The sequence below is a fragment of the Pteropus medius genome, unplaced genomic scaffold (assembly GCF_902729225.1).
Source record: "Pteropus medius unplaced genomic scaffold, Ma_sr-lr_union100, whole genome shotgun sequence".
NCBI lineage: Eukaryota > Metazoa > Chordata > Mammalia > Chiroptera > Pteropodidae > Pteropus > Pteropus medius.
In genome coordinates this window covers 9,352,351-9,483,484 of record NW_024342467.1, presented here as the reverse complement: position 1 = coordinate 9,483,484, position 131,134 = coordinate 9,352,351, and the positions used below count along the sequence as shown (strand labels likewise).

Here is a 131,134-nt window from a genome sequence, read left to right as displayed (position 1 = left end):
AAAATGAAAAGCAGGAAGAGCAAGTGAGCCAGCGTTATAAGTTTACCTCTTTTGGCCTGGGGGAAACAACCCAGGATGGGTTTCTGGGGACCGGAACAGGATTTTCAAAGCTCTCTCTAGGTTGCAGGGGAAGCGCTCTTAAAAACGCACTCCAATGGTTTTTCCCTGGCTTCTCCGTAAAGGAAACTTCCTTCCTCCCTAATCTGGACTTTTGCTTGCTTGTTTCGAAATGCCTGGGGCCTTGTGCGCACGAGAGTGTTGTTTTAGGTGAGAATATTTGTCAAACTCTTCTTTAGCATGGCGCTTTGCTCCCGAATCAGACGCCGGCAGCCAAACTTGTCCCCTCCCGTAGAGTAGGAAGCAGCCGGGCGCCGGGGCTGTTGGGGGAGCCAGGTGAGTTGGTGGCGGCGCGCCGCAACGAGAGATGGGGTGCAGTGGGGCGTTTTGGAGGCTACCGGAGAACTGATGCAGATTTCTTTCCTCCCTCCCCCACCGGCCCTTTGCCCACCTCCCCTCCCCCACCCCTTCTCCTCTCCCCCTTCTCGCAGGAAGAACCGAGGTTGGGATCGACTCCTCTGGCCATGCTTGCTGCTACCTGTAATAAGATCGGCAGCCCCAGCCCGTCTCCCTCCTCTCTCTCCGACAGCTCATCTTCCTTCGGCAAAGGCTTCCACCCCTGGAAACGTTCATCGTCCTCCTCCTCCGGCAGCTGCAATGTAGTGGGTTCCAGTCTCTCAAGCTTCGGCGTGTCGGGGGCCTCCAGGAACGGCGGCTCGTCTTCGGCGGCGGCGGCGGCGGCGGCAGCGGCGGCGGCGGCGGCGGCCCTGGTGTCCGACTCGTTCAGCTGCGGCGGCTCGCCGGGCTCCAGCGCCTTCTCCCTAACCTCCAGTAGCGCCGCCGCGGCTGCCGCGGCCGCCGCGGCCGCCGCCTCCAGCTCGCCCTTCGCAAACGACTACTCGGTGTTCCAGGCCCCTGGCGTCTCGGGGGCCAGCGGCGGCGGGGGCGGCGGCGGCGGCGGCGGCTCCTCGGCGCACTCACAGGACGGCTCCCACCAGCCCGTGTTCATCTCCAAGGTGCACACCTCAGTGGACGGGCTGCAGGGCATCTACCCGCGCGTGGGCATGGCGCACCCGTACGAGTCGTGGTTCAAGCCTTCGCACCCGGGCCTGGGCGCCGCCAGCGACGTGGGCTCGGCCGGCGCCTCCAGCTGGTGGGATGTGGGCGCGGGCTGGATCGACGTGCAGAACCCGAATGGCGCAGCGGCGCTGCCAGGCTCGCTGCACCCGGCCGCCGGGGGGCTCCAAACCTCGCTGCATTCACCGCTCGGAGGCTACAACTCGGATTACTCAGGCCTGAGCCACTCAGCCTTCAGCAGCGGCGCCTCCTCTCACCTGCTCAGCCCCGCCGGGCAGCACCTCATGGACGGCTTCAAGCCGGTGCTGCCCGGCTCCTACCCGGACTCGGCCCCGTCGCCGCTGGCCGGCGCCGGGGGCTCCATGTTGAGCGCTGGCCCGTCCGCGCCGCTGGGGGGCTCCCCGCGCTCCTCGGCGCGCCGCTACTCGGGCCGCGCCACCTGCGACTGCCCCAACTGCCAGGAGGCGGAGCGGCTGGGCCCGGCCGGGGCGAGCCTCCGGCGCAAGGCCTGCACAGCTGTCACATCCCGGGCTGCGGCAAGGTGTACGGCAAGACGTCGCACCTCAAGGCGCACCTGCGCTGGCACACGGGCGAACGGCCCTTCGTGTGCAACTGGCTCTTCTGCGGCAAGCGCTTCACGCGCTCCGACGAGCTGCAGCGGCACCTGCGGACCCACACCGGCGAGAAGCGCTTCGCCTGTCCGGTCTGCAACAAGCGCTTCATGCGCAGCGACCACCTCAGCAAGCACGTGAAGACGCACAGTGGCGGCGGCGGCGGCGGCTCGGCGGGCTCGGGCAGCGGCGGCAAGAAGGGCAGCGACACCGACAGCGAGCACAGCGCCGCGGGCAGCCCGCCCTGCCACTCCCCGGAGCTGCTGCAGCCCCCTGAGCCCGGGCACCGCAACGGCCTGGAGTGACGCGCACTCCTGTGCCCCTCTCCCCGGCCCCTTCCCACCCCGTTCCGCTTGGGCCCTGGCTGTCCGGCTTCAGCTCCAGCCTCTCTCCACTGCACCCTGCTCGCCCTGTCTCTGTCCCTCTCTTCTAACTCCCTCTGTGACTTAGCTTTGTAAAGGAGATATGGACATGTAAGTAACACGCATTGCGGTCCTGGGTCCTGGCTTTCCCTGTACGCCCCGTAACAGTGTCGGAGCCCCGAAAAGCCCGAACCGAGCCTCCCCGGGCCTTTAATTCTCGTCCTCCCTCCTCCCTTCTAGGGTGTGACGGGCCTATCTCTTAGGGGGAGGCGGCCGCCCTGAGGTAGGGCTGGACGAATCCAGTGCCTGGGAGACCCGGAGCTTCCGCCCGGGCGGGAGCAACTCGGCTGAGCAAGGTTGAGCAGCGCGGTGGGGAGGCGAGGCAGGAGGCCCGTGCGGGGCAGCCCTGCCGGGCAGCCACCAGCTTGGTTCCAGAACAGCAGTCTTGGCCGTTTGGGCTTTGGAGAATCCTGCCGGGATGCTGCCCACCCTGCACCAAGCCGTCCGAGCTTTGTGGGGATGCCCATCTGGCCGCACCGAGATGCGGAGTTTGCAGAGTTTAGCTCTCCCAGCGTCAGCTCTGCCTCTTTTTCTTTGTTCCCTGAGGTGGAACCGATGAAAGTTTCAGCTAAGGGCAGGCTTGGCGAATCGCTGCAGCAGCCTTCTTTCATCTTTATAACATTTTTTTTTTTTTAAACTAAAATCCTAAAGAAAAAAGTCATCCTTCCACTTGATTTCCCATCTATATAGTTTTCCCTCTAGCAGTGAGCAAGTCTTTCTCTCCAAACTGTGCTAATATTGATCCCAAAGTTATTTTGATCTCATTAACTTAACTTATGGGATGGGGGTGGGGGTGAGGGTAGGTGTCTTTCTTATGCAAAAATACCCCTTTCCGGTGAGACCAGATTCACTATCTCCTTGTTTGTCCTTTTCTACCTCGTTTTTTCACACACTCCGCTTAATCTCCCAATTTTTTTTTCTTTCGCTAGTCCAAACATCAATTTGTATAGTAGTACCCTTCTGTAAATTCTTCTAATTCATCGAAGATTCATTCTTAGGGTTAAACTTTTTTTGGTGTCATTTAAACTTATAAACAAGTGAAGAAGCTATCGTTTGTTTTAGACGAGGCTGTAATTTAAATGCCAAAAGAGGGAAAATAGGGGAAAAAAAACCTTTGTAAAATATATCTGAACCTAATGGTTTGTACCACTGGAGAATCGTTCTAGATTAGTTACCAATTAACTATAACTCCACCAGTGTATGGGTGCGAGGTGCAGTTGTCCAGGAGACGATTTTGTATAGTATTTTTCTTGTACATTACTTCCAGTAAATATTTGAAAATATATTGAAGTAAACTTGATTTTTTTTTTGTTACAAGAAAATATTAAGAGTTATTGTTGCAGTTCTGATGAGCTGCAGGTTTTTTGAACTCACTTCTGGAGGTGCAGAGCCACAAACGCACTTTCGGGGCCTAGTTTTGCTCGAATATGAATTTAGATAGGTATCAAACTGTAAGACAATATTTGATAAATGTGAGATGACATTTAATTTAATGGAGCATGTACTTATTTGCATTTGCTGGCAGTTCAGGCATAGTTAAAGTGAGAGTTCTCCTATATTTCATAACTGGGTCTGCCAAAACCCATGTATTAAATAAATTGTCCAAGTGAAACTCAACTAACTTTGGCCTTTGTGTATTTCCTGAAGGTAATATTGTTAACTGTTAATAAACACTCCTGACACTACATTTAAATGTTTGCAGATTCTGCAAACTAATTGCTCATTGTAATGTTGAAATAATTTGGATATTTCACATTGAAATGAAAAGCCTTTCTCTGGAACATTTTAGACTTGCATTTTAAATGCATGAAATGTAATTGATTTATTTGTAATATTTTAAATGGTATTAATAAACTCAGATAAAAGATTAGGCCAGTTAATTTGTATCTTTTTTCCTTTTTAAACTATGGACATTTACATTTTATCTTCAGTTAAATGTCTAATTTAACAAAATATAACCTTGTTTTGTGGTAATATTTAAATAATTGCCTTTAAGATATTACTTAAATGGAATGATCTATTTGGCGAAACTGTGTTTTCTCTATTTACCAGGATAAAGATTATAGTGTCTAAGAAATGTAATTAATTATTTACCAGTAGATTTAGCTCAAAGCATCCGGATTTACTGACCTCTTGAAATTTGTACTAAGTCATCAGACAAATCAAAGAAATCCTGTTCTGCTTCCTTCTCGCTCTCCAGAAGGAGTCAGGTTGTTGGGCATTGATTGCTGTTGGTATTTAAAAGGACAGGCCTTACACTGTAGGATCAATACATCTAAAATAAAAACATGCGTTTGAGGATAACTTTTGTTGTTAGGGGGTGGAAGAGGTCAAGCCAACAAAAGCTTGTTTTTGGCATTCCATGTCTTAGCTAAAGATTATGTAGAGGTAAATATCAGTAGATTCCTGTTGAAATGAGTTATCTGTTCTTTTAAAGTCTCTAAACAGCCACCAAAGAAAAGGAAGGTTAAACCTTAATCTATTTACTAGGCTATTGTTCATAGGTGTCAATGATGCCAATAAAAAAATATTGTCTTGTTATGTCTAAGTGCATTTAAGCAATGGGTGTTCCTTGAGCCATACTTTGAAACATAAAATACTTTAAATGTTGATTGCTGTTATATCAAACTATTTCACTATTAGATTATTATTATTACTTTGAATCAAATTGAATAAAAAGTTAGTGTGTTCAGATTCTTATAAGTTTAGCTTCTTTCTTTCCGTTTGCATTCTCTCCACCCCAAGTTCAGTCTTGGTGTACATTTTAAACTGAAAAATTTCCATCGAAGTGTATATGAAGCCATTATTATCCATAGAAACAAGTGAAAATATAGTGTGCTATAAATATTGTAAATTCAGAAGAAAAACCAATTAGAGATAAGATATTTTAGAATAATGCAGTTTTTGCCTAAGCAGCAGACTGCCTTAATTCTGTTGTCTATGCAGATATTTGAGACTTCCAGTCCCTGTGGTTTTAGGGAAGCAAGTTAGCTCTGATCGTTTGGTATACAGCTCTAAATAATGGTTTTAAAAAGTAAAATAGTCTTTTTCTGTCACTTTCTTCCTAGGAATAACATGCAGAACACAGTTTAAGTGTTGTTTCTTTTTTATTGAAAGTTGCAGTACGGAGGAGGAAACGGTTATGAAGGAGTTAAATGTAGTAGCAGGTAAGGAGAGCTGCTTGGTATATTTATCATATCAGTTGCATTACATACAGAATCACATTTGATTTAAGAGGGTAGATGATGACAAGGAGAGAGATCGTCTAGAAGATTTCTTTGGGGTGGTTGAAGGGGGACAGATTTTTCTGTAGTACAGATTGTAAACTTTCACTTTCTTCCTTCAGCTCCTCCCTCTTCTAGCTTTGGTGCATTTTGTTTTGATGGTTATTGAGCAGTATTTCTAGATTCGTGTCCTGCAGTATGGGCAGGGTTTCCTTTCGGGGACAAACATCCTCTTCAGAGGACAGAGGATGAAGTGCAAAATTGTGATTTCTCCCTGCTTTGTCTGGGTTAAAGCACCTCTTAACAGAACCTAGAGGCTCACTCAAATGAAGTCAAAGGCTGGATTTCACTTTGAACCAAGGAACAAGCTTCCAGTCTTGCAGATCAAGGTAGAATTAAACTAGCTGTTGACCCAGAGGTCAGGCTAGCATATATCAGTCCATCCTCCAGAGACTGGAATAGGGCTGCGGCTCAATCCAGTCTTTCTGTTGACCTGCCTCATCTCTTTCCCAAACTTGAGGATTTCTTCCCTATCCTGCTTTCTCCTTTTCTGGCTCAACTTCTCTCTTTTTTGGTTGATCTTTTTTGCCTAGGGACTTATGTTACTGTGGTTTGTTGAGATTGGACCATCGACTAAAATATTTAATGCTAGAAACTTAATTTAAGCAAATGTTATGAGTTACTCCTCTCTATCAACTGATCTTGGAAAAAGTTCCTGGTTGAGTTTGGCTTCCACTCTCTTCTTACCCCAATCTTGATATGACTTCTGAACTGGGCTTCCCTTGGGGGAAAGAATGCTGAAATTAAAAAATTAAAGACGAACAGGTGATGAGACTAGACTCTCGATTGAGCAGGTCAATAATTCTGCCATCAACATTTTCATCTCCCCTCAGATCTTTTGGTTAGATTATTGAATGAAATGTTACAGCAGGTCCATGGAGGAATTTCTTTAAAATAAATATTTTATTGTAGAGGATTAGCTAAAAGGTCAGATGATTTTTTTAGGCTGGTAAATTAAAGCAAGAACTTTAGAGAGGAAAAAAAATTGTATAAATTTGATTATTCTCTGGTTGCCTAAAATGGTAAAGATAAATAATGAAAGTTCAATTTTTCATACAAATAGCCTCAAAGGGGGATTGATTTGATGCAAGCATTTTGAATAAATTGTGGGTTTTTTTTTTCTGCTGACTTTTTGCTTTTCCTGCCCAAATAGGCATTATTATTTCTCCCTACACCTCTAAGAAAACTTCAGGTATGATCAAGTCCGTTTCTTTTTAAAAAATATGGTTTCTACAAGTTGTTTTTTTTTCTTCCTTTAAAAGTAGCCCAAATGGATTAATTCTACCACTGCATTTAAGGAAAATCGTGTTAATCAAAAGGAACGAAGTGTAGACTAATGCTGTTCTCATTTTTAAGGACTGTCATTCTGAGTGGCATCTTTTGAAGACTTTGCTCGATACACAATTGTTGCTGTTGTTTAAAAAATAAGATTCAGAATTTGCTTGCACCCTATTTATTCCTTGCTTCCGGATTAAAGGAAAGCCGGCAATTCTTTGCCATTCTGGGCTCCAGTCGCCGCGGTTTAAGGGGATGCGCGTCAGTGGGCATCTCTTTAGGTTCGTTGCACTCCCTGTGCGCACAAGTGTTAATTTACTATAGTGAAGGGGGGAGGATCTATTTTCTTTGGTCCCTGGGCGCGTGTTTAATTTAATTTAATTTTCTGCGAAGTCTCCTGGCGGTGAGGAAACAGTCTTCTACATTTTGCTGTGGTTCCTAACGACAGTCGGGCTCCAAGAGCTCTAGGGACAGCGGAGAGCTTGAGATGACTAAAAAACCAGGACTTAAAGCGCCCGCTGGAAGCTGCTGCTTTTTCACTGTTGTTCGAATGTCATTCTTACAAGTCCTTCCACTGTGGCTTTTAAGTCCAATCCCCAACTTTGCTTCTGAGGCAAGCACTTCTTTCTGTGCGGGAGGGAACGGTGGAGGCTCCCTCTGCTTCTCTTGCAGGGCTCTTAGCTGAAGTCTGGGCTGCTCCAAGTTTCCCTCATTCTCTTTTTCAGTGAAGTCAGGGGTAGATTTTGAGCATGGGAGAATTTCCCAGCCTTTCGAAAAACTGCCTCTTCTTTTCTCGTCCTGCTCCTCGACGTGCTGGCTGCTCTGAGAAAGACCCCCGAGCCCCCCCAGGAAGGGCTCCGAGCAGGCGAGCCGCACCATCTACCCTGGGGTTGCAGTGAAGGGTGGGACGGCGTTCTGGGATCTACCTTCGAGCCTTGGCCCCCAACCATTGTCCCCCTAGTGCTGCAGGCGTGAGCAGCCCACGCACACAAAGGCGCCCCGGCTGCCTCCGCGGACAGCGAGCGCCACCCTGTGCCCTGTGTCCGCTCTGCAGCGCGCCCCGCGCGGGCGACACCGGCCTCACCAGGCCTGTGCATCCGGGAGCCTCTGGCCGGGGGCGAGCCCACAGTGAGAATCGCAGCAGTGAGCCTCCTGTGCGCACCTCCTGGCTTTCAAGGGATGCTCCGGCAGGACGGGCGTGGGGATTCCCGTCCCTTCCCCAAACCTCAGCATCCTCCCCCTGCCCTTGTCCATCCGAGCGCCTGGACCTCGGGTCTTCTGTCCCACCTTTTGCCGGGGTGGCACGTCCCTTGCTGCATCTGGCAGCGGCGTGGATGGGCTAAGGTCGTTTTTCCCGAACTTGTTTGGGTTTCTTTCTTGGCCTTGGCAGTGACTGCATGTGCTCCTTCACCTCCTGTGCTCTTTCTGGGCTAAACTGCTGTGTTCACTTTCACCCACCTCCCTTCCCACGAGGCGTTTGACGACGTGCAGCGTCCTCCATTGGTGAAAAGTTTTTATTCTCGTCTTTTTATTATGGGTTTGCCAGACTCTAAAGAACTTGCTCATCTTTCCCCACGTTTTTATATTAATAAAGGCAAAATTAAGTCCAATTGGCTGTGAAAACTCTTTGCCTTTGTAATTTTGGGAATCTAAGAACGGTTTAGCCACCTCAGTGACTTCCTAGGGGAGCATTTATAGGTAGATAGAGAGATATAGCTATATGATCGCTGTACCTGTTGAATAGAACTCAGTTTTACCGCATTGTACCTAAACCCCGACTACCTCTCTTGGGCTCTCTTCCTCTCTCCCCTTGCCTCTCGGCCCTTCGGGAAGCTGGATGTATGGGATCGCTAGCAACATTCTCCATGCCTTGTATTTTGGTGACCTGTGGAGAGAGGTGAGGATGGATCGGCCCCGTCTGAAAAGAACGCCACACTCTCTTTAAAGGTCTTGGAAAATCCACCGGCTCCCAGGGAGGAAGGTGAGAAGGAGTGGCTCCTGGTAAACCTCTCCTCTCCCGCCCCCCGACAGTTAGACGCCTTTAGGACTTAGGCTGTGGTCTTAGAAGCTTTATAACATAGATTTGGATCCATGGTTCCACTCTGTACTCTCGAGGTATGTCAAGGATTAAACTTGGCACTTATTGATGGCTGTGCATGCACTATCTGTGTTTAAGGCACCCTCTGATGAGGCTGCACATAAACATCTTCCTCAACACACGTCCGAGGAGTTCTCAGAGCTGCACACCTGCGCGGGGCATGGCTCCAACCATGGGGGTTTTGGGGCTAAATCCATGAGCTCCGCTGACCTGAATCCCAGTAGCGGGGAAGGCAGAGGGATGGCCTATCTGGTCTGCAGTGAAAGCCCGGCAGTCGCCCACAGAAGCACTCTGGCCGCCAGGAGCTCCAGGATATACTTGACACGTCCAGCTCCGGAGCCGTCACCACCCTCCTCCCTCAAACCAGCCAGTGACTCGAGCCCTGCCCCCACCCCTCTCTCCGGGGTCCGGAAGGCCGGAAAGCACTGGAATGCCGCGTTCTCTCACCCTATTGTGCCTAGGTGTTGCAAACCACTGGAGGACAGAGTTTCACGCTTTGATCTCATGTCTCGGTCATTCTTTAGCACAGAGGGGTGAGTTTAAATTAAATTTCTTTCTCTGCTGATAAGTTCTAATAGGCCTCAGAAAGTGAATAATTATGCAGGAACATTTCATGGGTTGTTGGAGTGGGAATTCCCACTGCGCTGTCACCAGGAACAATTTCGCCGGTTGCTCAACGCTAAATACAGCTTCGCAAGAAAGCTACAAGTGCCTTTCAAATCTCAGTACAGATGAGCTAGTCTCCCCGCTCTCACCTTTCTGATCCCTTAAAAGCAGTTTGTCGTCACTTTTTTCATTTAAGTTTTATTTGTGGTTTAAAAATACTTTAAAAATCTACTGAAGGATCTTGTTTGAGGGTAAAAAATATTTGCTTTGATGATTAAATATGCAATCCTATCAGGACAAAAGTACACACTGATGAAAGCCGGGCCGCATTTTCCTGGAAAAAAGCTGATGAGCCACGTGGGGTTTGCATTCTAATACCTGGACTCAGTCTTGCCACCTCTCTTTACTTATTTTAGTGTAGTGCTTTTTTTTTTTTTTTTTTTTTTGCTTGATTTCTGAGTAAAGGTCAAGACCTGGAGCTGCAGCACAGTGTTTGAACCTACCTGGTTTGCAGTAGAGGACTTTTGGGGGAAGGGATAGGTGGGGGTAGGGGGGACATGGTTAAAGGAAAAATCCATTTGCTGCTTCATTCAAAATAGTCATCTATTAGAAAAATATGGACTTAAGTCTCTAAGATTTTGATTTATAATCCATCCTCCCAAGATAGATAAGAAACAGCATTAACAGTTTGAATATTTAAATGGATCATGACATTTTGAAACTCAAAAGGAAATCAGACTCTTTACCTAAATCAAAGAAATCTAAATTTGTAATTTAAAAGCACAATGGAACTCTTTATTGTTTTGTTGTTTAATGAAAACCCTTTATACTCCATTTACATCAGTGTTTCACTGCATAGCATTTTCCTTGTTTACTTTTCTTCTCTTTAACTTTCTTCCATTAAATAAATTGAGCTCTCACAAGCTTTAAGATTTCTAAATCAACACATAGAAACTGGAGCCTGCTTATCAAGTTTTCACTCCTCTCTTGGCAACTAATTTGAAAGGGCCCAAACAATGAGTTGATTTACAACATTATGCTCATTTCACTCTATACTCTAAGGGAATGTTGGAAAAAACCTCACTAATTCACCCAGGGTTATCTTTGTCTTTGAGGGAACCAATCCTTCCAGCTTTAAGTTTTTTAGCCACTCCATTTTAAGCACGGGAATAGAAGAAAGTAGATTCCCCACCACCCCTCAAGAGCTCAGGTGATTGTCTAGTTCGACTGAAAATAAAGGATTTGTGCTGCCCAATTTTGCACCCAATTTAATGTCCCTAATTATGCAGGTACCTTATCATCAGGTTTCCCATCATTTCAGAAAGTTTTGTGCTCATTCTTCTACACTGATTAATGCTTCATTTCTCTTTTATATACTTGTCCTTTATTTTGGCCTTCTTTCTTTTCTTTCTTTCTTTTTGCATAAGCAGTTTCTTTCTCCTTTCAATTTAATAAACAATGGCCTTTGTAAGGAAGGGGGAACTTAGTAGCAGGTGGGGATGCATTTATAAGATATTTACATTGATTTGGTGATGTTTTACAAATATTAAGTTATATATATTCTTTAACAGAATTTGTAGAGATATATGAATTATCTAAAGGAAAATAATCATTTTTTAAATAATACTAAATTATATTTCTCTCAAAGCTTTAAAAAAATAATGTTCTTGTAGATGACAAGTCAGTAGCCTTTGTACTATGAAGCAAATTAAGTTTTGCTCTTTCTCCTAATAAATAACTATTTGGCTTAAAACTGTAGTAGTTAAGTTTTAGTAAGGTACACATATAATTTATTTCTTATGCCCTCAATAGTGATATATTTTAGTTTATTATCACAATTGAATATTGTAATAGTAATTAATAGAGCACAATAAAACAACCTTGTAAATATTTTGGCAAAAGAATATTATATATTCTTCAGTTGCATATACTTTGTAGAAAGTATATGATATAATTAATTTAGTATACGGTATAATAATTAAATGGGAACATATTTTGCTTAGCCATGTGTTCACTTGGAAGTTTTAATATGTATACCCAGGAAAATCAGAATCAGTGACGTGTTCCATTCTTAAAAATTTCACCTGTTGTTTCATAGAGAAAATTTTTGTTTCAAAGGAAGGGTCTAATAGTAATTTCTTTTATAGAGAAATGGTATTTATGTCTGTGAGCTGGTTTTGGAACTACTCTTATTATTTTATACTCTAAAAGCAGTAGTATGGTTTTTTTAACTTAATTTTTTAAAGTAAACTTTCATTTTGGAATAATTTTAGATTTATAGAAAAGTTGTAAAAATAGTGCAGTGAGTTCCAGTAGTTTTTCCTATTGTTAACATCTTACATTACAATGGTATATTTATCAAACATAAGAAATCAATATTGGTATATAATTTTTTATAATAAAGAATTAAAGGCAACAAATGTTGCATTGCACATCAGTCAGTGGTAGACCGTAGCTTAGCAAAATGTTGATGTTTTTTTCATCAGCTTCTTATGGTCATCTTCCCTATGCAGAGACTATGTACTAATTTAGTAAGTTATGTAGAAAGCTATTCCTCAGGGATATATCTTTAAAATATAATTTCTTAGAATAAAAGTTTTTATTTCTTTCATAATCAAAATCTAATAAAATACATCTAATTTGGTTTTCATTTTTATTTCATGTATGGAAGCATCAGATTAAATTTTGAATGGTTGATGGTTTTACCGCAAATTATCAAAAATGTATTCATAACAATATTCTATTTGTAGCCTAGGCCTGTTTTTTATTGTACAATTTAAAATGACTTATTTACTCATTATTATTGTCCTTTATGTAGTAATTATAAAATACAAATACTGCAATAATTCTACTTATTTCCTTCATATTTTGCAAGTTAAGTTTTAGGGTCATTTTTGCTAAAAAGCTGAGTTTGTCAGTATAGAAAGTTCTAAATCTAACAGTTGTCCCTCCCACCTTTTTGTTTAAAGCACAGATAAATGTATGTCCTACTCCATGGAGCAACACGTTTGCATGAGTTTTTATCTTAAGTGAGATTATAAGGAGTTTCATTAAAAAATGAAAGTATTCTTTATTTAGAATATATTTTCACTTTACCTAAGGGTTGCTATATAAAATACAGGCTACACAGTTAAACTTGAATATTAGATAAATCACAAATTATTTTTAGTATAAGTATACCCCATGCAATATTTGGGACATACTTATACTAAACATGACTTGTTGTATTTTTAAATTCAAATTTAACCGGATGTCCTGATTTCTTCTTCTTCTTCTTTTTTTTTTTTTTAAGAAATAAAATACATGGATCTAACAGGACAAAGCTTAAAAAAAAAGGTAATATAAAAACAAAATAACTTCTGCCTATTCATTAAAATGCCAGGGGTAGCATTCTAGACTATTTTAAAAGGGAAATGCAGGACATAGTGAAGTTAGGATTTACTTGTTATCTGCAGGATGGAAATGTAAAGTTGATTTTCCCATTACTCGTTTGTGCTTTTTATTTTTCAGCTCGTTTGGCTTCATTCTTGGGCTATCCTTACACATTTAGAATATACTAGTACTACCCTGCCAAAATAAGAAACTACATTTATTTAGCTTTCAAGAAAGTGATATTGTGCCGATGTTTGCTGGTCACTTCTTTCTAATATTAGGAGGTATTAAAAAAAAACCCCTCATTTCTATTAATTAGATCCATGCAGTTGAGACCCTCTCTATGCTGAAGGTTTGCTCTTGCCAGTTCTATTCTCCAAGTACTTTACACCTACCTTCTGGTTTAATTGCTCTTAAACTGCAGAAATGTGGACTTCTATATTTCTAGAAGTCATGTGTAAGTTGTAGCAGCAGTGCTGCAAATGAAATTCAAACAGGCTAATTTATTCCGTAAATTATGAGTAAATGATCTGAAGTTAAAGTACTCTTTCCCGTGAGAGTTTGTTATTCCTCTGTGGAAGGACTGCTACAGGAAATAGAGGCAACAGCCATTCATTTATTCATAACATTTTCTCAAAAAGCAATTCCTTATTTTAATGTAGTGGTTTTCTTCCTTGTGGTTCTTTTGTTATTAATTTAATTTTTCTAGCAATTTTCTACTTCTTGATAATTATTACTTGTGATTATCCTCAGAAATAATGATTAAAGTCTTGTGTATCTTATACACAAGACAGGCTAATAAGGGAGGGAGGTAATGAACCTGGCATCTAAGGTTTATCCATCTTGCCTTCTTCAGACAGCTCAAAGAGTAAATAAAAACAATATTAACAGGCTATGTATGCCAATCAGATAAATCATAAAGAATAATACAGGCAGGCTTATATACATAGACAGGGAATTTATCAAAGACCTAGGCTTAAAAGATAGCCACATCTTAGATTCTGCTTTCACCAGGCAATACAGCTTACTGTGAGGGTACAGAATAAAGTGGTAAGTGAGAAGTTTAGGAAAACTAATTTTGGAGGCTGGCTTGATGGTAGCACTACCTGGAAAATTAAACTGTGAACAGGTTCCTACAAACTGCTGTACTTTTTCTTCACTTTGTTTTATAAAACCAATTAGATATTCATTTAGATTAATAAGTACTTTAAAAATATATAATTACCTCTGTGAATTCTAAGGGAGACATTCACATACAAGTACAAATATGTCAATTTTATTATATATTTGTCAATTATCATATTAACTCCATCCTAATCTGAGGACTTTCCTCATTTCTAAATTTCATTTTTTGGTGACAGTTAGATGCTCACTGAAGATATTCTAGGAAGTACAAGAAATTATGAAGAAACAGAAAAATTATTTTAACCCTACTTCTGAGATACAGTTGTGTTTTTACTCATAATCTTTTTTCTATGTGATTAGAGTGTAACCCTTTTTTCACCATTAATATTAAAATAAATTTCCCTTTTAAAAATGCTCTGCAAAAATAATTTTAAATGTTTATAAAATATGTATGGTCTGGATACAGCAAATGTTTACTTACTTCTTTAATACTGGGGATTTCGTTGTTTCCAAATGATTAATCATCCTTATGCATAACTTTTTGTTCTAATTTCTGATTATTTCCTTAGGATACTAGAAGAGGAAGGAATTCTTGAGGGATAAGAACATTTTAGAGCCTCCAGACAGAGATTACCAGATTACTGTCCTGGAAGTATATAGCAGTTTATATTCCAGCAAACAGCAGTTAGGAGAGCCAGCCTTATATGGACTGAATTCTTCATCTTTTTTATTTAATAAGGAAGAAATGAATGTCATTATTGCTTTAAGCTGCAAATTTTAGATTGCTAAACATTTTCCCCATATGTTTATATTTGCCATTTTCATTTCCTCTTTTGTGAATTGTCCTTCCATAGTTATGCCCTTTTCTGAATGACGTCACACTTGATTGCAAAATGAGGCAAATGATATGGGCCAATGAAGAACATTCTGGGGAAAGAGCACTGGCTCTAGAAGCAGAAACTCCCTTCATGCCTTTGCACCCACCATACAGTTCCCTAAAGTGGGACCCACAAATTGGTTCCTTTTATTAGTAGTAGATTTTACAGTAAGTGGGAAGAATGGAACCTTACTTGTGCTAACATTTTACAAAAGAATTTTGGGAAAACAACCAGTTGTGTTTCCCAATTAAGGTTGGACATTATTTTGCACTGTCACATGGTACTATAGATTCAAATCAATGAGTCTACAGGATACCCCACAATGATATTTTTATAGATTTCTTTATTAACTGAATTAGGCAGATACTTTGGCCCCTGGCTGCACAAAACCACAGAATTGACCTATACAGAGTTCATTCATTCATGGCCACCATAGATAATAATTCTGATTTGGATCAGCTGTTATAACTGGACAAAAAGATCTATTTAAAAATTTTGATATTTTATGACCCATTAGAGAATAGTGCCCAAGAGTAAAGTCAGCTCTACTGAGTCAATAATTCTAAGTTTTTTAAGTTTCTTAAATAATTGCATGTAATTTAAAGACTTACTCTTTAGCGAGCTTGAAATTTTGTAATACCTAGGTGACGTTCATTAGCACTTGAAGGAAATACTTAAATACAACCACTAAAAAGCAGTTAAAACTTTTGAGTTGTTGGAAGGAGGGAAAGGAAGAAAATGGTGAATAGATTGGATATAGATATGATGCTTATAGTAGAGATAACAGCTTATAGTGATATTTTAAATGATATATTTGCTTTTGTTCAAACATTTTAAAATCAAGTAAGTACTGAATGCCTACTTTGTGTTCATACTTTGGGTTAAAAATAAGCCTTGAGCATGATCATGAATCACAGCCATAATTTGAGAACTTATAATTGTAGAAGTTAAGTATTTCTGGCATTCCTTTTTTAAGGAAAAAATTATTTTTTGGAAAAAAATAAAAATCACTCCATCATCCTGCCCTTATGACTCTAAAATTAACTATTTAAAAATTTAACAATATGTAGGCATTATACTATTATAATTTTGCAATGCTCAAAGTGTGTTAAAATAACTTAAACCTTGGTCTGTGAGTGTATATGTATTTAGCAGAAATTAAGCCCAATCTATTTTTATCTAAAATTGTTTCAAGGGGATAGAGGTTAATTTAGTTTGTCCTCTAAATAGTTACTTGATTATTAAGAAAATCTAAATATTCTATTGTGTATAAAAAATGAAGAGAACTCACTGATAGCAGTAGTTAACAGCTCTTTCTTTCTTCTTTTAATCATATACAGAAAATTCTAAACACACTAAAACTGAAAAGAGACCAAAAAAACAAAAAACAAAACAAAGGAAGCAAAAACCATGGAGACAAGAGCCTATGCCTTTTTAAAACTATACTGAGACAGAGAAAATAAGTTAACACTTATTGGACTTCATTAATTGATATATCCATGCTCAGGTTTATAATTTTCATTCATGAATTCTACACAAAGTGACTTGTTTTAGAGACAGATTTTTTATTTTGTCTAGAGCAATGCTTCTCAACCTTTTTTGTTGTCCTCGTTGTTAACAGGTCTCTTTGAGACTCCGATGCAGGCTATGGATCTCATCTTAAAAATATATTCATATCAATCAACACCTCTCTGATACCTATAAATGGACCCTAGATTTAGAGCGAGAGGTCCGCTGAGTCCTTACTTTGTATATTCTAATAAAATGTTACACATTTTAGAAGAATTTTACTTGAGTAAATCAAAGAAAGTGTCTTGAATCTTCAGCTCTATAATCTACCTTGATAAAAATTAACATGGAGATAGAAGGGTTAACTGTTGTCTGACAGACTGTGGCATTTCTGTGAAGATTCCAATTCTTATTAAAGGAGTAACTCGAACTATATAAGAGAAAAATATGTCCCTCACATTTCAGAAGTGTGTGATCAAAATTTTGTGATGTTTGTACTTTTGTTGCTTTTTCTGTAGATTCTGGGTTTGTGATATAATTTATTTGTGGTCACTCCAAATGTTTTAATTTTGTCTAGGTTAATGTCATAGGCCTTCTGCAAATAAGAAAATATATAGAATTTTATAGTCCATAACCAAACGCCCCAATTTTAAAACAATTTCATTACCTTCAGGCAGTGTTTATTTTACCATATTTGGAAAGTCATCTGTCTGAACAGAAGCTGAAGAGTTAAGAAAACTGGAACCACTTTTGATGACTCCACCTTGGTTAACACTTTACCCAGTGCAAATGTTATTGCTTTTTTTTTAAATTACATTTGTAAATCTGTGTTTTTGCATGATACAGCTATTAAGATTTTTTTTTTTTTATCTGAACCAGGGAGAGGAATGATGCACCAGCAAGTGGGTTGCAAATGGAACAAAAGAGTTATGATAAACACCCTGAAAATAAAGATAGCAGGGATGATTCAACAGTGAGAGACAAACTATGTAGATACCAGGGTCTAATCTTCCCTTACACTGTGAGTGTGTGTGTGTGTGAAGGTGAGGAAGATGAAGAGTTGTGGAGAAAATGTGCTATTGCCAGAACAGCTGTATTTCTCACCCTTCCAAGTTTGAATTGGGTTTTGTACAAGATTTTTTTTTCAGAATGTGGGTGGACAGAAAAAATCCAGCTTCACACCACGATGTTAACCAAAGAGAAAATATATACCTTTGTATTTCTACAGCGTAATAAGGAGGAGTCCAACAGCAAGCTGTTTTCCAAGTGAGCAACTCAAAAGTATCGTACCATTTCTGATTCCATCTTGAAGGGATAATGGGTCAGCTGAGTGTGGGCTGTGGAATCAGATTTTCTGGCTGAATCCTCATTCTATCACTTCCTTGGTGTTTGACCTTGGGAAAATTCCTTAATTCTTCGGAGCCTCAGTTTCCCCATTTTGTAAAAAGAAGAAATAGTAGAATGTGTCCTATTGTTAAGTTAATGTCTATAAGGCTCAATCACAGTGCCTTAGAGATGAGTGCTCAATATGATTTTTAGTAGTTCTAGCTTATTTTATATTACCAATCTTATTGCTACTACTAATGCCAGGAACATTCTATTTTATGATGAAAGGCGTTTACTTTCTCTTTGTCACTTTGGAGGTTTTCTCCATTCTCCATTTTTGGGAGCTCTGTTGGCCTTGCTCGAATTTTTAATGACTTCCTCTTGCTCCTACTTTCCTTTGGTGTCCTTTACATACCATCCTGTGAGAGCCAGGCCTTTCCTTTTCCACTAATATGTCACTCATTAACCCCGTTCTCAGGGGACTTAGCTCTATGAATTGGGGACTAAAGGAATTTATGAAACTAATGTAGGTTAAGCTGTAATTTTACCTGAACTGGGGCCATGTGACTAGGAATTTAAACTTAAAATTCGTATCTTTTTTTAAAAAAGTTTTCTGAGGATTTGACTGTGGAATATTTTTTCCTTCCAGTACTAAGCTGATTGCTAGTGTATTCCATTCTTTATTGTTTGAGTATTTACAAATACTGTTTTCTTCTTTCTTTAGTCCCTACTCCCACCCTGCCTTGTCCAGAATATTTTGGTAATTTAACAATTTCAACCCTTTTTCTAGAATTTCTTCTTGATTTTCAATTGGGCAGAAAATTTTTAGACATTTATTATATTGCTGTGATTTAATAAAGTTGGTGATCAAACGAAGTACTTCTATTCTATAGTAAATGTTACTTGGCTTATAAAGAATAGCTTTTCATCATTTACATCTACAAAAACACAGATCAGTTTACTAGACCATTCTTCCTCTTAGTCTAATAGTGTAGCAATAGTGCATTCACTTATAGCTTTTCACACCTAATCGTCTAACTTTTGCTATTTTGAAATCTCAATAAACTAACATCTTCTTTAAACAGATCTTCAAGCAGTTTAAAAAGAAAAGCATTTTAGTAGGATTAAACTAAACCTTAATAATTAAGTATAAATCATTAAGACAACATGCCCAACAAATTTGATATCATTGGTGATGCTTTTCAGCATATTTCCATAGATATTATAATCACAGATACTATGCTTTTGTCTAAGAAGTGTGCCTCATTAAAAAATTTTTAGCTTGGAATTCGTATATTTCTGCAATATGGCCAATGTAAAAAATATTCAAATCCACAACAATTATACAGGAAAATAAACACTAAAAGAAAAACAGATCTCATATCTTGGATTGAATTGAATCTTGTTCCAGTGGTGTGGCTGTAGAGAGTATTTGTAGGGTGTGGCTGGTTAATTTTATTAGACTGTGTAATTGCTGCCAAAGTTTGGTTTTATCCTCACGTTGACCTGATGTACCCCTGTGAGCAATGACTGTGCTCTCAATTCAGCCAGCCATCTTCCTGAATAAACTGTGGACAGAAGTCCTTGATGCTTTTGTGGTTGAGATTGTAGGCTCTGAAGTTAGACAGGGGTATGAATCCCAGAGTTCAAGCCTTCACAAGTCACTTAATTTTCTTAAGCTTCAAATTTTCTTCTTTTTAAAGAGATAATATTAATAGTACATACCATTATAGAGTTGATGTGAGGACTAAAGAATAATGCACATAAAGTGTTTATCCCAGGCCTGTGTGAAAATTTTCACAAAAAATGTTAGCTCTCATTAGAAGCAGTAGTTTAAAATGGTTTTAGGAAAATTCAAAAGTGTATTGGGTCAGAAGTGTATGAAACTCTATATTTACTCTTATATTAAGGAGGCCCTTTTTACTTCTTCACACATAAAGTTATTTAGTGGAAAGAGAATAAAACTTTAAGAAAGTAAAACAGGTTAAACTTCTACTTAATAAATCTAGTGTCAGGATAAAAGGAAATAGCAGCAATAGCAGCATCCAATTGCAAAAGTGGAGAAAGACAATCACATACCAAGTTCTGGCCTAGCAATGAGGATAGGTAGCATGTTACAGTGGAAAAAAGTACAGGGCTTGGAGGCAAAAAATGTTGTTTTTGTCTTCCCATCAACATGTAATGATGATGTTGAACTGGATGTTTTCAAGGTTTTCTTTGAGCTTTTATTCAATGCAAATCTGTGAAAAACTGTCTTGTCTTCTCCATGGAATAAGAGTTTGCAGTAGGCTGGGTAGTGGCCAGAGAGAGATGGAGATGTGATGGAAAGTAGCAGAGATCAGAGGGATACAGGTCAAGGAACAACGGCAGCTTCTAAAAGCTGGGAAAGAACAAGGAAGAGATTTCTTCCCAGAGCCCACAGAGACTTATTTTAGACTTTTGGCCTCCAGAACTGTAAGGTAATGAATTTGTGTTGTTTCAGTCCATTAAGTCTGTGTTAATTTGTTAAAGCAGCAATAGAAAAGTAATACATGCTTTATCAGTGTGGTTTTGCTTAACAGAGGAAAGTTATGTTACTTGAGGTACTATGCAGAGATGTTTGGTGATTCAGACATTTAAAAAAAAAATTACGGCTTTCAAATGAACCTTTAAACTTCTGGTGATTATTGCTAATGGTAGGGAAATAAAGGCTTGAAAGCTATTGTGTCTCTCAATCCCTCTATCCTCATTCTTCTACTTCAATATTTCCCAGTTTCCTCCCTCGACTTGTTCTTATGAGTGAACTTTGCAATCATTCTATGTTTCCACTTCACAAACCCACTTGGAGGGAGAGCTCAAACTAAAACAATGAATACACAGGTCAATACTAACAGAAAATATTTTCATACAACAGGTCATATGCAAAGCACCTATGCACCCTTCTGCATACTATGATATAATAGGTCATATTCACAGCATTCGATGTATACTATGAAAGTGACACACTGAGTAGGCTAAAAGCCAGGTTATTAGCTATGACCTAAGTTGACTTAACATGAAAACATACCACAGCTTGTTTTAAGGGGTGGTAATATATAAAGTTAGTTGGCTGGGTTAGTTATAAAACCGGTGCAACATTGTGGTTTGTTTTCTTTTCACTAACATCTGTGCCAACCTTATCCTTGCTAAATTAAATCTATTCTACTGGTCCCCTCATTGGTGTTTCAATTATTTTAAGACTCACTGAACAGCCCTCCCAACTAGGAAGGAAGAATATTGCAAAGGATAAGATGTGGCGATGGCGGAGGGCTACTCTAACATGCTAACATTTAGAGGATGACACTGATAGATCCTGACCTCTCTGGTCGGCTGTTTTCCTTGTATTTAGGACTTTCTAGGCCAGGTATTTACAAGTCTCCTCACTCCCACTGTTTTTTTTTTTTTTTTTTTTAAACTAGTGCTTCATTATTATCTCTTGTCACTACTGTGTATCCAAACCCAAAGGTAAAAGAGAAGCAGAGGGCAAGAATACTTGGACAAGTTTGAACTGAGGTCAGTCTGGATAAGTATTAGGCTATGAATCATGACTGGCAGAAATCAGTGTTTTTCTGAGACCAGGAAGTAGTCAAGACTAGGGAATGTGTCATAATATAGATTAAAGTCCTGTGGGAAATTAGGCAATGTATGCTCAAGTACCAAATTATTTCAAAATTAAATAACACCAACTTGAACTAAGATAAAACTAAAATTAATTAAATTAAAATTAAGTTAATTAACATTAAAGTTGCCATGTGAATGGAAAGAAAAAGCTTTTATGGACTTCAGCTAGACTAAAATAGAAGTATACCATCCAATGAGTCAACAATGACTGATCATACTCATGACAAGGTGATGGTAATACAGGAATTCCTGCTTTCCGACATTTTGTATTATGCCATTTTGCTTTTAGGGAAGACCTACATTAGCACCTGTTTTCGCTGACCAAAAGAATCCAAAGAGGATTTTTGATTCTATAAAAAAAAAATGTTTCAAGTGAAAATAACGTTCAGCATTTGTTTTGCAGCGAGGGATTAGAGAGGCAGCGTGCACCCTGAGCAGCGACAGTGGCCCTGCCACACTCCTTCTCTGGGACTACGTCTCAGCATCTCAGCATCAAGGCTTTGAACTGTGTCTGTGAGCATCTGTGGTCCATCTAGATTTATGTTGTGCATCTGTTAGCAAGATGTTTCCTAAGATATTAGAAAAGCCCAAGAGAACTTGTAAGGTTGTTATGCTTAGGGTAAAACTGAGTGCAATTAAGCATATTTGGTAAGATTTGGTAGGTTATTTTGGTAGGTTATTTTGGGTCTGGGAATGATCAAAAATTTTCCATCTAAATTAATGGTAATTGCTTTTTTGCTTTATGCCACTTTGGCTTACAAAAGTTTTCATAAAAACATTCTACTTTCAGATAGTAGGGAATACCTGCATGTGATTATCCAAGCAAAAACAATTTGCAGCTCATCAGGTCATTTTTTTCAGCAAATGTGTATGTCTCATTTTATCAATAATACACACCTGCTATGATAGTTGTACTCTTGAATCGAATCTCCTACTGTTTATTGAATATCTACTATATCCAAAGTACTTTAAGAAGACAACATATCTTAAATTGACGGACTTGGTGCCCTGAATAATCCGCCCTTCAAAGTTTAAGTAAATACCAAGTTGTGAGCTATAAACCTAAATGTATTTTTATTTAATAATTAATTTATAAGAGTTTTACTGAGTGGTTTAAAATTTAAAACCTAGATTAAAATTTGCTATAGTACCTTTTTCTTTCCTTTTTTTTAAGGCAAAAAAATCTCAATTCCTATTTAACTTCTTTTTGTTATAGAATACCCTGCTTTGAAAAAAAGATAGGGATTAAAAAGTCATAAAATTGATAAGGTGTGTATAAATGATTGTTCATTTTGAAAAAATTATTACAAGTTTTCTTCAAACGCTGAGTTCATCAAAGTAAGTAATTCCATAGCTGATCAGAATAACTTTAGGGACAAGGTACTTTGATTCCATTACAACCAGTGTTTTAATTATAATATATTTAAAACTATTTTAAGAACAGTACAACCATTTAAACTTTTAAATTGTGGCAATCCCTAGAAAGCAGCTGGCCTCTACTTATGTTCTGCCTTCATCAGCTGATAACCCCACAGATCCTTGAAAACTGTTTGGGACCCCAGTGCTTAGAATATTTGCTTATTCCAGTGAACGCGGCCACTTTAAGAAAATGCTGCCTGTGGAGCATTCTTTAAAATCTTTTGAAATATAATGCTAATAAAATTAGCTAGGGCTATTAATTAGGAAGGAGAGTGTTTTGCTGACATCTGTAGGTGTGACCACTGGATTGCCGTTGATAGGTTCAAGGGGAAGATGGGTACTGCAGGCATTTGCTAATTTAGGAGGGATTACAGAAATGGAGGCTGAGGTTCTCCTGCTCTGAGGCTTTAAACGCATCCATCTCACACTGCTCTTTTCCTTCTGCCCACCTACTATGGGAAGAGAAATCACCAAGAGTTCCATATCCATGCACAGCAAAGTGGCCACTAAGGTTTCAGTGCTAATGCTTCTAAATAATACATCTGGTTCTCAAACTGCCAATCCTAATTTGTTTTGCATTTTTTAAAAAAGAGAGGGCATAATACACAGTGGTTTTAATTTTTTTCACAAGATTTTAGATTACTGGCAGAGCATAGTTTAGAGGCTGGCTGTAAATGTCACTGTAAATGAAAGAAAATACAATTAAGAATAGAAATAAAATCACCAGATGAAATTGTATATTTAGATAAATGGAAAGCATAACTCGGTTTACTAATATTGTTATTTACACAGAACTTTTAAATCATACATATATTATATAAAATAAGGTACATATAAAATTTAAACAAATTACTTGATTGAATAATAATAAAGGCATTTCTGATTTTTCACCCATAACAAAAGAGCTCTTATTTTAGGTAAATAAATGTTCGTACATTGGTAGGACTGTGATTTATCCCGCGAAACCCAAAGCTCAGAATAATGGAATTTTCAGGAAAGAGCATGTGAGAAATTTCATTTACTGGTAAAGTGGAAGATAACTACCTAATTTGTCAAAAATTTTGCATTGTAATCCTATCTCCCTAACAAAAGGACATAATATAATTTTGGGAAACAGTGTATGTCCATTGAGAGAGAAACTGAGAAAGATATTATGAGAGAAATTCCTGAGGCCTGGAGCAAAGGACTAGCTCAAAGGACTCTAATATGTGCTACAAAATGCTGGAAGTTCCAAATTAAAATCTCTCTTCCTGTAAGGCCCAACTACATCTTACTTTCTCTTTGCTAAAATCTTTCAACTTAGTTAACTAACTTTTCCCTCTGGGAACATATTTCCAATTTTACAGCACAAGTTGATGGGGAAATAGATTCATTTTGCAGAAAATTGCTTTACAAGCAAATGTGCTAGAATATTTTTATAAAGTAAGGAATAGATGCATTTTCTCACGAGTTCTAGAAAACTTCTGTTTTCTTTTAAAAATCTGAAGGGAACGTGGTGTGTAAACAGAACATGTCTGTACTTGAATAGCATGAGCCTAGATATCGATCATGCAATAAAAGAGAACAAAGCATGCCAAATAATTACTAAGTACTCTTTCCTTGCATTACACAGAGATCAAAATGTGTGCTAACAGCATCACTGCACTGACTGTGCATTTACTAATTTAAAATATACGTTTCGATTTCTCAGGAGCTCTTGATGAGTTCCCCATTCCTTTATTTTTCCATTGTGCAGAACCACTATCAAATCTGCATTCTGTATAGTGGAGAGTCTGTGAGCAACCACTAGGCACGTCCTCCCCTTTCTGGCCGTATTAAGGGCATGCTGAACCACCTGGAAGAGAGAAGGACCTGTGATCATTAGCTCAGGTTAGATGACTGAAACGGCATCTCAGCTACAGTGACGTTAAACATATGTATAGAAGAAACGAGAGCGCAGGGTGAAAACCGATATTTGCTGAGTATATAAAATGTTCCAGTAATGGATATCTCATTTAAATCTTTGCAATAACCCCCAAAAGTTGGGTTATTTTCATTTTTCTAATGAGTAAACTGAGATTTGAAAAGTCTAGGTCATTTGACGAAGGTCATACCGCTACAGACTGACGAACCCAGGATTACAGCCCAGATGTCTGAATCCCCCCCCCAAAATTTTTTTCTTTCATAATATACTTTTTTCTTAGAAATTGAAAATGATAATCATCTAAAACAGCAATCAAGTGAGAGTTAACCACATGAACTCTTATGTCAGACACCAGCTATTAGAATTCAGGGAAGTTGCTTAAGTTTTCTAAGCCTTAGTATGCTAATCTATAAAATGAGCATAATAAAATAACCTAATTCATCAAGTTGTTGTGAGGACTGAGATAACAGCATATAATAAACGCTTGATAAATATTAATAATTATCATTTATTTAACCAATGTTGATTTAACAAATAAGTGCCTACTAGGGGTAAAAAACTACTAGGGGACAAGGATCTAGCAAAGTTAAAACATCTGAAGGAGTTTGCAGTGTAGGTCTGTTGTCACAAGTGTGTTTGCTTCTTTGTTTCCCTCTGAAATTAAGGTAACAGTCTGTAGAAAGTGGAGTAACTAGCAGGCTCTGACACTGCAGTGCAGACCACTCTGTTACACATGTACATTGCCTTATTAATTTGTTTGGCATCACTGGAATAATAATAAAATAGGAAAGTTATTTTTCTCAGGCTTTTTCCTTAAGTGGAGAAACTTTTCAGGTATTGGGCCTTTTTTTGATAATGAGACAAATTCAAGAGAAAAAACCTTCTAGAACATGAGATGCCCTGTGTCCCAACTCTCTCCCACCTCCCTACTAGCCTCTACCCTTTGTTAAAAGCCAAAACCTTAATTACAACTGGTGACTTGAGGACTACAATTCTCCCCAGATCTTTCTTTCTCTAAACTGACCTTTATTTCTTCCATGGTGCTCCACTCTCATATTTCAAATTATATTCTGAGATAAAAGAAGAAGATATTACCTTTTCGCTCTCATTATCAAGAGCTGAAGTGGCCTCATCCAGCAATAAAATTTTTGGTTTTCGGAGAAGAGCCCTTGCAATAGCTAGTCTTTGTTTTTGGCCGCCAGAAAGCTGTGTTCCTTTCAGTCCAACTTGTGTGTTGTATTTCTATTACAGGAACATGCAATTAAGAAAGCAAGGCTTGGTTATTTAAATTAGCATGGCAACTGTGGGCGAGAACCATCTAAATATTTCAAATTTTGCTACTCCGGAAAATTTGTGTCCCAACAAATGCCGAAATCTATTCTTGTGCTTTGTTGAAATAAATGCTAAACCAGCAGTAAACACTAACATCTCATTTACATATCTAATCTGATCACACACACAGACCTTTGCCATTTTGCTCCTACAAAGGAATTGTTTGAATTAAAGCATAAGAAAAAAATTATTGGTAAAAAAAAAAAAAAAGTTCCAAGTAAACACAAATCTTTTTCCATTAAATTACATTATCTTCCATTTTCAGGTCAAAATGATTTAAAATATCTAAACATTGGGTTCCTTCACTCTAGCTCTTGCTAAATCTCTACGAGCACATCTCTCCAGATGCCAGGTTGCTGTTCTCAGTGGTGCAAATGTCTTCCTGGCAATAAGTTAGGCTGGCATCCTGAGATAGTCTGTTCAGCTTTTCAGGCAATAAGAGTGACATTTAGTACTTCACAATGTTCCCACAGCTCTCCTACTTACTAACCACTCCTTCTCCAGTTTCTCCCTCCACAGAAGGATAAAGGAAATGTCTCATATCCTGTAGCCTTCGCAGTCCGCTACATCACAATTAGTCATTTCAGTTAGTGCAAAGAGGCTTCTGCTTTCTTTCTAGATTGTCCCATTGATTCTGCTTCCCTCCAAAGTTTCACACTGCTTTTGAGTCGCCCTTGCCAGTTGTCTAACAAATACATGCCATTGGTACCCAGACAAGAATGTGTGGATGGATCAGTTCCACTGGAAAGCAAGTCCAAGTGTACAGCCTTCTAAAGGTGGATCTTGTAGAAGATGCAGCATGTGACTATATGCTGTTCATTTGTCTTAGTACCCTAGAGAAGACTGAATGAATTGCCTTTTCCTCCATATCCGACTGCCTTCAGGAGGAGCCATTTAGGCAGAGTATTGAGAGAGCTTGTGACATACCCTTATGACAAATGTGTCTACTTCATTGAAAGTTCATTTTTCAATTTAAAATGCACAGTTGCTTGCTTTGTATAAAACAGTGGGTATCTGAATAATTACTAAAGCCCAGTAAAAGTGTCTTTTCTAAAGTGAATGCTCTAAAAAGAAAACAGACTTCAGTTATCTCCTCTGTGACTACTGGGAGGCTGGGCCCCTTCCTCCTAAAATGCATTTTATTAAATTTAGAATCACAGGGTAGGATAAGCAGATAAAACTATGTCATTCATTTCCACATACTGCAAAGTTCCCATCAAAATGAGAGAATCCAATCTTAAACTAAAAACAGAGAGGACTGGGTAGGTATGATAATGGGCTACTTGTAGCTCTTTCTCAGTCTAGCTTAAATTGTACGTGGATTCTTCTATGTAGCTGAAGAAAATACAGTACTAGCTTATAAATCACTTTGCATTTCTCGGCCGCCTCTGGATTACAGGAATGTAAGTCTCAAGAATGAATTAGATGAAAATCAAATTCAGATGTTTTTGCCTCATTAAGCAGAATAGATTATAAATGTGGGTATATACATTGTCTCAATAGCAATTTAAAAACATTTTCAGATACTTTAACTGAAGGTTGTTCTTTTTTAATGAATTTCCTGTTTAAACTGAAAATTTAGGGTAACGCAAATCAAAACCACAATGAGATACCACCTCACCTATAAGAATGGCTATTATCAACAAGACAAATAATAAATGTTGGAGAGGTTGTGGAGACAAAAGGAACCCTCCTATACTGCTGGTGGAAAAGTAAATTGGTATAGCCACTATGGAAAACAGTATGGAGGTTCCTCAAAAAATTAAGAATAGAATTACTATATGACCTAGCAATCCCTTTTTTGAGTATCTAATCCCCAAATTTGAAAACATTTATTCGTAAAGATATATGCACCCCAAAGTTCATTGCAGCATTATTCACAGTGGCCAAGACGTGGAAATAACTAATGTGTCCTTCGACAGATGACTGGCTAAAGAAGATGTAGTGCATATATACAATAGAATATTACTCAGCCATAAGGGATAAAATACTGCCATTTGCGACAACGTGGATGGATCTTGAGATAATCATGCTAAGTAAAATGGGTAAGGCAGAAAAAGTTGAGAACCATGTGATTTCACTTATATGTGGGATAGAAAACTGAAAGCGACACACAAAAAAGACAGAGACTCAATGGACATGGACAACAGTTTAGTGGTTATCAGAGGGAAGGCGGGATAGATAAAGGTAAAAAGGGTCAAATATATAATGATGGAAGGAGATTTGATTTTGGGTGGTAAATGCACAATGCAATATACAGATGAAATGTTATGGAATTGTACAGTTGAAAGCTATATAATTTTATTAACCCATGTTACCCCAATAAATTTAATTAAAAATACATAAATAAACTGAAAATCTAAATCAATTTTCTGCAAACAGTGGGATGGTAAGTATGCTGAAATCACCTGTTTTATGAGCCTCTCAAGGGGCATGGCTTCTCGATATGAACCTGGGCCAAAAAGCCAATTGGGTCCTGGAGGGAACATCAGAAAGAGTCTAACTAAACCAACTGCATTCTGGAAAATCCCATGGGCCCTGGGGAGGAGTTGCAGGATGGTTCCAGTGGTTGAAGTTCTATTTGAGAAACCATGATGTGGCTTGTCTGAGAGCTGCCACTGTGTGATATTATGGAGACTAGGTAACATCTACATCTGGTCTGTTTCTCAGAGGAGCCTCAAGACCCAGATGGTGTTGCTTCAACTCCTCTCTCATATCCCAGGCCGATATTTCCAAACGCCTGCAGATCATCTCTATGACATATACCACAGATGTATTACCTAGCACACTCCAAATTGACTCCTTGCTATTCACTCTCCTGGTTTGAATTGCCAGACAGGTCCACAATCTCTTATTTGAAACCCTCAGGGCTATATCTGTTTAAGAATTTCTTTCTTTTCTTTCTTTCTTTTTTTTTACTTTATAAGAAAATATACTGTAATTTGTATGTGCTATATATTACATATATTTAACATATGATGTATATATATTATTTAAAACCCCCAGAAGGGACTGGGGAAGCAATTGGTAATCAAATACATGAATATCTGTGCAGAAATATTTGATTATTCATTCCAAATAGGGTTAATAAAGACTGCATTTAGCCTCACAGTATTTTGGCCACCAAACAAATTTGCACCAAACATACAAAATTTGTGTGTGTGTGAGAGAGGAGGGCATGGAGTTTGACACCTTTTGGAGATTGGAATGGGGGCTGCATGCCTCTGAGCTGGCCCTGTAGCAGGTAAGTCTGAGCACACAGCCCTTTCAGAGCTTTCTCACAGCTAGCTACAATCTTATGGGTCTCCAGACATGAGTCATGGGTCCAGACATAAACCCATGAGGTACAATCTTATGGGTCTCCAGACATGGTGGTTTTCAAAGTTAGCTTTATTTTGGGGGGCTCATCTCTCAGGTGCAGGTACGAAAAGTTGAGGTGCCTGATGTGGAGTTTGAACCTTTACTCCTTGAAGAGAAGCTCTGGGTTTTGAATTTCCTCCAGGTTGTGAGTCACTGCACTGGGGGTAGGGTTTAGGTAAGACTGTGTCCCACCCTCTCCTATCCACTGTGATGTGGTTTTCTTCTCATTTGCCCAACGTGTAAGTCATCCAGCTTTAGGTTTGTTAAAGAGGAAATTGTTCCATATGTAGCTGTAGACTCAATGTGTCCATGGGAGGAGGTGAATTCAGGATCTTCCTACTCACCATCTTGAACTGGAAGCTATTCTTTCTTTCAGGAAATAACGTCATCTTGGTTCTCAAAGTTTATTGTAAAAAATTAGCACACTAAATCTCTGCAGTATGTAGTTTGGGGTAAATTTAAGAAATAGTACAATCAAAAGAATGAAAGACAAACAATTTAAGAATAAAAGAAAAATGATACAAATAGAAAGTGGATGGCATTTTACCATACATAAAGAAAAAACTATCAGAGTTATGTGGATAATAATCTGACCATGAATTAACAATGCAGTCAGTTCTTTGGTTAAAAAAGAGAATCACCACTGAAAGACACTCACAGGGTCACAATATTTATAAAAAATGTTAATCTTTCTATTATAGTTACTACTGCAGAACCTTCAAGAGTAAGGAAAATTGTATTAATGGTCTGTTTCTAATTATAGGCACCATTTAGGCACCATCTGAGGGAAGGTACAGTAGTATAAAAGAGAGTGTGCTAACCATTATCCTTTCCCCAGAGAACAGGGCACTAGATTTGTTGTTCGATGTAACAGTTATTAAACTTTGGTATTTCTTTTTAAAGTGAGCTAAAAATTATAAAAATTTGTTTTTCATTAAAAGTAGGTATTTATACTTTTATTTTATTTGTGTGTGTAGGTTAAACCTTCAGAAATTACAAACACTTTAAATTACAATTACCCACTCCTGTGTGCTACTTCTGGATTTGTATCAATGCCTGCTATACTAAATTCTTCTCTATGGCTAGCCAAGATGTTTACGTTTTCTGAGATTTTGTGTCAGCTGTCACAGCCAATACAGAGAGGTGACAGAAATGGCAGGCAAAGACCTAACAGTCTAGTGGGGCGAGGAGACGTTAAACAGGTCAATAAGCACTCAGAGTAATTTTAGACTGTGATAAGCACCCTGACGGCTATGTGATAGGTGGTAGGAGTGGTGGGGACTCTTTTAAATAGGTGGCCAGAAAAGCCTCTGCAAAGGTGACGTTTGAAAGACCTTGGAAGTTCTGCAAAGAGCCAGAAGAAAGGACGGCCCCGCTGAAGAAACATTAAGTGTTAATGTCCTGAGGTGGGGAAGAACTTGGCATGCTCATGAGAAAGACAAGCGGCCAGCATGGCGGCAGCAGAGTAAGCACAAGGTGAAAAAGATGTGGATAGACAAGCAGGGCCAGATCGCAGAAGGCCTTGCCAGCCCCCTGCACTTTATTCTAAGTGCAATGGGATGCCATTAGGAAGTTTTTAGCCAGGAAGGATATGTTTTAAATTATGTTTTTAAAGAATTCCTCTAGTTGCTGTGAGGAAAAAGAATTATAAAGGGGCAAGACTAGAAGCACGAAGACAGATCGAGAGGCTACTGGAGTGGTCCAGAGGAGGATGATGGTGGTGTAGACAGGAATAGAGTGTAAATGGGTAGAAGGTGAAGAATCAAAATATGAAAATTAATTCAGTTTATATTAATATAGTTTGGTTTTGGAAAAAATGGTCACACAAAAATCTCAAACTTTGCTTTTTACATCTGACTATACATTACGTGCTGGCAATAAATAAATTGTATAATCCAAGGAGCACGAAAAACAAACACTTAGGCCCAGTAAACTACTTAGGCTTACTTGGCAGCTTTGTAGTTCAAGATTTCAGATATTTTCTTACCTCAGGGAGACTCTCAATAAAAGAATGGATATTTGCTGCATTTGCTACTTCTTTTATCTCATCTAAGAGCACAACACGGCTGTTATCACCATAGGCGATGTTCTCAGCAATGCTACAGTTGAAGAGCACAGGCTCTTGAGAAACGATTGCTATTTGGGAACGGAGCCATTGTACGTTCAATTCCTTTACATCCACACCATCAAATAGCTGCCAAAAGCAGAATGGAGAATGGTATGTGAAGATCACTGTTTCAAGTTACAGTTCACGGTACTCAAACATATACAAATCATAACGAGAAGGTTAGGCATTCGAGCTATTTAGTAGTATAATGTTACCTAAGAAAGGCTCATAAATCATATGTTGTATAGAAGTGGATGGCATGTAACTGACAAAAATGCCAACTCTTAAACTTACCTGATGTTTCTAAGAATGGCCATATACTCTAGAGACCTGCCTGGCGTTTGGAGTAAAGCCTGCTACTCTGTACTGAAGTTAGATGGAAAATGACCAGCCTCTACTGTAGCAGGACCCCACTTTATTACAGCCCAGAAAGAGGGTAGGTATAGACTGATATAGTAGTCTACACGCAGAAATATGCCATTTTGCACAAAGCCATATTTATTTACATGGACATAAAGCAACATTAAACCTACTACATGAGGGGGGTCTTTAGGCACCATAGAAATAGTGGCAAACAAGACAACATTCATGGAGAGAGGCAGGCAACACACATGCTAACAAAGAACTCAATAAACTCAGATAAAGAAAGTGTCATGAAGACAGGATAATGGGGTAGAGAGTGACTGAGGATGTGAGGATGAAGGAAGGGGGTGGGTGGAAACATTATTTCTAGAGAGTTAAGTAAAAAGCCCTACCTAAGGAAGTAGTATTTAGATTGCGATATAGATGATGAGAAGGAGCCACCAAAGAAGTTAGAGTGAGAACATTCCAACCAGGGCAACAGCGAGAACAAAGGCCTAAAAGGGTGTTTAAAGAACATAAAGAAGCCAGTGAGACTGACGCAGTGCACAGTCATGAGGGGGTGGTGCCGGGAGAGGAGTCTGGAGAGAGAGGTGGTGCCAGATCATGAAGGACCCTGACTAATGGTATAAACTATGGTTTATTCTAACTGCCGTAAGAAGCCACTGGAGGGTTTAAAAAAGGGGGTGTCATATGCTATGTGCTAACAGATGAGTGTTACCTAATGTTGGCACTCATTGTTGATTCTGTTATTTGTAACAAGGAAGCCAGCCATTTTGGACCCTTCCGTTTTGCGAATAGTCACTGCAAATCTGTGATGGAGAAAAGACTGTAAATTACAGGAAAAGAAGGACTAATATGACAGCCTTTGACTTTCAGAGGCTTATAGTTTTCTTCGGGGGCGGGGAGGAAGAGGCGGAACAGGAAGTTGTATTTGCGTATGTGGGTGATGTGGTGGTGGCTAGGGTAACTGACAACCTGAATATAAGGTAGAGTAAGAAAAGTACCAGGTGAGAAAAACAGTCCTTGGAGTTCAAAGGAGGAAGAGGTTGCATTTTTTGGAGATCAGAATGCAGGACTTAATAGAGCTGATTCAGGTAAGTCCTAATCATGCATAAGGTTTTGAGAACTGGGGAGGGGGAGGTGAAGATGGCCAGTGGGAACAGCAGAAAGCCTGAACCGGGGAGGCAGAGGAAGCTATCTCTGTCTTCAACAGAACAGAATAAAGAAAGAGCCTGGATGTGGCCTATATTTTAAAAGAATTCCATGGCTTTTAAGATCAAAATTTCTACTGCCATATGGTTGAAGAATCTTTGGGTCTTTGTATTTAGCCTCCATTATTTCCTTTTATTTTATTTTATACTTTATTTTTTAATTAATTATTTTTTTATTATGGTGACATTAACAAAATCCAAGTTTCACGTGTACAAATTCAACAGTAAGTCATATATATTATACTGTGTGCCTGTATATTATTTCTGTTATTAGTTTGTTTGTCCTCTTAGTTAAGGTACAATTTTTTTCTTTCTCTCTCTTTTTTTTTTTTTTCCCTTTTAACTACTGTACTGTTTGCCCCACCCAAACCGGTAAGGATACTTAAGCCCAAGAGAATGTTTAAGAATAGCACCACTAACCCCCAGATAAGTTGCATTTAAATTCGGTCTTACTACTTGTCCTTTCATGGGGTCATAAAATCTCTGTAGAAGTTGGACAGAAGTGCTTTTCCCACAGCCGCTGCTCCCAACAAATGCTACTGTCTTCCCTTTCTCAATACTCAGGGATAAGCCACGAAGGATGAGAACATCTGGGCGACATGGATAGAAGAAAGACACTTCTCGAAACTCTATATTCCCTTCACACGTGTCCTGTGAAAGAAAGTTGGCAGCGTTTAGAAGGATTGTAACACATTATAGAACATTGGCTGAGCACTTAACTGAAAATTGTGTACAACCATTTTAATTTTAAACACCGTATTCCTGTCTTAGAGCTGCTGACTGCACATAGGTTTCTGTCTCTTTTGTTTAGGTTTTTATATCTGTACTTTTTGCTGTCTTCACTACTGGACTTCACAAAGTTGTTTAAAAACACTGGTTTCCTTCAGCTTCGCTGCTCAGACACAGTCCAATCTTCAGATTAGCTGTTTGACAAGCTGCTTTAAATAAAAATATCTTTTTAAAAAATTTAGTTTGTGCTTTACAGACTTTTATTGCTTAATTCAGAATAGCTAGTGTCCTTAATAAACTGTATGTATGTTATTTTTATAAGTTGGACCATGTTTTACAGTTTTATAGTCTTTATAAGAAGCATTTCTAAAGTCTATGCCATGTATATAGTTCTGTGAAGACATTTATCAATGAGACACTCGATCCCTGTATTGTAATGTTTACAAAGAAATAAGAGTGGTATTATTATTATACATCTAAATCCTAGGAATAAAAAAAAGTTTCCTAATCTTTTTACTTTCCAAAAGACAAGTATGAAATCTTATTTTGACTATAATGTATCTCTGAACATTCTATTTTGAGAATTTTCAGATTTTTTAATTACTGTCACTAACAACCAGCATTCCTTTTAATAATTAGGTAGCTCTAGTGATAATGTACTATTTTAAGCTGTCATAGATAGTTAAAATTCTTGAGGAAAATAATTTTAAATGAAAAATTTCTTTTAAGTATATACCTAATAGCTATTCTTAATTTTAAATTTAAAATATCTAGAAGTCTTAAAATTGAATATATTTTTAATGTATAAGACTACTATAGAGAGGCTTGTTTTGAAATTATACAGTATCCCTATTGTTTAACAGTCTTTTAGAGTTCGTGGCTAAATATGTGCATGCATATGTGTGTATTTGTGTGTAAATTTAATAAATATAGTTCTCGCTTTTTCTCTTCTGTTTGCAGATATATTTCCCATGAAAAATGGTGTCTGAAGCTACAGGGCATTATTTACTTTGTATATATTATCACAGAAACAAACAAATAAACCTTAATGCACATCTTCATCCAAAACTAAAACGTTCGCTGTCTAAATAAAATTAAATATGTAAATCCTTTGTTCAAGAATATTCTCATGGCACTAGGCAAATAAACTAGAAGTATATATTGTTTAATATAACATATGTGTATTTTAGTGGTAGAGGTGAAATTTAATTCAGATAAGACCCCCTTTCTCCCTTAGTAGCCATTACAATTATTTTATACAAGCTTTTAATTCCTTATAGCACTTTTTTTTTTGCAAAGTTATCAAATAATGCCTTCCTTTAAGTCTCTAGAGAGCATGCATATGGACAATTAGCAATAAGTAGATATTTAAAAATATAGTTGTGCTTACTGGTTTTTTCCCTTCTTTACTACAGCTATCTATAGTTGGTTTCTTTTCCAACAAAGCAAACAGATGTGCAGCCCCAGATTTGGCTCTTGAATATTCAGGTGCCAAAGCAAGTGTTTCTCCAATGGCCATAGCTCCATATGCAATTGCAGTAAAAACTCTATCAAAAGATGAAACATTTACATCTTAGTTAGGCCCATTTCAAACATCGGAGCTTTAAAAGAAGAAAAAAAAAAGGCAGGCACAGAAATATTATCTTTTGATCTAGAAGACACCGTTAATACTGAAGGCCCAACAATGATATCTCTTTTGAAATTTTCTACCACACAGTGATTATCTCTTGCTCTGTACACCAAAATAACCTTTGAAGCTTGGGTAATCTTTAAAATTTCTTCCCCAATTAAAGACACAGATCAAAGCCCCTAACTAGTGAACATAAAACTTCTTAGCCACCTTAATATAAGGCTAAGTTGCTTGGAGATTTGAGAAATAATTCAATTGACAATAGGAAGAATGAGTCTCCAGTGGTGAGATCTGAATTTATACAGTAGATATGAATTTTTTTTCATATACTGTAATACAGTTGGGACAGATAATTGATGCCAGATGATTGGTTATCTTATTGAAGTGCAACATGATTTAAAGAGAGCAAAGCATGGAGACTATACTTTACTAATGTCCTCAAAATAAAATCTGACTAAAATACACCTTAGCAAGACTGGAAGAAGAACTTTGATCTTTTAGATTTGCTATAGATTACACTCTCAGTTTCAAACCATGTTAATTATTAAATGGTATGTATGCAAATGATATTTGGAAGCATACAGAATATTCACAGGAATGTGGCATATCACATGGCCATGTTTACATATTATTCTTGTTTTCTTTTTCACTTTAGACATGAAAACATCTTACTAAATGAAAAATAATGCATCTCAGCAGAGCTAAAGGTATAATTCAGCTAAGACTGGACAAGTTTCACTGGCAATATTTAAACATTAGTCAGCAAAAGGATTGTCTGCTCTGCTGGATCACAGCAAGGTAAACATGTGGGCCCCTTATGAATGTCTCCGGGGATGGTAGCTACCAAGGGGTGAATGATGTTGCAATGTCTTCAGTGACCCAGACCTCAGATCCCGAATCTTGTCTTTACAAAGATCAAACACAGTATAAAATATAAAAACAACTGGTTTCCCGGGATGCTGGATGCTAAAATTTTTGTAGCCACTAGTTCTGTGATGTCAAAGCATTTTTAGTAGTAAGATTTACAGAAATGGTTTAAGGCTCAAAATGCCATTCAAAATACTTACTTAATACATAGCTACAAATATCAGAAGTGATTATTGAGTTTAGGTAACACATCAAAGGGGTTTTTTTAATTTTTTTTAAATGTAAGAAAAAAATCGAACTGAATTAGACTTAAGCCTCAGTCTAATCCAAGAGTCAGCAAGTGAGGTGATGGGAAGAGCTGGATTGTAAGTTGGGGGACCTGGATTCTAGTCCTACACAGACAGAGACTTTTCAGAACAATTGAGAAAATACTTCCGTCCTCGAATTTGAGATGAGCCAAAACATCGACCTGTCCTAAAATTTGCACCATTAAAAGTCGATTAAGCATTACGCATAAATTAGCCGAGGATGCTATCTTTGTTAGGTTGCTCTTAAAATGGAAATTTACCGAGCAAGGGAGAAGGGCCTTCCATTTAGAACTTGCGTGTTTTTGAGAGGTACATGACCCAATGGATGCACAGTAGAGCAAGAAGAAAAGTTTCAACAGAGGAGGGAGAGTACCAGTTAAAAGCCCCAGTGCTGTCTTTACTGCGTATGTGTTAAGGGAATGATAGGTGGGAGGGGGTTGACGTTGATGAGGATTATATTGAGGAACCAAACTTTGTGATGATGGGACTATCTGGAGATTGAGCCAGGGACATTAATTTCCTTTATATTTTTTCCCCCAGGTGGCTTCTGTATAAAGATTGGCCAAGGCTAGTCTGCTCGTTGGCTACACAATCTGTTCTAACGGTCTGGCTTAATTAGCTAGAATGAACTTCACTGTAATTCACTGCCACTCAAAAAGCATTTATTGCACAACAACAAGTGCTGTAGCTCCATGATAGAGTTACGCCAGATCCTTCAAATCTGGTCCAGACTCCTGAAGGCATTTGAACTGAACTTCCTATGCCATTGTTTGTCTTGGGAATTTCACCTATTTGGGATATACAAAAGGAATGATTTACTATAATGACAAATGTTTTAAAGTCACAAATAACACATTTGTTTAAGTATTAATCTATAATAATTGTTTATATACCCCCTTCATGCCTATAAATAAGATTACAAGTAACATTCCACAGTTCAGAAATGATTTTCGTATTGCACAACTCTCGAAGCATAAGTATGTAAAATAGGAATTAAAAAAACCTAAAATTTAACTTCTATAACCTTTGTAAGCTTAAATTGTGCATGGGAGAAGAACTCTTATCTATACTTTATCCTTTTTTGGATTTATACTACTATGCTGAATTTATAGCAAAAATCTTTGCGTTGATGGGCTGAGGGAGGAGAATATTGAGTAGGAACAGGTCTGGGAAGGATTTGCAGATGCTAGGCCTCTTCTCTAGTTTTAGGGCTTTTCCATAGGTTCATGGGGCCATTGTCACTGCATCTTCACTATACTGATGCTTTCAATCACATCCCAGCAATGGGGGAATCCCTTTGCTTATCATTGCTGCTGAAATAAAATTGGGATTTTTAAAAAGATCCTTTCGCTAGGAACAACACAAAAAAGATCCTACCAGATTAAGATAGTGGTAGAGGTCTACTTTGCTTCTTTCTGTCCCTTATTATTTCAAGCTATCAACCGACTATCAATATTCATTGAAAACCTGCCTATATTGCTATTTGACCAGTAATCACACTGAACATTCAAAGTCTTATACAAGTTCCATCAAGAACTACGCTTGGATTTTGGAGGACTAAGCTGCCTGACATGAGCTGCCTGACTCTGCCGCTCAGATGATTTTCAAAGCTGTGACTTTTGTTATCATTGTACCGAAGGCTGTCATGCCTTGATGCTTTCGTAGCCATGTCATCTACTTAGCTTCCTGCTAATATGTGTAGCAAAGGAGGAAGAAACAGAGAAAAAGAAGAAAGTTCTGAAGTCAGGGTGTGGAGAGTTACAGAAACCTCTGCTGGTCACTAATGGTTTCTGGACTATACTGCAGAAGACAAGTCAGCTAGAAACTAACCTAAAGTTATTAAAAATCAGACAGGAGAAAATTATTCTGTATTTCTCAAAGTCTGCACTTTTATAGTGAAGTGAATCAAAAGTGTTGCCAGGGCTAACAGAGGCAGAGGGGGAGAGTTTTACTATACGTATATGTATGAGAACCCAAACAAAAGATTTTCTAAATCATTCCCTGAAAGGCAGCAGAGTGAAATGTTATTATCACCTTTTATAAAAAGCTCATTTTAGAGACACTTCTACAATAATAGAGATGGATGGAGACAGCTTTTACCGTAAGCGTATGTTGCTTTCTTTTTTTTAGAGGAAAAAGCTAAGGCTGATAGTAGCTATGCTGATAAACTAATATTATGAGCACATCAAGGGATTCTACTGTTAAAAAACTCCCTTTGTGCATATTATTATTATTATTATTATTATTATTATTATTATTGAGACATTGGTTAACAAAACCCAGTAAGTTTCAGGGGTACAATTCAACAGTAAGGCATATTTATATTGCATTGTAGTTAGGTTTCTTTCTGTCACCACATCTTTGACCCCTTTTATCCATCTACCTTCCCCCTTTCTCCCCATCCTCTGGTAACCACTAGTCTATTGTTCATGTCTGTGAGTCTCTGTTTGCATCTCCCTTTCTAAAGCACTGTCATTTCTGAAAGAGAGACTGTTTACCCATCCCTATAGCTATAAATCATGAAAATACATCACATTTGACAAGGTGAATAAGACAGCTTTATTTTTAACAATAAACTAAAATATGTATTCCTAATTTTTATGTAATTCTAGGAGGTTTCTGGTAGTGGCCAAAAGAAAACCCTAAGGTTTTAGGCAACTATGGAGAGCAGCCTGGGATCTAGTTCCTGTGCTCATATTTCTTAAAGAGTGATCCTTAGATCCTGTGCCTCAGAATAATCTGGGATGTTTGGTAAAATGTAGATTCCTGGTCCTATACCGTATGTATAAATCTGCAAATTAAATTTGTGGAGTAAGCTCTGGGTATTTGCATTTTTAAATAGCTCCTTGTCTTGTGAGTTAGGAAACCATTGATTTAGAGAATGACACAAAGTTCTTTTTACCTAAGGAGGATTTTAGTGTGTGTGTGGGGGGGGTTTCTTTGTAAACCTCTTCCATTCAGTCAGTTGATTAGATAGAAAGCTGTTTGTCACCCTAGATTCTGGAAGGCACAGAGTCTTCTAAGAAAGGTATAATTTAGTATGTCTAAAGGGACACTTGTGACATATTCATGGTAGTTGGGGGCCACCCTGGGTCTCTAAGAAGACTTTGGTGTTGAAGACAAATCTCATCTATTCGCATTTCGCATGCCCTGTACCCATACTTCCCAGAGACTCTCTCCTTAGTCCATACTATAAAAGTATGAGTATCCTTACTTTGTCTGTAGTCTGGTTGAATAAAACTCAAATAAAAAGTGATACCAGTAGCTCTAGCTCAGATAGCTCCCTGTTTCTTACTTCCTTCAGGGCACTGAGAAACACCAATGTGATACTCTTCATTAATCATTGCTTTTATGTTAATATCCTACATATGTTCTGACAGCTAAAATGCTATGTCTTCAGAAATGACCTTTTTAAATGAGTTAATGAAAAGAAATTTAGGAAGTATGGTAGGCCAGTTGGAGAAGGAATTTTTGTGTCAGAGCCTTTTGATTCTCTTATACTTTAGGGTCATAAAATAACATTAAGCAAATTGTTCCATTTATGTTAAGAATCAGCACAGCTCTGGATATTCAAATGTTTCAAAAACTAAGCAAGACTTTTTAAAAATAATAATTTTATAGAAAGATTCTATGAAAGTTTGTCTTGGCAGAATTAATAATAATAGTAATTATAATGACAATACTAATGTCTACTAAGCAAAGCTTCTGACAAACTGAATCATGAACTTGAAGCTGTGCTCTGCCACTTGCTGATTAAGTGACTTTGGGCCAGTTAAGTAACTTCTTTGAGTCCTAATTTTTCCCATCTGTAAAAGAGGAATCATAACATTTCACAGGGTAGGTGAGAGGATTAATCAGATAGTGCATGACAAATCCTTAATACCGAGTAAGGACTTGATCAAGATTTGCTGTTATAGTGACTATCATGTGAAACAGAATGGTTGGCAGTCTTAAAAGGCCTTTTCAAGAAACATCCTGCCTGGTATCACTTGAAGACATGATAGTAATCAGCATGATTTTGAGATTGTATCATTCTTTAACTAAGAAAATTGTTTGCTTAGTTTTAACCTAAACAAATCTCAATATGTAGAAGTAGACTCCCAATTGTAAGCATCCTATTTTTATATTAAATGGTTGTCTTTGATTTAGACCCAGTCCTTCTCCTAAAGCACCTGATGTCAGATGTGTGGATATAGAAGGGAAGAAAAATAGAATTTGTGAAAAACTGGACTAATGTGGAGAAACTGACTCTGGAAGCACATTTCTAAGAATGACTGGATTGCCTAATTATGCAGTCCAAATTTCTTCCTTTATTTTTGATTGATTGATTCAATGGATGTTTATCATGTGCCTACTACATTCCCAGCTTTTGTTTTTGACTCTAGAGAAATATTAGTAACCAAAACAGGTTAAGCTCCACCCTCCCTGAGCTTACAGTCTGTGTACCCAATAAATACAGAAACAAAAAGATAATTTAATATAGTGATAAGTACTCTACACAAAATAAAATATGGTAATAGAGTAGAAATGATGAGAAAGGGCAAGGGGACTACTTTGGCCATAGCAAAAGTCCCTCTGATGAATGGACTTAGGAGCAGAGGACTGGATGGTGAAAAAGAGGCAGCTTGGCAGAGTTGGGGAATGATTATACCAGGCAGACGGAAGAGCAAGTGCAAAGACATTGAGAGGGAGTTCCAGGGAGGGCAGGGGCCCAAAATTCATAACTATTCATAAGAATTCCAAAATAGAAGCTCTAAAATATGCTTTGGGAACAGGCAGCCTCATTGGGATGCCATGATCAACTCCAAATATGACTTTTCTGAAAGGAAACACTAATTTTATATGTTTCTTTTGGAATATTTGCTTAGCAAAGAACTCAATCTCACTGATTTACAGTCACACTTGATAAAGCCATCTTCACCTTGGGGGTTCCAGGAAGCCTCACAACTTCCAAAAGGAATGGATGACAGGAAAGTATATTTTACCCTTATATTCCCACATTCTAATAAACTGAAACAGGGAGCAATTCACTTAGGAGATTAACTCAGAGTATCAGTATTATATTAGTATCAGTATTTTACCAGCTAGACTATACTTACAGATATTTAATAACAAATAAAAATTTAAAAAAATTCCCAGTATGCCTTTCCTACGGATATGATTTAAATGATAAAGTCTATAAACTAGTCATCTTTCTGGTTAACTTAATTACCTGACCCATTTACAAGATTTATGTATTTGTACAACTTACATGAACATGCCCTCTGGGGTCATTCGTCCAGCTTGAATTAAATAGACTCCAAATCGAAACCCCACTGCATAGGCAAAATATACAAAGGCATGGCTGAATGCATAACAGCTTCCAATGATCTGTGCTTTCTTCAAGGTTTTTCTAAAATGTACAAAATTTACTAAATAATGTAGCATGAGGAATAGCAAGAACATTTTAATAAATGTAGAATAATGATTATAGAAGACTAGACATGTTATTTAGGGGATATACATTTTTTAAAAAATTAAAGAGAAAGTGATTTATTTAACTACTGAGAATTATTAGAGAGAAAATAGAAAATATAATTATTTTCTCTATAGCTATACATTCTATGGTTGAGTGTAACAAAATTATCTCTATGTACTTTCAAATGAATGGACAAGGTCTGTAAAAAGACAACTAATAAAAGAGATAAAGAGACTTGCTTTAGAAGTATTTAGAAATATTTTCTAACCTAAAGTTGCACTAAGAGAATAAATAGTGGAAATTAAATGTCAGTATCAACCACAAGCATGAGTGTAAAAGAGCACAATGCTATCTCTCTGATAAAGTAATACAAAGAGTACCCTTAAGTAAATGTGATAAGGAGGGCTAGTTTAAAATTAAAAGATATGATCACATTTATTGTGTATATATTTGTTTTAAAATGTGAACTGTTTTAGAGATTCAATATAAAAGGCCTAGCAATCTTACTGTCTTTCTTAAATGTTATTTCCTCAGTATTGTTTCAGGAAAATAAAAAAATGAGCACACTAAGTAATTTTACACAGCAATGTGGGATGACCTAAACATATATTCTTGATTCCTCTTCTAGTCTTCTCTTGGTGAAGTCATATGAGAAACTGTGATATACCATTATTAGGAAAGATTCCAGAGCAAATAAATTGGCAGGGAAACCACGGAATCATCCAGGAGTACTGCCTTTACAGAAACAAGGGATAGTTAATGGCGTCAGTATGAATCCACAATCACCTGTGCTGAGCCTGAAGCGTCTCCTCATACTTTTGCTCAAAAGTTTTTTCTCTTGTTAATGACACTATAGTACGTATGTTCTCCACAGCTTCAGTTGCTATCTTATAAAATTGGACAATAAAATACAGAAATAAAATTAGTATTGGTTAAACTTCTTTTGGTCGTGAATTTCAGTCATTTACACAGGGGACATATTGAGTACATCAAATCAGTTACTTTTCTCAACGAGTTTTCTTAACTTCCATTTTTCTTTCCCAAATATAAGATTGGAAAATAACACTGCAGCATAATAGGGGCTCAAAAAAAATTTCTTTGAAATTTTTAGAAAAGATTTAGTCCACTGACTTAAATATAGCACCCTTCAACTCTTCACTGATTTTCATGTAAACTGATTCCATAGGCAGAGAAATCAAACATTAGTGAGCATCATGTACATATGTAATTATGCAAAGAAACAGTCTTATGAATAACGAGATAATTCAAGAAGGCAGCAGAGAAAATCAAATAAATAATAATTTTATTCTAGCACAGAAATGCAAATAGCAACCAAAAATCTCAGGGACATTGCAGTAAAGTAACATAGGGTATGAATATACAATTCTGGATAAGCTATAGCTGTTTCTCATTTTGATGTCTGTGATCTTAAAAATATATTTAATTCAAATATAATTAATGCTTCTCCATATTTATATAGTTTTTAAAAAAGGAGTAATCACATGGGATTCAAAATGGAGGAGACTTTTGGCCTAGAATGACTTGTTGCACATGGGAACACATGTCAACTTGAAAGAGAAACTTCCGGCTCTCATATTCTGTTTCCAGAATGGCAGAGTGGATTATAGGACAGAGGAAGACCCAAGTGGACACCAAGTGTTATTTGAAGGAGAACTTGGGTTACAGGAGAGAACTAGATTTCTAGACTGCAGTCAGAACACCTGGATTCTGTTCTCAATTTTGATGTTGAATAGTTCTAAATTCTCATTAATTTCAAAATGAACTTAAAGAACTATCAATTTGTAACATTCTATATTATGCAAAGAAAATAGATAAGAATGTTAAAACCTTGAGAAGAAAAAGAAATAAACATAAAAAGTCTGTAATCATTTTTCACAATGGAGAAAAGACTATCAATACAGAACCTTAGAAAATAGTCTTTTAAAAAATATGGGCATTTTAAGTGTGAAAAATAAACATCTGATGATATGCCAGAATTTACACATGCAACCAAGGAAGGATCAATATGTTTTATTGGTCCATATTCTAAGTTTTGGTGTTTGGTAAATTGACTGATTTAAAGCTACTGGAAAATGACACAGATTGCCTGTTTGATTGGAGTTACTGATTGTAGAATCTGAGGTTACTCTAATAATACAAAAAGGAAAAATCTAAGGGCACTATACAGCTAAAGCTCATGACATAAAAATTAAGATGGGTAAAATAATTATTTAAGGCCCCATTAATTTAGAAGTTGTGATAATTTGCACACAGGAAGGGCTAAACAACTTTCACTAACTCTGAAGCAAATATATGCTAAGTTTAGTCTGTACCTCCTGAGCAGATGACCCAAGGATCCTTATCTAGTGTAAGAAAGGTGGAAAGGTCCAAGGGTCATGCAAACCAGATTTCAATGAGTCATGTGCTTGACATCCCTCTTAATGAATAGTCATGCTATTTATAATGTGTCAACTGTAATGCAGTTACTGTGATAAGGACCATAAGTGATATTAAACCATTTTCATATTCAGAGGATGTTTGCCAGTATAATAAAGATCTTTGAAACTATATTGTGAGAAGAGCTTAAAGACCTGGGATGAATGGCCAAGAGAAGACTAGGTGTTTACATGATGCAGCCTCCTAAAGGCTGTCATGAGAAACAGACTTTGGATCTTTACACCAAGATAAAAGCCAAGAAGAGGAGAAGGCTATGGCAACTACAACAACAACAACAAAAAGAAAGAAAGAAAGAAAGAGAGAGAGAGAGAAACAAACAAACAAACAAACAAACAAACAAACAAACTGTAGGGAACCTGAGAAAGCAATGCGCTGCCTGCCGTTGGAGGTAAAGGGTGGGTAGAAGATAGATGAACACTTGAGAGGTTGACAGGGATGTTGTACAAGAGATTCCTACTTTGGGTGAGTGAATGAATCAAATGACATCTCTTTCAATTCTTAGATGTTATGATACTACGATATAAATGTTTCCATAAACCTTCAATACAATGATTATTTTTATAAGAATGAATGATCCTAGAAGCTTAAATATGTCAAAGCATTTTCCAAGTAATTAAATAAATTGTTCATTTTGATCAGTATAAAAATAGTTCTTTTCTCTAAAACCATGTTTTAGGCACTATCGATTTAAAAAAAGTATATTCCTTTTTATTCAGTAACTATTATATTTTCTCTTTATTTTGAAAAATAAAATACCCAGAATTGTCCAAGAATTTTTTTTTTTTTTTTTAAGGCAAGGCAACCCTTGGTTGACCTCACAGATTGCAAGGAACTTGTCAGCTTAAAATCCCTTATTTTTTACTTTTTACATCTACAGTACCCGTTCTTCCTAGGTGGTCTCCCATCCAAGTACTAACCAGACCCGACCCTGTTAAGCTTCTGAGATCAGATGAGATCGGGCTTTTTCAGGGTGGCATGGCCGTAGACTAAGAAAATTATTCGACAATCAGAAAATGGGGAAATATGATGTTAGCAAATTCCCCCATGATGTGGTAACAGTAATAATGGCTGACACTGAGTGGTTAGTGCCTTCCAGATACTATTCTAAATGTTTTGTATGCAACAATGCTAAGAGTTTTGTGTAATACAAAAATCTATAAGTGGATTATTATTCCCACTTTACAGAGGAAGAAACCGAAGCCCAGAAATGACATAACTTGCTCATATCACACTTTTGTTAGTGATAGAATCTGAATTCTAGTTCAGCCAGTTTGACTCCAGAACCTTAAATCATGCACGCTATTGCTATAACAACTCTACACCTCATCCTAAATGGTCTGTATGCATTTCAATATATATATACCACTTATAGATTCCTAAGAAAAATAGTTAACATATTGTAAAGATGGGCGCTCTGATTGTTTTCCCTTAGAATGTGATTATGATAATAGTTTTTATTTTACCTTTCCAGCATGCTTAAGTTCTTGCTTATCCTTGTTGGCAAATCCAGTCATTGATGCTGTTTCAATCATTCCTGTCAGAGCAAGTACTGGTGCAATACTCAGAATTAAGAGTGTCATCTCCCATCCATAGATGAAGGAAATGATAACTGACAGTCCCATGTTAGTTACATTTTGTGTTAAGACACCAAGCCTTGAACCTGTTGCCTATAATCAGACATATTTTGGAAAAAAAAGTCAATTAATTTAAAATTTACATGAATTGTTATTATAGTTCTTTGCAAAACAAGGTAGGCTTTTTCAGGATTCATACTTAGATTTTAACCTTCCATTTATACTTAGAGATTAAATAATACCTATATTTTAAAAATGTCCTGTACTAAGGAGTCATTGTACTCTACCTTATGTCTGATATTGTTGTCCTTTGACATGTCCCTATCATCTCTGAATATGTCATTACTTTTGATGCAAACATATTTTCCAGGCCTACCCCTGAAATCTGTCATGTCTCTAAGAAGTCTTGGTTCCTTTCAGTGGAGAATGTTATTTAGAAGTCATATGGTGCTAGCTGTGTTCATCACTAGTAGAGTGTCAGTGGAAAGAATGGGGTGGGAGGGAGAGAGAAAAGAAGAGAGGGAGAGAAGCAATGCATGCACACATTGAATTCTATATTTATTTATCTATTTATATTTCTTGAAATGCATGAGTTCACACCAATACCTTCAATTCCAATCCAACACCACAAGTTTATTTCCACCTTCTTCTCCTCCAATATTTGTTGTCCCCTCTTCAACAGTAAGAAACCTGGCTCTCATTTTCTTTAATAGATTTATGTGATCGATCTCTCTGTATATAACCAATCTACTATCATGGCCTCTGCCTCTCCTCTGCATGGATACCACCCTCACTCTGCTCTAGCTTGGTTTTTCCACACCAGGCTGCTGCCACACATGGATATCCACCCACCAACTATGGGCTCCAAAACCCAGACCTGCCTCTTCTCCTTACACTGATAGAAGGCCAGCACTCTTGGCCACTGTGCCATAGTAGAGCTGAATTGAATGATTGAGGATGTTCATTAAAGTGTATATTTTGCATATGATATCTTACATTTCCTTTTCTGTACTTTATAACTTGTTTTTACTAAGCAAAAGTCTAAAGAAACAATATCAAGATAGAAAAGGAGCTGGAAACATCATGACATAATATAACAAGAAATTCGAAAAAAATTTAAATAAGTAGAAATATCTTTATGACTGTTTTACAAGAACTACATGTCTTATGAGTCAACTTTCAGTGGGACATGTGATAAGTAATAAACAAAACAGTAAATTCCTTTAGTGGTGGGATGAAAAAAATGAGACTCCTATTTACCTAGAAACATAGCTATAATGAACCAAGATAGCAATTCACATTTTAAAACATGCATTTTGTTCTGATCATGAAAACGTGACCATTGGAAAAGGTTTATGTAATGCTAAAATTTACATCCTTCCAGACATAGAAACATAAATTCCAGTTAGGATTATTGTGTTTGTAGCTTTCTATCCTGCTGTTATACTACAAACTTTCTCCTGGACTACTAAATAGTCTTCAGAAATATTTAGATTGCTTCCTATTTTTCTCCCTTAGGAATATAAGGACGATGCTACTCTCTCCCTTAGGAGTATAAGGACGATGAAGGGCTACTGAGAGAGAAAGTGACAGTGACCCTCACCTCCCCCTGGTATGGGCCGTGAACAGCAAAAACTTGCCAAATTTTTGACGAGACCGTCTTGTTTTTGAGTGTTTTGTTTGAGACATGAGAATTTTCTACAAAGTGACTTGCACTTGTGTATTCTTGCTCACTCAACAAGCTTGGGTTATCCACTCGTGTACTAATCTGCTCTTGAAAATAAGGTTATATTACTTTCTATATGGTATTTTAGTTGAAGTTACCAGAAACTTATTGAAACATTCAGTCAATGCAGCCAAGAACAGGCCACAAACCCTGCCTTTTGGTGGTGGTAGTAGGGTAAGAAAATCTAAATATATTTTTCCTGTTGCAGGAAGAAGTAACACAAAATAATAGATACTTGGCCTTGAAAAACACGAGAACTAAAGGAAAAGGGGAAAAGATCTTAAAGACCTGGAGGAATAGTGTACTTCTGAAAGGAATTTAGGGCTAGAATAAATTTAATGAAACTTCCTTAGATTCTTTAGCAACATGCACAAAGATAGTTTTTTTTTTCCTTGGAAATTAAGAGCAGAAAATCATGATTAAATAATTCTTTAGATAATTATTTATGTCCAAGGCACAATGCTAAATGTGGGGAATATACTTTTTATAAGAAAATTACAGCATACAAGGAGGAATGGCTGACATAAGAAAATAAATGGAAGAAAACTCAGTATGCAATTATAGAAACAAAATTCTACATGGTAGGATATTTGCTTCTGGCTAACATGGAATAATGGAATGGATTTATCCTCTCATCTAAAACAAAAAACAAACAAAAAACAGAAAAAAACACACAAACCAATGGTTTTAAGCTACTGAACCTAAGGCAACCAAGGGCAGAGATGGGAAGCAAACAAGGTGAGCCCTATGAAAGAGCTCCTTGAAAGAACATTCAAGCTGCAGAGTAGGAAAGGTGAACTGGGAACAAGCCCAACAGAAGCCCTAAGTTGCCTAGACAAAGCTGAGATCCAGAGATTCCATGGAAGCCAGAATTTGCAACACAGAATGCCAGAGAAAGGTACACAGAAAGACAAATTTGAATATCTACAGAGCATCCTTCTTCAGTATTCAGCTGAGCAATGCATGTGTGATGGCTAGGAATAGTGCCTGGTCACACCAGCCAAACTGGAAGACCTCACGATTCACAGAGCATTGGGGAGAGTATATATAAGGGTCTTATTTCAGTAGTAGGCTCCAGTCCTGCCTAATAAACCTTAAAATTGATCTCTAAAAGGATCAAACTGTTCCTAGGAGACTTGACTACATTCCAGAATAAAACAAGACTTACAGAAATACAAAAATATCCAGTACTCAAAAATGTTAAATTCATAATGTGTGACATCCAGTCAAAAATTACCAGGTATGCAAAAAAGCAGCAAAATAAGACCCATTATGAACATAAAAATCGACCAATTGAAACTGACCCAGAACTGACACAAATATCAGACTTAGCAGACAATGACATTAAACATTATTATCATTACATAACATATATTTAAAAAGTTAAGAGATATTGAAGATATCAAAAGGTCTATTTCAAATTCTACAAATTCTGCAAATAAAATTTCAGTGTCTAAGAATAAAGTTTTATTGGAACATAGTCATGCCCTTTTGTTTACCTATTGTCTGTGGCTGTCTTAGCGCTATAAAGATGGAGTTGAGTAGTGGCTAGAGAAACCTTATGTGCCATTCTTCTCATTTTGTACTGCTGCTCAGGGTGCTACAAATCTGATGCAATTATAATTTCACAGCATGTTGAGTGCTACATGTATTGCTATACTGACATTTTATCCTAATTTAAAAATTACCATTGCATATTCAACATCTAAAAACAAGAAAGGAAGAGAAAAGAGGACTCTGAATATCCTGCTTTTAAGGCACGGAGCATTGTGGATTACTTTGTGTTCTAATTAGATGCCACAGTGTTGTGTTTATTATGCCATGACACTATGTAGTATGAAAAATATACAAAATATGTCAACATTACAAGACTAAGCAAGCACTCACTCATCACATCATTCTTAATTCACATAAAAGGAACATAGAGAAAAATTAGAAAATTTAAAATAAAATATATCATCTTAGCAGAATTTCTTCATAAAACTAAACAGTGAAAATGAGGCTGAAATTAAAGTAAGTTTCTGAGTGGCTCATTTATAAGCTAAGCAAAGAAAGTCATTTATTGATAGTGAATTAATTAAATCATATTTGATTGCAGCAGTGGAAGAAATGTATTCAGAGAGCAGGAACATATATGAGACGATTAGCTTTTTGCTGAGAATAGTTGCTCAAAAAGTTGAGAATCTGGATAGCAATATAAATAGTCAATTAAAAATTAAGGTAGATTATTTTGATTAGTTTTCCCTGGCTCTTGATGGGTTGACATATGTGTCTGATACTGCTCAATTATTGGGTTTTCGAGGAGTCAATGGTGAGTTTGAAGTGACTATAAAATTAGCTGCTATGAATAGTCTACATGGAACAATTACAAGTAAAATATTTTCAAAGAAGTTGAGAAAAAAACGAAGTCAGTACAACCTGAAGTGAAATCTGCTAAGATACATTACAACTGATATTGCGGTGAAAATATTTATAGAGCAAAAAAAAAAAAAAAAAAAAAAAAAAGGCTTAGTTGGACAAATTTACAGTTTGTGAAAATTTAAAATGTTTAAAGACTATGGTTATTCATTGTAGTATTTCATTAGCAAGTATTTTGTGGAAAATAATTGAACTTATCACACCTTAGAGCAGTATGGTGAATAGTGAAGATCACTTGCTCTTATAGACTAAATTTTTATTTTTTTCAAAAGAGCTGTATCTTGATTTCCTTACCACACATTGGTTTGAGGGGTTAGCAGTGGTAAAGTTTCACTGCAATATTTTGGACTTGTAGTAGAGACTGAAATATTTCTTTATAAGAAGAACCACCTTTAACCTCTACGGCTTTAGATATTAGCTTTTGCTATAGACTTGATAATGTCTCTAAATGAATTAAACCTGAAATTGTAAGGCAAAACAGCAGTTATATGCCAAAGTTGTACTATGGTAAAGTCATTTTGATGACAACTAATATCATTTGAATCACAAGTAATATCAAGCTGTTTTTATAAACATCCCATGTCAGAAAGTTAAATCAAGAAATGAACTCACCGTTGCTCAATAATGATATTGTAGTTCTACTTAATCAATTCACTGGGATTTCGTAATTACTAAATGCAATTTTTATGATTTCTTGGGACAAAAAATTATAGTTCTGATGAGAAGAATTCTTAGAACTAACATTGTGTCTGTCAGTGGTACATCAAGTGTACACTGTGGCATCAGTAACATACTTTCTTGTGGACAAAAATGAGGTAAGATTTTTGGTTGATGAAAAGAGGTTCCAAAAAATATACAGAAATAATATCTTGCAATTTTGTGAAATCTGGTCTCCCAAAGAATCTAAAATGGCTTTATACCTTTAATAAAACTACATATTATACAGAAAATAGTCTATTGACAGATATACTGGCAATAAGCCATTACCGTGGGCTGAATAAATACCAGTAAAATTGGTTGTATTCAATCATCTATTCCAGGAATCATGTTATCTTATGACTTTGCTTCACTAACATGTTTTCCTTATGATTCTCAAAGTATCACACTTCTAAAGATGTCCAGGAGCTATATTTTTGGTCATCAGTAAACATTTCAAAATAATATTTGTTATTAAGGAGCTATTTTATCAACATTCACTCTAACACCTTTGATAAAATAAAATGTAACTGAAATTACATGATGAAGAAACTGAGATGAAATATTTCTTACTTAAGTTGATATGATAGGAAATATGACCCTGAATTATTATTTCCTGATTCATCTCTAGTGTAGAGTGCTTTTGTGAGAAAAGAAACAGTGGACAAATAAGACTGGTAAATAATTCTTCTTTCATTAGAAAGAGTATCCATTCAAGTTAGATATGATTCTATCTTTACATGGTAAAATAAGCGTTTATGTGAATTATATGCTAGTAGATTCAGTCTCACCCTTGAAATCCTTCTTCGGTTTTGCTTCTTAAATTCAGCAACTTTAAAATTTGCCATCAGTTTTCCAATCATTTTTCTTTTAGCTACGACTTCTCATGAAGTGAAAATAATCTGACCTGCCCAGAAGTTATTATGAGACCAACATTTACTCACTAGTTATACAATAGAGTTTCAAGTGATCAAATTGTATTAGTCAGATGCTTGAAATGAATCTGGCTCACAAATATTCTTACTAATTTCTCTTCATGAGAGACAACACGATTTACTAGAAACAACTAATGAATCTAAGGAGAGTAATGGCAGTCTTTCAGTCCTAATTTGTTTTTTAAAGTAAATATTTGCTAATAGAGAAGATGGCTCATATATAAAATATAGCTGTTAGTATGAATGCCTATTACACTGAATTCTTAAAAGATCTCAATGATAGGTAGTAAGAGAAGAACATTCACATAGCAAAGAAGAAAACAGCAAATTTTGTAGAATGGGGATTAAAATGGAATTATAGGGATTGATATTTCTGTTTAAAGTAGTGAACCCTGGAATTCTTAAATGCAGATGCTGTCATTCACATAATTCTATTGTGCCATGGAAGATTAGTGCTATGCTTCTTACTTGATTATTAAGTGAATTTCTATCATTTTTTTTCCACTTACGCCAGTAAAATTGAGTTCCTGAGCCCTATTTTAAAATTTAAATACTATCTAATGAAATTTAGAAACTTGACTTCAAAATTATCAAAAAGAGGTTCAGGAAGAGATAAAGATAATGCCCCCTTTCCTCTTGTGCTCTTTCTACATCATAAAATTAGTTTTCCAAACCAAGATGGATGTATGTGAATATTCACAACTGTAACCAACTTGCTCTACTTTCTGGTGTTATAAATCTATCTTTGGATGTATATATTGAACAAAGAAGTGTTGTAAAAGTTGCAAAAATGAAAATAGTGTCTATGACTTGTGGAAATAGCCTCCAAAAGAAAATGCAATTTCGAAGGTCTATTTTCATTGATAATTTGTTGCTCTGATAGCAGTGCTGTAATCGATATTTCAATCTTTCTAAATAGAAAAAAATCACTTTTAAGATTTTTCTGTCATTCAGAGGAGCATCATTGACTTTCATTTTCTCCCACATGCATAAGGAAAAAGTTATGTCTATAACTCTCCTAGAGTTCTTATTTTAACAAAGAGATTGAAAGTATATCACACTTCAGTGTGAAACCTTGTTTTGTACTCATTTTTTCATAGTTGAAATCTCACTTGTGATATAAAGGCTTATTTTATTAAAATAATTGGAAGGAAATTAATAAATTTTATCTCTTCCATCCTACCCTACTCCCCATACTTATTTAAGAATCATTTTGACATACATTATGCTGGTCGTTGCATCATCAATTTTGAATATGGTGCATAAACATTTCATTTACACATAATGTATACAGTCATGATTACACATATTTCTTTAACTTGATCTGCACAACAATCAGCACAGAATCATTTCCAGATGTATCCATGAATCTAACTTGTTAGACAATGTAGTAGATAAGATCCTTTTTTCTAGGGGAATAATAAACTAAACTTCTTTCTTTTATATCAAACTTCTAAATTGTATGAATATGTTCTCATTTTGTTACTTTTTCTTGTCTATTTAATTCTGAGCTTTTTTTCTCTAATTCTTGGTATCTTCTTTAGTCCACTGGTTATCCTATTACATGTACTAAATCTTCTTTCTTTTTATTTAAAATATCCAGCCCGAAAGGCTTCCTTGCATCTTTCATTGAGACCTCCCTGTTAGCTCTGGGGTTTACCTGTTCTCATTAATGATATGAGTCATCTCAGTGTAGCTCACATATATGCACAGACACTTGTGTGTATGTGCATGCATGCGTTTCACATACATATACCATTTTAAAGAAAAGCAATATACATACTCCTTGAATTTGTGCTATATCTATGGCCAATATTGTTGTCAAGGCTCCTGTGCTGTTTTCCTTATCATCAAACCAGGAAATATCCTAGAGGAAAAAGAGAATTAACATAAGGTTATCAAAGAGTTCTCTGATTTGCAACTTTGCTGTTGTATAAGTCAGAAGGCATTTATCTGTCTCCTCACTCACAGGTACTTAATTCTTATAAATACTATGGATCAAATGACTTTTGTTTCTTACTTCACTAAGATCTATACATAGATATAAACTGAAGAATTTAAGCCCAACAGCTGGACTCATTATCATGCTACAATATTGTATAATAGTCAATGTTAAGAATGGTCATTTTGAAACGCCAAATAATTTGCAATTTTATTCCACAAGTACTTTGTGGAGAGCAGACCCTATTTAAACAAATGAGGCAATGAACAACACAATTTAGAAATATCTCCAAACCTTTCTATATAAACTGATTAATGATAAAAAGCCTATCTCCTCCTCTTTAGGACCCTCATAGGCAAGATTCTACCTGCCACTTCATATAACCCCTAGATTTTATAAGCACTGGCCATTGTGAGAAGCTAAGGAGGCAGAAATGCTGCTATAAAACCCCTGCAACAAAGAAGCATGCAATCTGAGGAAGGAGAAAGGTCAAAAATACAAGCAATAAAAAACATAATGTTATAACCAATTTCATTTTCAACAGCAAATAGAGACAGCACTGCTTAGTACTTCTCAATCCAAGGAATTCTGATTTCCTTTTATTAGCTATTGAATGTTTCCTCCCACTCACTCAAACCACTTATATCTCTAGATGGAGACTGTCTCTGAAAAATCAATTATTTTTAGTGAGTGGAATAACTGTGGGCTTACTACAACCCAGCCAAGGGCCCTGATGCCCAGGTTACACATTTCTGCTAACTAAGGAAACAAAAGCATAACATAGAGGGCCGTGCATTTATCATGAAATCATGTTAGAAGAAAGCTCTTATAGAGGAATATGGCAGGAGCCAGAGTATGTATAACCCTGGCATGACAGCACTATTCTGTAAGTCCTTGGATTGGGAAGGTGTCCTAAAGAGTCTAGGGTTCTAGATACCCAAAGGGCATCCTATAGAGATCATAATCTGCCCTATATCGTCACTTTGAAAACACAAGTCATGATCTGCACTATATCGTCACTTTGAAAACAAAAGTCAAGAGCTTAACATATCGTGAACTCACATCAGCAACAATAATACCATAGTACTCTTGAACTGGAAGACATTACTTATTTTTGATTGTATATTAAAAAAATTTATACTATACATTTTCTAATTACTTTTGTATTTCAACATGACATGAAATGCACAAGCATTTTTAGATAAATATAATGTTATAATGTAGAAAGACATGGTAAAAATGATTATAAGTAAGGCTATCAGGTTTTCATTACTAGTCAATCTATTTTTTTCCTGCCAATAATTCTACTAGAAAGAACAATATCATGATAAGTACTTGGTATGAACTTCTTCATTTAATCATCACAACTACTCTGTGAAGTAGATACTATGATTATCCATATTTTGTAAAAGAGATTAAATAACTTGCCCAAGACCACACAGCTGGCAAGTGCTGAGGCCAGGATTTAAACCTGGAAACGAGATGCCAGAGTTTTTAATCAAATATTCTGTTCTGCCTCCCATCTAATAGAAGCATTATATTTGAGTTTCACTACCTATTTCTCTTACCTCAGTACTTGTTACCTCCAATCTTTTTGGAAGTAGCCTTCTGAGATCCCTGATAACTATTAATGCTATTATCTTATGATTTAAAGTGCCCTCCACAGAAGCCCTAGCCAATCTAATTTAGAGAGTAATGGTCAAAAGTAAACTTCGAATCTGTTCAAAAACCTAATAGATCTACAGGTCACTATTTATCATTAAGAAATATAAATTTAGCTTTGAAACAATGAATAATGAATTATTTACAACCACTAAAGTCAGCAATAATTAGAACATTCTTTTCAGCTGGAAGGATCTCAAGTAATCAAATCAAATATAGATTTTATACTGACAAAAAGACCACACCTGATTCCATAAATACCTCTACCTCAAATGAAGCTTCAAAATGGTTATAAAAAGCACAGCAAGTCTCAGCATGCTTTCTAAGCCTTAAAAAGTCTTATCTCAGGACAAAAACCAGTTAATAAGAGTTAGACAAAACTGAATATTAGGAGCTTCCCTTACTACAGATAAAACTGAAATTGGGGAGATATTTACAAAGAAAAGATCAAATATACTATTCTTTTCTTTTCCTCTAATTAAAAAAAATAAACAAAATTAAGAAGCAAAAAGAATGCTGAAGGATGAAGAGGGAAAACAAATGATACGCTGAAGGGGCTAAGTTAAATTTATGGGGGAATTTAATAACATCTGCTGAATAGCATAGAGTTTCTTTCTGTCTTTGTACGTGCATGTTTTTTGAAGGACCAGAGTTTACGGTTTACAGATTGGTGCAATCTTATGGGCATAAGCTACTTTATCCAAAAATGTTACTGTCCTGGTGTTCACCTGGCTAATGCTAGGCAGAGGATTAACGTTCAGCATTAACAATCAGGATACTGGATTAATAATATCCACTGGTTAAACTGGCTCACAGCCTTGAGACTCTTCCACCAAAAACATGCTGTGAACTTCTAGAGAAGAATTTCTAAGTAATGTTTGGAAAAATTAAAATGTACACTCCTTTGTTTAAAACATTCAGACATTCAAGAAACATTTCCAGAAATTCCCAGAAATTAAAAATAAATTTCCTTGAACAAGGAAAAACATAAATTGTAAAAACAAAACAAACAAAAATTGTCAACAAGTGTGAAATATAGTAGTAGTTAATCAAAATCCCATCTTATTTTATGAAAGATTTGAGGTGAAGACAAAAAGTGTTCATAAAAAAATAAAAAACTAAAGTACCAAGTTTAGCATGAGTGAGATGTGTAGGCATTAAATTGTTTTGTGATCCCTCAAGTAGATTTTTGTTTTTTTGGATTAAAGACTGTCTCCAGTTGTTTCTGACTGGACCTTTTTGAGCAGAGGGTGTCAGGCACAAACTGCTTCAGAGCATCAAGTTGCTATGGGAAATCTCCCACTTGCTTTGCTGCATTTTGTATAATGTAGCTCCCTGTGAGCATGAAGGCCAAGGAGTTCTGTTATATAGCAGTCCTCTACTATCTATGGCAGAACACTACTGCTAAAAGTCACAAGATGCAAAAACTGGTTTTGACGACTCAGCCAGAGTGATAGTAACTCTATTTCTGAAAAGAAATGACCCTAGCAGGAAGCTATTTGTTCCTGCACAGTGAACTCTGTTGAAAGAAAGTGTGGCGAAGAGCACCAAATGATTACTGGCTTTCAGGGTAACCCAATACTCCTCAGCCTCCTGAAAGAATTTTGGAGGTGCCAAACTGAGACATTCCTGCCATTTGCCCCCAAGACTCACTTCTCAAGATTACTACTTGATCCACCTAGTTTTAGTTATTTCACAGGTGTGATTGATCATCTGTGTGTAGCAGGCTAACCTGCCAACTAGATTGATGTTATCTGAATTCAGGACTTTTCCAATGAGGAAAGAGAGATTGGCTGCTTTAAGAAGTATGAAGTGAAAAAAACTTAAGCTGTGCACATATAGATGAGAACAAGAGAACCTAACTCCTTTTAAAATGTGTTCTCCATGATATTGTAGCTCTTAATCCTTCTTTTCAGTTTTAATTTGATCTTCCATTCTGATTCTGGAACTCCACATTATACATTAAAATAAAGATTTGTCAAGAAAAATGCAAGGAACAAGGAGTAGACTCTAAATCTTGTTTTCTATAAGTTGTATTTCCAAACATAACAACTTGGACTTGTTTCTATTAGAAAAATATACTATAAGAATTCTGACATCAGATGCTGCTTGGGACACAAAAAGCATGCTTTTAAATGACTGAAGGAAAGATTATGTCAAGAAATTGACTTGAAAAACTCAAAGCTAGAATATTTAAAAGCACATTGTAAATAAGAAAAAAATCAACTAAACACTGACCTGATATAACATAGCTTTAAATGCCAAGTGTCTTAATCTCATGGTTAAAATTTCCCCTGCTTTGCCGTAAAATAATCCCTGGAAAACAAAGAGAAAATCTACATTTATTCTTGACTCTCTTTTTTATTTCTTTGTAACACTTAGTTACTATATTTACTTATTTAATATTTCATTTAGTTATTATTTTTAACTCAAATAGAGAGGATGACATAAAAAGTAATCATTTAATTCATTGAAAGCTTACCTGAATGAAATAACTGACAAAGCAAATAACACCCAAAATGACAAATATCATGGAATAAATTTCTGCATCATGCTTTAATGTGGTTTTATCATCATTTTCAAACATCTGAAAAGAAATAGAATTTTTTATCAGGTGACTGGAGAAAAATATAAAAGAGAAAAAACTAAAATGCCTATTAATTGGGATTTTTAAAATGAATTTCAACATAAAAATAAGATTATATATACATTTCTGGGAGAAAGTACACCATTGTTCTACCCTCTACATTCATTAAATATGATAAAAACGTAATTTGCTTTAATTTTCTCAATTAAGCTATGAAAATATGAGATCAGACAAATGAGTCCTCTGTTATTATTTTCACAATATATTTTCAAAGAAACCATCAGCTTGAATTATTATTTTGAATAACTTTTAATAACTCACATTTCTTAGTATTCCTCTATTTAGAGCACTACCTGCAATATGAGACCTTTATACATGTCCCTAGAAATTGTTCCTAAAGTTACTAATTATACATGTATTGGCATCTATGTTGACAAAACATAGTTGTGCAAATCTGAGAGACTGAAAATTTAATATGGCTCTAGTAAAATCCTTGGATCCATCAGCTTTCCTAGGTCCCTCGGCACAATCCCAAACTCTTGTTATTTCCTTTCCCTGATCTGACTGGTAATAAAAAATGGCCATTGTTCAGACTAGTTGAAAGAAAAGCAGCGGCATTTGTCTGTTTTATTGCTTCAGTGCTTTGGAATGCTGATACAGCACTGGAGTCAAAATTAGAAAACAAAGCAATTTCTTTACTGATTGCCTAGTCAACAAGGCCCAGCCAAACACTTCACAATAGAGGCCGGCTTATTCCCTGAGAACATCAGTTAATCGTTCCATCATGGATCTCACAGTGAATAAAGGTGACCCACCACAAATCTCAATTTTTCCCTTGCTGGATCAGAGTACAACAGGTCTGTTTTCTCAGACTACACTTTGTCTAAAATTGTTAAAAATATTAGCAAATTAGTTTTACTTACAGTTATGATTTTTGCAAAGATGATGGAAAATATTGGATGAATAGTTCCATTTAAAACAGAAGCCAATGTCCCCAGAACCACAAAAGGCCATTCTGACTTGTTTAATTTAAAAAATTTTAACAGAGAAACTTCAGGAAGACTTGTCTATAAATAAAATACCTTGGTTAAAACCCCAGTTTAAGAGCATAATGGAACTTAGAGAAGTTAGCCATCTTAAACAGATCTATAATGTAAAATAACAAATATAATAGGTGGGAGACTAGAAAGTAGAAAGATTTCACTGCTCACATTACTGATGATGACCTTAAAACATACAAGAATCTTACTAAAAGTGACTATTTATGCAACTTATCATTTTGGGATTTCACTCAGTTGCTATCATTGAAAATACAAATCAACCTACATGTTCTAATAGCTAAGACTCACAGAAGAAATGACAGGCATGTTTTTCTTTACTCCTATTAAACTGGATGGAGTATCATACTCTATGATAGGACAAAATTTAAGTGGGAACTAAACAGAGACAGAAAGTAAAAGTTTTACTAGCATTTTAAATGTGAAATTTTTCTAGTTTCATGACTTATTAACAGAAACATTTTTCTAATACCTTGGTTAAAAGCTTGTTTTGGGGTTCCCATTTACAAGTGAATTGCCGAAATATCTGAGCATTTTACTTACACTTGCCAAGCTTCACTTTCCTCATCCTTCCGAGGGTGATGATATCATTTCCTATCTTATAGGACTGTTCTTAGAATTAAGCTTCACTTAGTATTTGCAAACAATAAGTACCCAATAAGTGATAGCTATTGCTGATGTTATATTACAGAGAAGAGATTATGTTACACAAAATCCCAGGTTTTATACAGAGAAAGCACAATGCAAGTAGCTGTTTAGTATCTGCCAGCCCTTCAATGGAATGCATGTAGGGTAATATGGGAGATAAACTTTAAAAATCTTGTGAATAGCTTTGTGGTGAGTAATTAGTTTGAATAGGGAAGTAGACAGCAAACTACTAGGCATTTCATATGTTAAAACTTCCTCATGGTATTCACTTTTGAAATAATGACATTTACGAACCTAATAAGCAGAGAATTCTTCAGGAAAGAGAATAAAATAGTTTATAATTCTTGCTTTAATCTTAGTATGGCAATATAATGTAAACTCTATTGCTTGAACAATAGAACTTTTCAAATTCTAAAGCCTTTAAAGTCTATTTTCAGGATGGTTAAATCACCATTATATTGAGTTACTTAATAATCTGACTATCTATTATCTTTTCTTCTGAAGTTTTCTGAAGATTATTGTCATAAAGAGCTTCACTTTTCAGCTAGTTGACTGTCCAAAAGAACATGGGCCTCTGTTACAGCCAGGTCACTGACGCATGCCCCTCCTACACACAGCGTTATTTACTTGGGCAAAGAGTACCTGTTCTCATGCTTGCTTTCTCACTCCTACCCCCAGGCTTTCCTCAAGTCCAGATCACCTGGCTTCAACCTTCCTTACAACTCATATCCCTTAGTACTACTCTCTTCAACCTCCACTTTTACAAGCTCAAGTCTCATTTCCGTATCCCCATTTATCCTCCCTTCTCTTAACATGTCCAGCACCTGTTTTGGGCCTCAACCTATATTCCGAACATTTTCCTCAGCACTCTCTCTGGTTGTGCCCTGGAATTAGAGGACTAGATCCTGTATGTGCTGGTGTTTATCTGTGTCCAGGCAGTGTTGTGGATTTGGGTCTTTATATGACCCAAATTGATCTTGAGCATCACTGGTGGTATCTGAACCACACTTCCTGAGCTACTGTTTTTACCCATCGTCTGCCTCATAGGGAAGAACATTCTCATGAGATTTCTTGCTCCAACAATGACAGCTGACATAAATACAGTTTTATTTGAGGAGCTCTTTCTTATAGTGTCACAGCAATGCTAGGGTGAAGTTTGGGAAAGACTTGTTTTGTAAATTTAGTGCTATAGTAACATTTTATTATAAATAAATTCTAAATATTATAAGGATTAAATCAGAATTCATTGGAGAACATATGGGTAAAACTCATTGATAGTTGAACCATTACCTCTTTATTTTGAATAGATTCCTCAGAGTTGTCAATAAAGTCTGACTTGATGCTATTCATGGAGCACAAAGGAACTGAGCTGATATTTTTTTCAGTAGAATATGCCATTGATTCCATCTGTTCATCAGTTTTTTTAATATCCTTAAATGAAGAATATACATGTTACCATTAGGTTAATGCCTTAAAAATTCAAAGGAACTTTATTAAACATCCCCCTAAAACTGTACTGTTTCTATTATTGAAAGTGGTATATTTTTATGCAGTTCTTGCCGAAGTTTTCAGGTTTCACAGAGAGCTAGTAAGTCCAACTTATACTGAAATTAGTGAGTATCAGTAACTTAGTGTGCCTTCTTTCTAAAGATCTGTATAATTAACAGGAGAAGACAATGCCTTAACCTACTAGTAGGGACAGATCTTAGTAAGAGGAGCTTTGTGAGGGAGATGATACAAAGATTCTCTTTCTGACACCTTCCTGGCTTTATTTTAAATTTTTTATTTTTTACTTATAAATTTATAACAAGCAACTAGGCACTTAAATGTGAGCCTGGTCCTGGGCCTGAAGGAGTCTCAGAAGACAATAATACTTTCCAGCCTGTTGCTGCTGCCCATTCCAAACGGATCACAAACCAAAATTGGTGAGGCCAGCTCATAAACAACAAGAAATCGTACGATAGAATGAATTTCTAAACCAGATTGCTTTAAGTCTTATTTTTGTTTTTCTTGCTATTCAGAGAAATGAGATCAGTTTTAGTAAAATTAAGGAGTTATACATTCTCTGCTCACCTGAGTGGTATGGGTAAATTTGTGACTTCCCCATGAAGTGATGGGAGGAAGGGGACAAGACAGAGATGAGGAGCCCAGTTAGGATGACTGTGGCCCAGACCAGGGTGGGGAGTGGAGATAAAAGAACATAGGTAGATTTAGGTACAAAGGAGAATATGCACATGAAAGGCTTCCCAGGGACACTGATTCTTTGACAAGCTTAACAACTGTTAATCAGTCATTTCAAAGTACAATGAACTTTAACCGGTCCTATACTATCCTAATGTCTGTAACCAGACATTCCTTTACGCTATCACTTTTCTTTTTTCTTATAAATTTCTTTCTACCAAGAAAGAAATCTTTTATTTGGCTTTTTTTTTTTTTTCAGGAGCTATTTATTTACTTTGTGTTAAGTTTAAAATAAAATTTTGACCTCTTCTCACAATAAATTATTCTAAGAAGTTACTTTAACAGGAAAAGACAATTCCTTTTCCTGAGAAGGCTGCTAAACAAAATAAAAAAAGTTTTGGTATATGTATATCTCTGCCTGTTTTTATTTCATTTTCATATGGAAACCCACTAAAGAAGTATGTCTGTAAATAATCATGTATGTTCAAGACAAATAATTATAGCATTAATATCCACAGTTTTAACTTTCTTGAAAAGTTTGATTAGATAATGTTAATATTAATAGTAATAACATTTATTATGCCAATAATAATTCAAAGCACTTTACACGAATGAACTAATTTAATACTAACAGTAATTCATGAATAGGTTACTATTATTTTCCCCATTAGAAAGAGATTAGAAAACTGAGGCATAGACAATTTACATAACTTGTCCAAAGTCCTAAAACTATTAAGTGGCAGAGTCAGATTTCAACTTTCAGGGTCTCCAGAGCTCATAATCTTAATCATTTTGCAATTCTACTTCTCAGGATTGATTCTCATAGCAACTAACTTTATAATACTTATGGTTATCATGAATTCTCATAAATTAATTCATTTAGACACCATAGGCAATAGTGGCGAATAAGTACATTTAGGGTTTCAGAAATGAGTCATTGTTTATGTAGATATCATATAAATAATGTTTATTGTTCAGTACTTAGATTATAGTTGTTCATTGAGTATTAATATTAAAAATGGTATTGCTACATCAGAATAAACATTATTTTAGGTAATAAAAGAATTGGTATTTTAAATTTTTATACATTTATATCACAAACATTCCATTTTCATTTTCTTTACATTTTGAAACTCTTTAACCTATGACTTAATAATGAGTTTTGGTTTAGTTATACTAAAAAATAAAGATGTTACTTCAAAGAAAGATCTTAGTGTAGTAGTTTTTAAGAAAAAATAAGCTAAATTTGACCAGTTATTTCTTTTTATTGTTATACTTATTAGTTTGAAAATACTGAATTAACAACTTCATAAATTATTAAGTCTACTGTGGAATGAAAATCATGCAAATTCAACTGGCAAATAACACTTAACTTTTATTTTTTGAAGGAAAATATGGCCTACTATGAACTAAAATTGAAATCAGGCAGTTTTTAAATCAATATAGGATTAAATTTTCAAACTTTTCTTTTCCTGTCATTGCTTTATATTATGTCTTTAAAAATGCTTATGTTAGCATTGTGGGGAAAGCTAGGGTTTTAAATGTGAAGTTTTAAGTTTAATGAAGAGATGGAGGCTAATAACTTTCTAAATTTCCTAACTCGTGAAATAATATTGACATCAAAAATATAATAAAAAATCTGAAGAAGTAAAATAAACCAAAAAGTGTTGAGATTAGTTGTCAACAGAAGACCGGTTAGAAAGAAAGTTGCCTTCTAGGTCAAGAGAAGCCTTGGCCAGAATGAAGAAGTTAGCTAGAGCCCAGTCCCTATCATTTATATTATGAAAAAACAATGTGAGACCCAGTAGGGCAGATCACCTGGTATATAGAAATGTGGATCCTAAAAAACAAGAATTTGCCAGTAAGTTTCCATTATTATCATGCCTCCTCTTGACTGCCCACATGGTCCACCTGTGAGGATGTGGTATGTAAATGGAATGGGTTTATTTGTGTATCCCTTTATTCAGCATACAATTATTGAGTGCCCACTGTGTCCAGGCACTGTGTTAGGTGCTTCTTACACAGTAAGTTTCAACTAGCTTCTGCCTAGCTTCTAAGAACTTCCACCGTATGACCTTCATTAACCAATTCTTTTCCATCATTCTCCAATACTCATCTTTTCTCGTGGAAGCCTGTCTCGTTTAAATTTAGTTGCAAATCAAGTTCCTTCTTTCTTACCTCTCTGTTGCTGTTCCACCTACTTAGACTTCTCCTCCTTTTCCACTTTCGAACTGCTGGTCTTCAAGGCCTCTTCATGCAACCTTCCATGAGCAATCTAGTTTCCCCTCTCCCCATCCATCTTGCTTATTTCTTCAACTTGTAACATCTGTATGCATAATTCTGCATTTTGCCTTTGAAGTCTTTAGGTAGGGATTATGTGTTATATTCGTGTTTTAACAACAACGACAAAAATCACAATATATAGAATCAGATTGTTTTGAATCTGCCACATACAAGCTTTGCAGCCTGTTTGTAGGGTGATTGGCAAATATAAGTGCTATGTACCCATTAGTTCTTAAAACTTTCATCAAATTATTTAGCACAGTGCTGAGGAATATTAGATACACTGAATTTCTTCACTGAGGAACTACAAATAAACCTTGGTTGCTTTGTGAAACCTAACATTATAATTTAGGACTTCTGTTTTCTAGTGTGGTATAATCTCTGATGAGTTAAAAATAAACCCTGCTAACATAATGGTATGTCATGAAAACATTACCTGTGACATTGCAAGTGAATAATATAGACCTTGTTTTGCCATTAGTTCAGCATGTGTTCCTTTTTCCACCACCACCCCATCTTTTATGGTCACAATCAGATCTGCACTTCGAATAGTGGAAAGTCGGTGTGCTACTACAATTGTAGTCCGACCTTTGCTTGCCTAAGGAAATAAGCATAAAAAATAAGTATAAAATTAGTAGAAATAAGAAATTCTCCAATATTCCAGAAGATTACTTGTCATCTTTTAAATATCAAAGAATCTTATCTTTCATATAGAAATTTGGAAACATTAACAGGTTAGAAAGGCCAAAAGAAATTAAAGTAAAAAGAAAGTCAGAAAGTTAATAAGATTCCAAATTGGTAGATTTACAAAATGGTAGTATCTTAGAACTAGGAAGGAAACTAAAAACCATTTAATCTGAGCCACCTCAAAACTGTCTGGCTATTAATAATTAAAAATAACTAAGTAACGTAAATTCACTATTTCTCATTTTCTTCATATTTACAATGGGGATGTTACTTAACTAGTTGGGTACAGATATGTTTTTAACTTTTTTACAAGTATCATATATATATGGAAAAGTACACATCAGTGTACAGACCATTGCACTTTTACAAACTGAATACATTCAGATACACAGTACTCAGATTAAGAAACAGATCATTACTAGCACCCTGAAACCCTCTCAGGCTCTCTTCCAATCACTTTACTGCTCACCCACACCAATGGTAACCACTATCCTGACTTCTAACAACACATTCTTTTTTTTTTTTTGGTATTTTATGTAAATGGAATCATGTACTATATACCCTTCTATGTCTGGGCATTTTTGTTTAACATTATGTTTTTGAGATTCATCTATTTTATTGTATATAATTGTTGATCATTCATTCTTATTAGTGAATAATATTCTATTGTGTGAATATACCACAATTTATTTATGCATTCTGCTCTTTTTTGCCAAACAGATTTTTAAAGTGGTTGTCCTGATTTATAAACCTCCAAAAGTGCAGGAGAATTTTGGTTACTCTATATCCTCAATGACACTTGATCTTGGTACTTTGTTTGTTTGGTAGGTAAGTACTATCATATTGTGCCTTTTACTTGCATTTACCTAAAGACTGATAACACTGAACAACTTTTCATATTGTTAGTGACAATCTGGATTTTCTCTCTAGGGAACTATAGGTTTTCACTCATTTTTCTATTGGAACTGTCTTTTTCTTACCAACTTTCAGGAGTTGTTTATACATTCTATATATGAGGGCTTTGTTATATACTATATTTTACAATTATTTTTTTCCTTCTAACCAGTGTCTTTTGATAAACATAATTTAAAAATTTTAATGGAGTCCAACTAATCAACTTTTCTCTTACAATTTGTGGTTTTTGTGTCCTGTTTAAGAAATCTTTACCTATACCAATGCCGTGTGGATGTTTTTATATCTTTTGTCTTACAATCTTTATCATTTCACTTTTTATATATTTGGTCTATAATTCATTGGAAATTGATTTTTGTGTGATGTCAAGGAGGAGTCAGTGCATATAGTATTAGCCCCTTATCCAAGGTTTTGCTTTCTGTGGTTTCAGTCACCCCCAGTCAACTATGCTTTGAAAATATTAAATGGAAAATTCAAGAAAAAACAATGCAAAAGACATTTTGAGAGACTGTATTTATATAACTTTTATTATAGTATATTGTTATAATTGTTCTTTTTTATTATTAGTTTTTGTTGTTAATCTCTTATTGTGCCTAATTTATAAATTAAACTTTATCATAGGTATGTATGTATAGGAAAAAACAGTATATATATAGTGTTTGGTATTATCCACAGTTTCAGGCATCCATTGGGGGCCTTGGAAAATATTCCCTGCAGATAAGTGGATGACTGTATGCTTAACCAATTGTCCTAGCATCATTTTTTGAAAAGAACATCTATTCTCCATTGCACTGCAGTGCTGTCTTTGTCATTAAATCAGGTGGCCATTATTTTGTGTCTATTTTTGTATTCTGTATACTGTTCTACTCAGTTTGTCTATTATTGCACCAATAGTACATTGTCTTAACTACCATAGGTTTAAAATAGGCCTTGATATACATTAATCTAAATCGTTAAGCTTTATTGCTCCTCTACAAGATAGTCTTGACTATGTAGTTTTTGTAAATGCCTAGCGCCATAACCGATACTTTTGGCACACAATAGGCACACTAAAATTTTTCTGGGTATTTAAGAACTGATAGTTAATATTATTACTATTAACACTACAGTATTGGTATATTACTGACATTTACTTTTATTGTTCTTATTTTTATTCTTATCTATTACAGAGAAGGGAACTGGAGCTCAAAAGTTAAGAGGCTTGCTCAAAACTTCATTTAGTCATGGGAAGGACTGGTACTAGAATCCGGCATGGTATTCTCCATTCTCTGAAAAAGGTCTCTCTATTGCAGTAGGTATTCTTGATGAAGCAGAGTAGTATTTCTTTCAAACTCTTCTATTCCAAATCTATAACAGAAGGAAACTTCTCAAATCAATGGTGATTAAGATTAAATAATAATGTGGAAACATTTATGACAAAATCTTATATGGAAAATGCAGGAAAAATGTATGAATCTGTTATCACTATGTTAAAAATATATCCATAGAAAAAGGCACCTATATATAAATATATTAGAATATTAATAGTACCTATATTTAATTACTGGGCCTGTAGGTTATATTCTTCTTGCCTTAGTTTTCTCAATTTTATTTAATGTACATGTATTTTATTTTTGTTTAAAAACAAGAAAGCTAAAATACTTTGGAAAAGTATGTTCTATTTTTAATAGCTTTTGTTCCTATGAGTAATATATATATATATATATATATATATATATATATATATATATATATGCATACAAGCAACAAATAGATGCTATTATGAAAAACTGAAAATAGTTACACTTATGATTGAAGGTTTTTTATTATTATTTTTATAATACTTTATTTAAATAAAAAAAGGAGAAAACTATATTCTGATATATTTGGCTTATGTTAAATTGATTAAAGTATCATTCCAACTGGGACACTCTTGAGTGGGACAAAAAGAGTAAACTGGAACTTTGTCAGGACAACTGGGAGATATGGTCATGTAATTAGAACTTAAAACCTTCTGAATTCATGGTCCAGCGTCAGGAAAGTGAAAGAGGAATCATATATCACTCAGTTTACAAATGGCAATAGAGAGGCGGTTACCATTTAAATTGGGTGTTCTATCTGGACTTTAATTGTTAAAATTACTTAGGTAAATAGGACTGTGGATGGAGACACTATAACTCATCAAAACTAGGCTTCTACATTAGGCAGATATTATAATTAATTTTTGTTTCTGAAATATACTCATCTGTAAATGTCATACACATATAGTTATATCAGGAATATATACATACATATATACATATATATGTATATAATATACATATATATGTATATTATATACATATAATATATTATATACATATAATATATTATATAAAATATAATATATTATATACATATACCTAGCTGATAAGTGTCTGTACTTGTGTATATATGCATGCACATTAGGAATGAGGAATAATGCCTAAAGTTCAGAAGTGAGGCTAGGTCACTGTAGTAGAGTCAGTTTAAAATTCTTCTGAGTTGTGGTGGCAGTAAAGAGACCATTGATTGACTGGACCAGTTTCATGGGCATATGAACTGTGCAATCACTCAAAGCCCCATGCTTAGAAGGGTCCCGCTGTTGGCTTAATGCTCTGCTGCTATCTAATAATTTTTAATAAGTTTTGAACAAGAAGCCCACATTTTCATTTTCCACTGGGCTCCATAGACTATGTGACTGGCCCTGAACACTGGTAAAGGTAAAAAGGTTTCCATGCAGGTGTACCAAGGATGGATATTAGGAGAGTCCTCTAAACAGGTGAATAATGATAATTGGTTTAAAAAGGATAGTTTAACATCTATCCAAGGCAGGGTCCCTTCTTGTCATGACCTCAATAACATTCTAATTATCAGACTCAAATTATTATTCGAAGCATCTAAATTTATATTATATTTAACCTATATCTCTTGTCACATAGAGTAGGTAGAATAGTTATTTCTGCCCTCTCCAGCACTACCTGTGTTTCAGACCTCTTTTCTAGAAACATGAGATAATCAAATAATATGACTGGCACAAACATTTCCCTTGATTTTTTTTTTAGTTTGAAAGCAGATCATTACATTACATGAATAGCTAAGTAATTTTTGTAAACAACAAAGAAGATTAATGATATAGCAATGGATTCCACAAATTTCAATAAAAACTTATATTATAGTTTGCTCTGACATATATAATGATGAATGTAGCTCTTAATGTACTACATGCTAACCAAGCATGAATTGTAAACAATCTCAAATATAGACTATAGAGTATATCATGTTTATAAAAGAAAATCTAATTTTTAATAATTTCATCATTTATGTTCTCCGGAGTCACAATTCCTAGGTTTGAATCTTGTTTCTGTCAATTTCTAGATTTGCGATCTTATACTAGTTACCTAACCTCCCTGAGTCTAGTTTTCTCATTTGTTAAATGAGGAAAATTATGCTACCTATATTTTGAGGTTATTGTAAAGATTAATGTTCTTAGTACTATGCCTTGTACATGGAAAGTTTATAGTCAATAATAGCTTTTACATCATTAATTAAATATCTTCAAGCTGCATACCCTCAACTATTTACTGAGGGCGATTCGAAAGATAAGATTTAAGCCCTTGAGAGAGCTAATAAAGGAGGCAGAAAAATAATTATAACATAAAAATATTACAGGGGCACGGAAGTGATTAACTGTCTAGTTGAAAAGAAAAAGATTGCCAAAATCGATGATTTTGAGAAGAGTCTTAATGAATAGATAAAAGTTTGCCATGTGGGAAAAAGAGAGGGGGGACAATTATAATAGAGGCTATAGCAAGACCAGGAAGTTGGTTCCAAAAGAACATGGCATTATGGAGAATACTGAGGTTCGCATGTAGCAGAAATTGTGGAAAACGGAAGTTTTGGGGCTAGGAATAGAATATAGGTCTAGTTCATGTAAAGCAACGCTAAGGAGTATTTCTTCTGTAGGGAATAGAATTTACCAGAGGTTTCTGAACAGGGGAATAGTGTACATAAATAAAATTTGTTCTTTAAAAATTACCTATCATTGTTTATATATAGATATAGAATTTTTAAGGTCTTTTTTCAACACTTGGGTTCTATTTTTTTGTACAGGCTGATCTTATCACATTTTTGAGATTTAAGAGGCTGCAAAATAATCAAGGTAAAAATGATTGATGCTGTAATAAATAACTATAGACATAATAGTTTGAACTGTTTTTATTGCTTTTTTTCTCTTTTTACTCAAGACAACTGAATATGTATATAAATTTTAATTTCAGATGATGCATCACTAGTCAGTTTTGTTATCTTTAAAAAAGAAGGAAGGCCATAGAAATTGTCATCCATCAATAAGCCAAACGGTATTACAGGTTAATTATTAACTACTGATGAAAAAAACAATTCTTAATTTTGAGAATATCTTATATTTTAAAAAATATTAGAGTTCGAAAGGTTCCATAACTAACATTTCTCCATTGGGTTTTGCTTACATAGTCCCGTGAGCCGATGGGGAAAACATGCTTATTTCCCTCTGAGGGAAGCTGAAGTTCAGATAAGTTAAGCAAGTGATGCCAGTCTACATAGGAGGAAGGTAGGTGACAATGGTGAAACACAACTCAGGTCCTTTTAATACTCAAAGTCTACAAACCGTGCCGTATCTTTGTGAGATGTCTTCCTGTCAATGTGACTAAAGCCCTTTGCATTGACTGCTTCTAATACTTTACAAATTTTCTCTTCCTGTACCTTATACCAGCACTGAGGGTAGGCTTTTATGCAAGTGTACACTTTTGTAACAGTTTTATACATGAACAAAGTAGATCTATTTAAATCCCTTCTGTTGAAATGCAGATAATGGTGAGAATTACCGATCCTTAATAGTGATCTTAAAATACCGAGCATACATAAGAAAGAGCCATTTTTGATTCTATAACATATACTTCATTTAAATAATGTTTATAAACTAACCACTAATATTTTTATGTACGATTTCAAAATGAAAAAAATGAGTGATTTCTAAATTAAAAAAAAAAATTAAGAATATTGGAAAAGGTTAATACCAAAGCAGTGCCTCAAAAAATGAGGAGTCAATTGTGTAAAATAAAAGATTCCGCTTTCAACCAACATGGAATATGAAGGATAAGATTTCTCTTCCCACCCAAAACCAAGAAAATGACTGGAAAAATATATGGAAAAATGTTTTTCAAAACACTGAACATTATTAGGCAATGAAGCATGGTGACCCAGAGATACATGGAACACAAAAGGTGAGTACTCCATCACTACTAAATCATAAATGTGGCCTAAAACTGATGTACTAGCCATAGGAAACAAACAAACAAAAAAATCAGCACTAATTGTTTCAGACTTAAAACATAGAAGGGATTTTGGAAGCAAGGTCTCCTAGAAAATTGATCAAAGAAATTTGAGGTAATGCTTTGTCTTTTAGTAAGAATTACTGTAACGATAAGAGAAGTAATGCAATCTACTCCACTGTCTTTTTCAGATGCTTCAAAGTAAGTGTGGTAGGTTTTCAATATGGCTTTGTTGCTATTATTTCTTCTAGAAAGTACCATTTCCTAGCATCTCCTCTCCTCCTTCACAGTTTATACAAAACTAAAAGCCAAACAATTAGGTATTTGACCAAAGAAATGTCAACAGGAAGACAGGTCTCCACTTGACACTTTGCTGGCATTTTTCAGATTACTTCACAATTCCATGCACAACCATAAATCACCAGGTAATTAGCTTGGACTTTGAAATAGAGGGTGCTTTAAAACATTGCTAGGCAGAATTGCTAGGGCAGAGATAAGGGCCTAAAGAGACCAGCTAACTTCTCATCAGTGGTGGTAATGGGCCTTGAATAAAGGTGGGTAACAGGAAAAGAAAGAACTATGCAAAGCTGTGAGCATTTGAGAGGGCCTGCATTTGACTGCTGGGTCAATTAACACGGATAATATACTTTCTGGAGAAGCCTGTAAACTCAGAGTTTTAGTATCCCACAGCAAGTGTGGGGTGGGAAACCTATGAGAACACAAGTTCCCACTGACTGACAGTTACAAGTTTGCCTCAGGAAGACTGGGGCCCATTGATGATATATGCTTGATGATGCAGTCCTATGGTCTTCAAACTCTTTCTTTTTAAGCTGAAAAATCCTTTCATCAAATGAAAGTGCATGTGGAAACTTGATATATTTAAATAAACCATACAGATTAATGGGTAGCTGTTCTTTTAAATTGAGAGTGGGGGAATCCTACCTGCTCATCCACCCCACCACCTCGCCTTTTTTCCACTCCTCAAGAGGCTCCTTGAAAATCCTAGTTCCCAAGTGCTCCAAGAATACAGTCTGAAAAACCTCTCACTACTCATGAATTTCCACCTCCTTTAGCTGCGAAATTTTAGCTGACCATCTGCTATAAGGTCTCTATGGTAGTTACATGGAAAATACAGGCTTTCTGGTATCTTAACTACTCAGTAAGATGTTGAAAGCCAGGTGGCTTGGCATTCTTCTGAGCCAACACTGGTTCCATAGCCGAACAATGTGAAATTACTGTCAGGTCTCTCCACCTGTCCAAGAATGCTATCTCTTTTGTAAAATGGGATGACAAATAGCAAAATATCAGGCACTTAGAAGCCTGATATTTCGCTCCTCAACCCCTTTTTTCATTTTGCAGGAATCTACTCATGTGAATATATATGCTTAGGATAAGAGCCTTTATAAAGGGAAACACATTTAATATCTAACTCTTTGCTGAGATGAGGCCATGTGTACTACCTAATTAGTAACGAGGAATAATACTCTATAGTACAATGGTTTCTTTCTATAGCCTGAAATCTCTTCATTCTCACTTGTAAATAAGTTATCAAGTTAGTAATTGGAAACAATAAAATTATTTAGTCATTTAATATTTTTGTCCTTTATTTAACTTTATTAATAAGCTAATATTTGTGGATAAAGTTACAAAAAGTAAATGATGAAGTGGTAGGTAAGAAGACAAAAATGTTACAGTATTAGCTCATCCTTCTTCTAAGAGGCAATAATATTTTACCTACACCAGAATGCCGACCAATAAATAATACATTACAGATGTCTTATTTAGTAGCAATTAGAAAAAAATCAATATCTTATATAGGAATTTTCCTTATTTGTGGGGGAGGAAAAACAAGAATAATTCAAATTTACAGAAATCACTAAGATACTTATCCATATCATAGAAAAATATTTTACTATATTTTAAGGCTTTTTATTATATTTTTAAGACTTTGAAATGTCCTGCTAAGTAAAATGATGTAAATTCATTTGCAAAAGAAAAATATAGTATCTATACATATACATAATGGGATTAAAATAAGCAGCTTAAGAGGATAAAAATGAGTCTATTATAAGCCTACATGAGAGCCTCAATTTGGGGTATGGTTTGACTTTCTTTCCCAAGAGGGCAGTATGGTTTTGGAAAGAGGTTATTTTTTTTTTTTTTAAATTCTGTTAAATATGTATAACATAAAATTGACCATTCTAACCATTTTTAAGGGTATGGTACTCCAGGATCTGAGAGGCTAATTCTTTCCATATCACTATTCTTTTATACTCAGGCTTAGATTGTTATTCTTTTCGTGTGTGTGTGGTAAAATACACATAAAATTTTAACAAATTTCTAAGTGTACAATTAAGTGGCATTAAGTACATTCACATTGTTGTACATTCATCACCACTACCATCTTCAGAACTCTTTCTTCATCCCATACTGAAATTCTGTGCCCTTTAAACCATAACTCTCAATTCTCCTTTTCTCTCAGCCCCAGGTAACCTCTGTTTTACTTTCTGTCTATGAATTTGACTATTCTAGGTGTCTCAGATAAGTGTGAACGTACAATATTTGTCTTTTTGCATCTGCCTTGTTATTTCAGTCAGTATAATGTCCTCAAGTTTCATTCATGTTGTAGCATGAGTCAGAATTTCCTTCCTTTTGAAGACCAAGTACTACTCTATTGTATATATATATATATATACAGAATTTTGTTTATCCACTCACCCGTTGGTGGACATTTGGGTTGTTTCTACCTTTTGGTTATTGTGAATGATGCTACTGTGAACACTGATGTACAGATATTTGCTTGAGTCCCTGCTTTCAGTTTTGGGGGTAGATATCCAGAAATGAAATTGCTGGATCATGTAGTAATTCTATGTTTAATAAGAAGCTAGTTTTGAAGAGTGATGTAGATTCAGACTTAGCTTCAGTCCCTAGCAGATGTACAGTCTCGATGCAGTATACCATGATGGTTACTTGAATGAATTAGAGGGTTGACAGTCTGGTCCAGGTTCTGGCCCAACTGTTACTCAGCTTCCCTGCACTTCAGTGTGCATGTCGGCAAAGTAGGAGAATAAATGTTCTTATCGCATTGGGTGGGTGGGTTCTTGTAAAGATCAGCTATTATTATCCATTTATTACTTTATTACAACTAAAATAACAATTTATAAATGGTTTCAGGGGGCCTATGAATTTGTGTACAGTGTGTTTATAGATTTTCCTGAAGAGTTACAGTGGTTTATTTTTCTCTTTCTTGGTCAGATTCTCAGGGGGCCCTGACCTATTGAAGGGGAAGAAGCACTACCCTAAAAGAAATTAGTGGCCTATAATTTAACACCAAGCCTTACACATGTGAGTTTGGTTAAGCAGGTTTATAAAATGTCCCATGATCCTTGGGGAATGAGGTAGTTATTCTCTATGTTATCTTTGTTTTCTTGGCTAAATTCCAGCCAAGGAAATCCCCTTGCAAAAATCCCCTTTCTGTTCCCAATTATTACAGTGTTGCTACAAAAAAGAAAAAGAGAAAAAGAAAAAAGAAAAAAAGTTCCAGAGAGCAAGATATTTAACTGACGTAGATATACCAAAACATGTGTGAGTGTGTACGTGCAATAATTAACCTAACTTCAATTTTGGAGAACCATTTTTTAGGGCTTAATAAAGTAACCTACGGCTTACTGTAATATACCAATTTTCTTATTGTTCAGTTTTCCAAGTAGTGTAAATATAATGTAAGGGGCCTCGGAAGAAGAGCAACAGAATGCATCATACTGGTAAAGAACGGTGCTGATAAAGAAAAGCCCGTGAGGGTTGCAACAAAAGCAGTTCTATCTCTTCAAAGAATAAAACTGTGATAGAAACACTTCCCTCATAATTAGCAAAGGGCCTTTTTAAAGGTTCCCCATTGATGTGGTGTAGCTGAACCTTCCTTAATAATAATTATTCCTTAGATTTGCATACCACCTTTAACATTTCAAAGAGCTTTCACAGGCTTTATTCCAAAATGCGAGTGGGCTTCCTCTGCTTCCCCAGCGACCTGCAGATGTTCACTGCCATGCCTCCTCCTAGCAGGACAGCCTGGAAGCCTGCTACATTGGCCTGCCACATTCACACCACAGCACAGTGCACCCCATTGCCTGTGGCATAAATCTTTATCCACTGACTCTAGAATCTCCTCTTTAATGACATTAATGAAGCAAAACTAGTTTTTAGCAAGCTTAAATTAAGAAATCCAGAAAAGAGCACTTCAGGCCTTGGAACTGTTCTGTATCACACTCATTCAAAATCCATTCAAAAAATATTTATTGGCTATTAAGGGCCAGGTATTATTCTAGTGCTGGGGACACTGCAGTTAATCACTCAAAGCCTTTGCCACCAGAGAGCTGACATTCCAGTGGAGAAAGAGAGACAACAAAATAAAAAAATACACACATAGTAAGCTAGCTGATGAAAAATGTTATGGCATGTTTCAAGAGCAGCCAATGTGGGGGAGAGTGGTGGGATTTGAGATTCCAGAAAAAGTTTGGCACCTAACTCCAGAGATCCTTGTAGCTTTCTGTAAGGAAGTTGGCTTTTATTTAGAGTGAAGAGTGAGATAAGGAGCCACCGGAAGATCTAAGCAGAAGCATGAGATGATCGAATTTACATTTTAACAGTATCCCCCTGATGCTGTGTTGAGATCAGACTGAATGAAGAGGGCATGGACTGAAGCAGGGAGTTGGTTACTGCAATAATCCAAGTGAGGACAAGAGTCATAGTGCCTGCATGTCCCTTTTTAATCAAAACCCGCCCCCTGCCCCAGGAAACTACTGATTTGATTATTAAAAAATAACTATAGATTAGTTTCACTGGTTCTAGAACTTCATATAAAAAGACAAGGGGGTAATGGAGAGACGAGGTTGTGAGGAATATGTGAAGGCTGGGCATGGAGAGAGGTGGATGCACCAGTAAGAAGGAATACATTTTACTATTCCTTCTTTGATTGGTTAGTGGCTTATGTGATATTTTGAACTGTAAAAATCTGCTAACTGTTGTGAGTTAGGCTGTGTCATGCAGTCTAAGATTTATTTGACAGATGAGCAGAAATGAGACTTGCTGGATGCCCTACCTACTTAGGTAGGGATCTCTCTGAAGGCTTGATTTCACAAGCTACGTGGTGGGTGTACAGGACTCATGGAACTGGGTTTTCATTACCTTGTCTATATTTTAACTCTCTTCTTTGCCGTGAGTTGAGTTGTTTCTCAATAAACTGAGGCATATATAATTAATCGAATTTACTGTGCTACTTATCACTCCATTTGTTACCATTTATTCTCCCCCCACAAAAGACCAGTAAACACTACTTAAAGCACTTTCACACCTATACATTTCTATAATATTTAATCCCTTACTTTATAAACTGAAAAACAATAACAGTAAATAAATTTTTTTAAAAAACCTTAAATTTCCCCATAATTCTGCTACACAACTGTTACTATTTTTGCATATGTTGCTTTCATTTTTGTTCACGTGTATACCTATTTTATATAATTAGAATCATAATTTACATTTTTTTGCATTCATGTCTTTTCATTTGATATTGATTTCATTTTAACCAGTAGAAAAAAAACCTTTACATATTAGTTTATCATATCGCCAAGCAACCGTTTATTTTAAAAGTCTGAACGAGTTTTCATAGCTTGAAATGATTAAAATATTGCATGACAAGACAATGGGAACAATATTTAACCTTTAAACAACTCCGGAACCTATTATGATATCTTTCCAAAAATCATATACACGTATATCAATTACAGCTCAATAAAACTGGAAAAAATCTTATATAACTTAAGAGATAGTTATGTTAAGTGTAATCATTTTTAGCACATTCAAATCCTGAGTAACTAAACATCACTATTTTAAAACACAATTTGAGGGCATTCTATAGGTAGAGCCTTGCCCTAGACATTAAGTATAAAAAAGTGACTAAAGCATCAGCCACGCTCTTGAGGGTGTCATTGTTTCTTCTCCACCCAAATGAAGCAAATTAGCAAAGTGTCCATGAAAAACATAGATTTTTCATATCACTTGTTTATTTTACAAAAATAAGAAATATCATGTGTAACATGTGACACATGAGTTGGAAACAAGGGTGAAGTACTTACACAATCTGGTTTACACTAACTAATGAGCAGTGGGCACTCAGCTGCCAGTATCCATTTCTGGTTCCACAAAGCCAGTATTTAAAAAGAAAAGTGTGTATTTCTTAGAAAAACAATAGTACATTTTTAAACAAACTCAAAGTAAAATATGCCATTAAGCCTTCTGAAGGCTCTGGAGGCCATGATTAAAAATAAGCTTTGGCCACTGAAAATAGTATTTGATGGTTTTATACCACTGCTGTCAACCACTCTTCTAGATGCAGTGCAATTTGGTAAAGGGTCATGACTGCACCGTGGCCATGAAACATGTGCAGCTGCCTGCAGTGAGCAGGAGGTCAGTGTGACGTCTGAGGGCCCAGGACCTTTGGGGGAGGATGGTTCAAGTTCAGGTCAAACCACACTACATGCTTCTCTTACTTGAGGTGAAATTAAGTTAAAATGAATACTCTGCAGTTGCTCTAAAGTAGAAAAGTATTCAGAGATGAGAATCCCACAGGTGCTTATGGAAAAGGCAAAGGTGGATGTAGCTAGAGTCACAACGGTGGTGGTGGTGTGGGGTTACTATGGGGAGATGAAAATTGCAGACCCACTGGAACGATGTTTATATGGGATGATTGCTTAGATATCATCCATACTTTTAGCACCAATGATAGCATCTTCTTCTCTTCACGAAATCCCTTCCTATAACTATCACATGCACCCATATATTAAGGAGGGCTTTAAACTTAATAAATAATTGACTATAGAGCTATACTTTCTTGTATTTAAAAACAATGCTGAACCAGGAATATGAAAATAAGAAATGTGCCTGCTTACTTACCTTCTCCAGTGCAGCTTGGACAACTGATTCACTTTCTGTGTCTAAAGCAGATGTAGCCTCATCTAAGATCAGAATCTTTGGGTTACGAACTAAAGCTCGAGCAATCGCGATTCTCTGTTTCTGTCCTCCACTCATTTGAGCTCCTTTTTCCCCTACCAAGGTATTACATTTCTAATGAAAAATAGGAAAGAGCACAGAAACAGAAGGTGGCATGATCAAATGATTAGAAAAGAAAATGACAAATAATCACTTATGTTTTAATACCAGCTTAATAACTACCTCAGTCTGGCTGATTTTGACCTTTGATTTGTTCTTTGTAAAAATAAACAACTATTTTAAAAAAAGAATCTAGTGAAGAGAGGACCTAAAAAAAATTTGGCTAGGGCTAAAAAAATGAGAACATATGTTAATCAAGAATTTTTAGAAAGATTAATAATAATTTGAACCAATTTTCAAAGTTTTTAAAATATTTTTAGAATATACCGATATCTTTAAAAGAAAACTGTAATACAAACATATATTAACTACTATTCCTGGATATTCTGAAAAATAGTATGAAAATATTACTGCAAAAACAAACTTCCCTCAAAACTTTTTTCAATTTTGAGAGACTTTTTAGGTCTTCTTTTACTATTATTTTTTTTTTTTTTGCATAGCATCTTTAACAATGTAGATATTTTTATATAGCTTAGGTTGGAGGTAACTTCTAGAACTAATGAAGGATGGTTAGTAATATTCTTTTGGATTAAGTCCCTGATCCAAAGTTCATTTCTTCAAGGACGTAAATTTAAATATTCTTTCAAAACCTTTAATTTCTAGAGTGTAACCTTCAAATTTATAAATCTTATTGAGGAATAATTTAATAATAATGCATCTATAAACATTATACACCCATAAACATTATGTACTCAATAAAATGCACCTATTTTAAGGATACAGTTCTATGAGTTTTGACAAATGTGTATACCTATACCATCACGACCCCAACAAAGATATAAAACATTTCCATCAATCTATAAAGTTTCCTCATGACCTTTTCTAGTCAACCCACATCCTGCCTAAGGATGACACTGATTTGATTTTAATCACTAGAAATTAATTTAATTAGTTCTAGAACTTCATATGAATGGAATTATACAGTGTATAATTTTTAAAAGACTTTTTAGAAGACAGTTTTAGGCTCAAAGCAAAATTGAGAGGAAGGTAAAGAGATTTCCCATATATCCCCTAGCCCACACAGGCATAGATGCTCTCATTTTCAATATCCCCCACCAGAGCTGTACATTTGTTACAACTGATGAATCTACATTGACACATCATAATCACCCAAAGTCCACAGCTTACATTAGAATTCACTCTGGGTGTTGTATATTCTATGATTTTGGACAAATGTATAATTACTTGTATCCATCATTAGAGTATCATACAGAGTACTTTCACTGACCTAAAAAATTCTCTGTGCTCTACCTATTCATCCCTCCCATTTCCCCAACCTCTGGCAACCACTAATCTTTACTCTCTCCATAGTTTTGCCTTTTTCAGAATGTCATATAGTTCATACAGTATCTAGTCTTTTCAAACTGGCTTCTTTCACTTAGTAATATACATTTAAGATTTCTTCACATCTTTTCATAGCTTGAAAGCTCATTTCTTTTTAGTGCTGAGTAATATTCTATTGGGTGGAGGTACCACAGTTTATCCATTAACTTACTGAAGGACATCGTGGTTGCTTCCAAGCTTTGGCAATTATGAATAAAGCTGCTGTGAACATCTGTGTGCAAGTTTTGTGTACATATATGGTTTTAATTCCTTTGAGTAAACACTAAGGAGCACTATAGCTGGATAACACGGTAAGAATATATTTAGTTTTGTTAAGAAACTACCAAACCATCTCTAAAATGGCTATACCATTTTGCATTCCCACCAGCAATATCCTTGCATCATTAGTTGGATACATGCGCGCGTGCACCTACACACACACACATCTAGTACCATTTGTTGAATAAGAGTTCCTGCTGCTTCACATCTTTGCCAGCATGTGGTGTTGGTGTTGCTAGTGTTCTGGATATTGGCCATTCTAAATTGAGTGTAGTGGTATCTCATTGTTTTAATTTGCATTTCCCTAATGACAAATGATGTGAAGCATCTTTTCATACGCTTATTGTCATCTGTATATCTTCTAAGTTGTCAAATTTACAGGCATAGCTTTGTCAGTAGTACTCCTTTTAATGTCTTTGGGGTCAATAGTGATGTACCTTTTTTCTGTCCTGGTATTGGTAGTTTCTCTTCTTTTTTGATGTTTCTTCATCATCCTTGTTATAGTTTTACTGATTTTATTGATCTTTTCAAGGAACTAGATTTTGGTTTCAGTGATTGCTTCTAATGGTTTTCCATTTTTGATTTTACTGGTTGTACTCTAATCTTTATTATTTCCTTCCTTATGCTTGTTTGGGGTTTAATTTACTCTTTTCACTCTAGGTTCTCATCTTAGTTTACAGGTTTTAGGCCTTTTTTTCTAAAATAAGCTTTTAATGCTGTAAGTTTCTCTTAAGGCAGTGCTTTAATTGTATCCCACAACTCTTGATACACTGCATTTTCAGTTTTATTTCATTCAAATAGTTTTTAATTTTCCTTGAAACTTCTTTGAGCCATAGAATATTTAGAAGTGGGTTATGTAATTTTCCAGTATTTGTGGATTTTCCAGATATATTTCTGTTATTGATTTCTATGATTTAATTCTATTATGGTCTGAGAACATACTTTATATGTTTCCTTTGAAATTGCAAAGGTTTTAATTTTTATTATTAATGGCCCGAAGTATTGTTTATCTCAGTGAACATTCCATGTGCACTTGGGAAGAATTTATTCTGCTGTTTTGGGGTAGAGTATTCTATAAATGTCAGTTAGATCTAGTTGATTGATAATATTGTTTTGGTCATCTATATCTTTGCTCATTTTCTGCCTATTTGTTTCACAGAATACTGAAGAGTTCAACGAAAACCGTGGATTTGTTTATTCCTCTTTTCAAATTTTTGCCACATGCATTTTGAAGCTTTTCTGAAATTCATAAACATTTAGATTGTGTTTTCTTGCCTGTAGATCATAGTTTCCTATTTCTTTGCATGTCTAGTTATTGTAGAATATATACTGAATTCTGTGTGTGATATGTTGGAGAGATTCTGAATTTGAAACAATGAATTTTGAAAAAATGTTGATTTTTGTTCTAGTAAGCAATTCAAATACTGACTTATCATCCTGAAATTGTGTAATCTTGGTTTTATGCTTTGCTGGGGTGAATCTGAAGAAAGTCTTGAAACTTGGCAGGACCCAATCTCCAGGTTCTGTTTTCTTTGAGGATCCTGTCCTGGCTTGGTTTTAGGATTTGTTAGGGCAGGTCTAGAGTCAGCCTTACTCTAAGGTGTGGTCTTTACTCCTAAGATGTAGCTTTTATTGGTGTCTCAGCTATATGCCTGAGGTATTAAAAGGTATTAATGTGATTTCTCCACTCTGGCCGGGCCATGTCCATCATCCTGCTTGACTTCTAGTATCTCTGTTCTCCTCTCAGCTTTGTAGCAGCTGATCTCTGGGAGGCCTTGGGTAGTCAGTCCTCAGAAAAAGATTCCCAAGAGATGCCTACATGGACTTCTGCCTCCCAGCTCAACTCCACAGCTCTCATTGCTTCTCCTTTTGCTTACACTGACTTGAAATTCTCTCTCTGCCTTTCACCTCAGTGGGACTGCTATGTTCTGTCTGGATTCCAGTTTACAGAGACGTAGTTAAAAATTTGTTCCTAGACAGAATGCTATAAATTCACGAACTTCCTTCCTCTCAGGTATCACAATTCTGTGCCACCTTTCGTCCAATGCCTATAAACAATTGTCCTGTGCCTCATATATTTTACCAGTTTTATGGTTGTTAACAGGAAAAGGACAGCAAGTATCAGTTAATCCTTATATATTAATTAAAAATATATGTATATTGTAAAAGTACCATAAAAGTAATGATATTTATTTTTGAGCATAACTTTTACTAATTTTTCACCCATATAAATTAACCACTTTTGGAATTTTTATTTATTATTGTGTTTATTCTTATATTTCTGGAATTTAGTTTCCATCATCATAAGCCAGTCTCTCTCTCTTTTTGGGGGGGAGCAGAGGGGAAGAAAAATGAAATCTTATTTATTTTTTAAAACTACTAGAAAAATGTATCATAGTCCTGAAATGGCAGACAGATTATATTATCATTTCAAGTAATAAACTGGTAAAAAGACAACAAGGTCCTTATCAAAATGGTAAGGTGCCAGAACTGGACAGGAACACTGCATGTTGCAAAGGCCCCAGGCTAAAGCGCTGTTTGGTAATGGGGGGCTGCCCCTCTTTTGCTCTAAAGGAGCCACAGCTCACCTCTGAGTTGCTTACTTTTTTTGCCTTGACTTTTTTATCACCAAGGAATTGTCTCAGTGGAGTTGTTATTTCAGAGCACTAAGTAAGTAATGCTGGATTTAAGTTTCATTCCTGAAAACCAGTTTTTTTCCCAAATCTAGTACTTCATAACTCTCTTAATTAAGCAGCCAACAGTTCTTTTTTTTACTGTTAATTCCTGGATACTGGGATGCAGCATAATAAAAACTCTCTTTTCCTTCAAAGGAGAGTGTCACTGTAAGATTGTCCTGTCACTCTGCTGTAGATGGCCTCAGGACCCATCATGGTAGCCAGTGAGAGGGAAGGTCTGCATCCCATACCCAGTATGACATTGCCTCTTAGGTTTTTGGAGGGTCTCCAGGCTGAAAGATGTAATGTGTGAGAATTTTAAGAAATGCACATCCACATCTTGATGGCCAGAAACAGATATCCAAATGAACCTTTCAAAATTCTTATTCAAACTACCTCTCCGAACTCCACATCTTAAATCAACTTCATCCCCTGTATATAAAACAAAACCAAACAAAGCAAAAGACCTAGGAAACTTTTTCCCCTTCTAAATTAATGACCTCATAGATTTTGTTTTACAGTTTATAAAAAATGGTGTGGTAATGATAAACCAATATCTTTAATTTGTTCTTTGGATCACTATTTTATTTATAGCAAAGGATTTTTTTGCGTAAATATTGGACTTTTAGTAAAAGCAAGTAGTAGCTCACATGGTATAATTTAAGAGGCACCAGAAAGCTCCCTAATTCCAGTGGGAAACTGAAGATCATTGGTGTTTTGAGGAAAGGAAGTCATTATAAGTGTCAAAACGTCAAAGAAAGAGTTTGTGTTTTCCCAAACCATAATGCAAAGAATGACCTCAAGTCTTTAATAATTTTGCTGTCCTAATTATGATCCTAAATAATGGGGATAGGAGGTAATTACTAGCATAACAAAAGTTCTTTTTTTAAAGCAAAACAAAAGTAAGAACAAAATTACTATGACCCAACAAGTGGAGTTTTAAAATATATCCATTAAAATAAGCATTTTTCTTAGCGCTGACTTTTGGAATGGTGGAATTTTATCTTTTAATTTCAAATCTCATTCTTTCATTTTTCAAAGAGTGCTCCCACAACAATTTCAGGTGATACTGATGAACAAATCTTTGAGAAATGTAAATAAATGGTTTTACAGCTATTAATTCCAAATACCCATTAGGATCAGATGTGTTCTACTACCAAGAATTTTAGTTTATTACATCCCTTTCCAAGTATAATTTTACATTTCTTGTGCTTCTAAAAATGATCTTAGTTTTCCTTTTGCCTTACCACAGAACCAATCTGAATATCCTGTGTGACATTTCCACTCCTAGCCACAAGATGGCCTTGAAAATCAACATTTTTGCAGATATTTCTCAGCTTGGACAGACGATTTTGTCTCATATAATCTTTGTTATATTTTAACATATCCATCATTTTTTTCTTTTCTGTTTACAATGAGAACCAATTAGAACTAAGTATGATTTTTAAAATTTACCTTACAATGATGCATTTCTTCTTTTGGTTGTTACTAAGCTTTCTCATTTATGGATGTTTCATCTAGGATAACCCCCAAATTAATCGCACCCCCTACTCTGTAGAAGTTACTGTTTTGTTACTTCATTTTGGAATACTGTAGTGCTTTAGTTCTTAGCTAAAGACATAGGCCACACAGTGTACTTACATTGGGAAACTCCATTATAAAATCATAAGCATTTGCTTCCTTTGCTGCTTTCTCAATCTCTTCATTGGTCACACCATCTCGTCCATATTTAATATTGTTATTAATAGTAGTTCCAAACAAAACAGGCTCTTGGCTTACTACTCCAATATGTTCTCGATAATGCTGCACATTTAAAGTTCTGATGTCGTTACCATCCACTGTGATCTGCCAATCCATAGGAATGAATCACATTGTGATGCCTTTCATTGCATTGGGTTTAGAGTCTTTTCTACTAGTCCAAAACATAAGCTGAGAAGCAGGGTATTTCAGGAATCAAAGACTGACTATATTTTGATAGAATGTTTATAGCATTTATATTGTCGAGACTTTTTCTGGTAGATGAGAACCAACAAACTCTCAAAAAAATTGGGTTAGGATCTTGCCACGTCACCTAAATATCTTTACTCTAAGACTCACAAATCAGGTATTATAAATATACCCTAGAAGCCACAAATGTTACCACATAGACACATGTAACAAACTTCAGTTTTGTTAAGACTCTGATCTCTGCATTTATTCTAGGAAATATTCTTCTGTACTTCTCTTCAACACCCCTTCCCTGCAAAAGGCAAGAGTGTCTTCTATTCATTGCTATATATAATACTAAATGGATGCTGTCTTCTCCACAGATAGCGCCATTACCCATTACCTCAACATATTCCAATACAGAAACAAATGTTTAATAATTATAACTCAGAGTCTCACCAACTCTGGTATTCTGTGTGGGCATGGGTATTCTATGCAACTGTTTTATATATGGAATGGTTATCCGAAAATTTATTTGTTCAATATTAGCATAGATATATAAGTCTAAAATACTCTAATGTAGACATAAGAAGTCAAATTTAAGTAAAAACAGGCTATAGGAGAGTAACAGTTGGAAGTTTGAAGAGAATCATTAAGAATTATGCTTTTTGTAATGATCATAGTCTCGTTCTTTCTGCCCTGTACAAGGGTGAGAAAGTTAAGTGCACCATTATAGATGACAGGAAAAAAAATGAGAGAGCGTATTCTCTATAGATATCATTCTTCTGGGATGTTTTGAGAAACTGAAAATCTTGGTAAATTCTGGATACTACAAATTACTATTATTTTTCTCCACAGCATTTAATACCTTCTAACTTGCTATATAACTTACTTATTCTATTTGTCTGTCTCTATTTTTTAGAATGTAAACTTGATGAGGGCAGAGGTTTTTATGCTTTGTTCACCAGTATATGCCCAGTACCTAGAATAGCGCCTGGTACATAGTAGGTGCTCAATAAATATTTGTTGAATAAATGAATATACAGGAAAGAAAACAATAAAGTTTCTCTCCCAGCTCCACTGTTAAAAATTAAGTTGACATAGCTGTAAGATCTTTGTAGTAGGTGGCATTTCCAAGCCTCATTGTGTGGACTGTGCATAATTTCGCTAGGTGCACTTACAAAGCCGTCGTCAGGATCATATAACCTCTGCAGAAGTTGGACTGCTGTACTCTTCCCACTGCCGTTGGGGCCAACCAAGGCTACTGTCTCTCCAGACTTAATTTTGAGATTCAGACCTTTCAGAATCTATTGGAATGTATGTGAAGAAATTCCATAAAACTAGGATAAGTGAGAATATGATTGACATATTTTCAGAAATTTAATGTAATTAACATAAAATAAATTATATGTAATAATATAATGTAATAATATAAAATAAATTCTTTTGCGGTACCTAAAAGCAAATTTAAATATTGTTACGTTTGTTTCATATACATGTATAACAATAACCTACATAATTTTGGAAAATAATCATAAAAGAATCTCTCATCATCTCTCTATATAAAGAGGAAATCAAAATTAAGAGTACTCATTGAATATTAACGAGCCACAGCAAACTGTTTATATTTTCAGCTGAAATATGTATATGAATTTCACAACTACCTTTTAATTTGCAACAACTGATGAAATCTTGCCTTGTATCTTTGTGAGCTATTTAAGGAAATTCTTTCTTAGAGTATATTTAACATTGTTGCAAATTACATTCCAAAGTAGAACAATGGTCAAAACTCCAATGTCACCACAAAAACAAACAAACAGTCAAACAAACAAAATAAAAGGTAAAAACAAAACAAAACAAAAAAACAACTCCTCAGGAACTCCTATTAATGGGATTCCACCAATAAAAACTCTCCCTCTTCTAGCTGTGGATCCCAGGAGACATTTCAAACTGGAGTTTGCTACTGGCATTTAGTGTCCCAGGGAACAGCAATGTGAGAGAAACCTCACAAATAATTACCCTCCCCAAATGACAATAGCAATCCTGATGAGAAACTCTCACCTATCTTTGCTTGCATTTGTATGTATTCAGCTCCAAGTATAGGAATCTTTCCTTGGATTCTCTCACTTTGATCTCTCCTTTTGTAAAGAAACAGACTCTTTAAATGGCCAAACATAAAAGCTTCAAAGGGCTAAGCAGAGGAAAACTCTCTAAAGGAGGTGAGAAATTGGGGACCCCCAGTGGGAATACCTCCTCTCCCACCTGCACTTTTACTCTAGAGTGATTTCTGTTTTGTTTATTTAAAGTGGGTGGTGGACTTTTTAAAAAAATTATTCATTCTTCGGCTTAACAAAAAGGGCTATGTTTCAAAAGTTCATTTAAAAAATAGTTGTTTAAAACCCAGAGAGCACTTTACTATGCAAAATAATGGCACAACTGGTGCTTAAGTTTCCAGGAAGCCAACCCAAGTGTGGTTGCAAAATGGAGTCGAAATACTCTATGTTAAGAAAAATGGTAGAAGACAACCCTATTGCAAGGACGGTAATTAAATAACAAGAAATTTGAAAAAAAATCAAGAGCTTTGAAAAGAGAATTTCAATCAAAGACTTAGAAAAAATATGAAAGTAGGAGTAGGTGCATCTTTTTTTGATGCAAATTATGCAGGGGACATTTGGATACTTTAAAAGGCATTAGAGATTGATAACATTAGCAATTTTAGCAATTTCACTTAAAATCATGTGCTCCTTTTTCTATGAAACAGGTATTTATTGGTAATTACTCTTTGCAATCTTTAACTACTCTTTTGGAAAGAAGAAAACAATAGAAGAGACAGATACATTTTCACAAGAACTTGTCAAAGGTTGAATGACAGAGGGAAGAGGATAAACTTGGTGCTGCGTATGCATGCATGCGTGTTTGCGTGTGTGTTGCACGTGTGTGTGGAAAAGTGAAGGAAGAAGTATCTGGGGAACAAATGCCTGTGCAGTGTAAGCCCTAGGAAAGGGAGAAGCGAAAGCACAACATGTGCCTAATTCTCTCAAGTTGGAAACTAGATTTAAAATGATTTGTCTTCAGTTAGGTAATATCCAGGAACCACCAATAGGTGGCACCATCAATCCAAGACATCTTGATGTGCTCCCAAACCCAGAGGGAAGGAATTCCAGGGAACTGAAAACACTTTAGTTGGTTGGATATAGAAAAGAAGCTCAAAATGTGCTAGCTGTTCCATAGTTATGGACTGATCCTTCCTCTTCTCTCCCCTCTCCTCACCTCCCCTCCTCTCCTCTCCTCCCTCTTTCTCTTCTGCCACCCCTCAAGCAAAGTAGCAAAATCTTGGTCCTAAGTATCTCATAGGAGAGCTTAGCCCAGTAGAAAATAATATCAGAAAATTGTATAATGCTATAATTAAACTAGCCTACCTTAATAGATGGTCTCGATGGATAACTAAAAGAAACGTTTTTAAATTCCACAGTTCCTTCTATGCATTCCGGTTTATATCCTGTTGTTGAAAAGTTATCTATAGCAGGTTTCTTGGAAAAACAAAGAGGACATTATAAACCTTCAAGGGACTAAGCTGACACTATATCCTAAAAACAGTTTTAAGATGGTTTTCTTTTACAATGTTTCCCTTTTTGCTTGAGAGTGCGTTGATTTAGACATGAAGGTTTTAATGAAACAATCTCCTTGTAGAAGAATTAACCATCTCTCTTTGCATAGCCAATTGCTCATCTTTTTGTTTTAGTGAAACGAGTGTGCCTGTTTTTTGGTTTCCTTGCAGTAGTGTTACTTATCTTTCAAAGCAATTAGAAAATCTTACCTTATCAATAACCTGGAAAATATTAAAGGCGGCTCCTCGGGCTATAGTGAAGGTTTCAAAGTTAGGGGCTGCTGTTCCAATGCAATAACTACTGTGGATTACACTGAAGAAAACCTTCAGGAACAAAAACATAGTAATAGTTATTCCTTCTCAGTTATATGAGAAAGACAATCGAATGAAGTGTATACTTGGTTGAGACACATAGAGATATTAGAAAAATTAGATAGGAGAGAATAAAAGCCGCTGCCAAATATAAAGGAAACACAAGTTAACCCAAGTATACTTGGCCTTTTCTTATTGTAGAAAAGCTTTTGATTGTCCCATAGTTTTGTCGTTATCACCTTCTCGGAAGTCTACGAAGGAAAACTGGCTTACTGAGGAGTGCTGGCGTACATAAACCTGGCTGAGTGAGGAGGTGAGTTACACTCTCCTTCCTGGTCAATCCTTAGAGCTTTAAAGAGAAGGATGTATTAGATTTCACTAACTTAGAGACATTGTACTATTTCAGTCCAAACTTTTCTGAATTCTTATATTACTGGACACCCATTTTCAGACAGACATGGCTCTGTAAAAAAACAAAGAAGGAAAGAATCCCACAAGCTAGGTGCTGTTTTCCCTACTTGAGGAAACAGGTTTAGCAAGTCATTTGCCCAAAGTCACAAGGATGTGCCAATTCCTTGTACCCAAACTTCATTTATATGAAATAAATGGATAGCTTAAAGTCTTAACTATGAAAGTCTCAAATTCAGAAGATGACTTCAGTGGAGAGAAAAGAAATCTGCATAAAATTGGAAGACCAAACGATTGAAGTATATAGACCAGATCAATTCAGTTTAGCAAGACAAATGTTTCTAAATCCTGAATTGATCTGTTTATTGTTGAAACTTGGGAGGATAATTGAATACATTTAAATTTAATGCATAATCCCTAAGAGTTTAAAAAACTCTAAATTGTGATCCTGGACAGAGTTTATACAGTCTGTTTTAAACATTACTATATACTGAAAGGACAGAAGAAGGGCAGGAGAGTCTAATTTATAGGATATTTCCAGAAGGAAAACATTTAGCAAGGTGAATGTAGAGTGCTACTTTATCTTAGCAAGATTGAAGGGAAAACGTCTCAAAAAAGACTGGCCTTTTTGACTGCTGGATTAAGAAAACTCTGTCTCCCAGTGGAAAATTAATTTGGAGAAATATATCCTGCCACTCATAACTATAATTTAAAGGTGTATACAAATAATTTGAAAGAAACAAATATTTATTAAAATCATTCATCTTTGAATATTCAATGTCATTCAAAGAGAAATTTTTACTAAACTCTAAGTAAGAAAAGATTATCTAGGCCAGTTACCTTTGTTCTCAAACAAGACTTACAGCAAGAACAGTTCCGATGGTATAACCAGGTTCTCCATGAAGAATTAAGGAGGTTCCATACCAAAAAGCAAGTCCATAGGTTCCATTCATAAAGAAGTACACAGCACCAAGAGAGAGTTTTGAAGCTATAGCTTTTTTTATGCCAACATCCTTTGCATATTTTAGATTCTGTGTATACCTTAAAAAGACAAAACATAATGCAATAGACTTTGGGAAAAAAAAGAAAAAAACCAAGCATATAGTCATAAGTAAAGAAACAGACCTTTGGATTTCTTTCTCCTGGGCCCCAAAGGCTACAACTGTTCGTATTGATGACAGGACTTCTTCTGCAACAGCTCCAGCTTTGGAATAGGCTTTTAATTCCTTACTGGTCAACGAGATGACTATCTGTAATAAACCATGACCACAGTTAAGCAAAGAGTGACCCTGGGGTAGTAGCAATGTGCAGAGAATTTAATTCACTTAGAATCTAGAACAACATAATTTTGTTATTGAAAAAGTATTTACTATCACTTAACTTAACCTTGTCTGTTTGCAAACAAGAAACCAATGGGCAGAGATATTAATAGACATTTTAGAGTCTCACAGCATTGAAAGAGCTTAGCCTAATATATCATAGAATCTAAATCTATATTTTGCATTCTACTCCTAGAGCTTCACATTTGTTTCTCTGCATTCTTTAAAGACTTAGAAGATGGGTATCTATATTGATATAATTTGGGAAAGGCTTGATTAGGACATAGTTAATTTGGGCTGTACTCTGGAAATTAGAGAGTCCGATTTAACTTGATTTGTTTGTTATTATGTAAAAAGCAAGGCTTCCAGAGGATATTGGTCACAGGGCTGTGGCAGGAAGAGGGAGATGATCCTGAACTTGTTTGGGGTGTGACCCCTGAAGCTATTACTACGTAATGCAGCTGGCCTCATAAATGCTATATCTCCAAACATGAAGGTAAGATTCCAGAGAGAGAGGAGAATATAACTCTTGGTGATATTAGGCAGGTTTACCTGATTTCTCAAAAATTTTAAATCAGAATGTGCCTTTACTATACATGCACGTAGTACTCTTTTAATTAGTAAAAAGATTTAATTTAGTAATTAGCACAGCAGTTCAATGAAAGAGAACAGGAGGAAAATTGTCTTCTGAGCTGTGCATCTGTAACTATTGCTTATTAACATAACAAATCTATTCACTTTCAAAGTACATTCCACATAATTGGATCTGATTTTACGCAAGACATGCTCAGACAGTTGTTAACGTCAGAAGGTAGCAAAAGCTGGGTAATACTCATTTTCTGAATTAATTTTAAGATAACCATTTCTATAATACATCACTAGAAGAGAAGCAGCACCTAGCAAAAAACCTTATACGAAGTGAATATTTAATAAATGTTTGCCAAAGTAAGTTAAATTGAAGGAAGCCAGAAAACATCCTGGCTTCTTTAGTCATTTGGATAACTGTGACCTTTACTTGCTTCCTCTACAATCATTTAATACAAGAGCAGAACTTAGATTCCCAATGTTGTTCCTTTTTAGGGCAGTTAAGTTCAGGCTCTCATCTTAGTAGCATACTATGGGTAATCTTCCTACTGAGGGGGTCTTCATTGCAAATAACTGGGGATGAAGATTTTGACAAGGGTTACAAGATCAACACTAGAAGTCACACTAAATAAAAATTTGTTGTCTAAACACCCAAGCCTATTAAGGAATTGTTTAACCACAAAATATTTTTATTGCTCAAAATTCTTATTTGGTTGACCTTGTATGTTGCTAGAAAACAAACTGTGAATTTTATGGCTTTATTTTCATAAAGAACAATTGGCTTTGCAAAATTAAAAACTCCATACATCCTTCAAGAATACACTGTGCCTCCAATCAAGGAGATGGAATATGCATTGGTGGAGCTGCTGAAGACTTGATTTGGAGAGAGATATTAAGGATATATTAGTTATTTTTAGACTTCACAAGGTTGGTTTCAAAATAAGGCTGTAAACAGATTACTATTTTGTGGTATACTCACAGTATAACGGTGGTAAAAATACAATTTAAAGTGCACATAATTTGTTAAAAAAATTGAAACACATTTACATAGTACACAAAAATAGACATTAGCAAACATTTTAATTGTAATTCAGACCTCATTAAAACATATAAACTTTAAATGGCTAACATAAAAAGTATTTAAGTATTTACTATTTTAGATCTTCTCATTCTCTTTTAGTGAAATGAATTTGCAATACATTTATCTGGGAATTTAGAATACATAAGGCAGTCTTGGCATCTAATGTATCCATGCATAATACCTTACTCACGCTATCATTTGAAGCTGCATGAGGCTACTAAATGAAGAGGAATGTTTTTTTCATCTTCTTTTTAAAAAATAATTTGTATTTTTCAATTAAACATACAATATTATATTAATTTCAGTTGTACTATATAGTGTTTAGACATTTATATAACTTATGAAGTGATCACCTCGATACAGCCAGTACCCATTTGACACCATATATAGTTATTACAATATTATTGGCTATACTCTCTATGCTATACTTTACTTCCCCATGACTGTTTTGTAACTACCAACTTGTAACTACCAACTTGTACCAAATTTTAATCTCTTCTTCATTTTCACCGATCCTGCCAACCCCTATCCCATCTGGCAACCATCAAAATATTCTCTGTATGTATGCTTGTTTCAGTTTTGTTTGTTCATTTATTTTGTTTCTTAGATTCCATATATAAATGAAATCATATGGTATTTGTATTTCTCTGACTTATTTCACTTAGAATAATACTAAGTCCATCCATATTGTTGCAGATGGCAAGAATTAATTCCTTTTTGTGGTTGAATAATAGTCCATTGTATATATGTACCACTTCTTTATTTTTCATCTATTGATGGACAGTTAGGTTGCTTCCATATCTCAGCTATTGTAAATGATGCTGCAATGAACATATAGATGCATATTTCTTTTAAAATTAGTGTTTTGGGTTTCTTCAGATTAATACCCAGAAGTGGGATAACTGGGTTCTTCTTTGTCTCTTTGTATAGCCTTTGTCTGGTATACATATTGCTGCTCTAGCTTTATTTTGTTTCCATTTTTGTGAGATATCTTTTTTCCATCCCTTTACTTTTAGTCTGTGTGTGTGTCTTGTGATCTGAAGCGAGTCTCTTATAGGCACCATATGTGAGGGGCTTGTTTTCTTATCCGTTCAGCTACCCTATGTGTTTTGCTGGAGCATTTAATTCATTTACATTTAAAGTAACTGTTGATAGATAGTAATTATTACCATTGTTATTCACATTTTTAATCTTTTTTTTCATTTTTATTCTTCTTTAAGAAGTCCCTTTAACATGTCTTATAACACTGGTTTTGGTGTTGATGAACTCCTGTAGCTTTTTCTTGTCTGAGAAGCTCTTTATCCATCCTTTGATTATGAATGATAGCTTTGCTGGATAGAGTAATCTTGGTTGTAGATCCTTGCTTTTCATCACTTTAAATATGCAGGCCAATCCCTTCTGGCTTGCATAGTTTCTGTTGAGAAATCATCTGACAGTCTTATGAGAGTGCCCTTGTAGGTAACTAACTACTTTTCTCTTGCTGCTTTTAAGATTCTCTCTTTGTCTTTAACCTCTGACATTTTAATTATTATGAGTCTTGGTGTGGGCCCCTTTGAGTTCATCTTGTTTGGGACTCTCTGTGCTTCCTAGGGTTGTATGTCTATTTCCTTCACTAGGTTAGGGAAGTTTTCCATCATTATTTCCTCAAATAGGTTTTCGATTTCTTGATCTCTTCTCCTGTTACCCCTATGATGCCAATGTTGGTATATTTGATGTTGTCCCAGAGGCTCCTTATACTATCCTCATTTTTTAAGATTCTTTTATTCTTTCTGCTGTTCTGACTGGGTGTTTTCTGCTATCTTATTTATTATCTTATCCAAATTTTGATTAGATCCTGTGCTTCATCTAGTCTAAATTTGATTCCCTCTAATGTATTCTTCATTTCAGTTATTGTACTCTTCATTTCTGACTAGTTCCTTTTTTATGTTTCCTGTCTCTTTCTTGAAGTTCTCACTGAGATCACAGCATCTTTATAACTAGGGTTTTGAACTCTGCATCTGGTAGATTGTCACTATTTTGTTTAGTTCTTTTTCTGGAGCTTTGTTCTTTATTGCCTTTTTTGGGATGTTTCTTTGTCTCCTCATTTTGGCTACCCCCTGTGTTTGTTTCCATGTATTAGGGAGAGCTTTTATGTCTCCATTTCTTAGTAGAGTGGCCTTATGTAGTAAATGTCCTGTGGGGCCCAGTGGCGCAGTCTCCCTGGTCACCTAAACCATATGCTCCAGGTTATGTCCCCTGTATGGATTTTGTGTGCACTCCTCCGTTGTAGTTTAGCCTTGACTGTGTGTGCATGTCAGTGAGAAGGATTGGCCCTCAGGCTAATTGGTTGTGAGGACTGGCTGTGATTACAGTGGGGGATCTATTGTGCAGGGGCTAACTCTACAAAGCAGCAGTTGCTTTAGTGGGGCTCTGGTGCCTGCTGAGCCTGCTTTTTGGGTGTGTCATTTGTGGAGGTGGTTGGGTGGTGCTCTGTTGTTGTCTAAGTTGGTCACTGAATGTGTCTGTTCTGGGGCCTCTTTGGAGGGGCTCTGGTACAGGCCAAAGTCATCTGCTGCCTGTGCTCTGCCCAAGGCCACTTGGTATGAGCTATAAAGTGATCTTCAGATGGTTGCTACTTGTGCTGAGCTTAAAGGTGCCTGAAAAACTCAGCTGCGAGTGGAGGCCAACTACCACTAGTGTCAAGCTTGGGTGGAACCCTGGGATGGGAAGTCTGGGATGAGAAGGCTGGGACCCCTTGCTCCTCAGGAGGGACCTCTGAAGACAAGATATCCCTCCAGTTTTTTACTGCCACAAGTGAGACCAGGCTGCTTCATGTCTCTGCCCCTCCTACTGGTCTTGACATGGCTTCTTCTGTATATCCTTAGTTATAGGACTACTGTTTAGCTAGCCTTTAGGTGATTCTCAATGATGATTATTCTGTAGTTATAATTTTGAGGTAGTCATAGGAGAAGGGGAGCACAGCATTTACCTACTCTGCCATCTTGCCCAAAAGCTCAAAGTAGAATATTTTTAATGTTAGTAAGATACTAAAACCAACCTTGTCATAGTCTAATAACTTGAAGATAGAAAGGTGATTAATGGTGAACAAAATCAAAAGTACTTGTGGTGTGTGTCTAATGTCCCTTTCTATTTTGGGACACAGAAACTGAAAAGAAATGCCTTTTGTCTCAGTGAAATACCTAGTTCACATTTCTGCTTCCATTAAACACTGTATTAGCCATCTTGCCTACCGTAGAAAACATGGCTGCAGAAGCAATTATAAGAGGAGATGTAGACAGAGTCACCAGGGTGAGTTTCCAGCCCTTCACCAAACCAATCGCCAGGCCAATGGAAAACGTAGACATGTTTTGAAAGAACAAAGCAATCTTATCTCCAATACCATCATTGATTTTGTTGATGTCACTGAAACAGTAAATAAATGCAATTAAGTCATTTATATGTCATATATAAAAACAAAGTTGTGATACTACACACCTATCCTCTTACTCAGTCATGCGAGTGTTAAGTTCACCGATGTCACAGCCATCAAACCAGCTGATGTCTTGTGCCAAAATTGAATGAAAAAACTGTTTTCGAATTTTCTTGGTCTGTCGTGCTGCAGTCATAACCCAAAAAGAAATCTGCATGTAGCCAAAAACCAGGGCAGCAACTCCTATTCCAACATAATATAGAGTCAACCTGAAAAAATATTGTTTGAGATGTTAGCAAGACTAATGAGCAACTTTTTTCTCTTGTTACCAAAACCCACAAAACAAAACAAAATAGATCTCTTCCACCAAAACCTATCAATATTTAACTGAATTTGTGCTAAAAACTATAAAATAACTAACAATAAACCTCTATCAGAAAAAGTGAAGTACATTGAATGTAAAAATCTAGATTTCCCTAGTAAAGTTCTTGAGTATGTCTCTCATATATTGTTAGCACAAACATAAACTCGAAATGGATCACAGACCTAAGTGTAAGAGCTAAAATGTTACAACTTCTAGAAGAAAATGTAGGAGGAAGTCCTCATGACCTTGTATTAGGCAAAGAATTCTTAAATACAAAGCACGATCTGTAAAATAACTTGATAAATTGTACCTCATCAAATTAAAAAAATTTTGTGCTTCAAAAGAAACTTCTAAGAAAATGAAAGACTAACCATAGACTAGGAGAAAATATTTTCCAATCATATATGTGATGAAGAACTTGTATCTAGAATTTATAAAGAACTCTTATGATTCAATGATAAGAAGACAAATGGCACAACTAAAAAGTAGGCAAAATATCTGAATAGACATTTCGCCAAAGAGAATATATGAATGCCTAGAAAGTACATGAAAAAAAATGCTCATTATTAGTCACTAAGGAGATGCAAACTTCATACCTTCTACAATAGCTACAATAAAAAAGACACAATAACAAGTGTTGGCAAGGATGTAGAAAAACTGGAACCCTTATACATTGTTGGTGGGAAAGTAAAATGATGTAGCTAGCCACTTTGGAAAAGTTTGGAAGTTTCTTAGAAAGATAAACATAAACTTACAATATGACCCAGCAATTCCATTCCTGGGTAACCTATCTAAGAGAAATAAAAATAGATATCTACACAAAGACTTATATATCAATGTTCATGGAAGCATTATTTTTAAATAGCCAAAAAACAAAACAAAACAAAACAAAAACAATCCAAATGTCCAATAACTGGTAAATAGATAAACAAAATGTTAACCAATAAAAAGGAATAACTACTGATACATGTTGCATCAATAAATCTAAAAACATTATGGTAAATAAAAGAAGCCAGGTGTAAAACCTCCGCATATTACATGTTTCTATACATAAGCAATGTCCAGAAAATGTAAATCTTTAGAGATAGAAGGAAGATAAGTAGTTGCCCCAGGCTCAGGGTAGAAATGGGAACTGACTACATGCAAAGAAGGGATCTTTGTAGCATGATGGAAGAGTTCTAAAAATGGATTGTGGTGATGATTGCATAACTCTGTAAATTTTTGAAAAATCATTGAATTCTACTCTTAAAGCTGGTGAGTTTATGATAATTATGCCTCAATAAAGCTGTTAAAAACACCATGAACAGCAGTGTAATTCCAATTACATTAAAATTAAATATGTATACATATATATGTAGAAAGGCTATAATAATATAAACAAAATTAATATATATTATCCTTTAGTGGTAGGATTATAAGTAATTTAATTTTCTTTGTGCATTTTTATCTTTTCACACTTTCTACAATTAAAATATTAACTATTTAATCAGAAAAATAATTAAAAACGATTTTATAGAAGTACTGATTCACTTTTTAAGACTATTCCTTAAAAACAAAGAAAAAAATATACTCAATTTATTCCACATGGAAGAACCATACTTATTAACTCCTCATTTATCTACTAATCAGATTTCCAAACTACCTGGGACCCAGAAGAAACTCTAGTAGGCCCAGAACCCAGGCTTTATTTTGCAGCAAAAATGAAACTGCCTTCAAAGTCTAAGCCTTCTAATGCAAAACCATATGCAAATTAAGATCGATTTAATCTGGATAGGTGTCATTTATTGAACAGTTACTTTGTTAAATATTATTTCAGGCAATTTACATATCTGAATGTCACTGAATCACCAGAAAGTATCAACACCACATTTTCACAGATGAAGAAACTGAAGCTTACAGAAGGTATCCAACAGTTTCTATGGATAGAAAGTGGCAAAGTCCACCATCTGAATCCTGTACCTCTGATCCGAATTCTGAGCTTATGGTCTGAATTACTCTAGCAATATTTCTGAGGAAAAAGGGTTCTCAAAGGGGTCTGGGAAACACTGCATACCTAGCACCATCCCCGCCAAAGAACTTGATAATACAAATGAAAATATTAAAAAAATTCAAAAGCAAAGCAGTAGTTTAATTTTCTTGGACACAGAATATTTCAGACCAATCAACCATGAACACTCCCATCCTTTTAAAATGTATTGCCTATTAACATTTGCCAGTTCCACTGGACACAATCTTAGAATTATTCTAGGCTACAACTTGATGTAGTAGAAATTGCCATCTGTCTATTCTATCACCCAATATCTGACCTTATCTTCTTACTAAATAAGAGAACCTCCATTTTATTTGCAGTGGTAATATGCCCAGCTAAAGTGGATGTGGTCATAAGACTAGCAGAAAGACAGAAAGATCCCGGGTCCCTTATGCATTTTTGAGTCATGTTTCATTTTTAGACAGCCTACTTTCACATTTTTATGTTTGAGAGAAATAAGTTTCTATCACGGTTAAGTGACTATTATGATGGATTTTATACTAAATGCAGTCGAACTAAATCTAATATAGATTTGGTCATCAAGTTTACCCTTCATTTTCAAGTAGATTATAGCAGACATGTCAGAAGTAGCAAAAAGGAGGGAATGAGTTGCTTAAAGTTCATATAGAATTAATTAACTCTTGACTGCAAAAAAAGAGATATCATATTCACCAGCAACAATCTTGGGACTATTTAGTCATTATAATCTGATTCAACAAAAAAATTCAATTATTTTCAGAATAACTGTCTGATAAATAAAACAAAGGAAGAGACCTAATATTAAAACATCAAACATATAAAGCTATGAGTCACTGTCTTTGGAAAATGATTTAGGTAGAATCCAGTTCTTCAGTTCCTGATGATTATAGATGATTATTATCCTAATCGAAAAAGTTAAATAAAGCAACAATTCCCAGAAATGTGTTCGTTGAAACATTAGCTCATCTAACATTAGAATGTTACTAGGTGTTAGGGAAAAAAATTAGGTTCCATAGCCAAATAGGCTTGGAAAACATGGATTAAATGGAGCATTTATCATGCTTATTTGTTCTATCTGTGTTCAAGAGGAGGCTGTCATACACAGCGTATTCCAAACCAATCTGACCACGAAACCATTTTTCATCGTGTATCTCAAATAATTCCAAAACAGCACTGGTTTGAGAAACAATAATATAACAAATACTACATTATAAATGATAAGTATCTTTCTTTATAATTTTAGTCGCCTCTTAATAACTGTACACAGACATATCTTTTCAACTTACTCTCCTTTTTATTATTTGTTCTTCGAATGAATGCCCCTGTATTTAAAAGTTCCAAATTCTTTGTAAGAAACTCATACTTCATAATTGTACGTCAGGACCCTGCTTTAATATTGGTAGAACAGAATTCAGTAGAAGGCAATATTCTGGATTCTAGTCAGGAATTTTCAAATGACCTAATATAAAGATATTATATGTAGAAGTTGCTAAAAAAATTTTTTCCCCCTCAAAGAAAGTTGAGGCTATAGCAAAGCACAGCTCAAAGGAGCACCATTCACACTGTACAGAAGAGCACTAATAGAACTTCGAAGAAAATGTTTCATATCTATACTATACAATATGGCAGCCAGCTATATGTGGCTTTTGAACACTTGAAATGTGACTGAGAAGGAGGAACTGAATATTGTACTTTATTTTATTTTAATTAATTCAAATTTAAAGAGCCATATGTGGCTGTAGCTAACACACTGGACAGTCCAGGTCAAGAATTATGGCCTAGAAGGTATCATTGCAATGTGATAGGTGTCCCTTGCAGTTGTGCAACATGGAGGCATCTATTGGGGGGGAAATTAGAAATCACTTAGGTCTAGAGCAAAGAAAGAGATATCATATTCACCAGCAACAATCTTGGGACTATTTAGTCATTATAATCTGATTCAACAGTGTCTCACTAAAACTATAGTTTTACTGAAATCCAGTGAATGTACTCAGGAAAGTAACATCTCTCTAAGTCAGTATATGTGATAGGAAAGCATACTGGTTAATACATAAAATAACTAAAACAGAATGTCCTTATGTTTTATTTATTTCAGAATGTACAATTTTTAGTCTGAATACAACTATACTAGTCTGAATAATTGGTCTCCAAAATTAGTCAATTAAACTTTACTATTTTATTATTATTTTACTATTCGTTGCACATATCTTTGCTTTTTAAAGTCCATTGAATGGCATTTTTCTATAAGATTTGTAAGGAAAATAATTTGAAAAGAAAGAAAAGAAGAAAAAACAAGTCTTTTAGCCCCTAGGACATGTACCTTCCGTTCTAGGAGGCAAAATTGGTATAAAAATGCAAATCCCAAAACTACTTTTCTATTGATGAGAATTTTATCAAATACAACTTAAAGCACATGAGCCTCCCCGCACCTTTTAAATAGAAGAAAAAATTATATTATACTTATATCTTATATACCTAACAAAAGAAGAGGACATGTTTGCTTTACTCACTTATATGTAATATTATCAAATATTTCAGTTTTTTCCTCCTAAGTATTGACTAAAGCAGCATTCAATACACATAATATTAACATTTCATTTGGACTTACAGAATCATATCTTCATTCAGCTTTTCTTGAGACTGAGTACAGTTCCGATAATTTGCTGTAAAAAAGTTTTTTAAATTATAAAGACAAATAATTTATAATTGGCCATACTGTTTTCATACATAGCTCTCCAAACCAAATATAGTACATTCTCAAGAAAATAAAGTTAATGCCTACATACAGGTTTATGTTCACCTTATTTTCTATTCTTTAACTTAAAATTTGAAATAATTACCTCTGGTCTCAAGAAACACTCATGATACAGGAAAAATTATCAGGAAATATTAATTATGTAGCTCATACCTGGAAAGAATTCTTTAGGACATCTCTGATCTCAGGCAAAAATTCTGTAATTAATAATAATAGAACTCTCCTCTCCTGCTGAGATGATGCATTTAGAATTCAGTTTGAGATACCCCAGGGAATGATTTAGAAAGGCCAAGAGAAGTAAGAACAAATGTAAAGGATCTAGAAGCAGTAGTCATGGGAAAAACTTAAAGGAATTTCACTGAAATATATTGAGTATAATAAGGATAGCAACATAATAAAACAGTATTTAAAATAATCCTTGGGTTACAAGTTTTCTATGTAAAGTTTTCTATATATCTTCTGGTAAAAAGTATATCATACGTTAATTAGTATAACAAGGTTGTGATTTCACCAAAAATACAAAACAGTTATAGTAATTTTCTTTCTAAAAACCTCTATAATAAACATTTAAAATGAATTGTAAACATCATGACTTTTCACCACAACATCACATATGATAATGTCTATGATCTTTATTTATAGGCAAAAAAAATAATTTTTTCCTTATTCTATTTATGGAATATGGCAGGAAAATATTTTAAAGCAGTTTATTTCAAATTTCAGAACTGACAAAGTAGAAGTAGCAAAACCTAAAAAGCTTTAATGAGATGAACTGAGGTAATAAAGAAAATAAACATTGTTTCTAAAAGTGGTAACTAGAATCACATAAAAATGGTATAATCTCATTTCAGAGCTTATGTTAATAGAGATAGCATATGTAAAATTTCAATGCTGGCACAAAAATGGGCACCTGATCAATAATAGCTATATTCATATTTTCATTTGTAGGAGCAAATAATCCTCCATTATCTTTCAGAAAATCATTGTTAGAAGGTTGATGGTATACTCCACAAGACTAAAAAAACCCAAAAAACCAGAAGAAGCCTTAAACAAAAATTAAAGTTTGAAGCAATATCAATTAGATATGTTTGGCCCAACCTATCTAAAGCTGGTAAGGCAATCAATTACAGAGTGGATCTAATAAAAGGAATATTGCCTTAGAATACTCCCTTCCTTCTCTCTCCTTTCTTCCACTCATTCATTTGGAGAGAGACATAGTTGGCAATCAGTAAGTATTTGCTCAGTGACTTGGCAGATCCATTTAACAAACAGAATGACATCCTTAATTTAGCTTCTATCATTAAAATATCTAAAAATTAGTAACTGTGTTGACAGAGATCATCACATGCAAGGACACAGAGATGGAAGCAATGGCTTAGTTCAACTTAAACAAGATTGGAACACTTGAAAGATTAACCTTTGAGTTAAAAACAAGAGGGTATAAATTAGTATTTAAAGTCAAATAGGGCACAGTGAGAGGTACATTGGATAAAGCGAGGCTCAGGTCTCAAGATAGGTTTTAATGAGACATTTATCCTCGTTATAATAAACAACTATAAGGATACTTTCTACTGTGTAATTCAGGGAAACATGTAATTTACATGTTTAATTCTATGTAAACAGGGAATTATTAATATTTATAATATCCACTAGATAAAAAAAGACTGTGGATATTTACTGTTAGTTCACAGGAGAATTGCTGGAATTTACATCTAAACAATGTCACTTTGAAGGACATGACCCTGATATAGGATACTACAAAGGTAACAAAACACGAAGGACATCTATAACTGTGAGAAGTACAAAAACACTTCTTTTGTACACCTGACTGCTAGATATCTCTATCTTTATGAGGATATTTGTCTCTAGTACTATAACTTTTTGCATGTTCTTTTTGGTTTCTTTGCTGCATTATGTTCTACAATGCCATGCATGTCTATATACTATTAATGAAATCCTATAGCTATCTGAAAGATTTAGACATTCTTGATTTCCTCTTAAAGGATGAATTACAGATAAATGAACTGGATTGGCCCAAGCCTTTGATTAAATCCTGATATAATCATCACTTCTGACAGAAAATTATTTGAATTCCTAGAGAGAGAAGCTGAGGTATACTGGGTCTCAGACAACCTTTTTATATACGATGAGCAGATGGCCGTTGGATGTGAACTACATCAGTTCTCTCCTGAATCTCCAGCCTGCAGGATCACTCTACCGATTTTGGACTTGCCAGCTTCCATTATTGCATGAGCCAATTCCTTAAAATTGATCGATCACAATCTCTCTGTCTTTCTCTATATATCTACACCCACACACACACACACACACACACCCCTGCTGGTTTTGTTTTTTTGAAAAATGCTGAAAATATGGATTTTTTCTTTAGTCCCTAGCAATAGCAAAGAATAAATGACTTTAGTACATATTATGTAGATATTGTTTAACAATACGATAATCTGTATTATGAGTTTACCATTTTTTAATTTAACACTTTTGAGTCTCCAGCAATATAGAAAAGTAAATATTATACTCACTCGTGTTGGTTTTGACTAGACATCCACTAATGAGATTATCACTCATTTCTCCTAAAATCAGTGACATTACAGGAAGACAGGCTCCATTTACCAGTGATGCCAGTAACCCCAGGATCATGAGTGTAACGTCCAGTCCATCAGCAAAGCGGAACTGAGGAAAGCAAATAAAACTTGGTAACATTATAGCTGTAAAAAATGAAAAACAAAAAACCAACCTACAGTTTTTGCCATCAAGTCAATGTTATTTTATAAATTAATTAAGAGACTAAATAAATGTGTAAATCATGAACAAGAATTTATAAAGTAAAAAAAAAAAGTCCCAATTCTAAGGATTTGCAATGTATTTTGAAGAAGTTGTTGAAAAATATACAGTAGCCAAATCAACAGAAATTGTAGATCTGTGACATAAGTCAGGTGAGATGTGAGTATGAAACAGAAACATCCTTTCATCTGGTTGAATCTGGAATAAATTAATATATTTCAAAAGACTGCAATGACGATATCTTGTTTCATGGACAATTAATCTTCAACTTTTAATTCCCTAGGCTTATCAACATCATAGCAATGATAAAACTAAGTGCAGTGAACAATAAATATCTAGTAAAAATTAGTTCACCAATGTAATAAATTATATTTTTCATTTTTATTTTAAGTTCCTCAGATATTTTTCTACCCAGGATAACATCTATTCTATAAATTAGAGTCTGTAATAAAAATATTCTGTAATAATTCTGTAAGACTGGTTAAAATAAAGAAATAACTGAAAGTCAAATACTGAATGCTTTATATTCTATTCTATAGTAGGTCCCTACAGCACTTCTCTAAAACTAAAACATGAACTTGAAAATGTGGATTATTTATCTTACTGAGAGAAGCCAAGGTAAAATGTATCATGGTATTGAAATGAAATTAGATTTGAATAACAGCAAAAGTAACTAGTAGATACTTTATAAATGGAGACTGAAAAAATTTAATGTTTTTCCATTCATTCACACAATAGCTAATAAATATTTATTGAGTATCTGCCATAGGATTGCACTCAGTACTACAGATAAGAGGGTATCTGCTCCTCCACCTTCCCCCAGAGTAGTATGTTATCTTCTCAATAAAAGTTCTCATGTCTTGCTACTTCTTAGTTTTTTTAAAAAACTTTGACCTTTGAAAAAACAAGTACTGTTTTATGTGTATTTCTAGAGATGTTGACAGCCAGGCTGACTTAGAGATTAAGAGTAGGTTTTGGGAACACATTACTGAAAATATTCCTTGAACATAAATCCCAAAGAAATGTGCTGACACACTTTCTGATGCACAAGCTTTACAAAATATTTAGATAATTGCTTTTAAAGGATTTATAGCATCTTAAAAATAATAAAAGCAACTTACATCAATGTGTTACAATTGGAAAATATGGAAATTTATAAGTAACTTATAATTCCCCACCACTCAGAAATAATCTTTGATAATATTTAGGCATCACATGCAGGCATCTTTTTTTTTTTTTCCCAAAATTGGGATCATTGTATGCATATTGTTTTTTTCCCCTCATTTCTTACTATAGAGCTGTTAGGTTGATTATATATTTTTTCCTGTTGGAAATAACATGCTGCTGAATTATTTTTTTAAAAATTATCTCCTCTGCCAATAGATATAAGCTACAAACAAAAAATCATTGTATGCACTACTGACAATTCCTTAAAATTTTCTGGTACATATTCATTCTAAATGATTTCACTTACTATCTCAATAGGTCCAACAACTTGGTTTCTTACTTTGGGTAGATGTTCTTGCAGTACTCTAGAAAATAAATGTTTAAAACGGAAAAGTTTCAATGTGAATATAATTTGCAACATTTATATAATTATAATTATACTGAAGTATCAAATTTCACCCTTGGTAGCAAATTCACACCAAAAATGAAATTTTAAAAACAAACTTAAGGATAGACAATACAAATTTTTAGTATAACCCTGGGAAAGTAAGTTGCTACTGGCTATCCACATTAGTTAAAGTAAAAACTGAGGATATACTTCTGGAGTAGAATTTTATTTTGCTATTGTGGTAAAATACACCTCACACAGAATTTACCATCTTAACTATTTTAAGTGTACTGTTCCATGGGATTAAGTACATTCATATTGTTGTGCTATCATCTCCAACAGCCATCCATAAAATAACATGAATCTTAAAAAACTGAACTCTGTCACCCTCTGGCAACTACCATTCTATTTGCTGTCTCTATGAATCTGACTATTCTAGGTGTAGAATCATATCTTATTTTGTCTTTTTCTGATGTGCTTATTTCACTTAGCATAATACCTTCAGGGTTCATCCGTGGGGTAGCAAATATCAGAATTTTCCTCTGTTTTAAGGGTATTATTAAATTGTATGTATATACCACTTTTTTTTTAATCCATTCATCCATTCCTCAATCAATGGACTCTTGGGTTGCTTCCACTTTTTGGCTATGGTGGAAAAACACTGCTATGTATATAGGTGTACAAATATCTCTTCAATCCTGCTTTCATTTTTTGTGGGGTATATAACCAAGAGTGAAATTTCTGGATCACATGATAATTCTATTTTTAACACCTTAAGAAATCATCATACTGTTTTCCATAGCAGTTGCATCATTTTACATTCCCACTAACCATGCACAAGGAGTTTCTCCACATCCTCACCAATACTTGTTATTTTTCGTTTTATTTTACTGTTATTTTTAATAGTAGTCGTCCTAATAGATTAGAATTTTTAACGCTGTATAACAATTGCCCAAGAGCAATTGTGAGCTTTAAGTGAAAGTTTTATTAAGTGCACGTTAAACAAATGTATATGAATTTTGTATCCCTCTAAAAATTTTATTTTGTAGCTCTCATTTCAAAGTCCAAATGAAAAGTGTAAATTTTGTCTGTTTCTTTCAGAGAAATCTGTTAATTAAATACACACATGATTCTTAAACATTAAGAGAAGACTGGAGAGGATCAGCTTAAGTTTTCTAAAAAAGGTATCATAGAAGGATTTCTGACTCTTCTCTCCAGCTTTTTAACATATTGTTCCATAACTTTGATAAATGACAAGTCACTTAATTTTATTCCATCCGAGGTTAATAATTTACTTATGTACTGGGCCAATTTGCTCTGAGATGAGTATGGATGACAAAAAGCGCTTTAAGATTGTAAAGCCCTTCCCCCTCCAGAAATGTAGATTTTAAAGCCTAAGACTCAGTAAGCTCTCTTTTGACAAAGTTTATTTCATGAAAACATTTCTGCTTGACCTTTCTGAGAAGCCTCAGGTAGTCTTTTAAAAGTCTCTTTTCCACCAGAATTGAAAGTGAAGAAAAGTACTTGGGCAGGTACAGTGGGATCTCCCCTTCTGGCTACTGCAGCCTTGCATTAATGAACCAAATGATCTACAGTGGTCTGCTTAAATTTCATAGTTCATATATTGAAATATAACACAATTATTACAGTAAAAGTGGAAATAAAATAGATTTTAAACCATGTCCATTTTTGATCTCTAAATTAATGAATCATAAGTTTGGGAAATTTTTATAAAAGACATATGCACACAGACATCCATTCAGTGAAAAAAATAATTAGAATCCATTTTTTTTGTTGTTGCTAAATAAAGGATCCATAGAGAATTGAAATGGAAATATTCAGGTATTTTTCCTCTATATATTGATAAGCTATAAGAAATTTGGAAGAGGAGATACCAGAAATACAAGCCAATAAATCCTGTAACTATTATACTTCCTAAAATTACTATTAAACCAGTTGTAACACTAATTATGGTGAAATGAGTCCAGCAAAATGCAAATAGCATTACTATTTTTGGAAAAAAATTATGAACTTTTTACTACAGCTGTGAAAAGGATAAGGTATATTTAAAGTTGCAGAACACTTTTTGTAGAATTTAGGCCAGGCTTACCCATTTCTCTGAAAATTTGCTTGCATCTCTTCAGTTCTTTCAGAATTTGCCATTTTATTTACAATTAAATTCTTCTGAAATAAAATATTGACAAATATATCAAGACTATGTGAAATTTTATCACTTAGTTAATATAAATTCTTTATTTTTTTGCTTGATGTAACTGTATTATGCACTTGGAGAATAATATAAATGAGGCATAGAGGCACAGATAGTTTACACAAAAGTAATAAAATAATTATGCTGAGTGAAAAAAAGCTACCCTGCTATCTTGACTGGAACCAACAAAAATCATTCTTTACATCCCTAATAGCTTCTGAAAAATCATACTTCTGAATTTCATCCTGTCTCCTTACCCTGCACTGCAACTGAAGTTTCTGGGTAGGTAGCTCACCTTTCAGATTTTATCATTGAATTTATAACTTCTTTGTTTCATGCTGGGCTTACATTTGAGCTAATGAAAATTCTGGAAATGGAATAAAAGAAGGAAAGCCAGATTCCATGACAATGCATGGTTCTTTAGGACACTGGATTTAGGACTCTGCCACTGATTTAATTGTAATTGATAAAACCCTTAAACTATCTCATACTTAGTTTTCTCTGTAAAAAATTAATGCAGTAGTTTCTGTTAGCCAGCAGTTTGATAGAGTAGGGCTTCTTAGTTCACCAAACATAAGCAAGTTATAGTTTCTACCATATATAAATTAATAGTTATCAAAAAATTAGAACATTTTGAAAACTCACTCATCATTAAAATTATCTTAAGCATAATGTGGTTTTCCTTTGGATAACACTTCAGAATCTTAGCTTGTCTTAGGGTCACAGTTATTTACATAAATTCTCATTTCATTGCAAATATATAGAGATGTTTTGACTCAATCTTATTTGGTAGGCCACATAATCTACTACCTATAGTACGATAATTATAAAGAATATGAATTTAGACTTGAGTAGAATTATGAATTAATTAAATACTACCTGAACACCTGAAACAAAACAAAACAACAAAACAAAATGATATGCTTTGAAATAGTAAACTTCTCCATGAAGAAATGAATCCTAATGGGTAGGTTTTTGGCGCCTCGGAAAGAAGGCATGATACAAATACATTAGTATATTCTTCCTTTTTCTCTTTCTCAGGAATTAATGGTCATAACTCCACATAGGAAATCTTTGCAATTGCTATATTGACTTAATACCATTTCCAGTTTTTTGACATTATTTATAAGAAAAGCAATAAAATGGACTCTATCAATCATTTGGACTTTATAGAAATTAATGATTATATAATAAAATTCATAAAAAGAAATAAAAAATTGAGGCTCACCTTGATAAGTGCATGATCTGTTCATTTACATCAAAATCATGTGTGGTTTCTCTTCTCAACAAATAACTGATTGCAATTTCATAACTGTGCTTTACCAAGCTTATTTTCTGATCACGCTGTAATATCTGATTACGATGATGAATTTCCAGTTAAAGCACACTGTGTTCTTCATGTCATACTGCACTTGAGAAACAAGGTGAGCAAAGAAAATTCACTGAGCCAAATAAACACTCCTTTTAAAGATATTTAGTGTTTATGTACCCAGTTTTCTATTGTCTAGTCCATAATATTTTTAGTTAGCTGAATTAGTAATTATAACTAAATCTTTTTAAAACATCAACAGCATATCTGCATAACAAATAATCATTGAGTAATACTATATGCAAGGTATTCATTCAATTACCTCATCGTTGCTATCTGAAAATAATCACCTCCTTCTCTGAAAATAATCACCTCCTTTTGAACTTTGCTCACATTTGTATTATGTACACTGACATACATGTTCTGCCTTATATTACAATCCCTAGTTACCCTATTAGATTATATTTCTTTATTCCTTTATGAATTCATTGAAAAAAGTACTGAGCTTATACAATGAGTCAACTACTGGTTTATAAAAATAAAGAGATATTTGTTCCCCTCTCCTGAGGAACTCACATGCCTTATTTTTTTCTCTATACTACAGCCTTGTATTCAGTGTGGTCCCAAGACCAGCAGCGTCGGCAATACTTGGTACCTTGTTAAAAATAGAGAACTAATTTTTTTTTGAATTGTGGAAAAATATACATAACAAAAATTTAACATTTTTACCATGTTTAAGTTACAGTTTGGTGGCATTAAGTGTATACACAATATTGTGTAACCATCACCAGTACATAACTTTTTTATCATTCCAAACTGAAACTTAGTACCCATTAAACAGTAACTTCCCATTCCCTCCTCTCCCCAGTCCCTGGTAACCCCTATTCTACTTTGTCTCTATGAATTTGCCTATTCTAGATACCTTAGGTAAGTAGAATCAAACAATATTTGTCCTTTTGGGGGTCAGGCTTACTTCACTTAGCATAATGTTTTCAAGTTTCATCCATGATGTGGCATGTATTAGAATTTCATTGTTTTTTTAAGGCTAATACTATTCCATTGTGTATATTAACACATTTCATTCATCTGCTGATGGACATTTGTATTGTTTCCACTTTTTGGAAATTGTGACTACTGCTGCTATGAACATTGGAGTGCAAGAATCTATCTGAGTCTTTGTTTACAAATATTTTGCATATATACCCTGAACTGGAAATTCTGGATCATTTTTAACTTTTTGAGGAACTGCCATACTGTTTCTCACAGTGGCTATACCATTTTACATTTCCACCAGCAATTCACAAGAGTTCCAATTTCTCCACATCCTCACCAACACTTATTTTTTGGTTTATTGATAATATTAATTCTAATAGATGTGAAGCGGTATCTCCTTGTCCTCTTAATTTGCATTTCTCTAATGACTAGTGATACTGAATATCTTTTAATGTATTTATTGGACATTTGTATGTCTTCTTTGCAGAAATGTCTATTCAAGTCAGTTGCTCTTTTTTCATTTTTTAAAATAGTAGACTTATAGAAGTTTTTTTATATATTCTGGATATTAAACCCTTATCAGATATAGAATTTGCAAATATTTCCTCCCATTCAGTGGGTTGTCTTTTCAGTCTCTTGATAGTGTTCTTTGATGTCAAAAGTTTTTAATTTCAATGAAGTCAAATTTATCTATGTTTTTTCTTTTGTTGCCTGGGCTTTTTGTGTCACAGCTAAGAGATCAATGCCAAATTCAAAGTCATAATGTTTTCCCCTATTTTTCTTCTAAAAGTTTGACAGCTTTAGCACTTATATTTAGGTCTTTGATATATTTTGAGTTAATGTTTTTATATGATGTAAGAGAAAGGGTCTGACTTCATTCTTTCATATGTGGATATCCAGTTTTTTCAGCATCATTTGTTGAAAAGACTGTCTTTTCTCCTTTGAATGATCTTTGTATTTTTGTTGCATATAATTTCATCATATATGTGAGGGTTTATTTCTGAGATTTCTGTTCTATTTGATTGGCTAATAGGTCTATTTTATTCTAGTAACACACTGTTTTGATAACTGTAGGTTTATAATATACTTAGAAATCAGGAAGTGTGAGTCTTCTAAACTTGCTATTTTTCAAGATTGTTTTTGCTATTTGGGGTCCCTTGAGATTCCATACTAATTTTAGGATGGATTTTCCTATTTACGCAAAAAATGTCACTGGGATTTTGATGAAGATTGCATTGAATCTGTAGATCACTTCCAGTAATATTGTCATCTTAAATAATGTTAAGTCTTCCAGTCCACGGACATAGGATGTCTTTCTACTTATTTGTGTCCTCTTTCATTTCGCACAGTAATGTTTTATAGTGGTCAATGTACAAATCATTTATCTCCTTGGTTAAATTTGTTCCTAAGCATTTTACTATTTTTGATATCATAAATTAATTGTTTTCTTAATTTTCCTTTCTTATCATTGCTAATGTGTAGAAAAACAATTTTTTTTAGATTCCACATATAAGTGAGATCATGTGATACTTGTCTTTGTCTGACTTATTTCACTTAGCATAATGCCCTCTAGGTTCATCCATGTTATCACAAATGGCAGGATTTCCTTATTTTTATGGCAGAAAAATACTCCATTGTATATATACAGACATGTGCCACACAATGACATTTTGGTCATTGATGGACCACATATACAATGGTGGTCCCATAAGATTATAATGAAGCTAAAAAATTCCTATAACCTAGTGATGTCATAGCTGTTATAATGTTATAGGGCAATGCATCATTTACATGTTTGTGTTGATGCTGGTGTAAACAAAACAATTGCACTGCCCGTTGTATAAAAGTATAGCACATACAATTGTGTACAGTACATAATACTTGATGATAATAAATCATTAGGTAACTGATTTTGTACTATACTTTTTAATCATTATTTCAGAGTGTACTCTTTCTACTTATAAAAATGTTTGTTGTAAATCAGTATGACGTGTTATGCCAGTAGCAGCCTCATACATTTTGTGTTGACTGCATCTCTTGATTGCATCATTTTCTCTTGTGCTTGATTTAATCTTGTGTTATTTTGTACAGTAACATGTTGTAGGTTTGTAGCCTAGGAGCAATAGGTTATACCATGTAGCCAAGGTGTGTACCATATAGCCTATGCTATCCCATCTAGGTTTGTGTAATACACTCTATATAATGTTCACACGATGACAGAATCACCTAACAACACATTTCTCAGATCATACCCCTATGTTAAGAGGCACATGGCTGTATACCACATTTTCTTTATTCAGTCATCCATTGATGAACACTCATATTGTTTCTATGTCTTGGCTTTTACAAATAATGCTGCAATGAACATGGGGTTTTTACAAATAATGCTGCAATGAACATCCTTTTGAGATAGCGATTTCATTTCCTTCATATACACACCCGTACAAAGAATTGCTGGATGATACGGTAGGTCTTTTAAAAAATATTTTGTGGAAACTCCATACTGTTTTCCATAGTGGCTGTACTGGATCATGCTTTTTAAAAATCTACTCTAGAAATGCAGACTTTTGGATTCCACCCTAGAACTATTGAACAAAATATGCATTTTAAGAAGATTCTCCAGGTGGTTTATATGCATATTGAATTCAAGAAACACAATGCTATAGCACCTAGTACAAAGTCTTGGCAAAATAGAAGGCACTAAGTCTCTAGAGGAAGTTTTATTTTTCTTTTTGCTGAATTTAAGAATATAAAAATAAAGTTCAAAATACAGTGTAATAGCCCAAAACTAGGTCTGACCCACTGTTTTTATCCAGTCCATGAGCCAAGTAAGGTTTTTACATTTTCAAATGGTTCAAAAATATGAAAAGAAGACTTTTTGTGACACAAGAAAAAAAAAATATGTAATTCAAATTCCATTATCTCTCAATAAAGTTTTTTTGGAACATAAAAAAATACAGTGTAATGCTAACACTGTCGAGCATGGTTTTAAAGTATGATCAAAGGAGCTCTTGGCATCAGAACCTCAAGTGCATGTTAAAAAAATTAGATTCCTAGACCTTATCCCCCGTGTATTGAATGAGAAGCTAAGATAATGTGCTGGTAAATATACATTTTTAACAAGCTTAAATGATCTTTATTTCTTCATTCTTTAAGTGTATATTTTGCCAAGTGATGTTCTAAGCATTGAATAGCCTAGAAGTCTCTGCTGTCATGGAGCTTATACTCTATTTTAGGGACAGTCACAGTTTTAACAAAAGTTATACATAAATAAGAAAAATGAGATAGTGGTACGTTTTAGACATAGAACTAAATCAGGGCAATGTGATAAGAATAATGTGGTAGTTATCCTGTCCAGTCAGGGAAAACCTCTTCTAGAAGGTAATGTTTAAAGTGAAAGCTGAATTACAAGAAGGTTGACATACAAAGATCAAGGAGAGTATCCAAGACAGAGAGAGTATGATTTACATGGTAGAGAGTAAAAATGCATTGAGACGAAGTGACACAAGACGAAAGAAAATCATGGGACAGTGAGGCGGTCATCATTATATGGGAAGATATAGGTCGGCCATGATGGCAAGCCCCTCACTCCTCTATATCATTTGGTATTTTGGAAAAAAGATGTTTGGTTTGAAACATGTCAAATGTGAGATACCGGTGAGATAATCAGGTAGTAATATCCAATAATAAGTAGATAATGTGAGAAAGGAACTCTGAACATCTTACTTGTCCTAAATAGAATCTGTCAGTCAACCAATCCTTATTGATTGATAACTATGAAAAGGTTATCATAGCAAATACTATAGAGGATAAACAGAAATATAAATTAGAAACAGTTTAAGGGCTATTGCTTAAAAAATTTTTTCTGAGTTCACGGGCCAAAATGGTAAGTCATATAACAAACTACCATGTGGGAAGAAATTTTCTGAGTGGCACTTAATCTTGGAAATGGTTGGTAAGAATAATGTGATGCATAGCTAAAATAGGTAGGTTGGATGGAAAGCATGGGAGTTTTGATTAGATGAAGATATAAATTTTATAGAAGCTCCAAAAGGAACAAACTAGTAGTAGGAAGATTATTGTTGAGAATGAATGAGCTTCGCAAAAAATTTTTGTTTTCGTCTTCTCCATAAAGCTATTCTTTCTGAAATGGATGACTGTTTTATACTCTTCGTAAGTGCCAGTTGTTTTCATATCCTCTAATATTAATACTTACAAGTAGTGCATTTCTTCAAATGCTGTTTCTTTCCTCTCTCCATGTCTAGCAGAGTTGAGTATTATACATAAGAGCTCTAAAATATACATACTCAATGTGCTAATTTTATGTATCAATTTGGCTAGGCAATGACACCCTGTTGTTTGATTAAAAACCAGTCTATATGTTGTTCTGAAGGTATTTTTTAAATGTGATTAACATTTAAATAAGTAGATTTTGAATAAGGCAGATTATCCTTTATAATGTGGGCAAGACTCTTAAATTAGTTAAAGGTCATAAGATAAAAGACTGAAGTCCTATGAAAAGAAAAAAAAATTCTGCCTCCAGACTGCTTTCAGACTCAAGACATTGTTTTGCTAGAATTTCTAATCTTCTAGCCTGGTCTGAGGATTTTGGTCTTGCCAACCAAAATTCTCATGTGAGCAAATTCCTTAAAATCAATTAAAATCTCTACCTACCTACTTATATTCTTTCTCATATCTATATCACTATAGATAGATAAATATAGCATAAATAAATAGGGTGCATGTATCTGTTTCTCTGAAGAGCCCTGAGTAATAGACCTGAAAAGACAGGAAGTTAGGTGATGAATAGTACATAGAGTGACCACTGTAGCATCTGAAAAGAACATTATGACCTAAAATGGTTTCACCCCACATATGAGGAGGGCCCTGAGGTTAGTCTTTGGAGGATGGTTAAGATGTCAATAAGTGGAGATGTGTGGAGGAGAAATGAGAACAAAATTTTAGTAATGAAAAAGTGATTATCTCACAATAGAGGAATAAGATCAGTCTGGTTAGAACGGACAGTTCATCCAGAAATGGAGAAAGAGATAAGGTAGATAAGATTATAGGAGGTATCGATCCAATTTTTTTATGAAAACTATGTAATTTTCTCAGAATGAGAGGGACAGGGCCATTGGTATTTGGTACAATTAAACTAATGTCATGAGTAGACTAGAAGGACTTGGGGAAAAATAAGATTCAGGTATACACATTATAGTCTGGTTAGATAGCAACAAGAAAGTCGTATTCGAGAGATGTTTCTAAGGGAAAGTTGACAGGATGTAGATATAGAGGACAAGAAAGAAGACATAAAAATATAAAAGTTTAATTAATAAACGTCAGAAACTGAAAATAAAAGAGTAGCAAAGATGAAAATGGGGAAGTCGGGAAAGTTGGTTTTAGAGAAATGGTGACATTCATTTTAAAAGTACAAGTTTGCGTTGATATTAGAATATCCAAGTGAACATATCTGGCATACAGATGGTAATGTGGCACTGATAATTGGGAAACTTGCCAAACTAGAGATATACTTGCAATGGTCACTTACACAGAAGGAATAATTAAAACTTCGAGAATAAATTTGCTTTAATAATCTAACAGTGTTATACAAAGGCACAAGTGAAGTGATGTAGTATACAGGCCAAGAGTTTTGCTTCCAGAGCAGTGCTATCCAATAGAACTTTCTGAAAATGGAGTATTGTCCAATATACTAGCGACCAAGCATGTGTAGCTATTGAACACTTGCAGTGTGGCTAGCGAGGGAACTAATTTCTAGTTTTATATATTTAATTAATTTAAATATAACTAGCCATGTATGATTAATGGCTATCATATTGGAAAGCATAGTTCTTAGAGTCAAACTGCCTAGACTCAAATTCTGGATGCCCCACTTATATGACACATATAATTTTGGGCAAGCCATTTACTCTTTATGGTATAGCACTAAGCAGTGACTATACCTCAATCATGACTGTTTTTATTTTTTGAATTATCTAACTACTTGCTTCATTTTGTGTCTTCAGGGCAAATGAGCCATAACAATCACAAAATGTGAGTGTATCATCACTATTAGAAAAAAAAAGGCAGTCAGAGTTACACAGAGATCAAAATGGTGACATAATAGCTTTCTACCATCTTACCCACAAAGAATATTGATTCAGACAATCACTCAGAGACAACAGTGCCTTATGGAAGTCCAGGAGTCTAGCAAAAAAGTTTTGTGCACTTGGAGCAAAACATTCTAATTTGGACAAATTGAAGAGGGTAAGAACAGTTTCACTTTTCCAGCTGGGTGGGAAACTGTTAAAGATATCTATTTCTTTCTCACCCCAACTATAATATTGAGGTATGCTGTGTGACTGGAGGGCAAGGAGTAACTGGGAGGACACCAGCAAGGGCTCGGAATAGAACATATCGATGGGATGCAGATCTTATTAATCCATGGTAGACTCAATTGGAAAGCCCACTCATGAGCTTCTGGGGATGCCTTGCCTGCAGATCTCCCCAACTGGCCCGTGGACACCCTCGACATTCTTCATGCCTCACTTACCCCCACTCTGTGGTTGTCTCCCTGTGTATACTCCTGAGGGCAATGGAGGCAAGCATTTGTAGATAGCTAGTGAGCATGCACATAGTAGAAAGCTGGTCTGACTCTGGGATTGGAAGAAAGCACACAAAACTGAGCACTGCTGTAGGAAAAGGAAGGAAATGAAAAGCTGTCAGCACGTGGCCTAGCTTTACAAGATCAAGAGAAAGCCAACTTAAGAATTTCCCTCCAAGAGGGAGCAAGAAGTGTGGAGCAACATATTTATAGAAAAGATCTGAGAATGCCTCAAACTCGCTAACAAGATTGATAGAAGGTATTGCTCTCTCTAAGCCAGTGAGTTAAGACTGTAGGAGATGTCTACCTCTTCAGTGTAAAGACAGCATTGCAAGATTTCAAGAAACATGAAAAATGAAAGAAACATGACACCACCAAAGGAACACAATACCTTACCAATAACCAATCCCTAAAAAATTTGCCTGGCAAAGAATTGAAAATAGTTGTTTTAAGAAAGCTCAGTGAGCTACTAGAAAACAGAAAGACAATTCAACAAAATCGGGAAACCAATACATAAACAAAAATGAGAAGTATCACAGAGACAGAAATTATAAAGAAGAACCAAACAAAAATTCTGGAGCTGAAGAGTACAATAAATAAAATTAAAAATGCAATAGAAAGCCTCAAGAGCACACAGGATTAAGCAGAAAAAAAGAATCTATAAAGTAGAAGATAGGTCATTTGAAATTACCAGTCAGAAGAGAACGAAGGAAAAAGTAATGACAAAGACTAAAGAAAGCATACATGAACTATGAGATACTATTAAGAGAAACAATCTGTGCATTATTGGAGTCCTAGAAGGAGAAGTGAGAAAGAGAATGGGGCAGAAAGCTTATTTAAAGAAATAATGACTGAGAACTCCTCAAATGTGGGGAGAGATTTGAACACCTAAGTTCATGAAGCTCATAGGTCTCCAAACAATTTCTAACCAAAGTAATCTTCTCTAAGACATTATAATAAAATAGTCTAAAATCAAAGACAATGAGAGAATTTTAAAAGCAGCAATTCAAAAATAAAACCCACACATACAAAGGAACCTTCATAAGGTTATCAGTGGATTTCTCAGCAGAAATCTTTTAAGCCAAGAGAGAGTGGGATGATATATTCAAAATGCTCAAAGCCAACAAACAAACAAACAAACAAAAAACCTGTCAACCATGAATACTTAACCTGGTAAAGCTGTATTTCAGAAATTAAGGAGAGATAAAGAGTTTCCCAAACAAAAGCTGAGGGGACTCATCACTCCTAGACCTGCCTTATAAGAAATACTGATGGGCGTTCTTAAAGCTGAAATTAAGGGATGCTAATTAGTAACATGAAAATATAAAATACACTGGTAAAAGTAAATATAAAGTCAAATTCAGAATACTCTAATACCATAATATTATGTTGGGTTAATCACGTAACTATAGGGTAAAGGTTAAAGAACAAAAGTATTAAAAATAACTACAGCTATAATTATTAGTTAATAAATATATAACAAAAAGGTAAATTTTATGTTCTAATGTCTATTAAAACTAAGTAATGTCTATTAAAACATAAAATATTGGGGAGAGGAGTAAAAGGGTAGAGTTTTTGTATGTGATTGAAGTTCTTATCAACTTAAAATAGACTCATATTTGTAAGATGTTTTCTATAAGCCTCATGGTAACCACAAAACAAAAGCTTACAGTAGATTACAAAAGATACATAGAAGGAAGTTGAAGTATATCAGTACAGAAAGTCATTAATTCACAAAGGGAGATAGCAAGAAAGGAACAAAGGAACTACAGGACAGCCAGAAAACAATCAGATGGCATTAGTAAATCTTCACCTATCAATAATTACTAAAGTGTAAATGGATTAAATTCTCCAATCAAAAGGCAAAGAGTGGCTGAATGGATTTTAAAAAAGGACCCAATTATATGCTGCCTACAAGAGATTCAGTTCACCTTTATGAACACACATAGGCTTAAAAGTGAAGGGATGGAAAAAGGGATACCCCGTACAAATGGAAATCAAAAGAGAACAGGAGAAGTTATATTTATGTCAGAGAAAACAGACTCAAAAACTGTAGTAAGAGACAAAAAAGGTCATTATATAATGATAAAGGGGTTGATTCATCAAGAGAACATAATAATTGAAAATATTTTTGCACCCAGCATTGGAGCACCTAAATATATTAAACAAATACTAACGGATCTAAAGGGAGAAACAGATTACAATACAATAGTAGGGTAATTCAATACCCTTCTTTCAACAATGAATAGATCATCCAGACAGAAAATTGATAAGGAAACACTAGACTAGAATTTTAGATGAAATGGACATAACACACATACATAACATTCCACACATATGCAACAGAATACCCATTCTTCTCAAGTGCACATGGAACATTCTTGAGGTCAGATCATGTTAAGTCGCAAAGCGAGTCTTATCATATTTAAGAAGAATGAAATGACAAGTGTCTTTTTTGACCACATGGTATGAAACAAGAAATCAAAACTGGAGGAAAACTGGAAAATTCACATATGTGTGGAAATTAAACAACACACCCCTAAACAACCAATAGATCTAGAAGAAATCAAAAAGTATCTTAAAACAAATAAAAATGGAAACATAACATACTAAAATTTATTATATAGCAAAAACAGTTCTAAGAGAAAAGTTTATAGCAATAAATGCCTACATTAAGAAAGAAACATATCAAATAAATAACTTAATTGTACTCCTCGAGGAACTAGAAAAAGAAGAACAAACCAGGGCCAAAGTTAGTAGAAGGAAGGAAACAACATAGATCAGAATGCAAATAAACTTGAGACAAGAATGATAATAGTAAAGGAAAAAAACAAAAACAAACTAAGAGCTGGTCTTTAGAAAATATAAACAAAATTGAAAAACCATTAGCTAACTTAAAAGCTTCAAAAATATAAAATCAGAAATAAAAAGAGGAGCTATTATAATTGATACCACAGAAATACAAAGATCATAAGAGACTACCATGAACACACCAACAAACTAGATAACCTAAAAGAAATGAGTAAATTCTGAGAAAAAATACAACCTACCAAGACTGAGTCATGAAGAAATAGAACATCTGAATAGGCCAGTAATTAAGAAGATTGAATCAGTAGTCAAAAAGCTTCCATTCCCTCCACCCCACAAAAAAAGCCCAGAACCAGATGGTTTCCCTGTAAATTCTAACAAATACTTGAAGAATAATTAACACCAAATCCTTCTCAAACTATTTCAAAAATTAAAGCAGAGGGAATACTCTCAAATTCATTTTTTGGGCTGGCATTACTGTGATAACAAAACTAGATGAGGATACTATAAGAAAACTATAGGCCAATGTTCCTTTTGAATATAGATGCAAAAATTCTCAACAAAATACTAGCAAACCAAATTCAACAGCATGTTAAAAGGATCATACACCATGATCAAGTGGGATCCATTCCTGGGATGCCAGGATGCAAATCAATAAATATATCACATTAACAGAATGAATGATCAAAGATATGATGGCTCAATGGATGCTGAAAAAACACAATAAAATTCAACATCTTTCATGATAATAACTCTCAACAAAGTGGGTATAGAGGGAATGTACCTCAACATAACAAATCCATATATGTTAAGCCCACATCTAACATCATGCTCAATGGTTAAAGTTTCAAAGCTTTTCCTCCAAGATCAGGAACAAAACAAGGGTGGGAATGTAAATAGGCTCAGCCACTATGGAAAATAGTATGAAGCTCCTTCAAAATACAGGCAGACTTCGTCTTATTGCATTTAGCTTTATTGTGCTTTGCAGATACTGCATTCTCATCAACATTGAGGCAAGACTCTCTACCAGCAAAAAGTTTATGACTTGCTGAAGACTCAGATGATGGTTAGCATTTTTTAGCAATAATTTTTAATTAAGATATGTACACTATTTTATAGAGTATAGTGTAAATATAACTTTTATATACATTGGGAAACCAAAAAAATTTTGTGACTCACTTTATTGCAATATTTACTTTACTGCAGTGGTCTGGAACCAAACCCACAATATCTATGAGGTATTATCATATCACATTACCATATAATCCCACAATTCCACTTCTGGGTATATATCCAAAGGAAATTGAAATAGTATGTCAAAAAGACATCTGCACTCTCATGTGTATTGCAGCATTACTCGCAATAGCCAAGATATGGAAACAATCTAAGTGTCCATCCGTGAAAAAATGGATAAAGAAGATGTGGTATATGTGCAAAATGGAATATTATTCAGCTACGAAAAAGAAGGAAATCCTGCCATTTGTGAGACCATGGATACACGTTGAGGGCATAATACTAAGTGAGATAAGTTAGATAGAGAAAGACAAATACTGTATGATCTCACCAATATGAGGAATCAAAAAAAGCTGATTTCATAGAAATAAGAGAGTAGAGTGGTTGTTTCCAGAAACTGGGAAGTGGGAGGAATTTGAGAGATGTTGGTCAAAGGGTACAAACTTGCAGTTAGAAGATGAATAAGGTCTGGAGATCTAAAGTGATTATACTCAATACTGTATTCCATACTCCAAAGTTGCTAAGAAACTAATTTAAATGTTCAAAATGAAATTATAATTATATCATGTGATGAAAGTGTTAGCTAAGGCCACAGTGGTAAACTTATTGCAATATGTAAATGTATCAAACTAATATGTGCATACATTAAACTTACACAATGTTATATGTCAATTATATCCCAATAAAGATTAAATAGTTAACAAAATAAGAAATTTGATTGTTAACAGAAGATGATTTAGATGGATTTAGGAAGATTATTAAAAATAATTACTACATGATTAGAAAGAGTATAATAGAAATAAAGTGGTATAATTTTAATCTTCATAGAATTTTTGAATACTAACATCTATCATAATACTAAACAATGTCACCATTATAAGGCATACTTAACTTTTAAAATATATTTGAGACACAGGTTCTCTTAAGAAAAAGTCTCATTTAGAATTCTTTACAACTTATGAGAAAGGATTAAAAACAGAATGTCAGTTTGCCACTTAAAATATTCCTGAGGATGAAAAGTTCAAAATCACACAATTTTCAGACATAATAAAGAATATAAAAACTATGGAGTAGAGAAAAAACTATTGTAAGAAAATATTTTTTTTCTTTCACTTATCTCGGATAAATGTCTATTTAGTAAGACAAATGTGCTCTGTAGTGACTTGTAGGCGCTATTAGCAGCTGACAGTGTTTGGACAATTATGGTTCTTCATTGTCATGCTATACTTTAAAATTTTCATTACCATTTTCAGTAAAAATTTTAGAGTTATTCTTTTATACTGGAGGTTATTTTATGATTTGATATTCAGCAAAATATCAATTTTATCACTCAAACTTTGACATTGGTACAAAGTATATGTATATGTAAGTATTCTTCAAAACATTTCTACTATTATGGAAACATAACATAGTAAAAAGCTTTAAAAAAGTTTTTGTGAGAAAGTTTCTTTCAGTGACACCATGGTCTTGCTTCTGCTTTATGGCCCACATTATCTACCAAATTCTCAGTAGTTTCCTTACCACATTTCCCCTGAATCTAACCCTTGTTCTTCTAAAATCCATGGGAATAGAGTGGTCAGTTTACTTTGGTTTGAGGATAAATGAACACTTTCAAGTAACTCTTTAAAGAAACCCATTAAACATCCTCCTACTCTGAAACTGTTTTGCCAAGACTAACTCAAAGCCACAAAAGATTTAGGATTGATTCCAAATTGGAACCTGTAAGAACTGTGTGGGCCTTTAGTTCAGCAAAAATTCCATCTTTAACAGAAACTCAGAATATTAAACATAGAATACAAAGTAATTTTCCAGACCCAAGAGCATTAGGGATAAAACCATGGAATCCTACAAGGGAATTTCCCTCGTGGAAGTCTTTCTTTTTCATGAAATGAAAAGATTACAGTGCTCTCTGGAGAAGAGACAAGGTCTTGGACAAAGCAGAAACTTGACCCTGCCATGGAATCATTTTGTGATCTGGTCCTTGCTATGTGGTCTCTTCATGTTTATTCTGTTTCCTAATAAAGTAAGCAATTATGGTGACTAGTCATTTGTCTATTAGCTATCTCTTCACATTAGGAAAAAAATTTATTGCTTTGCTCTTCAAGTTAGCAATAGTAATGATAGCTCCCACACATTAGCAGTACTTATAGCATGTGTAGGTGGGTGGTTTCTTATATACTAAATCTATTCTGAGCAGTATTCTGCTATATGCTGTGAAATGTATTTCATGGAAGCTTCAATAAGTATTAGATATTACTATTATACAAAGAGTTTTATTTAATTATTGCTTTATTAGCTCCAGCTTTACAAGAAGCAATTGAGGCTTAGAAGACTTAAATAACATTGTCAAGTTGACACAACCATTAAGGTAGCAGAGCCAAATCTGTCTACTCCAAAAACTATGCTCTTAGCTAATGTGCTACACTGCCATTCTACAAATTTGAAACTCACCATGACTTCTGAAGTTTACAGGAGGATTCCGGGGCACACTAATGCCTTGGCTCAAAAAACGAAAGAAACTCCTACCCTCTCACATGTTTTGAGGCTCACTTTTTCCCCTCACTGAGTCTGTGAGCAAATGTTCATGTTGGCATATTGAGCTTGAACCTTGTTTGTAAACTGAAAAATATCCTGTACCTTTTACCTCACATGCACATTGTGCGATAAAATGAAATGATGTGTGTGAAAGAACTCTGGAAACTATATAGCAATTTCTTTAAAAATGTAAGGAAGGCATCAATGGAATGCACTGCCTCCACCCCTATCATTTAATACTACCTTCTAACTGACCTCTTATATTTGCTAGGTATAGGGCTAAATACATTATATATAACTGTCCCTTCAATCCTCACCATAATTCTGTTAAATGGCCTCGTAATCCCATTGTAAATGTGAGGTAACTGAAATTCAAAGTGTTTAGCTTGCCCTAAGATAGTCAATCAGTGACTGAGCTGGAGTTTTTACCTATTTATGTCTGTACCTGAAATGGGAGGATTAATAAGAAATCTACATCTATATATCTTTATCTAGAAATAAATGTATACTATGTATATATCAAATTAATATTATCAGCTCATCTTTTAGAGAGAAGCTGCTACTAGGAGATACTTTAAAACCCAGAAACTGCTAGCTGATTGTACACATGGGTCAACAGTGAGTCTTTAGGAACAGGAAAAGCAGGACAATGGTTTTTCTCCATTTATTAAATTGTGATTCTTGGAATACCTGTGTCAGAATGTAGACTGCTTAATAAAAATGCAGATTCCTGAGCCTCTCCTTAGACTACTGAGTCAGAATCTCTGGAGAGTATGACCCATGAATATGCATTGTTAACAAGCACTACAAGTGATTTTATTCAAATTTGAATTTGAGATCCATTTTTTAAATGGGCACTCTGGCTCTACCCCTGATTGTTTTTATGCACAGAAGCATTTTAAAGTTCCTCTTCTACATGGAGGAAAAATAACTTATCAGGGACAATGATGTTTTTATTTCATAATATGAATTATGAAAGGTTACACTAATGTGGCTCTGGTGTATAAAATCTCCCAGCCAGGCATTCATAAATGTATTTTGTCTACCAACAGGCCGTCAATTACATTCTCATTTAAACATCAACTAAAAGAAAAGGTATAAACGGTCACAAGATTAATTTCCCCCAGGCAAGGAAACACCAGCCAGTCACATGTGGGGGTTCTTGCTTGTTAAGAGCTCCTTCTGCAAATAAATTGCAAGATTAAACCACCAGATCTAAATGAACAATTAGGCAAGTTGTTAGAACCAATGCCTTCTCCTTTGAGTTTTATAAAGGTTTCTGAAATCATTTCTAATCCACAATAGGGAAAGTTACTTTTTCCTTTGATGACTCACAGTATTTTATGCATATCAAAAACTGATTATAGAAATGTCTGTAGGTTACAAATCCAACTTTATGGACTTTATTACTGATTTTTTTTCTAAAAAATATGGAAGTGATTCATTCCAAAGTAGTCTCAATGGAGTTGAATTTTCCTCTCTCCCAAAGTCTTAAAAAGAAAAATTTATCTCAAGGAAATCTCTGAATATTGTCAAAAATATTGGTTTAATAATACATTTCTTTAGAAGCTATTTTACCAAATAGGTAAGATTGCCAAAGTTTTAAAATGTACCCAGAACTCGTTTTAGTCAGGTATGGTAAGACATATACACATGGATATGACTGTCATGAAGGAAGTATGTACTCACAGATCCTTAGAAACATGAAATATGTCACTCTAGACATGTCACATGGAAACACCAGGGTTGGTCAGGAGGCAGAGGAAGCAGGGGAAACCGTGTGCAAGAGCTTTTATTGTGATTTTTATAGGAAAGGCATAGCAAAGCAGGATAAAGAGGCTTAGAATTGGCTAGTTTGAATAATTTCAGTGGACTTGGGGTGTAGGGACTGTCTAGTTGTCTGGTATCTGACGTCGGAATAATTAGGGTAGTGGGGCGGATAGTGGCTTGCTCAACATGTGATAGCCTAATAAAGGAGATGATGGAAGATATGGGCTCTGGATTAACTGACTTTGAAGGAGTACTCCAGGATGAATTGTTTGCCATCTCTGGGAATTAGCCAACCCTGGGAGGGGAAGTCCCTCCAGGGTCATCAAGATCTCAAGTTGTCAAAGCATCATAAAATACAAAAGACAGAAAATATGATCAATACAGGAGAAGTTCTTGTGCTGTTATAAAACAGGACAGATTCTTGAATTTGTATATTAGATGTACTTGTAGCATGTATGAGGGTTGGTATTAACTCTATTCTGAGATCATGTGTCAACATTTTATCACATCTCAAGCTGTGAAAGGGTATATATATATATTTTTTTAAAACAATAGTTTTAAATTGTTAATAAACTCCTACAATGACATTTTAAATTTTGAGCAAGAGAAAAACAACTCTACATCAACATTTGGCATTCAGGTCCATCTATTCTGAAATTCTGTGTATGGCCAAAGAGAAGTAATAATTGGTTTTCTTCCTTGGAACAACTAACATTTGAATATCATGTGTCAGGGACGGAGGAGACCTGAGAAAACTTGTAAATCTGAACTGCTACATCTACCCGCTATAGGCATGGAGGTGGGGCTTAGCTAAGATTCCAGTGGTTTCTTCATGCAAGGAATATTTTCCCATACAGAGCTAATGCTGTCTGAAGAATCTCTGCGGAAAGTGAAGCTGGGTAAAGGGCCTAGCTATGGAGTAGAAGGGATCAGAATATGGACAAAAAAGACAGGAGGGAGGAGTCAGAGAATGCTTAGAAGGAAGGCTCTATGAGCACAGCATTTTCCCATTTTCCAAATGTCTTCATCTGATGAGAAAGGTGGTTTTCTTTTTACCTTCCTAAAACATCTATTACAGATTTTATGTTTCTTAGAAGTCTGTGCCACAGAAACTCTGTAGGTGACTTTCTGAAAGGCTTCAAAATGAGGGGCCGCAGTGTTACGGCATGAATTGTTTTAGCACTAGTAGTCTGAACAAGGTTATGTACCTGCTTATTCTTCAAATTTTATGTATTAAACAATAACGACAACACAAGTGACTATGCCTGAGGGGAGAGTATCAATTAGAATGCTTTAGGTTACAAGTGACAGAAACCCAATGGTAAATTAGTAAATGAAACACAAAGTTTTAGGGTTTTGCTAGCTTAAGGCACAGCCAGACTCAGGAACCAGAATTATGCCACTCCAAGTCTCTCTGGAGCACTTAAAAAATATACATGCCAGGGTTCCACATGAGACCTATTATATCCCTGGTAAAGGATACAATCACACACACACGCACACGCACACACACACACACACATTCATAGTTTTATTTGATCTTTACTGCAATCCTGAGCTTAGAATTTGAGTCATCTCATAGTTCAATTTATTTTTTTCCCTTCTGCCATCAGACTAGTATGTCCCTGTTAGTGGCTGTTACTTTGGCCTGGATCGCAGAATGAAGACTTGGAACAGAGCTGCAGCCATCCTGCAATGATTGTTAACGTGAGCACAAAATAGGCCTTTTTCTAACCCCTCTGCAATTTGGGAATGACTAACCCCCACACCCCACTACCTCTCTCGTAACAGATGAAAGAGTGAGAATTAGAACCTATGTATGCCCATGCCTTGCTTTTTAAAAAATAACACTCAATAGAAAAGAAGACAACTGCATCTATCCCAAGTGGGTAGGGGATTACGGGCTTCCATTGCTACGGCCAAAACTGGGAGGTGTTTTTGGTATACTCCGCTGGAATTTAGAATAGAGATTTCAATGTCTTCCAAGCCCCAAATTCTATTGTTCTTTGACATTCCCAAAGAAACTTCACTGTCCATTGATGCTACGTGGGGTTATACAGTTGAGGCCTAACTGGCATGAATCTGTGGGACTCACTGGTAAATAAATCATAGTATATAACATTCATTATATGGAAAAGTTTTGCCAAGTTTCAAATAACAGGTAAAAAAAGTCAACTTTTGAAACAACCTCTTGCTTTACCTTAGGGTTCAGATAAAATTTGTAAGACTCAGATGTGTATATGTTCTAACACAATAAATACACAGACATTTTAAAAGGGTAATTGTGATTCACATTCTGCCCACTAGAGGGCCACACAAATCAGTACTTCACAGTATTTTCTTGTGATATATTTGTTTACATGTTTGTTCTTAGCGCTTTTTTCTCACTCCACAAATCCAGATTATCTTCACAATTTATAACTTGAGTTAAAGGGGTCATTTTTCAAGTTCTCTATATAAAGATAATATCAGTCTGCTCCAGTTCTTCTAAACCCTTCATTACTATTAAAAATTTTGATGTCTACGGTAGATTACAATTCCTATTTCATTTTCAGAGATTTAAAATAGTTTTCCCAAACTCATTATTTTGCAGCTTAAGCATCCGAAACCAGGATAGATGAGGTAATTTTAATCAGGATCAAAGTTAAGTAATGAAAATCCCAAATTGAAAACCAGCATTTGTTTTTTTAAATATTAAATTGGAAACATGACAATTATTCTTAGGAAATGTAAATGATAATAGCTATCAATTGTTGACTACCTACTCTGGGCCAGGATTTTATTGTACCTGATTCTATGTAATCCTCTCCAAAGCAGCCTGGCAAGGTATGTGTCATCCTCATTGTTTGAGATAAGGAAATCTAGTCCTAGGGATTCTACTCTGTCACAACTACTACGTGACTAAAATGGGAAGAACTGGCATCTGACTCCAAAGTCCACAGTTTTCCTCTATACCACACTGCCTTTCTCCCACTTGGCTTTGAAATGAGTTTCTACTCTGGCTATCATATTTATCATCTCAAGTTTCTTCCTCAATTACATATTTTATTTCCAAAATAAATATTTATGCATACAAACCTCTATCTTAACAGGAAACGAGGAATTAAAAATCGCATAATCGCCATGAAAGCTTCTGGTGATCTTTCTAAGGGAAAGGGAAGTTGTGGTTTGCAAGGAGCACATGCGGGGACCCTTTACCAGCAGTTTGTGGGCCGTTGGACCACAGAAGGGTGGGGAAGGGATTGGGAAGGCAGAGCACATAAATATACATTTGAAATCCCCTCAAAAGCAAGCATAATTGATGGGAATAATTTGGATTCATTAAATAATTTGCATAATTGATAGGAATAATTTGGATTCATTAAATAATTTGTTCTCTTTGTGAATGACTTTTCCAACTATTAAAAAGTCAGAAGGCATGCAACCTTCGAACCACTAGATGACACTGTTGCTCATGAAATAGAATTGCCCAGTCTGAGATAACTCAAGTGTAGTCTGTTGAAGGCTACCCTGAAGTTTACCCTTAACTAAGAGCTGTGAATATAAAAGCGGTAAAACACGTGGCTTCTGACAAAGGAACTTGTGTTTTCCTTGCAAGAAACAAGACAAACCTATATGAATAATTTCAGAATATCATAAAAGCATGCATTCATTTGTGAATAGTTGTAAGTATGAAGGGTAGAGGTAACGGGAGCTATAAAGAAATAATTGTAAACTGGAGTGGCTGTGGAAGTTTCCACTGATGTGGGGCTTTGGTGATGTCATAATGGAATAAGAAATGGCCAAGTTAGGACAAGAGCAACATCATTCCGAGGAGGAATGACATGAGCACAAGCATGGAGGTGGATGTAAATACAGACTTCGAACAAAATGGAAGATTTCTTTAAGGAAGAGTGGGGGTTGGTTATGGAGGAGACAGATATAACATAGAGGAGCATTGGAACTTACTCTTCCTCCTGAATTTGCCTCAACATTTTTTTTAGCAAAAGTGATATGACAAAAATTTCATTAAGATTAACTGGTATTGGGGTCAGATACCTTGTAAACCATTATTTGAGTTTTCTTCCCTGTGTAATTGCGTTATCTTTCTCTTTTTAAGAAACTGGTTTTGTCACCTGTCATATTCCCTTCCTACCAAATCTTGATTTGGAAATAGCAGAGATATTCACCTCTTCCCCAACGTAAAACTGGCATCTGTTTGTCTTCATGCAGAGCAGGGGTGTCGGTTTCTGTTGCTTTCCTCTGGATGACCAATTTAAAAATAACCTGAATTTCCGCTCAGAGAGGTTCAACCATTCAGCTCCCCTTTAAAAAGTAAAAATAAAAAATATGCACGCTTCCAAGCAGTCTCTTCTATTCCAGTTGTCCTATTTCAGGTGAGCGACTGTTTCTGTGATTTTCTCTTTTGCCCATCCTCTGCCTAATAAAGTCCTGACAGCATTAAATAAATAAACAAACAAAAAACAAATAAATAAAACTTTCAGACTTTCAGTCCCTTTATTAAGTGCTCCGAGGTGAGAGCAGAACGGCGGGCAGTAGGTGGTGAAGGTGGCCCTTCCTGAGCCACCTTTGGCTGGTCAGGTCTCGTCCACCGTCTGGTGGCAGGATCCTGCTGGCGTGGAAGCAGCTGGATGTCAGGAGGCCGTTGGCCTCTCGGGACCTCGCAAGCCTCTCAGCTTCCTGGTGGGCCCAGTCCTGCATCCTGTTGTCAAGCAGATAAGGCATAAAGGTGCTGCCAAAGACCAAGACTGTGGAGAAGACAAAAAAGACGACCCTGATGTTACAGAGGTCCATAACAGGGTCTTCACTGAAAGCGCGCTTAGGTTCTTACAGACATTCGTGACCTCAACATCCGGGTCTTCCTGTGGCGCGTCGTCATTTCCGGCGTCTGCTTTCCCGCCACCGCTGCCTGGGTGCGCGCAGGCCGGAAGGAGCTTGGTTTCCACACAGCAGTGTGGAGGTTGGAAGCATCTGGGAGAGGAGTTTCCGGTAAGGAGAACATGCACAGTGTTTCCGGTGGATGGTTGGGAATCTGTGGATGCATAGGGCCGATTTACGCTCCGTGCAGATTTTTCCCAGCGTGGGCAGTTGGCGCCTCTCACCCCTGTGTTTTTGGAGAGTCAACGGTATTACCGAACAGAGTGGGCAAGGCTGTAATGGCCGAGGACCAAGCTATGGCAGAAAACATGTAGGGTTAACACAAAAAGGACTGTTGTACAGTCACATGGTTTGCTTCTGGTTAATGTACTTAAAAACCTAGAGGCTTAAAACTTGTCAATGGTTTCTGATTGTTCTGAGGACAAAGGCCCTCCAGCCTCACCTAGTCCCACACTTCCAGGTATTCTGTGTGCTGTGCCCTCTGTCCCTTTACTTCCTTGAGTTCACTATGCTCTGCCCTGCGAGATCCCCTGCTCATTTTGTTCTCTCAGTATAGAACTGTCCACCCCTTAGTCCCTCTGGCCCCTGACTCCAGGGTTAACTCGTACTCATTCTTCAGCTTCAGCTCAACTGTCACTTCCTTAGGGAAGTCTTCCCCATGTATATGTCAGTTTCTTTATAATATGCTTTCATAGGATAAGGTACTTTCCTTTACAGCATTTATCCCTTCTCAGTTATATCCCATATTTGTGTCTATTTGACTAACCTCTGTCCCTCCTGCTTAGTAATAGAGTCTCTGTCTACATTCACTCACCATTATTTCTACTTTCATCACTATGAGAGACAGTAAAATAAAATCATTGCTTCTCTACTGTTTATGATTCCATAGGGTGGAAATAGTGGGGAAGTGGTTAAGAAGCTGAAAATTCAGTTAAATTCCTCTAGATAAGAGGGTTTTAATCTCTTTAGCTTCATTCCAAGTTGCCTGAGAAAAGCAACTTCACATTTTATTAGCATGACATGCAATATTGAGCCACTTGCATTCTGAGCCTTGTAGGATATAGAAACGTCAGTGTCTTATAATCTGTTAACATTAAATGGAATGGGGCTATGATTGTTGTACCCAGTGAGATGAAACTAAAAGTGTTCAACCCATTCTGAGGATATTTCCACAAATAGTAAGACTTTTCCTGAAATGACTCTCCAAAATCATTAGAGATTCTTTGTCAGGACTTATAGATTACTGTCTAGAGAAATAGGGGCATCTATAGCAGCCTGGGACAAATAGCTTGAAATGGTCTTTCAATTGCAAGAATCAAATTCAAGCCTTTGGACACAATTTTTAGCTAAGTCTTTGTTGCAGACAGTTCATGAATCTGTTGTTTGCCACAATACTTGTTAACACGAGTATTTTGTGTGATGATGACAGGATTTTCCTGTGTGCAGCCTACTGTATGGGTAAGTCATGCTGAAGCCTTGTGAATGACAAATTCTTTTCTTGGCTTTATGCTGGTGACTCCCTCTTCAACAGTGAGTCAGGCAGTGATCTCATGGAGCTAATAGGAAAGAGCATTGTTATAGGAAATGGCTATCTGCATTTTATATTGTTTTTTTTCATGTTTAGCAGTGTCACACCATATTTAAAAAATGATCACAACCGTATTTGCAGTTCCACATGCTCTTTTTAAACCTTGCCATACTCCCTCAAGGGTTGAGGTCTTTTCTCTTCTCTTTGAAGTTGAGTGGCATTTTGTGACAGTCTTGACAAAGACAATGAAGGTTGCATGACTTCCAAGACTAGGTCAAAAAATGTGATATGTCTTTTACCTGGTTTACTCTTTCTTAGGATGCTCACCTTTGCAGCTCAGCAACCATCTTGCAAGGAGGTTCAAGCCACAGAGACAGGCCAGAAGTGGGTTTATTAGCCCACAGAGACAGCTAAAGTCTCAGCCTACTGCTATTATCAACTTACATACAAGTGAGCCTTTGGTTGATTCTAGCCCCAGCCTTTGAGCTCTCCCAGATGGTGCCAGGAAGAGCCAAGATGAGGTGCCTTTACAAAGCTGTCTAAACTGCAGGTTAATAAGCAAAATAACTGCTGGTATAAGATATTTATGTTTTCAGGGAGCTTGTTACACAACAGTAGATAATTGCAGAAACAGTTCTAAACTGGGAGCAAATCATT

The 131,134-nt window shown here is 35.4% G+C and overlaps 2 protein-coding genes and 1 pseudogene across 2 annotated transcripts in view; 1 reads left to right on the top strand and 2 right to left on the bottom strand.

Moving 5' to 3' along the window:
* The window catches only part of SP8 (Sp8 transcription factor), a 4,632-nt gene extending 488 nt beyond the window's left edge, over positions 1–4,144 (top strand). Inside the window, 2 exon segments of the mRNA XM_039862503.1 lie at positions 549–1,635; positions 1,638–4,144. Coding sequence (XP_039718437.1) covers positions 549–1,635; positions 1,638–2,050 — 1,500 coding nt within the window. The 3' untranslated portion in view covers positions 2,051–4,144.
* An 18,812-nt stretch (positions 4,145–22,956) lies between these two features.
* ABCB5 (ATP binding cassette subfamily B member 5) lies at positions 22,957–106,776 on the bottom strand. The gene is made up of 27 exons (XM_039862502.1): positions 106,724–106,776; positions 104,533–104,590; positions 102,797–102,947; positions 100,113–100,167; positions 95,210–95,401; positions 94,954–95,125; positions 89,864–89,988; positions 89,602–89,779; positions 88,229–88,342; positions 87,831–87,941; positions 85,593–85,718; positions 84,127–84,330; positions 77,993–78,163; positions 64,570–64,731; positions 60,960–61,100; positions 58,887–59,030; positions 57,859–57,963; positions 57,615–57,692; positions 53,556–53,639; positions 45,887–46,090; positions 42,753–42,853; positions 41,760–41,900; positions 35,094–35,250; positions 33,428–33,625; positions 31,281–31,487; positions 25,697–25,843; positions 22,957–24,532 (listed from the first exon to the last, which is right to left on the bottom strand). Exons 1-27 carry the CDS (start codon positions 106,774–106,776, stop codon positions 24,335–24,337), a joined length of 3,777 nt encoding a protein of 1,258 aa, XP_039718436.1. The 3' UTR covers positions 22,957–24,334.
* LOC120602551 (uncharacterized) lies at positions 45,292–45,410 on the bottom strand (annotated as a pseudogene).
* Positions 106,777–131,134: the final 24,358 nt, after the last annotated feature.

Coding starts and splice junctions, on each gene's coding strand:
- ABCB5 (XM_039862502.1), bottom strand. CDS start 106,776: ATGGCAAATTCTGAAAGAACTGAAGAGATGCAAGCAAATTTTCAGAGA. Junction 104,591..106,723: donor GCAAATTTTCAGAGAAATGG/GTAAGCCTGGCC, acceptor TTTATTTTCTAG/AGTACTGCAAGAACATCTAC. Junction 89,780..89,863: donor CAGGAGAAAGAAATCCAAAG/GTCTGTTTCTTT, acceptor TGTCTTTTTAAG/GTATACACAGAATCTAAAAT.